Source organism: Mustela nivalis, assembly GCF_964662115.1.
Source record: "Mustela nivalis genome assembly, chromosome: 10".
Lineage (NCBI taxonomy): Eukaryota > Metazoa > Chordata > Mammalia > Carnivora > Mustelidae > Mustela > Mustela nivalis.
In genome coordinates this window covers 29,293,269-29,436,012 of record NC_139029.1, presented here as the reverse complement: position 1 = coordinate 29,436,012, position 142,744 = coordinate 29,293,269, and the positions used below count along the sequence as shown (strand labels likewise).

Sequence of the window (142,744 nt, the reverse complement as noted above, 5' to 3'; positions counted from 1 at the left end):
ACTGTCTCTGCCACTGTGGGAAATGACTTCCCTTCACTTGAAGGGAATGGACCGCAAGGGAGCAACGGGGCCTGGAGAAGGGGGGAAGCTCCTCAGTGTAGCAATTTGGCCAGCCTGGGAATGAATTGGCAGGGCATCGCAGTGCCCATGCCTGGGGCGGCTGAGGCCTCAGCCAGGGTTTCAACACTTGGGTTTTTTTCGTCATTTCTTCTCCTCACCCCACAGTCGGTGACAAGCCAGATGGAAAGATCAAGAGTTAGTAGACATGCCGGATGCCCTGCCTTCTGCCAGCTTGGAGAGGTCTCCTCTACTCACCAGGGCATGAGGCGGCCCAGGCGGGTCCAGGAAGATTTGCTAATGCAGAAGCCCACCAAGGGGTCTGTGAAGGCATCCCAAGCTCGGCCCACAAACAGGATGATGGAGGCAGAGAAAGGGTCCACCTGGAATAGGGAACACATGGAAGATGACCCCTTAATCCTTCTCCTCACCTCAACTCTCAATGGTAGGCAAAAGCAAGGGCTCCCTCCCCGTCCCAGCCAGGTCCTGGGGACTGTGCGCTGCTCTCACCCAGGCCTTAAGCATCTTTGCTTGCCTGTTAACGGTGATAGTAACAGTTCTCTGATAGCGGTCAGTAGCACCACGTGCCTTAGAAATTTTTCCAGATCTGCTCTCTTACGTCCTCCCTTCCACTGCCCTTGAAAACACTCCCACCCATTAGAATGAACCCAGAATCCTTTCCTTGCTTCGCTCTCACAGCCCTGAGCTCCACACCACCTGATAGCAGAATGAGCATTTGCTGGGTGACCATAGTGGGCCTCAATTTCCCCATCTGTATAATGGGAGTTATGATCCCTATTTTACAGAACCAGAGTCAAAATCCCTGTCTTGCAGGTCAAGCTCTATTTTGGATGTGGAAAAAGAAATCTTTAGATGCTTTTAGAAAGTGGCCTGTCACTATCCAGTTAAACTACTCCCCTCTCCACAAATCTCTTAGCCTGAAAGAGACAGCTTATCTGGAAGGGAAGACTCTTCCTTATACCCATCAAGACTCTACTTTTGCTTTTGTTCCAGGGAGTGGGGAAGCTGGTGGCCTCTCCCACACTGTAGCTTCCCCAATCCGACTTTCCCTACCCTCCCACTCCTGACAACAGTTCTACACTTGGCGTACAGGTTTCTCATATTTGCACCCCACTTAGGACCCAGCCCATGGGATTTGCTCCAAAACTAGCTGCTTGAATGAAGTTATTTGTCCTTCCTGGGGCTCAATGTTCCCCACCTAGAAATGGATACAACTAAGATGCTTTGCTTGCAGAGCCAGATGCTACATAGAAAAGACAGCCAGGGATGCCTGGATGGCTCAGTTGTTAAGTGTCTACCTTCAGCTCCGGTCATGATCCCTGGGTCCTGGGGTCAAGCCCTGCATCGGGGCCCCTGCTCGATGGAAAGCCACTTCTCCTTCTCCCATTACCCCTGCTTGTGTTCACTCTCTCGCTGTCTCTCTGTCAGTTAAATGAATAAGATCTTTAAAAAAGAAAAGACAGCCAGTGCGGTGTGTGAGCCCCAAAATCCATGGCTGTTGAGTTTCCCATTCTTCCACCCAGGCAAAGTGATTTCTCAGGATGCCAGCCTCCTGGCCAAAGCTTCTCAAAACAAAGCGGAGCCCTGCTTCTCCCTAAGTACCTCTCCCAGTGAAAGACCCCACACACCAGGCACCTTCCCTGAGCCTAGCACTTGGGGGCCCCTCTGCCCACTGACATGCCTCTGCTTCTTAGGTGAAGGTGAGATATGCCTTATCTATAAGCCTGGCAACATCTAGCAACCCCTGAGCGGGGCCAGCTGACTGTTGTCCAGATGGGGACACGGTGTGCCAATCTCTTCTTAGAACAGCGTCACTAGCAGGCTCCATTCGCCCTCACACCCTCGCCTACCCCTCCAGGCTCTATTGCTCTTGCCAGGCAAGAAGTTGCCTGACCTTGCCAGCTGAGACTCCAGGAGCGGATAGATTCCCCCGGCTGGATACTTTCCAAAGCCTTCTTATTTCTTATCCGCTGCTGACTCTGAGAGGCAGCAAAGTAAGGATTGCAGTCCCATTTCACAGATGGAACAGTCCCTAATCCTTCCTACCTCAGGATGCTGGAGGAGCCCTGGCAGGCTCATTCCACTTACCTGAGCCACATCCAACAGGTAGATCTGCAGGAAGAACCCCAGGGCACAGCCTGTCACCTGGTAGGGGGCCCCCCCAACTGCATAGCAAAGCTTGTTGCAAATGGACAACTGTTGTTTCTTCTTGGGTTCCTTCTGAGAAGAAGAGGAAAGGATGAAAAAGACTCAAGATTCTGGCCTCCATCCTAGAATGTTCCAGAGGCAGGACCATCCCTCCAGCCATCTCTGCCAGGAGGAACAAGTCTGCCTTGCCCAGTTCCCACCCAGGGAGAGCTCACTTCCCACAAGAAAAGAAAGGTATTCTCTATCTTAGGAACCCTGGAAAACGGGAATCCATACTGAGGAAGTTGCCCCTAAGCCACCCCACCCCCAGATTCTGAGTTATTTTAGCAGCCCGCAGTCCCAGGGGACTCCCACCAGGGTCTCAGCCATGCTCTTTTCAAGCTGGAAGGGAGCATGTTCCAGCAGTGGACCTGTCCCCACCCAGTACCAACCGCCACAACCTGAAAATCCTCTTGCTGCCAAGAGCCGCCTAAGCCCAGCCCCTGCTCCCGCCCTAGTTCAGAGGCCAGGACCCACCTGCCTACTGGGTTGAGGACTCTAGAGAGCCCGGAGCCCGGCTCAGCTGGCTGAGGGCACAGCTGTTCCTTCATCTGTCCCTGAGCCACCCTGGCCCCTGAACGCAGCCAGAGCTTCAGGCCAGCCCAGGAACTGTCCTGCCCTCCCTCTTGCTGTCCCCCATCTTCAGCTCCTAGGGAACCTTGGAGAGGAGAAGAAAGGACTCTGGGTGCTGGGGCCCTAACTGGGTGGGGCACCAGGAAGATTGAGAGAGATTGCCAGGGGGAAAGTAGAGATTACTCAGATGCAGTAGCAACCTAACTCCTCACCCTGGCTGCTTGCAGGGACCGGTTAATAAAGCTAACAGGAAAAGGCAGTCACTTCCCAGGCAGATATCTGTTGCCTGGGATCCACTCCCCCTCGAGCCTCCCGATTTCGTTTGGCTCTTCATGAGGTCCCAGAGAGCTGGCCACGGGGTCGAAGGTCAAGACGCGCAAAGCACCGCGCGCGCCAACACCCACACTCACACAAATGCCTGGGGGAGTAGCTACTGTTCTAATGAATGAACTTGAGCGGCCCTCACCGCAGAGCGGAGGCGCAAGCGTGGGTCTGTGGGAGTGAGGAGTAGGGGCCTGAGAGATGGGGAACTAACAGGGTTTTCCCAGACCTCTGGGGTCTGCCTGGCTTCCAGGGCGGCAAACCTAAGCCACTCGTCACAGAAGAACGGAAACCGGCTCAGTAGAGCCGGGCACCACGTGAAGCTTCTGGCAGGGCCGCTCCTCCTCGGAGATGCGGGGCGGCGGGCGGGAGGGGGTGAGAAAAGGGGGGCTCCGGGGCCTACAAACTTTCTTCTTCAGCCCCCATCCCCAGGACAACCCCCAGCCCTCCCCTGCAGCGGGACCCGCAGGTCCCAGGCTAGCCCAAGGCGTCCCGGAGCCAAGCCTCTCCCTCGACGTCCCCATCTAAGCTCGCCCCCAGCCCCCAGCCCTCCGCCCGGGTTGGCGGGGTTCGGGGGCGAGCCCTCACCTTCACCTGGGCCGGCCGTTCAGCGGCTGGGAGGATGCCGGTGGGTAGCAGCCCCGCCGCGGAGCCGCCCTCGGCGCCCTCTCCTTTGGCCATGACCCGCGGGCCACGCCGCCTGGGACCGGGACGCCGCGATGCTCCTCTGCTCCGCGGGCCTCGGCTCCCGCCCGGGATCCCGTCGTGACCGCCGCCGCCACCGCCGCCGCGCGCGCTTCTAAACCCGGCCGGCGGGCGAGGCTCACACTCCCCTGCACGCCCCCTCGCGCCTCTTAAAAGCTCGGCCCCTGCCCTCTGTGAGATCCAATCCCTGAGCCAGCGGCCCGCCGCAGCCAATCTCCGCGGCCGGCCGCCCGCGCTCCCGCCTGTCTCAGCCAGCCCAGCAGGCTCTGCCACACAGCCACGTTCTCAAAAGCCGGCATCCGGCTTGCGCGTGCTCTTCGGAACCCGGGGGGGAGAAGACCGGGACACCCACCTGACGCGCACGAGGAAACTGAGGCCTAAGGCTGGAAGGGAGCTGCCCGAGGTCCCCCAGAGTGAGTTCTCCCCGAGTCTTGCCTGCAGCCCACGACTTCTGACCCCCCGCGCCTAGGAACCGCTAGGAGCTGGGAAACCCACCGCCCCCTTTAAAACCAGGAGTCGGGTCGAGTGTCCCTCTCCTCCAAACCTGGATGGAGGATGTAGCGCCTGCCACTTTCAGTATCGATGCCCCTCTTAAATCCCCCAGGACTGATCATTCCCGCTTTCAAACACTGGATTCTTGAGGGCTCTGGGCGATGGAGTGGGGAGTGAGTGGGGTCGGGGGGAGGGGGAGATGAGGCCATGCAGCCGCTGCCCCTGCTGGCGGGGGGCTCCCGAGTTGTGGGGAGGAGACAGGACCACAGCCGCTAGGACACCATGATCATAACAGTGACCTTTATGGAGAGGTTCCTCCATGCCTGATGTGATCTCATTCAGTCCTCTGGGCAACGACGAGCTGGGGACTAACATCCCCATTTTATAGCTGAGGAAATGCAGAGAAGCCAACCAGCTGTTCCTTGGCAGAGCCAGGGCACCAGGTTTCCTCCCTTTCCAGAGCCTTCTCTCTTAGCAGCCTTGCTCTGTTCCCCTCAGCAAAAATTACCAGAAGGCTAATGGGGGTGTGTGTGTCTCCCCAACAAAAAGCCTTGGGAGATACAGAGCTGCGGTGGTACTCTGGGTTGAAACAATCAAGGAAAAGACGTGAGAAAGAGAGGACTGAGTAATCTGGTCCTTGAGAGAAGATGGACATTAGTCTGGAACAGAGGCCAGACAGACACAGATCCAGAAAACATGCTTTTCTACCACCTCGGGGTCCCTTACGTGCCCCCCGTCACCCCAGACTTCCCAGACACTCAAGAGGCCAGGTGGGGACCCATTTGCTCTAATTAGTGAGGAGGCTGCTGGGATTCTCAAGGGCCACTCACTTCTGCTCTTGTGATGGCTCAGCTTCCGGATCCTCCTTTTCTTACTTAAGATCTCTGATGGCAGGGAGGAGAGGTGAGGTCTGGCTACCCAGGATGGCCACAACAAGCTTCCTCATATGCCCTAGCAGCTTCCATCTTGACACACAGCTCTTGGTCACTGCTGAGCAGAAAGAGCCAAAGCGAGGCAGCTGAATACTGTGAAGATCGCCCAGACTGGCCCCCGTGGCTCCGCCACAAGCTGTCTGACCATCTTCTGTCTCTTCCCTTCTCTGGGTTTGAGTCGGCTGCGGTGAGCTCTGTGAGCCCTCCAGCCCTAAAGCCTTCACTCTTGTAGCATCACACCATATTACAAGTGATTTCAACCCCCCTCTACCCCCCGACCGTGAACTCCAGGAAGACAGGAACCACATCTCTTCCACTGCTGTCCCCTTGAACTAGCTGGGACCTGATTCATAGTAGGAACCTCATAAATATGTGTTCAGTGATGCATGCTCTGTCTTCCTCCAGTACAAGCACAAGAGGAACCCATTAGGAAAAGCCCCAGGCTCCTCCATTTACTAGCTGTGTGGCTGGTCCCCAGCAGCTCAATTACACTCCCTCCACCCGCCCCCCCCTCCACCAACCCCAGTGTATAAAGTGGAGATATTAGTGGTGACTACCTGGTAGAGTTGTTTTGGGTATGAAACAAGAAAATGCACAGAAAGTGCTTAGCATGAGTACCTGGGAGCTGAAGCTGGCCTGGTCCCCCCTCCTGGCCTGATTCCAGCCTGTCAGTGTAGCAATGCAAGATTCCAGATATGGCCTGACCACGCCAGCACAATAGGCCTATTATTTCCCCCAGTCTGGACGCGACACACTGTTAATGCAGCCTAAGACTGCTGGGCTTCAGAGCCTTTCTCTCCCATGATTAGTTCCCATCAGGTTGTGATCAACTAAATCATTCAGATCCTTTTCACCAGAGCTGGGGTCAAGTCAGGTCTCTCCCTATCCTCTGCTTTGTGTGAGTGTCTTGAAGCTCACAGAAGGACAGTGTCATCTTGCTTATTCCAGCCTGGAGAATTCATTTTGAATGCTGGTTCTGTTGCTCACTGTTTTCTTTCTCTAAGTTTAGATCCAGGCTGCTCCTTGCAACTTCGACTCCACCATCCATACTCTCGATGGGAACAGAGCCCCATAAAATACCTCCAAAGTCACTCATTCACCAGCAATAGAAACAGAGCACTGCTAATACAAAAGCTCCCAATTATTGAGCACCCACTGTATGCCAGGCAAGCACAGTGCTAAATGCTTTGTATATGCCTCTCATTCACTCCTCACTGGGGAGGGTAGTTTTTACTCCTCCCATTTTATAGATGATGAAGCCAAGGCTAAAGGAGGGGAAGCAGGGACTCGTTTTATAAACCCAGAGCGAAGCCCCCTTTTCTGATGATGAGTGTGGTTATAGACTTGTCACTGAGAGGTGTCTGCTGATCCTGACCACGTGTCTCCATTGGCCCTCTTGGCTACTCTCCTTCCTTCCCCTTTACCCCACACCACCAAGCCTGGAGTCCAAGGGGCTGTGCTGAGGCTCTAGTCCACGATGGACAAAGGGCTCTATTAGCCTCAGAAACCTGGAGCAGAGACCTGGCCCCATTCTCCCTAGCAACATTCTTTCCATGTAGGACAGCAATGAGGACAAGGGCTTCTCCCTGAAGGCAGACAGACAGATTCCCCCTCTGGTAGGACTACTCTCCCAGCCATCCTTGACCCCTTCTGTGTCTCGCCTGACCTCGCAGCCTAGGGCAAATGAACTTCAGAGTCCCGCTGCCCCTTGTTGCTCTCCACCTGTCCGTGCCCTCCTGGACACCATGCACAGCCTGGTAGTCTTCTTTGTATGCCTTTGCATAGTCCCCTGAGCACCTCTGGGGGAGGCAAGCAGGTTCCCAGAGCTTCTTGGGAGACAGAGCAGCAGAGTGAAGTACAAAGATCCCCGAGACAGGTTACCTGGCTTCATATCTCTACCATTACAGTTTACTCTTGGGCAAATTATCAGATCTCTGATCCTCACTTTCCCCAACTGTCAAATGGGGATAATAATTGAATCTATCTCATAGGGTTGGCATGAAGATTAAGTGGGGTGTTTAAAACAGTGCTTGGCACAGAAGGAACACTTGAAAAGGATGATGATGATGATGATGATGATGATGATGATGATGGTGATGGTTACCCCTATTGGTACCCTTGGCCAAACCTCACCAATTAAGACCACTTAAGTCAGAGGGAAGAGATTTTGATGTTAATAGCTAGGGGCTAGATTGATGTCTGGTTACACAAGGTGGTTTTTTTCTAGCAAAACTGGATGCTGTCAGAACATGATTACCAGGCAGAGCGGTTGAGGTTTTGGTGCAAGGTGAAGGAGTTGTCAAGTGTGATAGCTTATAGTTTGCTATCCAGTGGAAAATCTCTGCCATGCCTCACTGGTAGACTCACTACCCTGACTTCTGGGGAAAAAAAAAAATCAGCTCATACTTGAAAGTATACTTAGGTCGAGAGCCACTAGGAAGTTTACATTCTGGGTGGTAGTGCTCTGAGGCCAGGGAATGGTTAGAGGTAAGGACTGGGAAGGCCCTGGAGCAAGCATTTCCTGGAACAGCTGCTGTGACAGGGATGCCCCAGCCTGCTCTCCATGTAGCCCCTTTTGTTTGTTCTGTGGGGAGGAGGCGGGGCAGAAAGTAAGAAGGAGGGACTTTTGATGGTCCCAAGAGAGGTTCTTTGGGGAGGAAGTGCCTGAGGGCCCTTGAAGTCACCAGGGAGTCCACTGGTTCCTGCCTGGAGGTTGGTTGGGCAATTGTAGGACAAGAGAGGCCCCAAGACTGATCCATCTGACCACAAGAGGCTACAAACCACTCCCCAGGGAGGCCCCCTATCCTGGGTTTCAGGACTTAGGCTAGATGATGGGTCTGACTTCTAAGCCTCAGGTATCAGGGGGTGAGGGGCACAGAGAGTGCCCAGAGATTCCCTGGGACACCTGCTGCCTCCCCAAACCAACCAGCCAGTATCCCTGTATATTCTCATCCTGGACGCCCCAAAGTTCAAGATTCTTCCAAGAAGAGAGAGACCTCCCTACTCTCCAGGAAGACTGTGCTGAGGAGAGATAGGAATGGTGGAGTAGAAGCAGAGCCTGCCTTGGGAAGCCCTAAGTCCCTGCCCTCTAGGCCTCCTTTTCACCCATCTGCATAAAAAAGCAGGTTGGACAACCTAGCACCCGCTAATGGCAGTTTTTACTTCCGCTATGGCGCACAGGAAACAGGCTTTTGGTGGCTCCCTTCAGACTGCAGGTAACCCCTATCTCATGCTGATAAGGAACAACAGAACAACATAGTTGGGGCCCTTAAAGACTGTGGCCTGCAGTCAGTCTTGTCAGGGTTTGAATATAGTTCAGTCTCTATGCTAGTTCTGTGACTTTAGGCAGGTCACTTACTTCTCTGAACTTCATTTATTTGATCTGTAATAATAGCTCCCAGCATTATCCTGAGGATCAGGCGAGACAACATGTGTGCGCAAAACTAACCTTACAGCTGGCTCTTCATCTATGTTCATGTCTTTCCTTGGTCCATTCCCTCTGATTGACAGGATATCTTTGATTGAGAGGCAGTGGGAAAACACTTCTGTTCTGGGTTTAAAAACTTAAAATATGGGGTGCCTGGGTAGCTCAGTGGGTTAAGCCTCTGCCTTCGACTTGGGTCATGCTCCCAGGGTCCTGGGATCGAGCCCCACATCGGGCTCTCTGCTCAGTGGGGAGCTTGCTTCCCCCTCTCTTTCTCTCTGCCTGCCTCTCTGCCTACTTGTGATCTCTGTCAAATAAATAAATAAATCTTTAAAAAAAAAAAAAACTTAAAATATGAGGTAAAAATTTTTTAAAAAGTTAATTATACTGGAATTAAAAATATAAATAAATAAATAATTTTTTCAAGGCTTAAAAGGGTGTCTGGCTGGCTCAGTCAGTAGAGCATGCAACTCTGTTTTTTTTTTAAAGATTTTATTTATTTATTTGACAGAGAGAGACCACAAGTAGGCAGAGAGGGAGGGAAGCAGGCTCCCCGCTGAGCAGAGAGCCTGGTGTGGGGCTTGATCCCAGGTCCCTGAGATCATGACCCGAGCCAAAGGCAGAGGCCTAACCCACTGAGCCACCCAGGTGCCCCGAGCATTCAACTCTTGCTCTCAGGGTTGTAAGTGCAGAGATTGCATAAAAATAAAATCTTTAAAAAAATTATAAACAGGGGCATCTGGGTGGCTCAGTAGGTTAAGCGTCTGACTTCAGCTTGGGTGGTGATCTCAGGGTCCTGGGATAGAGCCCTGGGCCAGGTTGGGCTCCCCGCTCAGCTGGGGTTGGGGGTAGTGGGAGGGAGTCTGCTTATCCCTCTCCCTCTGCTCCTCCTTCCAGTCTGTGTGCACACACATGCTGTCTCTCTCTCTCTCTCTCTAATAAACAAAATCTTTTTACAAAATTAAAATTAAAATTAAAAATTTTAAATAAATAAAAACTTAAAAGATGAGACCCTTAAATTTTTTTTAAAGACTTTATTTATTTGAGAAAGCGAGAGAGAGCAGGGGGGAGGAGCAGAGGGAGAGGGAGAAAGAGAGGATCTCCAGCAGACTCCCTGCTGAGTGCAGAGCCCATCTCGGGACTTGATCCTAGGACCCTGAGATCATGACCCGAGCAGAAACCAAGAGTCAGATGCTTAGCCAACTGAGCCACCCAGGTACCCCCAATTGTTTTTTAAAAGATTTTATTTATTTATTTATGTATTTATTTATTTATTTATTTGAGAGAAAGAGCGTGCTCACATGCAAGTGAGGGGAGGGACAGAGGGAGAGGGACAGGCAGACTCTGTGCTGAGACATGGAGCCCAACATGAAGCATGATCCCATGACCCTGAGTTCATGCCCCAGACCAAAATCAATAGTTGGTCACACAACTGACTGAGACATCCAGGTGCCCCAGGGCCTGAATTTTGTATTTTTATTTTTTTTAAGTTAGGGACATCTGACTGGGTCAGTTGGTAGAGCAAGCACTCTTTATCTCAGGGTCGTGAGTTTGAGCCCCACATGTGATATAGAGTTTACTTAAAATTTAAAAAAAAAAAATGTTTTAAAGATTTTATTTATTTATTTGTCATAGAGAAGCGAGAGTGAGCACAGGCAGACAGAGTGGCAGAGGCAGAGGGAGAAGCAGGCTCCCCGCCAAGCAAGGAGCCCTATGTGGAACTCAATCCCAGGACGCTGGGATCATGACCTGAGCTGAAGGCAGCCACTTAACCAACTGAGCCACCCAGGCGTCCCCCCCAAAATAAATTTTTTTTTAATAAAAGCTACTTGGAGGAGATATAAAGGGGGCCTTGTCAGTGGCTCACTGAGCCTACTCTGGGTCCACCAAGCAACACAGAGGTGAATAGGGAGGGCATGCAGGATCTTGTCCTTTGAGGAAGTCACATCTAATCATGGGGACAAACCTATGCATACTAAGTTACACACTGTGGCAAAGACCTAATGGACATCTGTCAGAGTGCACAGACTTGATAATACCAGATTCTGTTTGAGGGATGGGAGTCTGGGAAGATTTCACAGAGGAGGTGATGATGGAGCCAAACCCTGAAGGATGAGACAGAGTTCCTGAGATGGGAAAGGTCACGTCGGGCAAAGGGAACAGCACAGATGAAGAGAGATGGAGGATGGTGGGTGTAGAAGCAAGGAGCCTGGGCCGGGCATGTGCTGGATGGGAAACTGATAAGCCCTGAAGCTGAGAAAGTGGAAGGAGGCCTTGCATCCTCATCCTGAAGGCAGTGGGGAACCATTACAAGAATTCTGAGCAGAGGAGTAACAGGACCATATTTGTACTTCATAAAGATGGCACGGCCACTTACCATCTCCTGGGCTGTTGGAACAGTGCCCTAACTGGCCCCCTCTAATTCAGTCTTTAGTGACAGACAAAAAGAAATCTGACCATTTAATCCCCCCTGTTTAAAGTTTCTGTATTATATGTGTTCAACAAATATCTGATCAATGAAAGGTTAAATGAATAAAGGGACTCTCTGTAGTAGATCTTTGTTTTGTGCTTCTGGGTCTGTGGGTCTAAATAAAACACTTTCAAATTTCCTTTCTGGGAAAGTAAGACCAGAGAAGGGAAAGAACTTGCTCAAAGTCCCATAGCAAGTCAACAGCAGTGGGACTGCTTCCCATCCCATTAGGACGCATTGGTGGTTCAGTGGTAGAATTTTCGCCTGCCATCCCATTAGGATTCCGAGGGGTAGTCCTTGCACAGAAAGCCCCAGGCCATGTTTTGCCTGGTATCTGAGTCCCCGGGATGGACCTTCCAGACCAGGGCCTCCTACCCCACAGAACACTCTCTCATCACCACACAAACACCAGCTCCATGTCCCCTCCTGCCAGGAGTAGGGGTGAAATCTGGAATTCCTCCTCCTCACCTTGCAGCCTTGATCTCTCCCTTTGCCACTAAGAGGAACATCAGTGCTCCACTAGGCTGGGTGTGGAGTTCTAGGCCCCCCTATAACTATTAGGCTGGGTTTTGAGTCCTGGAGCTAAGAGGGGTCTGTGTTGGGTTCTAGGCTTTGGGGTAGCTTCTGAGTTGGACTCTGGGCTGCTCTGTGCTCTACACTTTGGGCTTAGCTTTAGTCTGAATTCTGGGCCCTGAGCTTCAGGCTTCCTGGTTCCAAGTTCTAGGCTGTGAGCTGGGTTACAGGCCAGGACTTTGTTCTAAGTTCTGAGATCTGGTCTTTGGCTCTGGCTGGACTTTGCGTCTGAACTGAGGAAATGAATTGTGTTCTGGGCTCTGTGGTCTGAGTTCTGGGTTCTGGGCTTTAGTGCCACATTCCGAGCTGGACCTTGGACCTGGGCTGGCCTTGTTTGGGCTCTGGGTTCCATGCTTTGAGTTGGACTTTGGGGCTGGGATGGGCTGTATTCTAAACCCTAGGCAATAAACTATGATCTCTCTTCTGAATTCCAGGCTCTGGGCTTATGTTAGGTGGGAGCAAGAGGCATCCAAAGGGAAAATAGCAAATTCTTAAGCCTCTCTGCTCACCCCACTCCTTTCTGGAGATTTTCAGCTCTGCTCCCTCCTCCTAGGCCAAAGTGAAGGTGGTAGTGACCTTCCTTGAGCTTTCCAAGGACTTCCCTGGCCATCAGTAAGAAATGAGAGGGGAAGAATAAGGCTGGTAGCACGTGGAAGTGTCCTCACCTGGCCACAAGCCATCCCGCTAGCTATCAAGGATCTTCCCACAGAGCAGAGAGCGGTGACGAGGCACAGGCACACCTCACAGCCTCACTCCCTGTGGGAAAGCAGGCTGCCACAGGGGCTGGGACTGACAGAGGGGCTCCCACCCCCCACCTTTCTTACCTCATTCCTGAGATTCCCCCCCCCCCCAGGAGTTAGGCTTGAAGCTCTCAGTCCTCAGAAGAGGTCATTCCCAGGGCTCACCCTAAGCCATTGCTCAAAACCCTGACCCTTATTCTGACTGCCTTGTCCCTGCTCTACATTTTATTCCCCTCCAGGGAAGGTTCTCTTCCTCCCCTGCCTGCTCCAGAACCTTCCACCCTGCAGGACTCCTCCCTAGCCCCATTGCTGGATATGCTCACTCCGTGAGGCCGCCATGAAGGCAAAGCCTGCATCCATGTGACAGACTCCACTGAAGGGGCAGGAATTCCTGCGGGTAGAAGAAGTCATTCAAAATGATGCATGTAGCATGACTGCCCAAGGGAATAACAACCAAAACCTGTTAACAGGATGTCCCCTTGTGAGTACACTCAGTTCCTAACTTTATTCTCTTGTCTCAGATCTTCCTTCCCTTACAACCACTGAAAGAGACTACCTTTTCAGTTCTCCCCTGGGCATAATCTCCATCAGCTTCTTGTTCAGGAAACCTCACCCCCTAAGCCACAAGGGATAGGATCAACAGGATAAGAAACACTTAAAAGAACACTTCCCAGAGTCTGAATTATTCCATCTAAAAGAATATTACAGCAGGAACATGGAAGGGCACAGGCAAATAGCCTTCACCAGGCAGCCCAGGATGGGCTTGGAAATTTTGACTCTCGGCGTCCTGTCTCTTTAAAATCTTTCCACTAGTGAGAAGTGACGAGCTATGCCTCCTCCTCTTGGTTCAGATTTGGCCTTTTGGGGCAAGCGGTAGTGGCGGAGAGTGGTAATGCGGGTCATATGCATACACAATCCTACCAAACACAAGTGTTTATTCTCAGCAATGACATAGTCGAACTCCATGTTGAGGAGGAGAAACACTCTCCTAGGAGCCCCATCATCTGGTCCCTGCCCGTGGTGGAGGTAACTCAAGTCATGAGTTACATCAGACCCTCTGAGTGCATTATCTTGCTTCAGGCCATGACCCAGCATAACAATGGGCCTGACAAAGAGTTTCAACCTATGCTAGACCCTCTTGGATATGTAATGCCTTGTAAGACCTTTGAAAAGACTACTTTCTTCAGTTTGAGCCTGATAAAATTCGTGGGAGGTGGAGGGCTAGAATTCTCACACCTGAGAAGAGCAACTCAAAAGTGTAGGGCATTGGGTTTCCCAGTTCACACTCATTCTTTACATCGTAGCCCCAGTCCCCCACTCTGACCACTGTATCCTCCCTTGGAGCTCTGTTTGTCCATCCTGGGACAGCCTCTATCTGAAACACACAGGGCACGCTCTGTTCTTGACCTGTTTCATATTTGTCCATTCCATCTCCTCAGCCATATTGGAAACCCCAGGACACAAGGAAGAGGCCAGGATGTCTTCGTTCAGATGACCATTCTCTGAACCCTGATTCAGTGTCAGGCAGAGTCCTTGAGGAGTTCAGAGTCTAGAGAGAGATCAACAGGTAAATAAATCAGTACAGTAAAAATCTGATAAAAAAAAATATATGCGAGAGGTAAGCGGAGGAGCGACAGGGGCATGGCTGCCACGTTGCACAGCTCCAGCACATACATACCAGTCTGTATGACAGGTCCCCTGCTGGAGTTATGCAACAAGATAGCGCTGGTCGTGTGCAAGCCTGGAGGAGGCCTCGAACCCAGCGCAGGAGGTCTCAGCAAGTCCCTTAAGGATACGAGCTATTAGCTGAGGCTCGAAGGGCAAGCTTGCCAGGCAGATGGGGAGCAAAGAGCACTTCAAGCAGAGCAAACAGCATGTGTGAGGCCAAAGTGGGTGAGGGAACATGGTACATGTTAGGAAATATCAGGAAATAAGAAATACATTTTGGCTGAAGCACTGGGCACATGTGAAGGAATGCCTGGAGCTGGTTTGTTAAGTGAGTTAATGAATGCCAGAAAGACTATAATAACAAAAATCATAACCACCCGCCTTTGTTAACCACTTGCTCCATGCCAAGCACTATGTGAGGTGATTTATGTGAATTCTCTAATTTTGACTTCATAACAACCCCATGAGCTAAGTTCCTTATTAACCTGCCATCTGTAGATAAGGAAACCGAGGCCCAGAGAAGTTAGTTAACTTGCTCAAGGTCAGAGACCTAGTGAATGGCAGAGTCAGGATGGGAGCCCAGATGTCCTGGATTCTGGAACACGGAACCCTTGACCACTGCTTCCCACACCACTAGTGCCCTTAACTTTGGGCGAAGGTGGCCACAGCACGGACCCAGGTGGGCTTTTCTCAGCCTCATTCTAGGGCTTCTCCGCCTCGGTGTGAACTTCGATATTAGAACTCTGAGGACCTTTTCCTTTAACCCTCTTCTGTCTTTACCACTCCTCTCCCACCTCAGTGACCACATTTATACCCATAACCCCCTGACCTACAGCTTCACCCGGTCTGAATGCCTGAATGTGTATTTCATACAGTTGTTAATACAATAGATATTTTTTGGTTTATTAGGCACCGTGCTTGTGCTTGATAGATTACATGGACCCTGCCCTCGTGAGCTCACAGTCAGGTGAGCAGATAGAACCAGGCAACTAGAATGGAGCATGTTGGCAGAGAAGCTGATACCAGGAAGTATATCAGTTAGGCCTGGGTTTGGCTGTTGGTGACAAAAACCACATATCACAGCCACATCACCTGGAAATAACCAGTCCAGAGCTGGTATGGTGGCTCCATGATCATCAGAGCCTGGTGCTTTCTGTTTAATGGCTCAGTCATCCTCTGTCATCCTTTTGGTTTTTTTTGTTTTGTTTTGTTTTGTTTTAATTTATCCCACAGAGACAGAGATCACAAGTAGGCAGAGAGGCAGGCAGAGAGAGAGGGGGAAGCAGGCTCCCCGCTGAGCAGAGAGCCTGATGCGGGGCTCGATCCCAGGACCCAGAGATCATGACCCGAGCCAAAGGCAGAGGCTTAACCCACTGAGCCACCCAGGCGCCCCCATCCTCTGCCATCCTTAACACAATGCTCCTTCCTCATTGGCCAGCATGGCTGCTCAAGCTCTCATTATCACGTTTGCATTCCAGTCAGCCAGAAGGAGGAAGGTATGAAAAATAGTACTCTCCCTTTGAAAACAATTCCTGTAAGTTGCACAAAATACTTCTGCCCATAGGCTGTTGACCAGCACCCAGTCACAGAATCACACCTAGCTGTAAGGAATTTGAGGAAATACGGTTTTTACTCCAGGCCAGCTAAGTACCCAGCTGAAAATCAGGGGTTTGTGACTAAGAGCAAGCAGAATAATGGATAGTAGTTAGTATAGTTGTCGTTAGATAGTACTACTCAGAAAGTACCCCAAGGAACTGACAATTAAACTTGAATTTTGAGGGATAAATCAGAGTTAGCCTGGCGGGGTAGCATGTTTTAGGCAGTGGGCTGCAAAGCACATTCTTGGAAATGCAAACAGTTCGAGGTGTCTCCGGCTTGGAGTGCATCTTGGGGAGTAAATGGGAGATACAGATAAGATCACATTCTCTAAGGCGTTTATTTTGGGAGTGAAGTGGCAAGTCCTGGCCCATTCTGAGAAAGAGTCACACCTGGAGGTGGGGCAGGGAGGAGCCAACCTGTGTTAAAATTAGGTTTCTCCAGAGATTAACAGCCTAGGTGTGGCTTGGGTTTAGAAGTCCCTTAACTTTCCTTCCCCTGCCGGGAGTTCCAAGAGACGCCAATTTGCAGCCATGACATATGGTGCCACAAATACATCCATACCTACACGTTCACTCACCTACACATCACACCCAGACCTCCCACTGATGTTTCTGTGTTTGGCAGGGGGCAGGGGGGAGTATGCAGGGGGTCAGGGTTCTCTCAGCCTTAGGATCCTGGGCTTGTGAACTTCGAAGGACAGAGATTTGCCAGGAAGGTTCTGGAAGTTCTAAAGGTAGGCTACAGTACTGAAGTAATCATTTGGAAGCAGTTAGTGGCCGCAAGGCCATTGGCCTCACGAGCCTCCAGTGCTGGTCAAAGGCAGGACATTGCCCACATGAACTTCCAGCTGTGGCACCCTCCCCAGACACATCACCAGGACTTCCAAAGGTTGTGTTTATTTCCCTGGGTTGGTTTTGGAGTTTATTTTTGGTTTGTGGTTTGTTTTTTTTTTTTTTTTTTTCCCAACATCAGGGCAAGATAGTCAGCAGGGTGTGGAACATTTGGCCCTCTGGAGAATAGACCCAAATCCCTTAACTCTGCCCCTACTGCCCTTCTCTGCTCTTGCAGCAAGTAGACAATGACCTTGGCCAGTCCACCTCAGAGAGTTCAGCCAGGAATCCTGAGTACACCAACACTTCCCCACTGCCCACAGAGCTCTCCAGTTCATACTCTCTTCCTCTTCCCATAAGACACACATGTCCAATACAGACACACCAACACACGTTGCTCAGACCACAGACCCAGATCTCCATCTATCACCCCACGTACAGTTCTTCACATGCCAAAGTCACATATACACACACTACATACCGGCTACATGTGGACGCAGCCCTCCAGCTGCCCACATCACTTAGAGCCCCACACCCACCGCATTCATGTACGTGTGACACGTGGTATTCTAACATGCCTGTACTTAGCATACACCATGCCACAATCACTTACCTTTTTACACATCACACCCAGACCCCTATTGATGTCAGTTCCTATGTTTGAGGTACAGGGCCCCTCAGGTCCCTTATCCGTAGGAATCCTGACCTTCTGAGCTTTGGTGGACAGAACTCAGGAGGCAGTCAGAGGGGAGAAGGAAGCACCTACCTCCCCAACCCAAATACATATACTCAGTCCACAGCGAAGAAGGAAGACCAACCTTTCCCCCAGTACCCCGTGGACCCATGTTTGCCCCTGACGTCAGGGTCATGGAGTTCTGGGCAGGGGATCCAGTATGGTGCCCTGTCTCTGCCCTCACTGTCCAAGATGTCCTGGGAACAAGAGCTGCAGCCAGAAGCCTGGAAGCAAGGCTGTGCCAGGCCCACCAGTGTCATAGTGGCAGGACGGCCCTTATGCAATGGGAACCGTGGAATGCGCAGGGCACCTACGGGAGCTGACTCAGGGGACTTGGGGAACCAGTGGAGAGGAAAGGCCCTGGCGGTTATTGACATCCAGCTGGTGCCAGGCGCCCTGTCCAGACCCCCGCAACCTTATCTCCTCTATCATTCGCACATCTTCTGTTGTCCTTTATAGACAAGAGAAGGGGGGCCCAAGTTGTTGCTCGAAGCCTCACAGCCGGTAAGTGGTTGGGTCTTCCCTCAAACCTGGGACTCTATGTCCCCTTAGCACCAGGGCCCTGAGGTGGGGCTGGGATAGAGCTCTAGGAAAGGGGTAATCCAAGAAGCCGATGGGCCATATGGGGCTCTGTTCTCATCTTTTCCCAGTCTCTCACTCTCCTTCTCACTGGAGGTACAGATTCCTCCTGTTTTTCAAAAGTTTGCATTAAACACCATTTTCCTTTAACAAAAGATACCTTAGTACCTGTTTTTGCTAACCGAAGAAATCCGAAGAGGATTTTCGCTTTTATGAAAGATGGCAAATGGCGAAAAGAGAGCTCTGCTCTTGTTTCGCATCAAGCTGTCAAAGAAGCAGCGCGCACTCCTGGTGGCCAGAATGGGCCCACCAAGCTCCTTCCCAGGAACCTCGCTCAGCAGCTCAGCATCAGGCCACCAGAGACTTGAACTGTGGCCGTAAGTGTCTGTGCTTTCTCGCGATTTATTTTACATATACATTAGCAAGATGTGTCCTAAAGCAAGCATATCAGAAAAGCCTAACAGGCTTTTTTGGGCGGTCTGGGAATGCTGAAGAATTTTTCCATATCAACTAATGGCAATTGCTTCTTTATACAACTTCAGCTTATGAAAGATTTCATAGGAACGCAGGGGAAACCTGTAACCAAGGTGGGAGACTTCAGCCCAGGAAAGTGGAGCTGGGGACTGGGAAGGTAGGAAACATGGAGCAGCTGGCCTGCTGGCTCAGATGGTAGAGCATACAACTCTTGATCTCAGGGTCATGAGTTTGAGCCCCACTTTGGGAATAGAGTTTACTTAAAAAATAATAATAATAACAACAAAGGGCGCCTCGGTGGCTCAGTCATTAAGTGTCTGCCTTCAGCTTAGGTCATGATCCCAGGTCATGATCCCAGGGCTCTGGGATCAAGCCCCACATCGGGCTCCCTGTTCAGCCGGAAACCTGCTTCTCCATCTCCCACTCCCCCTGCTTGTTTTCCCTCTCCCGCTGTGTTTCTCTGTCAAATAAATAAAATCTTAAAAAAAACACAAAACCTTAAAAATAATAATAAAAGTTTTTTAAAAGGGTGAGTAGGATTTTTTAAAAGGGTGAGTAGGAAACAGGTGAATGGGTCGTGAGCTTGGACCCAAGTCCATAGACTAAGCCCGTATTAGTCCTGGGTATTGAGCCAAAGCTGGTGCTAGGCCTGGAGCTGGAGCTGCAGCTTGCAGCAGGTCAGAGCTAGAATCAGAGATGGGTCTGAGCCAGGAGGCTGGACCTGGAGCAGCTGTGGTCACTGGAGTGAATCCAGGCCAGGCCAGAACCAGGACAGAGGGATGCGAGGTGGAGGCTAAGGTGCTCCCACCGCACACTTGTAGATAGAATCTCTGCACTATGTTAAGTACCAGGCTGGGCCCCAAGGAAGTGATGCATAGAAGCTCATGCCATTCAGTAGGAAAAAGAGACAGGGACACAAAAAATTTTAATCTAGGGCACACTAGGCGTTGGCTAAAGGACTCTCCATGCAGCCGGGCTTTCAAGGGTGGCCAGTACTTCACTCAGCAGAGGTAGACGAGGGAGGTTGCGGTAGGCCAAGTTGGCATTGGGAACCCAGGTCCAGAGGTGAGAAACTCCAGCCCAGGGCTTGTTCAGAGGAGGGTGAGCTGGCATTCTGTTTCATTGGAATGGGCCAGGGAACAGTGAGCTGAGGCTGGCCATGCTAGTGACTAGAGCCCAGGGGGCCTGACGAATGTGTGGGAATGTGTGCTTTATCTAGAGGGCACGGGGACATCACTGGCAGGTTTTCGGGACAATGACGAGGTCAGACTTGTGTTTGAGAAGAGCCCTTTGGCTGCTGGTGTGGGCAAGGTCCTCAAGACGGGAATGGGAGAGCTGGAAGGCAGGGAGACCAAGGAGGAAGCTGATGCCATAGCCAGGGCAGGACTAAGCTGGGCAGTTGCTCCAAGCTGGGCAGTCGCTCCAGGACTGAAGGGAAGGGGACAGATGCTAGGTCTGTAGAGAGGTTATGATTAATGGGATTTGGTGATCGATTTGGTTGAGTATGAGGGAGACGGTGAAGCCTAGGAGAACACTCAGGGCAGAGCTCAAGTGTCAGGGAGGTTGAGAGGCCATTGCCATAGTGGGGTCACCCCAGGAGAAACTGCAGGGACAGAACCTGTACTCCAGCCTGTCCTCCCAACTTGTTCTCTCACCAGCTGCATGTCCCTGGCCTGTTATTTATGCCTTCTGAGCCTCAATATTTTTCTTTTGTAGAATGGGGAAATTTTTATTTCCTTCACAGAGTTTTTATGAAGATTAGACAAAATACATATGACGGTATATGGCACAATTCATTTTTCAAAGCTCAGCCATGCCCCAGCTCCGATCTCTGGCTCCCAAGAAAGATCGCTGGCTTTTCTCAGTGATAGTTGCAATGCCTCCTGGTCACAAGGGGTGACTTAGCCTGATCCGAAGGTATCCTACCAAGTGACAGGCAACTCCGGGTACCTCCGGTCTCCCAACTGCCGTGCCACTGAGAAGACTATCCTGGGTATTCTTTTTTTTTTTTTTTTAAAGATTTTATTTATTCCTCAGAGAGAGAGAGGGAGAGAGAGTGAGCACAGGCAGACGGAATGGCAGGCAGAGGCAGAGGGAGAAGCAGGCTCCCTGCCGAGCAAGGAGCCCGATGTGGGACTCGATCCCAGGACGCTGGGATCATGACCTGAGCTGAAGGCAGCTGCTTAACCAACTGAGCCACCCAGGCGTCCCAATCCTGGGTATTGTGTTTGCTTATTCTCCAGCCAGCGGAGCCCAGCTGCTCTCCTGCTCTGAGTTCCTCTTCCCAGTGGGGTCCCAGAGGCCCACCAAGTGACTCTGGGGGAATGAAGGAACTTCTGGAGGAGACTTAGATGTCCTGAAACAGACTGGGGTCTTGCCCCACCTCACCCTCCGTTGGGCTACAGCAGGCTCCAGTCAGACTGCCTCCTCCCCACCTATCCCTCTGTCCACCTGCGCAGGGAGGTCTTGAGGAGGGGTCCTGTCCTGCAAGACAGAGGCAAAGTCCACTCAGGGAGGCACCTGGCCCCTGCACAGTCTCCCAGGCTCCTCTCCTTTTCCTGTAACATCCTTCTAATTAGGGCACCTGGGTGACTCAGATGGTTAAGCATCTGCCTTCCGCTCAGGTCATGATTCCAGGGTCCTGAGATCAAGCCCCATGGCAGGCTCCCTGCTCAGCAGAGAGCCTGCTTCTCTTTCTCCCTCTGCTGCTCCCAGCTACACCGCCCCCCATCCCAACACACAAGGTTTGTGCTTGCTCTCCCTCTCTTTCTCTATCTCAGATAAATAAATAAAATCTTAAACAAAACAAAACATCCTTCTAATCCTTTAAACATTCTTAGTCTCTTAATGTTAACAGGTCCTCAGGGGCCATCCTGGGCCTCCTGCTCTCCCCACATATCCACAGGCCTCTTGTGTCACGAACATTGCACCCTAAGGTCACCTCTTTCTCCTGAGCACCGGACCTCCTTTATCCCACTGATCTAATGGCGAACCCAGACTCTTAGACCCCATGTGGCTAAAACAAACTCATTCTCCCCCACAGGACCCTCAGCTCACTGAATGGGTCTTCCTTCCACCCTTTCTCCTGGGCCTCGTCTCCTCTTTCGCCTCCGCATCCCACATCCCATCAGTTCTAAACACCTGTCACCCGTCTGCTCCTCCTGTCCATCTCTGCCCTATTTCCTGCTAAGAGGTCCATATCTTACACCCCATCACTTCTGGCCTCTAGCCCAGCTGAGAAAACTCAAAGACCCACAGATCTTTTCCTTGATTCAGGGGACTCGAATGGCATAAACTGCCTCATTCTGACATGTTTGAGAAATCTTTGAGAAGAAGAACATGGTCCAGAAAGCAACATTTTAAAATCAGACAATCAATATTCACAGCTTAAATATAATATCTGCCTTTCAAAATAAACTTGTCTTGCAGACCTTTGCAACAGTGGAATTGCCTAAGAGATTTTTTTTCCTGGTACAATAATTAACACCACTTTGCAAAAGGCATGCAAAAATACAATATAAAAAAGACTACTGCCTCTAGCATAATACAATAACAGCTTATGAAACACAAGCTTCCAAAGGGAGGGAAAAAAAAGAGAGAGAGAAAGAGAAGGAAAAAGAAACACAAGCTTCCCAGACCTTCAGTCTTTTTAAAAGAAGCCAAAATCTGAGTTTTAGATAAAATCTCACAATTTTAAATGTTAGCAATCAGTTTTCAAAAAATTTTAAAACCAGCATTCAGCCTCCAGTATGCAACTTTGGGCCCTTCTAAGCGTGTCTTCCACACTGCTCTTGAAATGATCTTTTGCAACAATAAAAATTATTCTTTTTAAAAATCCTGCACTTGGGCGCCTGCCTGGCTCAGTTGGAAGATTATGCGATTCTGGATCTCGGGGTTCTGAGTTGGAGCCCCACTGAAACTCAGAGTGTAGAGATTACTTAAAAATAAAATCTTTAGGGGCACCTGGGTGGCTCAGTAGGTTAAGCCTCTGCCTTTGGTTCAGGTCATGATCCCAGAGTCCTGGATCCAGCCCAGCATCGGGCTCTCTGCTCAGCAGGGAGCCTGCTTCCACCTCTCTCTCTCTGCCAGCCTCTCTGCCTATTGTGATCTCTGCCTGTCAAATAAATGAATAAAATCTTAAAATAAAAATAAACAAAATCTTAAAAAAAAAAATCCTACACTTAATGAATGCTTACCCGTTCCAGACTGGTTCCAAATACTTCATATGCACTCATTTAATCCCACACTCCACACGCTAGAGCCCAGAGGGGTCAAGTAATTTGCTCGAGTTACACAGCTAATAAGTGTAGGAGCCCGGATTCCAACCCAGCCACCTGACCACAGAGCCACGAACTGGGAGAGTCGTTGGGATCACGGACTGTTTTTGCGCTCCGGCTTCTGCCACAGCTTAATAACTGATGGATGCATATATAAATGAATGAAAGTGCAGCTCTAGTCCCCTCTGCCCAGTTACTACCTGCCTGACTGCCGGCTGGCCTCCCCAACAGCCAACGCCAGGAACGCGCGCCGGGGGGTACCAGGCGGGCCAGCGGGGAGCGGAGCTCGCACAATGCAGGTGCCGGCCGCTCCCTCCCTTCCGCCGCTTTGAGGCTCCAGAACAGCCCCGGCCGCGGCTTCCTGCGCACAGCCCCCGGCTTTAGACGTCCGGCTGCAGGCCCTCCCGTCCCCGAAGCGCCGGCCCTGGAGTTGAAGTGCGGGGGCGGTGTTGGAAGGGGGTAAGGAGGAGGCGCCCTTGTCTGGTACTGGAGGGCGGAGGGGGCCAGGTTTCCAGTCCCGCGGTTCACTTCCTGGCTGTGCTCTTGGGGCAAGTGGACCAGCGGTACCACCACGGATTTGTTGCCTCCTGGCCCTGCCCTGCCCGCCCTCCCTCCTTGACATACAGAGCATTAGGGTGGTCAGGCACTCAGAGCCAATTTAAATTCAGCACCCCCCACCCCCACCCCCCGCATGTCTGAAAATAACACCAGCTTCTACGTCATGGAACACCTTGGAGGTGACTGAATCACGGGCTGAGAGCTTTACATGGGTAATCTCATGTAATCTTTGCAACAGCCAAGCTGATGATTCTTCTTATCCCTATTTCACAAGTAAGGAGACTGAAGAGGGAATGGGTTAAGCCCTGTTCTCAGGACAGGTGGCAGGGGGGTGGCAGAGCCCAGATCTGTCTGACTCAAGTCATCCTTAGACTTGGTGCTGCAGTGTTCCTGCCCAGCAGCGCCAACATTTCCGCCCAGGGACTTGCACCAGTCCTGGGGGTAGGGACCAGGGCGGGTGCTTCCCTGGCCTTCATGAAGCTTCCCTTCTGAGGAGTAATGCTTTCTAGTGCTGGATGATCCAGAAACTCACTTCATTTCTACATGGACGGAAAGGCATGCCCCAGCACTTGAGCGCAAACAGGTTTTAGGTGGCGGGAACAACCTGCACAAAGCCTGGGCTGACATTGGCAGCGGACCTCTGGCCAAGCCACGGAGACAACACAGCAATGCTTTCTGTGGCTGTACCCCTACAGCCTCTGCCTGCTGCAATTGGGTGCTTCATCCATGGGGAGCTCTCTGAGTGTGTCTGTTGACAAGACCACGGGAAAAACCCATCTCCCCTCCCCCCTGCCCAAGACCTGATGTGGGAGAGGCTGAGGCAGTGATGTCCCAGTAAATATTTAGCAACTGGCATGGGATGGGGGAGGGGGGAAGACCCAATTTGTAGCATTTGCAGGTTTCCATGGAGCAAAGATCCCACTGTGGCCAATTTCAGCCTACCACAGTTGAAACTGGACGGTAGCCGACCATTGCACAGTACTTCCTTCATAGCAGATCTATTAGAGACATGGTATTAAAATAAGTAGGGAAAGATGAGTTTGGAGTTCTTACTGCCTTTGTTTTTAATATAATTTAAGTGTCAATTTATAGAGTTTAATTTTTTTTGTTTTTAATTTTTAATTTTTTATAAACACATATTTTTATCCCCAGGGGTACAGGTCTGTGAATCGCCAGGTTTACACACTTGACAGCACTCACCAAAGCACATACCCTCCCCAGTGTCCATAACCCCCCTTCTCCCAACCCCCCTCCCCCCAGCAACCCTCAGTTTGTTTTGTGAGATTAAGAGTCACTTATGGTTTGTCTCCCTCCCAATCCCATCTTGTTTCATTGATTCTTCTCCTACCCATTTAAGCCCCCATGTTGCATCACCACTTCCTCATTAGAGTTTAATTTTTAATGACCATGTTTTACAACCAACTCACCCGATTCCTGAAAATGCAACAGTTGGATCCTGGGGAGGTGATAGATGCTGATGCCAGCGCCACACTGCGCCCCAAGGTCACCCAGGTCCCAGGCTGGCAGCTCCGGGTGGCCCTCCTGCCTCAGGGCGCCTACACACAGGATTTCCCAGCTCTAGCCTGGGTTTCCCTCTAGTGGACAGAAGAGTCATTCCAGGTGATTCTCTCGCTCCACCTGTGTCCAGAGCTCAGCGGCCACCACCACCCCCATCCCACCACCCCAGACGGTGTGGATGAGGCTGACCATCCATCATGGGGAAAGTTTCTTAATGAGGGTCCTTATGGCTTCAAAACTGTCCTCAGGCACTAGGCACTTGGCCTGCCTCCTCTCTGAGGGACAGTGCCAGGGGGCCCTGTGGGCTTCAGCCATTATCACAATCTCTAGAGCTTCTCAAAAACCCCATCTCATCCCCTAGGTGGCAGCTCAGGCTGGCTACATCAGCCCTTCAAGTTTGGAGCCCACCCTCCATCAAGTCTAAGAAGACAAACTGCTTTTTCTGTTTGCATTAGGCATTAAGATTTCCCCCAACTCATAGTCCTCTGGGGAAATGCTGAAGGGAACCTTTCCTATGTGTTGTGTGCATGAGAAAATGGACTCAGACGTGGAGCCGGGGCTCAGGACTCCCTCTCTTGCATTATGCATGAAGACTCTCTTCTTCCACAAGTGACCTTTCCAGGGGCACCTGGATGGCTCAGTAGGTTAAACCTCTGCTTTCGGCTCAGGTCATGATCTCAGGGTCCTGGGATCGAGCCCTACATCGGGCTCTCTGCTTGGTGGGGAGCCTTCTTCCTCCCCCGCCCTCTGCCTGCCTCTCTGCCTCTCTGACCTTTCTCTCTGTCAAATAAGTAAAATCTTAAAAAAAAAAAAGTGACCTTTTCCAAGGCATAGATATATCTGTCATGCTTCCACTCACGAATCTCCTGTAATTCTTCATTGCTCATTATCCTCAGCCCACGCTCCTTAGCCAGGCACTCAAGGCCTTGGTTGAGACTCCATCCATACTGTTTACCTTAAATTGCCAAAGAAGGAAACAGAAGAAAACTGACATTTAAAAAAATTCTCCACTGGGCCACGCACTTTGCTAAACACTGCAAACACAGGTTTCTTCCACTATCTCAGTGTAGAGAGTTCCTAGGAAATCTTTCATAAGCCCAACCAGTATAAAGCAAAATCTCTGCATTCTGAAAGTTCACATTATGCTCTTTGCTTCTATGAAAGAATTATATTATTACAGTAGAGGGGTTTTTTTGTTTTTTTTTTTTTAACATGCTCCTCTGGGCACCTGGGTGGCTCAGTCAGTTAAGTGTCTGCCTTCAGCTCAGGTCATGATCCCAGGGTGCTGGGATTGACCCCAGGGAGCCTGCTTTTTCCTCTCCCTCTTCCTCTCCTTCCTTCCCACTCATGCACTCTCTTTCCCCTCCACCTTAGATAAATAAAAAGAAAATAAAATAATTTTTTAAAGATTTTATTTTTATTTATTTGAGAGAGAGAGACAGAGAGAAAGAGAGAGCACATGAACAGGAGGAGGGGCAGAGGGAGAAGCAGACTCCCCGCTGAGCAGGGAGTCCAATGTGGGGCTGATCCCAGGACCCTGAGATCATGACATGAGCCCAAGGCAGCTGCTTAACTGACTGAGCCACCCAGGTGTCCCATAAATAAAATCTTTTAAAACAAGAAAAAAGAAAAGTGAAATCCTCCTCAGATTTCTTTCAGTTAGTAAAACCAAATACTAATGTACTTTCCAAAAGTGAGGCTTGCTTTGTAGTAACTTATTTCTCCAATAATACTGCTAGGCAGGGCATTTTACAGATGAGAAAACTGAGAGGCAGTACCACCTGATTCGGTGTGACACAACTAGCAAACAGAGAAATGTTGTATTCAGCCTACTTCTCTTTACTCTTGAAAGCTGCTCTTGTCTCTTTAGGCCTGGCCCCTCCCTCGGATGGATGCAGTGTAAAGTCTAAAATCTTCAGAACAGGGGCACCTGGGTGGCTCAGTGGGTTAAAGCCTCTGCCTTCGGCTCAGGTCATGGTCCCAGAGTGCTGGGATTGAGCCCCACATTGGACTCTCTGCTCAGCAGGGAGCCTGCTTCCCTTCCTCTCTCTCTGCCTGCCTCTCTGCCTACATGTGATCTCTGTCTGTCAAATAAAATAAATAAAATCTTTAAATAAATAAATAAAATCTTCAGAACAGGAGTGCCTTGGTGGCTCAGTTGGTTAAATGTCTGCCTTCGGCTCAGGTCATGATCTCAGGGTGTTGGGATGGAGCCCCACCTCAGGCTCCCTGCTCACTGGGGAGCTTGCTTCTCCCTCTCCTGCCTGCTCCTGCTCTCTCACTATCTCTGTCTTTCTCTCTCCAGTAAATACTTAAAATATCAAAACAACAACAAAACAAAATCTCCAGAACCTTTTTCTCACTGCACTGAAAACAAGGTCACATTCCTTAGGGTTCTAAGAAAAGGACAGCTTTTCAGTGAAACTTGAGCAGAGGTAATAGAGCCACAGACAATGGATAAGAAATCAGATTTTTATCTGATTAAATTCTTCTGGTATTGGTGCCAGAGTCCTTCCGCTCCCTTCCATCCCTCTTCTTTCCCCTTCCTTCTTCCCAACTCTCCCTTCTCATCGTCCCTCACCTTTATCTTCTTAACTTCAGCTGGAATTCTAGACATCTGTAAGGCTCAGATCAAATTTCCTTTCTCCAGAAAACCCGCTCAGAGCATCCGACTCAGGAATCTGCCTAATGAAAGTGAGAGCTCTTGCAGTTTCAAACGAAGAGGAGATTTCTGGCTGAAACTTCACTAGACCCAGTCCTGAAAATCCACAAATGGCAGTAAGAGGACTGGGGAGAAAAAACTATAAACTCACAAGAGAAGGGAATGAATGACTGTTTAATGGTCACAGGGTTTACTTTGGGGGTGAAGAAAATGTTCTAGAATTAGTGGTGATGGTTGCACATACAAAAAAAGAAAGAAACGAATGGGAGAACCTGGACCCTTGCCTCACACCATATACAAAATTTAACCCCAATGGATCAAAGACCTAAATGTAAGAGCAAAAACTACAAAACTCTTGGAAGAAAATGAAAGTAAATCTACATGACCTTGGACTTGGCAATGGATTCTTAAATATGATGCCAAAAGGCACAGCAACAGAGAAAATAGATTAATTTCATCAAATTAAAAACTTTTTTTAAAAGAAACTCTTTTTTTTTTTTTTTAAGATTTTTATTTATTTATTTGACAGAGAGAGAATACAAGTAAGCGGAGGGGCAGGCAGAGGGAGAGGGGGAAGCAGGCTCCCTGCCAAGCAGAGAACAGAGAGCCTGATGCGGGGCTTGGGATCATGACACAAGCCATAGGCAATTGCTTAACGACTGAGCCACCCAGGCATCCCAATGGTTGGCTTTTCTTGCTTGCTGAAACCCTATCTTGGGTCCCTTAACTATCTGGCTATCCAGCTTATCTAATTTAACATATCCTAAACAATCTAGAGGCCCACCATGAGTAATCCATTAGCATAAACTATCAAGGCCCTTTATGAATAATAAACAAAGTCCTATTGCTTGGCTAATTCCAGGGATATAGAGGCTACCTCCCAGGGACTGGAGACAAGGACCAATCAAATTCTTTATTATACAAGAGACCCAACAATTTTTTCATTTATCAATGAAAAAATTCAGAACATCAGGGACAAAGAATGTACCCTAAAAGCTTCCAGAGAGAGAAACAGGTCACCTACAAAGGTTTCAAATGATATCAACCTTGAGCGCCTGGATGGCTCAGTCGGAAGTGCACCTAACTCTTGATCTTGGGTGTATGAGCTCTAGCCCCACACTGGGTGTGGAAATAACCTAAAAATAAATAAACTTCAAATGATAACGACTTCAAAGGCAACATTGGTTGCTAAGAAACAGGAAAGCAATACCTTTAAATTTTTGAGGGAAAATTTTTTCTAATCTGGCATTCTATAACCAACCATACTATCAACCAAAGATGAAAAGTATAATAAAGACAATTTCAGAAGTGCAAAGTCTCAAAACTTTTACTTCCCGAGGACCTTTCCTCAGGCACTACAGAAAGGTGTGCTCCAACAATGTGAGGCAGTCAATCAAGAAAGTAAAAGCAATGAGTTCCAAAAAACAGGGGAGCCAAAGCGGGAGAGAAACAAAGGGAATTTCCAGAACGATGGTGAAGGGAAGTTACTGAATAACAGTTGTGACTTGGCCTAGACTCAATCAAGAAATTCAGATTAGTGGGACACCTGGGTGGCTCAGTTGGTAAAGCAGCTGCCTTCAGCTCAGGTCATGATCCTAGCGTACTGGGATCAAGTCCCACATCGGGCTCTTTGCTCAGCAGGGAGCCTGCTTCTCCCTCTGCCTCTGCCTGCCTCTCTGCCTGCCTGTGCTCGCTCTCTTCCCCTCTCTCTCTCTGATAAATAAATAAAAATTAAAAAAAAAAAAAAGAAATTCAGATTAGAACAGGAAGATGAAGATCAAGTGTTCCAAAGGGTATGTTTCCAAGAAAAAAAAGGGAACTGATAGATTGACTATTTGCTTGATGGGTTTGACTACATGAAGTGATCTTTGTAGCTCAGGTGGGAATGTGTAGCGTTAAATTCATCATATATAAATAGAAATCTACACAAAGGAAAAAAATGAAATAATCTGACTCTGAAAAAAATTGTGCAAGAAGGAAAATGTAGTCAGAGTGCTCCATAGTCATATAGTCAAAATATTTAATGCTTAAAGTTAAATATAATTATATTCACATGTAAATATAATTATATTTATAATAAATATAAATATTTAATATTTTAAAATCTAAAATCTATGGGAGAATAAGGGAATGCCAAATATTTGGGCATGGGAAAGGAAATATAAGAGCTACATCTTCTATTGTAGAATGTCGATAGGAATTTAAAGATTTTATTTATTTATTTGACAGACAGTGATCACAAGTAGGCAGAGAGGCAGGCAGAGAGAGAGGAGGAAGCTCCCTGCTGAGCAGAGAGCCCTATGCTGGACTCAGTCCCAGGACCCTGAGATCACAACCTAAGCCAAAGGCAGAGGCTTAACCCACTGAGCCACCCAGGCACCCTCGATCGGAATTTAAAAAATCAGGAAAAACAGATTATATTGGTCAAAATATGGAAGTAAATATTACGGACAAAAAAACAGTAAAAGAGGGGCACCTGGGTGGCTCCGTGGGTTAAAGCCTCTGCCTTCAGCTCTGGTCACGATCTCAGAAACCTGGGATCAAGCCCCGCATCGGGCTCTCTGCTCAGCAGGGAGCCTGCTTCCCCCTCTCTCTCTGCCTGCCTCCCTGCCTACTTGTGATCTCTGTCTGTCAAATAAATAAATAAAAATATTTTAGGGGCACCTGGGTGGCTCAGTGGGTTAAAGCCTCTGCCTTTGGCTCAGGTCGTGATCCCGGGGTCCTGGGATCGAGCCCCGCATCGGGCTCTCTGCTTAGTGGGGAGCCTGCTTCCCTTCCTCTCTCTGCCTGCCTCTCTGCCTACTTGTGATCTATCTGTCAAGTAAATAAATAAAATCTTTAAAAATATATATTTTTTTAAAAAGAAAACAAAAACAGCTATAAGAGTAGTTTTCTTTGGAGACTGAGAATCAGGGGTGTTGGGGCAGGGCAGAAGACACCCTTTCTTTTTTTTTTTAAACCCTGTCATACACTTAGTTTTAAAACCATATACATGTATTATTTCGATTTAAAATGTTTTAAGAAAAATAAAGAAGGTGAAAAATTGAGTGTTGCTAAGGTAGCATTTGTTATCTTAGGGAATTCATATCACCATCCTGGGTCCAGATATCACCTCAGAAAATAAAGCTGTGAGCCCTAAAAGCAGCAGCATCTCTATGGAACAGATACACATTAACCAGGCTCATGAGACTGATGTTTCAAATCAGATGCCAATTCATTAATTTCTAAGGGGAAGCAGGGCTTTGAAGCAGGCTAGATCTTCTTGTTCACTTATGAATGCATTCTCTCCCTATGAGCGGATCTACATAGGGAACAGAGTGATTTTCAGCAGGTGGCTTAGTGATCCAAAGCACAGGTGAGGGGGGCGGTGAAACCACTGGGTGGTTTCAAAGAATGGGGTCTCTATCTCCCTTGTTCTTGGATCAGCATCTTTGTCCCCAGACAGCACTGGGATAGACAGTTTAGTAACTGCCTTGACAACCCTTAAGGCTCTCTGCTTCATTGGCTATCTAGACTCCTAACTGGCCTTCCTTCTTCTTCTTTTTTTTTTTTTTTTAAGATTTTTTAAAATTTATTTGACAGAGAGAGACACAGCGAGAGAGAGGGAATACAAGCAGGGGGCGTGGGAGAAGGAGAAGCAGGCTTCCCACCAAGCAGGAAGACCGATATGGGGCTCCATCCCAGGACGCTGGGATCATGACCTGGGCCGAAGGCAGAGGCTTAATGCACTGAGCCACCCAGGCTCCCCTGTCCCTTCCTTCTCTTTTCTTCTCTTCTCTTTTCTTTTCCTTTTCTTTCCTTCCTTTTCTTTCTTCCTTCCCTTCTTTCTTTCTCTCTTAAGATTTTATTTATTTATCTAACAGAGAGTGAGATAGTGAGAGAGGGAACACAAGCAGGAGTAGTGGGAAAGGGAGGAGCAGGCTTCCTACCGAGGAGGAAGCCCTATGTGGGGCTCTATCCCAGGACCCTGGGATCATGACCTGAGCTGAAGGCAGCTGTGTAAAGACTGAGCCACCCAGACGTCCCATGGTACCGTCTTTCCTTCTTTCCTTCTTTCTCTCTCTCTCTCTTTCTTTCTTTCTTAAAAGATCATTTATTGGGGCGCCTGGGTGGCTCAGTGGGTTAAAGCCTCTGCCTTCGGCTCAGGTCATGATCCCAGGGTCCTGGGATCGAGCCCCACATCGGGTTCTCTGCTCTGCAGGGAGCCTGCTTCCTCCTCTCTCTCTCTCTCTCTCTGCTTGCCTCTCTGCCTACTTGTGATCTCTGTCTGTCAAATAAATAAATAAAATCTTTAAAAAAAAATCATTTATTTATTTATTTGACAGAAAGAGACACCACAAGTAGGCAGAGCAGCAGGCAGAAAAAGCAAGGGAAGCAGGCTCCCCACCAAGCAGAGAACAGGATACGGGGCTTGATCCCAGGACCCTGGGATCATGACCTGATCCAAAGGCAGAGGCTTAACCCACTGAGCCACCCAGGCACCCCAAGGCACCTTCTTTCTTTAAGTGGCTTTAATGCCTTTATTCAGGAGGCACCTGGGTGGCTCAGCTAGTTAAGCATGTGCTTTCAGCTCAGGTCATGATCTTGGGGTCTTGGGATCGAGACCGTATCAGCTCCTTATTGGGTTCCCTGCTCAGTGAGGAGTCTGTTTCTCCCTATGCCTCTGCCCCTCCTCCCCACCCCTGTTTGCTCTCTCTCTCTATCCAATAAATAAATAAAATCTTTTTAAAAAATACATTTTTTCAGGTTACAGTCTAGACTCGGTCTGACAGTTGTTTTGTCTGCATCAGCCAGGTTGGCACATCTCTACTTTACAACATTAGAAACTTATGTCCAACCAAATAGGCAACACATTTACAAAGCACCTGTGATGTGTGGGGCTTTGCTCTAAGCCCTGGAGTTACGAGTAGCCAAGAAGACTGACATTTGTCTCTGCCCTCATTAAGCTTATAGTCTGGTAAGGAAGACAGACATTAAACAAATTGTACAGCTTTCGGCCACTGTGAAGCTGGAAAGGTAAGATTCTAACCCAGCCAGGGATGTCAGATCTCATTGTCCTCTTCCTCTTTGACCTTTCCCCCCACCAAAAAAAAAAAAAAAAAAAAAAAAAAAGTGTGCAAAGTGAAGGAGCAGCCCAACTCTCAGAGACAATTTACTTTATCCCAGTTCTTGATGTGGGGGTCACCTCATGGACGTCCCCAGATATCACCTACTACAATCTTACAACAAATCCTAGTGCTGTCTGCTGAATCATGGGGAAGGGCTGTTGAGTACGGATTTCATCTAGATAGAAAGAGAACACCCATTTTCCAAGCATAGAATCCCAATATCCTGTAGATTCTATATCCCACATCCTTCCAATAAGGAAGGATTTTATGCTTAAATTTATCTGGGGGTGGTTTCTGTCATGTAGAACCAAGAATCCTGACTGGTACAGCAACCATCTCAGACATCCATACACCAGAGAGCAAGTTGCCAAAAGACAGTTCCAAACCCCCTGCCTTAGGACTGCAACCAAACCTGGAACCTTTCTGACCTGCACTTTCATTCAGTACAAAGCAGGGCACACAGACTGTCGCAATAAAAATCTGGTTGGCTGAGTCACTCACTAAGTCCAGAAGTATCTGCCAGAAGCTGTTCTACATACTGAGGCTACAAAGCTAGTAAGAACTAGTTGCTGCCTTCAAAGATGTCCTACAAGCATTTTAGACCCAATATATTCAAAACTGAGGGTGTCATCTTCCCTGCCTTTTCTCCCAACCCTTACATCAATTCACACTTTGTGTATGCTCCACCACAAAGAACTGCTTGCACTTCTCACTTCCCTCTGCTGGGACGTCAACAGTGAGTACTTTGGTGCTCTTAGACCACAGGAGTGGGAGGAAAAGAGACAGCTGGCAATCTGGCTGCTGATTGTAGACAGTGACCAGACCTTGCATGCCACATAGAACATTCTAGATATATTGGCTGCTAACCCAAATTACTTTACTTGGCCTAAACAGAATGACCGTATAGTTTAGCTTTTCTTTTCCCACAAAAGGCATAGAAGATGGATGACATTTCAAAGGGCTTATATGTCCATCATTTTGACCATAGATGCAACTGCAGGCAATGGTCCCATTTTACAGATAAGCAAACAGAGGCTTGGAGTGACTTGACCCCACAGCTAGCAAATAGCAAAGCAAAGGCTTGAATGAAGTTTCTCAACTCCAAATGCCCCATTTTCTTTCCTCTAGTACTTTAGCTCCTACAGAGCTGTTTTGTGTGTAGTGTGAGAGATGGGAGTTCAACCCAGATCTAAACCCCGGGAAAAAATTCTCCTACTTACCACCAGTGCACCAGGGCTAAGTCTGTTTAACTTGTCTCTCTTGGCCTGGTACCTTCCCTACTCTATCTTCTTAAAGAAATCCTCACAATACCCTTGTAAGATAAGTATTACCATCCTTTATTTTATAGATGAAACTGAAGCTCAGAAATGTTAAGTTTCATGCTCCAAAGTCCGGAACCTTCCTAGCTCGCTTCTCTGAGGTCCAGATCTGGACCACCACAGTAAAGAAACTGGCCAACAGGTGATAAAGAGGTTACCCGGGACCAGTCCCACTTCAGGGCTGAGGGCCGCCAGATGGCGCGGTGGAGGTGCGCCAGTCCCCGCAACCTACACCCGGCCGCAGAACACCTGAAATAAGGCAGCCAAGCTGGCTCGAGGGGCGGGGCAGGGAGTAGCCCTATTCCCTAGCCCGGAGTGGGCAAGGAGTGCGCCTTTAGTTTGCATGCCGGGGACCGCCCAAGCCTAGCTGAAGAGTCACGCCTCCACCAGACGACCCTCAAACTGTGTCAGTTCGCTGCCTGCCCCTGCACGACCCAGCGTGCAATTCATTTTGGGGATCCAGGGAATAGAGTAGAGCGGGAGAGAGCAGCCAGGAGGGGTGGGGCGGAGACTCCACTGCCCCCACCTGTCGGGGGCGGGGAAGGGGGCGGGGAAGGGGCGGGTCCTGCCCCGTAGGGTCCGCCCCCGGCCCCAGAGCCCCGGGCGCGCGACGAGATATAAGGCAGCCGGAAACAATGCGCCTGCATCTCGCGCTCCCGCGCCGATCCCGGGAGCGTCCCGGCTGTCGTGCGCGAGCGAGGACGGGGGCGCGCGCGAGGGGGGCGCGCTTTTGAATGCGGGGGGCGCGCTCGGCGGCGCGCATGTGCCTGTGTGCGGGCTGCCGGGCTGCCCCGAGCCGGCGGGGAGCCGGTCCGCTCCAGGTGGCGGGCTGCGGGAGCGAGGTGAGGCTACGGGCAGCCGGGAAGCGGGCTGCAGGCTGCCTCCTGGGCACCACGCGCCCCCACCCGGCCCGGCCGGGCCCTGGGAGCTGCGCTCCGGGCGGCGCTGGCAAAGTTTGCTTTGAACTCGCTCCCCGCAGCCGAGTCCGCGCGTTGTGAGCCGCTTCCCTCGGCGCGCCGACTCAGGGCTGGGCTTCCCGGGACGCGAGGGAAGGGCGCGGGCTGCCAGCCGGGAGGTTGGGAGGGACGAGAGTCTGGCAGCCGGCTGTGCAGGGGGACCTGGGGACGCCTTCTTTCCCGGCCCGCACCCCATCAGCCAGTCCCCTTCCCTCCCGCAGGGAGCGGACATGGACTTCGACTCGTACCAGCACTATTTCTACGACTATGACTGCGGGGAAGATTTCTACCGCTCCACGGCGCCCAGTGAGGACATCTGGAAGAAATTCGAGCTGGTGCCGTCGCCCCCCACGTCGCCGCCCTGGGGCTCGGGTCCAGGCGCCGGGGACTCAGCCCCTGGAATTGGTCCCCCGGAGCCTTGGCCCGGAGGGGGCGCCGGGGAAGAGGCGGAATCCCGGGGCCATTCGAAAGCTTGGGGCAGGAACTACGCCTCCATCATCCGTCGTGACTGCATGTGGAGCGGCTTCTCCGCCCGGGAACGACTAGAGAGAGCGGTGAGCGACAGGCTTGCCGCCGGCGCACCCCGGGGGAACCCGCCCAAGGCGCCCGCCGCCCCAGACTGCGCTCCCAGCCTCGAAGCCGGCAACCCGGCTCCCGCTGCCCCCGGTCCGCTGGGCGAGCCCAAGACCCAGGCCTGCTCGGGGTCCGAGAGCCCAAGCGACTCGGGTAAGGACCGCCCCGGGCCATCCAAGAGGGGGGCACCCCAAGGGTGGCCAAAACTCTGCCGCTGTCTGAGGTCTGGCATTGGGTCCTCGCGAGCCCTTCGGCCACCTCCCCCTTTCTCTGGCTGAAGCTGCCGGTGTAGCCCCCAGCGGTGTCTGTCTGGCACGTGGGTGTGTTAGTAAACAGTTTGAAGAAGTGGCGTGGGAGCCAGCGTCCTTTTGATGATGATTGGAGCCCCAGGGGACAAGGGAGAGTGGGTGAAGCTTAGCGTTTAGAGAGGACAATACTAGGATTGGACTGTAGGGGATATCTGTCCTCCGGAGGCTGGAAGGGGTCCCTTAAAGGTCACTTGAGGCTTGAAGTTTTTTGTTGCTGCCACTTTCCCTGGGGAAACTCACACTCCTCTAGAGAGAGAGGAAGCTGAGGAGCCTTTTGTGCAAAGCCAAAGTCTTCACTCTAAAAAATCTAGTTTCCTGTCTGCTTTACTTTAAAATGCCCATAATGCCCTCCCCTTGCACCATTCCCACTGTCTACCATTTGTGTCCCCACACAATCACCCACCAGACAGGCAAGAGAGCAATGAACGCTCCCTATTAACAGATGGAAAAACTGAGGCTAGGAAATCACTAGAACTAAGCCCCATCTTCTTTTGCCAAACCCTCCATTGCAACCAGGCACTTCCTTGATGTTTCCAGGGTCTTCATGGTAGCTTATCCCGGAAGGGCTACACCTTGCTTTGTTGATTTGGTGTGAGTTGGAAAGATGTTCCTCTAGCTCCCTCCTAATTTCGCCTGTGGCTCTGTGTACCTGCTTCCTTGCATTCAACAAATGTTCGCTGGCCCCTGCTTGGTACCGAGCTCTGAGCTAGGTGCCAGGATCACAGATACTGGGCTCCAGCCTCCTCCCCCACCCTTGGATGCAAATTTAAACCTCATGAAGGGCAGACTTTCAGCATCCTATGCCACCAAACTATGCTGTTCTTCTCCTAGCCCTTACACCTCTACCCATGAGAGAGACTGGAGAGGGTGCTTCTCTAGGGTGCCAGCTTCAGGTAAATCAGGACCGAGAAAACTCTCGGTGGCTTTTAAAGAATAACTTCTACAGAACCGTTTGAGAGGGAACTGGGGAGTGGGTATGGAAGTTGTCGTACACTTGAAGGGAAAAATAAGGATAACAAGAAATTAAAAGTCAATTTTTTTCGGTCCACTGTGTTAAGGTCATTTTTAACCTGCTTGCTTTCAACACCAAGAGCTCGTGTTTGTTTAATGGCTGGAATGGGAGTTTTGAGTTCAAGAAACAAATAAAGATCTATCTCTACAAAAGCTGATGAGTGATAGAGTGGAAAAAGCATTGTCTGGGGAGTTTCGAGATCTTAGTTTGAGATCCAGAATATTACAAAGGTGATATGCAGACTTGGCTGATCTGGATCTCAGTTTCTCCTTCTGCACACGAGAGGGTTGGACTTGATTGTCCAGCTGAGACCATTTCCTTGTCTGGGTAGAGTTAGACCATCTCTGAAAAGAATGGTGTCTTACATTATTTCTTCCTTAGGCAAGAACCTTACCAGCTATGAGGTTAACACAAATATTAAAGGTTTGGGATGTGGGGAAGCCTCCTGAATCATTTTCTGACTTGCCCTTTAACCTGAACCTGTTTGCAAGCTCTTGGTTCACTCACAGGCCACATGGCCCAGAACAAAATGCAACAGATTGCAAACAATAAGGGGGGGGGTGGGGAGAGTGACTGACGGCAAGGCTCAGCCAATAGGGTCTAGGGGCTGTGTAAAACAGCATTCCAAACACAGCTTAGCCAGCCAATCACAGGCCTTGTGGCCAGGAGGGCTGAATGGTCAGGTTTTATTAATGGAGAAATAATGCGATTGTCCACACAATGGAAGCCTTCCTGACAAAGGGGCTCAAGCATCCTGATATTCAAAAGAGGCCGAGAACCGAGCTCTTATGTTGTCAGACTGAAATGCATTAAGGTGGCCTTCTATGCTGGGGCGGCAAAATGCGTGAAGCAAGAAGGCTTTCCCCTATTTGCACCTCTCCGTGGTTGGGTAGCCAGGGAGACCTTTGAGGCAGGGAATGACGAGGGCATTTCCAGGCGTCTCCAGGTCCCTGGTGTTTTGGCCCCTTGTATTGGGACATTCTGCTGCTGCTCAGTTCCCTGTCCCCCGCAGAGGTCGCTTGGAAATGGTCGCTTGTACCTTTGTGAAGTTCCAGCAGCTTTTGCGGACATGCGATTACAAATCCAACCCTCTTTCTGGTCCAGGGAAGGGGGTGGGGCGGACGACCTATAAATGATGGATGACTAGAAACCCATTGAAACCAGGAGCAAAATGCTCCTGAGGGAAACCCGTTCCCTCCCCTCTGTGGGTGAGGAGGGATGGGTTGTAGCCCCCCCCCCGCGCCCCCCCCCCGCCCTTCTCTGAATCTTCAGCTGAAAAGGATGGCAGAATAGAGAGGTGGGGGAATAATAGGATTTATAACTTGTGAAAAGTAACAATTCCCCAAGTGCAGACTGTGCTGGGCAGGAACAAAGGGCAGCTCTGCCCACAGACCCCTCATTTACAATTCTGATGGGGCATGAAAGAGCCCGACTGGGGGAGATCTTTAGAGCTAAACTTTGTCCCAGGCCGATGGCTCTTTCTCTCCATCCCCTCGGTGGGGGAGGGGAGCGCCTGGGCAGACTGGGGGCTGTTGGCTTGGGTCTGCCTTTTGTTCTTATCTAAGCCTTGCTGTGCAAAAGGAAATTGGAGAATATTTTCCTCCTTGCTTATTTCCCCTTCTTTCCTTCACGCTGCCCTTACCCCCTTACAAACGAACCAGTTATCTTTCTCCTCACTTCAATCCTTTTATATCTAAATGGGGGAAAATGTCAGTTCCTTTCCCAAGTCCCAGCCTAGGGTGTGTGTGTGTGTGTGTGTTTCTCATGGGGTGTGTTTCTTCTCTGGATCTCTCTTCTTGGACAGAGGGTGAAGAAATTGACGTTGTGACAGTGGAGAAGAGACAGTCCCTGGGTGTACGGAAGCCAGTCACCATCACGGTGCGGGCAGACCCTTTGGACCCCTGCATGAAACACTTCCACATCTCCATCCATCAGCAACAGCACAACTACGCCGCCCGTTTTCCTCCGGAAAGCTGTTCCCAAGGAGGGGCTCCAGAGAGAGGTCCCCAAGAAGAGGCTCTGGAGAGAGATGTCCCAGAGGAAAAGGAAGAAGAGGCAGATGAAGAGATCGTGAGTCCCCCACCTGTAGAAAGCGAGGCTCCCCAGTCCTGCCACCCCAAACCCGTCAGTTCCGACACTGAGGATGTGACCAAGAGGAAGAACCACAACTTCCTGGAGCGCAAACGGCGGAATGACCTCCGTTCTCGGTTCTTGGCCCTGAGGGACCAGGTACCCACCTTGGCCAGCTGCTCCAAGGCCCCCAAAGTGGTGATCCTGAGCAAGGCCTTGGAGTACTTGCAAGCCCTGGTGGGGGCCGAGAAGAGGATGGCCACGGAGAAGAGGCAGCTCCGATGCCGGCAGCAGCAGCTGCAGAAGAGAATTGCGTACCTCAGCGGCTACTAAGTGACCAAAAAGGCCGACTGCTCTGTCTCACAGAGACCTGAGTTTATTTTTTCACCTTCCTTCTCCCCCTTAGTAATTTGCACATTTTGGTGATGGTTGGACAGTCCGAACAGTACCTTCCAGAATGCAGTGCAGCTGGCGCACACACTCCTAAGGGCTCGCATTCTCGGAAACCTTGAAGCCCAGCGCTCCCTCTTCCCCGACTCACAGGAGCGCTGGGTCTTCTCTGGCACCTCGGGCTTCTCAGGCAGGCAGCTGACCGAGGAGACTTGGGGGCTGCCTAGCTCACTAGCTGGGAAGAAAAGCCTGACAGATGCTATGCAACAGGTGGTGGACGTTGTTGGGGGTGGGGGGGCTCCAGCCGGCATGAAATCTCACACTCCGGATGAGCTTTAGGCTGGGAAAGGATGCTCCCGCTGGTGTCTCTGGGGTGATGCTAGGACAGCTGGGCCCGGAGGCTCTCCCTGAGGCTCTTCTTTCCAGGAGACACACGAGCTGTCTTGGGTGAAGACAGGTTCACAGACTTGATCAGCATGGACCATTACCTCACTGTCAGACACTTTACAGTAGCTGAGGAGTTGGAAAATTTATATATACTATATACATATATATATGTGCATATATTCATATATATATATGTAATGATATTAGCCAACACCCCTCCTCCCAGTCTAAATGCTGCGACCTTGAGAACATTTAAAAAGAGTTTGGCCTCTAGATTCTTTGTCTCAAAGCCCTCTGGGCCCTTTCCTCTGAGGGAGAAACCATTCTGTCCCCACAAGGGACTTTTTTGTTTCCTTCTGCCTTTGTTATGCAATGGGCTCCGTAGCACCCCTTTGCCACAGGTCAGAAATATTTCCCCAAGATGCTGGGAAATGGGTCCTAGCCTGCAGCCTGGGGAAGGCTTGGAGTCCTGGCTGGGAACTGTTATCCACCCAGGTGTTTTCCATCTTGGAATCTTCTCTCAAGGCAGATGTCAGGCACCTGCGGAGGGGGAACTCGACCACTTCCTCTTTCCCACTTCCCTCTTCTCTCCAGGCCCGCCCCGGTAAGTCTGAAGTTCTACTAGAACTGTGCAAACTGTCCTTCTAGTGCAACTCCAAGGAGCTTGCTTGCTGGCTCCAGAGCCACCCTCGGGCCCCATGCCAGCCTGCCATGAGTCAGATCTCTTTCCCGGCGTCTGGGCCTTGCTGAAGTTCTTGCTAGGAGAGCTGCTGGGACTCATCCAGTCCTCCAGAAGGTGGACTAGTCTCCTGGTGTGTTTTAAAGGAGCTTCCAGGAGCGCTGCTTAGCCGACCATGGATTTGGCCCCAGGTGAACTTAGTACGTCCAAGTGGATTCCAGGTGCAGCATCCAGTCTGGAAAGGCATCCAACCCAACAGGTGTCCTGTGGGCAAACTCAGGAGCCCCTAAGCCTGGCCTGGAAGAAAGATCAGCTCCTCCAGAACCCTGCCCAGGGCAGCAGGTGCCTACTGGCTGTGGTTTTGAAAGCGGGGGAGGGGAGGACAGTAGAGCACTCTCTGCTGCTCTGCAAAGCCAGCTGCTACTTCCAAACTTATTATGCACAGTGGTCTGTTTCTGAGGTTGCTTCCTGGCCTCAGAGAACCCCAGTGGAAGTTTGGGGAACCTCTCTACTTCTGGAGTATGGTTTTTGGGAGCCAGCTGACTTCTGGAATTGTGTTTGGAGAACAGGTGGGATAAAGGTTACTGATGTATCACCTGAATAGCTTGTGTTTTATAAGCTGCTGTTGGGTATTAGGCTGGGAGCAGTGGTTTGTTTTATTTGTTTTTTTTTTTTTTTTTTAATACTGTATTTTTGTATGCCTTTTGCAAAGTGGTGTTAATTGTTTTTGTACAAGAAAAAAAAAGACAAAACTCTTGGGCAATTCTCCTGTTGCAAGAGTCTGATTTATTTCGAAAGACAAGTTTACCTGAAATTTTGTATTTAGTTGTGATTATCAATTGCCTGATTTTAAAATGTTGCCTTGTGGGACTTCCGCTAATAAAAGATTTCTCAAACATATCAGAGTGGGGGCACCTTATGCCAGCCAAGTCCCCCTGAGCCAAGGGAAAGGATTTCAGGGTAACCACCAGTGATCCAGAAGGTTACATTTCTCTAAACCATGTTGCTAACCAGGTCATTCCACTTTGGGTTCCTGAAATGCCATTTCAGACAAGTCTAAACAATGTCGGTTCAGTACTTGGTGTACTTGGTGAACGGGAAATCCTCTTGTGAATTGCAAGGAGTACTGAATTTGTACTTTGGAAGGTTTGAAATCCCAGTTCCACTACCTGATTTGTTCTGTGCCTTTTAGCGTTACCTCTGTGACCCTTTGTTCCTTATTTGTAAAATGGGGATAAATACTATGGTGCGGGGTGGGGGGCGGCAGGTATTAATGAAGTAGTAGATTTTAAGTCCTTTTCTCTTTCTTTCTTTATTTTAAAATTTTTAATTAACATATAATGTATTATTAGCCCCAGGGGTACAGGTCTGTGAATCGCCAGGTTACTCTTTCTTTCTATCTTTCTTTTAGATTTATTTATTTATGGGGGTGCAAGGCAGAGGGAGAGGGAGAGAGAGAGACCAAGCAGACTCTGCACTGAGTGCTGAACCTGACTCAGAACTCGATCTCACAACACAGAGATCATGGCCCTGAGATCATGCGTGACCGGAACTGAAACCAAGATTTGGATGTTTAACCCATGCACCACTCAGGCACCCCTAAACTCCTTTCTAGAGTATAAAGACTTATATTCTTCAGGGTGGTACCATTCTTACCTTGATGACCTAATGACTTTGCAGGATGTCTTAAAGATCCTCAAATATTTTGTGTTGTAAATTATTTTTACCTTCTCCCTCAATTAATGAAAGAAAATGAAGACTCCCCTTCCCCCTCATCATTCTCATAAACTTACTGTTGATGCAAGAAGGGAGAATTGAATCAACGCCATTCCCGACAGAACATCACGTATGCCAAAGGACTCTGCTCCCTCTTACATATGACATCACAACCAGCTACTTGTGGGGGCCAGGGAGGAGGGAGACTGAGGTTCTAAGACTGAAAACAAAACTGCCCAAAGTGACAGGGCTAGTAAGTAATCGAGCTGGGACTGAAATCCATTTTTTTTGTTTGTTTGTTTGTTTTTTAAACTTTATTTATTTATTTATTTATTTGATAGAAAGTGGAAGTGAGAGAAGCAGGCTTCCTTCTGAGGAGGGAGCCTGATGCGGGGGCTTGATCCTGGTACCCTGGGATCATGACCTGAGCCAAAGGCAGATGCTCAATGACTGAGCCACCCAGAAGCCCCTGAAACCTGCTTTGCCTATCTCTACAGCCTGAGGTCTTAATCATGGCATTAATAACAACAGCTTGTTTTGTTAGCATGGGGTGTGTGGGGGAGGTAAATATGGAATTCCATCACTTAACTGCTTGTTGGAATTGTCTTTCCTTGGGGCCATTGTGCCTGCCACTTATTGAGAGGAAGTGGAACAAATGTTCCATGACCAGTCACTGTGCCGCAGTTGTGGCCTGGGTGGGTTAGTCTTGCCCCAGAGAGGCCCCTCCTGGGACTGGGAAAGGCCAACAGTTGCTGTTTGGAAAGGCCATGAGCATCATGGTGGGGGGGGGGAGGCCACCTTGCCTCAGCTAATCCTTCCTTACAGCTCAGACCTGTTTGGTATTGCCTGCCTGCTCGCCCTCTCTTGTAGGGAACCTGAGTAGAGCCAAAAAGCTCCTATAAATTCCTCACATTTGCAAAGTGACAAGGTCACATAACAAAATCAAAATCCCAAACCCAGTCTCCCATCAGATAAACTTTCCACTCCATCCCTGGTGCGTCCAGGTCACCAAACCTAGTTTGTAAGTAGCTATTTGACGAAAAAAAAAAAAAAAAGGCTTGCATTGCTGGGATTCTCTTCTTAAAACTCCAGTTCCCTTTTTCAGTTCTAGTTACTCTGCTCCCAGTACACTTATCTATCCTACAACTTTGATGCCATTTATCAAGAGACTACTTTGTTGGACTTCGCTCCTTTTCCTAGCCTTGAAAGAATTCAGGAGCCCTCTGTAAAATCATAGGGACCCCTAGATATGGGTACTAGTGTTAGTTGTTTTACATATCTTACTTCTCACAATAACCTAGGGAACAGGGTGGCATCAACCCCATTTCACAGATGAGCAAACTGAAGCTCAGAGGCATTGAAATCATTTGTCCAAGCCCACACAGCTAGTGCCAGCCGCCTTGTCTCCAGCTCTGCTCCTCTGAGTCCAGCTCTGCTGAAAAAGGAGTGGGAATAAAGCCATCTCCTGGGGGGAAGGGAGGGTGTTTCTGGAATGTGAAGTATTTTAAGCTCCTTCCTAGCTCATTTCTACAGACTCCTACCTCTATCTTTGTCTGAAAATAGCCAGGAGTTTATTCCTGGATTTCAGAGAACAATTTCTACAAATTAGGTTTGACTCTGAATTGTACACCTAAGGGACTGGGCACCCAACCCAAGGACATGCACGTGGACAATAAAGGGGCAGCTGAGAAGCCACACTTAGTGTAGAAAAGAAAGGTCACCCTCCCTGTTAGACAATAAAAGGCTAACACGTGTGCTAATTCCCGCCCCTGTGGAAAGCTATTTTGGGGGGACTGAGACAGGTTGAACTATCTTAGATGTGCTGAATTTGTGTAAAGGGCTCCGGGGGTTGGGATATTCAAGAATATTCACTTGAGAAGGGGGAGGGGACGATGCGGATGGCTTTGTTGCTCTGGAGGGTGATAGGAGGGAGCAGAAAGAGGTTCTTTCTGAGGATAAGATAGCCAGTTGGAAGATGATTGATGAGTGGGTGTCTGACTAGGGAGGTCTGGAGGGGAGGTGTCTAAGTGTGTCAGCCGAAGTTCCGCTGGGGGGTGAGCATTTCTACTTTAAGCCCGGTGGGCTGCTCTTGTTAATGTCTTTATTTGGAACTGCTGCCAAAGGGATCAACTGTATTAACGTTACCATTCTTTGGGCCAGGAAATGTAACTATGTTCTTAAAGTCTCTAATCAGGTGAGTTATTAAATAATTAGACTCAGTGCCAGGGGCCCAGTAGGTGCCCAGGAAGTGTTGGATTGCCTTTAAACCTGTAGGAAGCGGTACAGTTCAGTGGTCTCCCACACCCAACAGGTCTTAGTTCCAAATCTGGCTCTGCAATTTCCAGCTGCACCTTTGCCACCACCTTGGGCAAATTATGACCTTCTCTGTGAAACAGGTCTTAATAATAGCATCCACTTCATGGGGCTGCTTTGAGCGGTAGTAAGTGTTCAGGAAATGATTAGTGTTTTTCCAAGCATTTAGCAAGCCACACCTAGAATACAGATTAGTCATATCTGAAAAGCGATGGAAGAGACTGGTAGAATAAGGAATCTTCCCAGAAGGAGTACTTAAAGTAATGTGGAGTGCACAGAGTGATGCCTCAAGAGTAGCCAGAGTCTGGGGAGCCTGAGCTAGGCACAGGGGGAAAGTGAGGCACAAGACCTGAGCTTCCAGCTGGTCCACAGCATCCCACGACCCACGACAGGCAGAAGCTGTGAGTCTGGGATGCTGTGGCACCTGTGGGCCCTCCCTTTGTCCTTACTGGGCACTGCGGTACCTTCGAACTGAGCTGGGGTTAACTGACCCCATTTCTCCAGGTAAACCCTCAAACGTCTGTTTTGTTCGGGCAGTGACTCTCAAACTTGAGTGTGCATTAAGGAACCCCCCCTCCCGCCCCCCGCTCCCACCTGATACAGTAGGTCAGAGCCAGGAATATCCATGCCACTGACAAGCAAGCAGGAAGGTGGAATCCTGAAGAACACTGGAATGAAGAGTTGGAGACAGGTCCTGTGGAGATTAAAAAAAATACATACATACATCTATCTATCTATCTATATATATATATCTCCATAGAAGGTGGTGTAGATGGTATAGTATGATGGTTGAGAATAGGGATTTGGAGTTACTACCTGTGTGATGTTGGGCAAATTCCTTAGCCTCTCTGAGCCCTAGAAGATTCCTTCTTCCCTGAAGTGGATATGATATTAATACCTGCCTCACAGGACTGTTGTAAAGATTCAACAGGTAATTCTAAATAAAACACTTAGAATAGTGCCCGCCGCACAGTGAGAACAGTGGTCTATGAAGCTAGGCTCCTTGTGGAAGTTCATGAGCGTGTGAACACGATCATGAGATAAGGCAGTACACGTCTCAGACGAGGGCTACAGGCCTCAGAAGGGGAAGAAAGCACTTTATTTGGAGTCATCAAGAAAGTTCTTGGTGGAGATACTGTGACTATAACTGGAACTGGAAATCTCTGCAGCATGTAGCTGAATGAAGAGGAGGAAGGTGTTCTGGGCCGAGGGACTAGTTTGGGGGGAGGAGGGGATGGGGGAGGTTGTATGGAGTCTTGGGGAATGGGGAAGAATCTGGTCTGATGTGCTGGCTGGGGTGGTCATATTTTTACAAAACAAGAGCTGCACGGGATTTCTGAGAGGACCCTTTTGATTGTCAACTTCCTCAGTGGTTCTTTGAAATAGGGAAGTCAGGGAAAGAAACTGACTGTAGCTTGGGACACCGTGAGGTTTGCGGTGATGGGGTCATACAAAATAGAGCACCCAACAGGAAGCTGAGGATGTGGTACGAAAGCTTTAGGAAGGGGTTTGCAAGGAAGGTACAGATTTGAGACTCCTCGGGATCTAAAGATGATGAAGGGCCAACCTGCTGAGCCAGGAGAAAGAAAAGGGGCCAAAGGAGACACAGAAGAGAGAGCTTGAAAGAGTTATGAGATCAGGACTGAACGGGAGCTCTTTATGGCTTTTTCCCTTTTGTACTTCCCCCCACTCTGATCTTACAGCCTTTGGGGCTTCACTGTGGGTGTGCAGGCCCTCTTAGACAGCTGAGAAGACCGGAAGTGAGCCCCCTCTGAGGACATTCTGATGGGCTCTGGAGAAAACCCTGTAACTCAACTTTAGGTACAATAGAAACCCTACAACATGGTGAGCTCCACTCTGGTGAGGGGAACCTCGCTTGTTTTGAGCTCCCAATTTTGAATCGACAATTCACCAGTGGAAACAGCAACCAACGCAAAGTATTGTGATGATTCCCAGGCACTCAGCTGGGTTGTATCTTGTCCCCCACCCAACTTGTGTCTATCCAGAACCCATGAATGTGACCTTGTTTGGAAATAGGCTGTCTGCAGATGTAATCAAGTTCAGATGATGTCATAGTGGATTAAGGTGGGCTCTAATTCAATGACTGGCATCCTAGGGAGGGAGAAATGTGGAAGAGATACACACAGAGAAGATGGCTATATGAAGACAGAGGCAGGATTGGAGTCATGCTGCCACAAACCAAGGAATGTCAACAACCACTGGAAGCTAGAAGAGGCAAAGAAGGATTCTTCCCTAGAGGGAGGCTTGGGACCGTGGCCCTGGCCACCCCTTGATTTTGGGCTTCTGGGGTCGAGAACTGTGAGAAAATAAATTTCTGTTGTTTTAAGCCACACAGTTTGTGGCAATGTGTTATAACAGCCCTAAGAGACCAATACAGGCGCCAAGTTCATCATAAAATAATCCTACAAGATATATATTTTATTTGGGGGACCTAATTAGTATGGGGATCAGGCTGAAAAGGCACCTAGGGTTGTATAAAAAGCTAGTGTTTGTCTTCAACTCAACAAAAACAGATGCTTCAGACCTCCCATGGCACATTCCTCCTTCTGTCCTATCACAGCATCCTCTCGATTTCCATGTTGAACATTTAAGCTTTCTGGATGCTTCACTTTGAATCGCCCTTTGACTCCAATGGCTTCACTCTTAGCCTCCTCTAACAAATTTTAAGTAAATTATTTAAAATATACAGAGGACAAGAAGTAATATAATGAACACTAGCGAGTCTGATATCCCCTCTACCTCTACGCATTTCCCCCTTTCTCTTTTCTGGCCATGTTTCCATGTCATCCCACCCCATGTACTGCTCTCAATTTTCTTTTTATTTTTTAAAAGATGTTATTTATTTATTTGACAGAGAGAGAGACACACAGCAAGAGAAGGAGCACAAGCAGGGAGAGTAGGAGAGAGGGAGAAGGAGGTTTCCTGCTGAGCAGGGAGCCCAAGGTGGGGATCAGGATCCCAGGATCCTGGGATCAGGACCTAAGCAGAAGGCAGGTGCTTAATGACTGAGCCACCCAGGCACCACTGCTCTCAATTTTCTTTCTTTCTTTCTTTTTTAGATTTTATCTATTTATTTGAGGGTCAGAGATTACAAGTAGTCAGAGAGGCAGTCAGAGAGAGAGAGAGGAGGAAGCAGTCTCCCTGCTGAGCAGAGAGCCCCATGCAGGATTAGATCCCAGGACCCTGAGATCATGACCTGAGCTGAAGGCAGAGGCTTTAACCCACTGAGCCACCCAGGCGCCCTTGCTCTCAGTTTTCTAAAGATGCTAAGACTGGTGCAAAGGTTGTCCAGCCTGATTATATGTCTGTCCTACAGACAGACACTGTACAACATGCACGCATTTGAGATAATAATTAGGTGGCTGGCTGTGGACTATCAGAAGGGGAGGCAAAGAATTATTACCCTCCAAGTGATATGAATGTCCCTAGTTCCTTATTCTTAAATTTTAGATATGCTCTGGACTGAAGCCATCCTAGCATTTTTACCTTTTCAACTATCTCTTTACCCCCAAATAATCTTTAAGCAGTAGAGTATGGGAGGTGGGCTTCTCATCCTCCACCTCTAGATATACAATAAACCTTAAGTGAGAGACTCTCTTTCCTCTTTAGTTATCTTTCAAAATATATTGAGCTACTTCCCATCAGGCCTCAGAGAATGGGGAGAGGGATCAGGGCTAATACTTGGGCATAACTACAAATAGCTTTCTTTTCTCTCTCTCAATCTCTCTCTCTTTTTTTGTAATGACTTATTTTATTTTTTTTAAAAGATTGTATTTATTTATTTGACAGACAGAGATCACAAGTAGTCAGAGAGGCAGGCAGAGAGAGAATGAAACAGGCTCCCTGCTGAGCAGAGAGCCCGATGCAGGGCTCGATCCCAGGAGCCTGGGATCATGACCTGAGCTGAAGGCAGAGGCTTTAACCCACTGAGCCACCCAGGCACCCCATGTAATGACTTATTTTAGAGAGGGAGTGAGGGAGGGGCACAGGGAGTGGGAGAGATAGAGAATCTCCAACAGACTCCCTGCTGAGCAAGGAGCCTGACCTGGGGCTTGATCCCACAAACCTGAGATCATGACCTGAGCAGAAATCAAGAGCCAGTCACTCAACCGACTGAGCCACCCAGGTGCCCCCAAATAGCTTTCTTGGCTCCCTTTGTCACCTTTTGTTTCCTCATTACCATGCAAATCTTCTTATAAGAGGATTTTATGTTTTTAAAATAAATTCTTATTAATTCTTGGTCATAGACTTCAATTTCCCAATTTTCCCTTGAACTTAAACATACCAATGAGGGTTTCAAGTTACAGATTATCTCGAAGGAACTATTCTTAGTATAATTTAGAGTTCAGAACATCATTAGGGAGACAAACAGAGGTACAAAGGAAATAGCCTAAAGGTATTTAAAAAATATGTTCCTATTCTCTTGGGGTAGGACTGGTAGAATTAAAGCAAATGGAAATGGTATGTTGTTTTTCTCACCTCTCCTGATTTGTTTTGGACCAGGGGCTCCATTCTGATTTAGGAGTCTTTCCTGCTCAGCATTTCAGTGATAATTCTCCCCATGGTCTATAGGATCCCTGTTCTCTTTGTTTCTATAGCAACAGTCCCGTGTTGCTTGGCTAGAAGCAATTTGCTGCTGCTGTGGTGAAGCCCCATTTTTTCATTCCTTTCTCCCCAGTTGCCTTGGTAACCAGCTTCTCCCTCTTTGGGTCTCTCAGTGGTAAATTCCACCCCCCTCTTTTTTTCTCTCTCTAGTAACAGTCACCTGGTCATGACTTGGACAGTGCTTTACCATCTGTGAGTGAGCACACTCTGTCATGGTCAGATTGTCATCATGAAATTAGCCTCCCTTTTGCTTTATTTGCATCATTTCTCCTGCCTGCCATCTTTCTAGTGGTTGTCATGGTAACCGTACCCTCTGAAAGTCTCCAGGCAAAGGCTCTACAGTTAACAACCATCATGTGAGAGTGTCTGCCAATATACGGCCACACATCTCGATTTTAAAACCAGCCCCAGGCGGATACCACAAATTGGAGAGAACAGGCTTTTGATCAAAGCAGACTGGATTGAGAAAAGGAGGGACAGGGTACCCTAGGTTCTGATGTTCTCCAAACAATACATGTGGCTACAGGTTTTAGGCTGGGTCTGCAAGAGTGGCCATTATGCCAGCAGTGATCCAAGCAATGGAGAAATGTATCGACACTTATTCCAGGCAGACCTATCATATGCTCTAAACTTGCAGGGGGTAATTTCTCTTGCCCAAGGGATCCGGGTGATATGACCTGAGAGCTAGGCAGAGACCAGTGATCTCAGGCAGAAAAAAAATTAACCCTTAAATTGGTTAACAAGGGATTAGTAGAATGTATATTTAGGTAATTTACATGGTCTGAAAATTTCTCTGGCCTTAGGTTGTTGCTCTTACTTCCTTAGTGAGGCAGATGGGGTGTTACCGTTATAATAATACAAAGTGTTCAACAAATGGTGGTCATTCTGTGCTAGGGTGTTGTAGCAGGTACTTTTCAGATATAACTTCAATTTATCCTTATGACAGTCCTGAGAGGTATTTCCTGATAAAACTGAGGCTAAAAGGTAAAGTTAATTGTGTGAGGTCACACAGCAGCTGATAAGTAGCAAAACTGGGATTTGAACCGTGGGCTATGATTTCAAAGCTTGCTCTTTCTTTCTTAGATTTTATTTATTTGAGATAGAGAGAGAGAGAACATGAGTGGGGGAAGATGGACAGAGGGAGAGGGAGAGGAAGAAGCAGACTCCCCCCACTGAGCAGGGAGCCTACTGTGGGGCTCAATCCCAGGACCCTGGAATCATGACCTGAGCCGAAGGCAGATGTTTAATTGAGCCACCCAGGCGTCCCAGGTTGTAGGGTTTCCTGAATTTTGGTCCTCTGGTCTCCACTTTAATTTGAGGGTTACTACTCTTTAACCCTTTCTTCCTTATTTTTCCTCTTCATATTTTGTGGGTTGTTTACTTGCTGTTCTTAACCCATTTCTTGCATTCTTTTCACCAAAAAGGAGAAAACTTTTGTCCCGCCTTCTGATTGTGTCTCGCTTTGCGTTTTGGGATAAAAATGTTAGAGCAGCCGCCCTTGCCTGAGAACTGGGCAGATATCTGATCCTGGAGACCACCACACATCTATCTAGCTCATTGGCTCTAGCAGTAGATAGGCAAACCATTCTCCTTTCCGTTTAACAATTATTGGGTATCTTTCTGTATCAGACACTGTGCTAGGCACTGGAGATACAGCAATGACCTAGGCAGAATCTGTTCCTTGCCTTTATGGAGCTAACAGCCTGGAATGGAAATCAGACAATACACAAGAAATCAGTATATAGGGGCGCCTGGGTGGCTCAGAGGGTTAAAGCCTCTGCTTTCGGCTCAGGACATGATCCCAGGATGCTGGGATCGAGCCTCGCATCGGGCTCTCTGCTCAGCAAGGAGCCTGCTTTCCTTCCTCTCTCTCTGCCGGTCTCTCTACCTACCTGTGATCTCTGTCAAATAAATTAAAAAAAAAATAAATCAGTATATATTTTTATATTGTAATTAGTGGTATGAAGAAAAGAACTAGGTGCCGTGAAAGAAAAAATAACAGGGATAGACTTGAGATAGGACTGCCATCCCTCATTTAAGAGAGGAGATAGTTTCTAAAAAAATCAATCTTTTTAATAAATCGATAATCAGTTATTAAAAAAAAAAAACAACCAAAAAGGAGAGAGGAAGATTGTCGAGCCTCTGATACCAGCAAGCTGATGACAGGCATGTCGAAGCTTCTTAAGCTTGGAAACCGTGGTCTCGCCCCTCCCACCCCTCCTCTTGTCCTCCTCGCGGAACCCTACGTATGCGCAGGCGCACTGACGGTTGCCATGGGGACAGCTGCTCCCGCGCAATCGCAGATATCTTCAAGATGGCGGCGGCGGCGGCTGCACGAGCAGTTTCTGTGGGCGCCGGGCTACGGGGTGTGCCACGGACACTGCCTCTTGTAGTGATTCTCGGGGCCACGGGCACCGGCAAATCCACCCTGGCGTTGCAGCTAGGCCAGCGGCTCGGTGGAGAAATCGTTAGCGCTGACTCCATGCAGGTAAGAGTGTGGTTGGCCCCGGGCCTGCGAAACCCAGAGGCCGCCTGCGGGCCTGTGGTCGAGTGGATTCCCTGTCGCATGGTGGTAGTGGGTGAACCCCGAGGCTTGTGGGGTGGAGTGAAGGGAACCCATAATTACTAGAGGCCCACCGTGTACCAGACATAGTGTCAGGCGATTGAGTCCGTTTTCTCTCATTTGCTCCTCAAGACGTTGCTGTTGATAGATGCTATCTCCATTGACGCTTGAGGGAATTCACCTTGGGAGATGAAACGGCTTTCTCCGTGTCACATAGCGAATAAGGGGAGGAGATGGCATTTGAACCTACATGGTTGACAGGCGTCCAATAAATACCTGTTGAATGAAAATTGTTACAGCGCTTTTGCTATTTAGAGTACTCAGCGACAGCGGTATAAATCGGTTACCGTCTATGAATAACTCCTGAGGGAATGGAACAGGGTGGATATTCAGGAGACCTGCATTCTAGTTCCGAATCTGCCATCGACCGCGTGAGCTTAACGTATCTGTAAAGTGGAAAAAATGGCACCTACTTCCCAGGGCTGTGGTGCAAAATAAGTGAGAGCGTGAGTTTTAGAATGGAGAGCACGGTCCTGAAAAGGCCGGGGCCAGGCACCTGGTAAATGTTTAAGTTGAGATTTTTAACTCCCTACTGGCTGATGGGAGCCAGGAGGCTTTGTCCTCTTCCTTGAGTTAGAGGGAAGCCGAGGAGGGTAATACACCTGGCACCCGGTTGCATTTGGGCTTGGGTTGAGAGTGGTTGACATTTAGGGTAAATCTTTGATGGAGGAATTGTAAACCCTATTTATTGAAGATAATTTGCAGTTAATTAGTTTTTACAGAGTAAATGAGATGCTTGATGGGAAATGCCTGCCACTGAGTCTGGTATCTGCCTGATGGGTACTCAGCAAGGAAAGGCATTCCTTCTCCCTACTATACCCGATAAACCTCTGGGCATGGGCATGGTTTCTACCTTTATTAATTCATTTGGAGTGACATGGCCATCAACACACAAATGATTAGGATGATTCAACAAATGTTAGTTTGCAGCCTTTATTTTGTGTCAACTTCGAGAGACAGACTTTACCCCAAATCCCAGCCCTGTCTTTTCTAAGATATGTGACTTCAGCCTGACCTCTTTGTGCCTTTGTTTCTTCTGTACAATAGGAAGAAGAATACCAGTAACACAACATAATTGTGATGATTGATGTGATAAAGTGCGTAAAGCATTTAATACAAGATAGGGTGCATGGTGCTAAAAATATAAGTGCTATTTTCTCCAAGGCTCTTTGGAAAGAGAAAATCATAATCCCCTTCCTCAGGGAGTTTTAGTCCAGCTAAACATGAAACAGAGCAATTAGAAAGTGTTTGAACTATGATATTAATGATGCTTTGCAAGGTGGATGGTTAGGGAGGAGAGAAACCACAAATGTTAGATTTTATACTAAACCATATAGTTTCTGAGAAGGGAGAAATCCTTGAAGGCTGATATAGTTAGTCATGTAAAGCTCTCTGAAAAGGGACTTGAAAGGTGAAGTTTGGATAGATAAGAAGAAAAGGCATGTCAAAGGAAGGAACATGAATGAAGATTTAGGTGAATATGTAGGACAGTGAATGTAGAACAGTGTGTATGTAGGTCAGTGAAAGAAGGATGTTCATTAGGTATTGTAGATATTGTGGATGGAATGGAGAATGAGTAACATGATGAAGGCAGTGTGTAAGAAGCATTCATTTGTGAACAGTATGCACAGTGAATTGGATGTGGGGGTGGGTGTTAGGAAAGCGGGGGAAGGGAGAGGTGTAACTTTAAAAAAAATTTTTTTTATTTATTTGACAGACAGAGATCACAGGCAGAGAGAAAGAGGGAAGCAGGCTCCCCACCGAGCAGAGAGCCCAACGTGGGGCTTGATTCCAGGACCCCGAGATATGACCTGAGCCGAAGGCAGAGGCTTTAACCTACTGAGCCATTCAGGTGCCCTGTAACTTTTTTTTTTTTAAGATATATTTATTTGAGGGCTGCCTGGGTGGCTCAGTGGGTTAAGCCTCTGTCTTCAGCTTAGGTCATGATCTCAGGGTCCTGGGATTGAGTCCTGCATCAGGCTCTCTGCTGGGCGGGGAGCCTGCTTCCTCCTCCCTCTCTCTTTCTGCTTGCCTCTCTGCCTGCTTGTGATCTCTCTCTGTCAAATAAATAAAATCTTAAAAAAAAAAGAGAGAGAGATTTATTTGAGAGAGAGAGAGTGTGTACTTGAGCAAGCTGGGGGAGAGGGAGAGAATCTTAAAGCAGAGTCCTCTCTGCGTGTGGAGCCTACCATGGGGCTCGATCCCAGGAACCTGAGATCATGACCTGAGATGAAATCAAGAGTTGGACAGTTAACTTACTTAGCCACTCAGGTGCCCCAAGATGTAACGTTTTTTGAAGGTATAATCATGTTACAGTGAGCTGGTCACTGATTGCTGAAAGAATGAAGGACATAATAGACTGAAGATTCAGGTTTGTATGCCTGGGAGAGTCTGGTGAGCCTTGGAATCAGGAAGATTTGGCAAGGCACAGTGGGAGTAGCAACAGGACATCCAAGGGGAAAGTCTGCTGGGTAGGTGGAGAGTGTGCAGCAGGTGTGACTCCACTTCAAGACTCTTGTACTTACTGTCTCTGCCTGGTGGCACTTATTCCTCTAACCATGTGGCTTGCTTTCTCTCTTCATTATGTCTTTACTATGATGTCCTCCTACTGAGGCCTTCTCTGATCATCCCATTTAAAGTAAGACATCACCGGGGGGCCTGGGGGGCCCAGTCATTGGGCATTTGCCTTCGGCTCAGGTCATGATCCCAGCATGGAGCCCCATGTTGGGCTCCCTGCTCCATGGGAAGCCTGCTTCTCACTCTCCCTCTTGCCCTGCTTGTATTCCATCTCTCACTGTCTCTCTCTCTCTCTCTCTCTCTGTCAAATAAATAAATAAAATCTTTAAAAATAAAAAATAAAATAACGCACCACCAATCCCTGTTCCCTATCTTTCTCATATAGCAAACAGTCCTTGTCAGGGGAATGTTCCCAGTAAATCATCTTAATTTTACATCATCTCCCCCCCCACCCCCCAGATTTTACTTATTTATTTGAGAGAGAGCACACAAGCATGAATGGTGGGGAGGGGCAGAAGGAGAGGGCAAAGCAGAAGCAGACTCCCCATGAAGCAGGAGGCCTGACATGGGGCTCCGTCCCAGGACCCTGGGATCATGACCTGAGCCAAAGGCAGATGCTTAACTGACTGAGACACCCAGGTGCCCCAATTTTACATCTGTTTTTAAGTAAGTTAGTGTGTTCTGGCCATGAGTGCCATGTATATATAGCTCTGTAATAGCTGTTATCCATATCTCAGAAGTGTTTCTTTTCTCATAACTGTACCTTAAGGTTGAGGTTGCCAGAGGTGGTGTTCAGTATAAAATAGGTCATGTCAATGTGCCTTGTATAGTGCTGATGATATGGTAGACCCTTAATATTTGATGAAATATATATATATATATTTTAAAGATTTTATTTATTTATTTGACAGACAGAGATCACAAGTAGGCAGAGAGGCAGGCAGAGAGAGAGAGAGAGAGAGAGGGAAGCAGGCTTCCTGCGGAGCAGAGAGCCCGATGCGGGGCTCGATCCCAGGACCCTGAGATCATGACCAGAGCCAAAGGCAGCAGCCCAAACCACTGAGCCACCCAGGCGCTCCTTGATGAAATATTTTAAAGAATATTTTATTTATTTGACAGAGAGATAAAGACAGTGAGAGAGGGAACACAGGTAGGGGGAGTGGGAGAGGGAGAAATAGGCTTTCCGTTGAGCAGGGAGCCTGATGGGGGCTGGAGCCCAAGACCCTGGGAACATGACCCAAGCTGACCCATACCTAACGACTGAGCCATCCAGGTGCCCCGGATGAAATATTTGTTGGCTTGCCTTATTAAAACAGCACATCTTGATCCATTCAGATTTTTTCCTGTGGCTATATAGGTAACTGAAATATAAGACTTAAATTTCTTTCATCCTAGGGATGCCATGAGGATTAATTGATATGAAAACACTTTGAAGATTATCCAGCTTTCTGAACTGGCTATCGGTTGTGTTTAGTTTTGATTATATCATGGATATTTGTAACATTTCCTTTTGGTCCCTATTGGAAAACTTTGATCTTTGATTTTACTTTTCAGTCTAAATAATTATATAAAGTATCTCAGCCCCATTTACGTGGCCATACACAGTTCTTCATTTCTATCTTTGCTTACATGCCCCTGTTATCTGTTTCACTTGCCTTTTTTTTTTTTTTTTTAAGATTTATTTATTTATTTATTTGACAGGCAGAGATCACAAGTAGGCAGAGAGGCAGCCAGGGGGGAGGAGGGAAGCAGGTTCCCTACTGAGCAGAGAGCCGGATGTGTGCTGCGATCGAGGACCCTTCCTGGGATCATGACCTGAGCGGAAGGCAGAGGCTTTAACCCACTGAGCCACCCAGGTGCCCCTGTTACACTTATTTTTTATCCAGAGAAAGGAGATTGCACTTTTTAGTCACTTGAGGTTGACTCAGAATTTTTGGTAAGCATGTGAACAAAATTATGTTTAAAGAAAGAATTGAAATATAGTGGACACACATTACATTTTCAGTTTCAGGTGTACAAAGTGATATTCTTAAAAAAAAAAAATGACATTCTTAGTGTTGGATTACCAGCTCCTTGAAAGAGCATTTTCAATTGTGAATAAATACACAGGCAGAATGATAATAATAACTTAAATTTGTATAGCAGATTTTTTTACAATATACTTACAGATGCTTGATATCTCACAATAACCTTGTTAGGTAGATACTGTCATTTCACAGGTAAGGAAACAGGCTTTGCAATAAGGTCTTACAGTAAGTAGCAAACCTGGAGTTGAACATCGTTGTTTACTTTCCATGCCTACTGCTTTGTCCACAGGAAACCATCCCCTATAGATGAGGCAGGAGCAGTGGTGCTCAATCATTAGGGAGTTACTTCTTTTTTTTCTCCCCCCTAAATATTTTATTTATTTGACACAGAGAGAGAGAGATAGTGAAAGAGGGAACACAAGTAGGGGGAGTAGGAGAGGGAGAAGCAGGCCCCCAGCCAGGGAAGGAGCCTGATGTGAGGCTTGATCCCAGGATGCTGGCATCATGACCTGAGCTGAAGGCAAGATGCTTAACGACTGAGCCACTGAGGCGCCCTGAGAGTATTTCTTCTTTCTTTTTTTAAAAGATTTTATTTATTTATTTCACAGAGATCACAAGTAGGCAGAGCAGCAGGCAGAGAGAGGGGGAAGCAGGCTCCCTGCGGAGCAGAGAGCCCCATATGGGGCTCGATCCCAGGACCCTAGGATCATGACCCGAGCAGAAGGTAGAGGCTTAACCCACTGAACCACCCAGACGCCCCCCTGAGAGAATTTCTTAACTTGTGTGCCACTCTTCTTTCCCAGGAGCGTGCTACATTTTCATCAGGATTGAAAATGTATTTTAGGGTTCATATTGTGAGTTGTAGTGTGAATTCATGGTGATGTCTGTCTGGTGGAGTGTTTGAAGCTTAGTGGTGGCCACATAATGGGCGGCTTAAGGGGATAAAACTTGCTGCAACTAAGAGATATAATTTAATGTCAGTAATTTAATGATACCTGGAGAGAATGTTTACTGAAACCAAAGAGAAACTTGGCCTTGTGGAGAGCCTAGATGGAACAGTAAACTTTGTTATACAGCCACACAGACAAAAAAGTAACCAAATGGAAAGTGTGATAATTAGAATGTTCCTCCAAAGTTCCAAGTTGATTTTTTTTTTTTAAATTTTATTTATTTGACAGAGAGAGAGAGAGATCACAAGCAGGCAGGGAGAGAGAGGAGGAAGCAGGCTCCCTGCTGAGCAGAGAGCCCGATGTGGGACTCGATCCCAGAACCCCCGGATCATGACCTGAGCTGAAGACAGAGGCTTAACCCACTGATTTTTTAAAAAACAAATATTTGCATTTTAATCCTTTTGGAATGATGTCTAGAATTTTGTATTTTGTAAGTGTAATAGTAATTCAAAAAGGATTGCAAGACACTTCTTTTTAAAAGATTTTATTGGTTTATTTATTTGACAGAGAGGAGAGAGAGAGAGACACTGAAAGAGGGAACACAAACAGGGGGAGTGGGAAAGGGAGAAGCAGGCCTTCCAGTGAGCAAGGAGCCCAACACAGGGCTCTATCCCAGGACCCTGGGATCAGGACCTGAGCCAAAGGCAGATGTTTAACGACTGGGCCACTCAGATGCCCCAAAACACTGTCTTAAAATTTATTTTATTTTTTTATTTTTTATTTTTGAAAATGAACTTTTTTTTTTTTTAAGAATTTATTTATTTGACAGACACAGATGACAAGTAGGCAAAGAGGCAGGCAGAGAGAGAGGAGGAAGCAGGCCTCCTGCTGAGCAGAGAGCCCAATGCAGGGCTCAATCCCAGGACCCTGGGATCATGACCTGAGCTGAAGGCAGAGGCTTTAACCCACTGAGCCACCCAGGCGCCCCTGTCTTAAAATTTAAATTGTCTTGCACCCCATACTTACTTTGTTATCCCTTTGTTCTACCTTAGTTAGCTGTAGGGAGATCCCTTTGTCCTACCTTTACTGTAGGGCCATCCCTATTGGGGCATTTCCCTTCTAGGGAAAGTGATCATTTTTGTAAACATTGAATAAGTAAGTGCTTTAAGTATTGAGGTAGCTTCTTTGAGGGAAAATGACAGTGGAGTGTTAAGGGTAGTATATCTTAGGATGATAATGTTGTCATGGAGCCTAATGGTGACTTGCTTCTGTAGCCATGTAGCATACGAAGGTCCTGCCTGGCTTTTTGCTTCCCATTCTCATGCACTTAATTTGTTGAGTGGGACATCAGAAACACTCTGAGGAATTACTTGCTTAGGGACTACTGCTGGACTCTGCTTTGGATTTTTGCATGGCAGCTGTGACAAAAGTGAAAAACAGCATTTGTGCTTAATTTCCTGAGTTTTCCAAACCCCAGTTTCATAAATTATAGAAACTAAATATTGTTAATCAGTGGTAAGAGTCTGCTTTTAAGGAAGGACAGGTAATGCAATCCCTGTTTTCCAGGATGGAAAAACTGAGGCCCAGAAGATTAAAAGAGCACGCTAGAGATCTCGCTGCAAGATACTGGTACACCTGGGAATTGGATCTAGGTCTTCTGATTCCAGTGTAGTGTCTGATATATTGCAGGAAGATGATACTGAAGGTCTTCTTTTCAGTCTGAGTCTTTTTCTTGGCATGTAAATTCAAGGTACAATACATCGCCTTCAGTCACTGGATGAAACATTGTACTGAGAAACATGAAGGCACTTGCCAAAAGATGTACAATGACTGCCTGGAGATACAGACTGCCAGCTATATGCCAAGAGAAAAATAAACAAAGTGTTCTATTTGGGTTTATAGAGAGGAAGTATCTCTAATGCCTTAGTTCTTCAAGTCCTGTGGAGAAGCAGTAGTCATACATAGGAGCACAGTTCCCTTTGTGTTTGTCTAAACCTACAAGAGGAGAAGCAAATGATTTTTGGCAATCTGACTTGTGAGCAGGCTGTGTGTCATCTAATAGAGGCGGAGTTCTGCGTTCTTTTTGTCTGCTTTGGGACATAATTTAGGAGCAGTTTTTTGTTTTTTGTTTTTTTTTTTTTTAAACCAAAGGACTATTTGTCTGATAGTGCTCAAGGAAGATCTGGGATGCATGGGGGAGGGCTATGAAAGGAGAGATGGGAGGGTGGATCACAGTGGCTTAGTAGGACATGAAATAAAAGTCACAAAAATCTATTACCCAGGAGAGATGGGAGCTATCTGGAGGCTATTTGCAGAGAAAGAGGGGGAAGCAGGCTTCCCGCTGAGCAGAGAGCCCGATGTTGGGGTTTGATCCCAGGACCCTGAGATCATGACCTGAGCGGAAGGCAGAGGCTTAACCCACTGAGCCACCCAGGCGCCCCCAGAAGCGATCTTTAAAAAAATAAATACCTTAGCCTGACAGGAGGCTAAGAGGGAAATCTCAAAATTTTTGACGCATCTAAAAAATCTGTTATGAGTTTCTAGATCCCTTAGATCACCTCCATTGTGACGGAATTTAGTTTTCCTTTGCCTACAGTATTAAACCTGGGTGGGTTGTTCATATACTGTATATTCACTTTTTTGCAGCTATGGGAAGAACTCTGGAATCAAACATCCTATGTTATATAAGGAAAGAGAAGTTGCCACTGGCCAAATGAGAAACCATAGGCGAACATAGATAGGACTTGCAGGTTCCGATTAGTGAGGATGAAATGCTGCCCTGATGTTTCCGTGCTTGGGGCAAGGTGTTGAAACTGCTCTTCTTCAAAAGGAGTATATATTCGAGACATGCAAGTTATTTGGGGTAAATAGGAATTCACCTATGTGATTTGTATGTGGCTTACCTAAGTTGTTTTTGGTTTCTTGTGTAGTTTGAATTCTTCAGATAAATTTGAATCAGACTGTGGTCCTGTTTGCCTCCTTGCTTACCTTTGGGGTTCTGGTTCTGAGCTAGAGCTTCACCACTGCTATTTCCTCATTGTGGGATCCAGAGTTCCAGGTCTTACCATGAAAATCATCATCATCATCACAACATAGTAGACAATTATAGTGTATATGCCAGGTACTGTTCTAAAAGTTTTGACGTATATTACCTAATTTAATCTCCTCACCACAGCCTTGTGAGGTAGGCACTATTATTATCTCAGCCCTACAGAAAATTACTTTCTTGAGCCCTCATCTCTGCTTTTCTATGTTTTTTCCTCCACCTCTTTATATTTGTCCATCCTGTATCCCGTTCTTCTTCTTCTTTTTTTTTTTTTTTAAGCTTTTATCCATTTACTTGAGAGAGAGCTTGTGAGTGAGAGAGCACAAGCAGAGGGAGAGGAAGAAGCAGACTTCCCACTGAGCAGGGAGCCCGACGTGGGTCTTGATCTCAGGACCCTGAGATCATGACCTGAGCCAAAGGCAGCCGCCTAACCTACTGAGCCACCCAGGTGCCCCCGCATCCCGTTCTTTTCCTCTGTGTCCTCTGTGTCACTGTATACATTTTATCAGGTAGAGGAGAAAGACTTCCCTGACAAAAGAACAGCATGAGCAAAGCATGTGTGTTTTCGAGTGACGAGCAATTATCTGGCATAGAGGATGCTTGAGAGACAGTAGTTGATGATGAAACTAAAAATATAAGACCCGTTGAACAAATTGTAGAGGCCCTTGAAAGGAATGCCAGGAGGTATGGGGTTTTAGACATGGAAGTGACAGTAAGTCTGTTTCATTGGGTAATTCTGATGGCGAAGTGAAGAGTGGGTTAGAGAGGGATAACAAGCTAAGAATTTGGTTACATGAGCCTGGATGAGAGGGGCTGGCGTTGGACTGTGGCTAGGGAGAAGAGGTAACCATTTTGGCATTTTGGAGGCAGAATCTAGGATTTTGGTTATTAAACTGGAAGTATGAGAAAAAATGATAGAGAACAAAGCCTTTTAGATTTCGAAGAAAGAGACATGCTTCTTGAAAAAATCCGGATTAACACAGAAAAGTACAAAGGATATATCACCATAGTCTTAGCATCCAGAGGTAACCTTAACCATGATTTTGACTGCTCTTAAGTACCTCACATAAGTGGAATCAAAAATATTTCTTTTGTGACTGGCTTATTTCACTTAGCATAGGGTCCTCAAGGTTCATCCAATTTTATATAAATTGACTCATACATTTCATATTCTTTTTTTTTTTTAAGATTTTATTTATTTATTTGACAGAGGTCACAAGTAGGCAGAGAGGCAGGCAGAGAGAGAGGGGGAAGCAGGCTCCCCGTGAAGCAGAGAGCCCGATGCGGGACTTGATCCCAGGACCCTGGGATCATGACCTGAGCCGAAGGCAGAGGCTTTAAACCACTGAGCCACCCAGGCGCCCCATACATTTCATATTCTGTATCTTGCTTGCCTCTCCCCCGCTTAACAATATGTTATGGATATTTTTATGTTTTTATGTTGGTTTTATGTATGTTATCTTTTTAATTTTTTTTTAAGGATTTTATTTATTTATTTGACAGAGATCACCAGTAGGCAGAGGCAGGCAGAGAGAGAGAGAGGGGGAAGCAAGCTCCCCGCTGAGCAGAGAGCCTGATGTGGGTCTTGATCCCAGGATCCTGGGATCATGACCTGAGCAGAAGGCAGAGGCTTTAACTCACTGAACCACCCAGGTGCCCCTATGTATGTTACCTTTTTATTTTTTATTTTTTTAAAGATTTTATTTATATTTGACAGAGAGATCACAAGTAAGCAGAGAGGCAGGCAGAGAGGGGGAAGCAGGCTCCCCGCTGAGCAGAGGGCCTGATATGGGACTTGATCCCAGGACCCTGAGATCATGACCTGAGCTGAAGGCAGAGGCTTAACCCACTGAGCCACCCAGGCAGCCCTCTTTATGTGTTAATGTAACTGTATATCAGTGGTCTCAACCTGGGGTCCTTTTGCCCCCTAAGGGCACATTTGCAATTTCTGGAGACATTTTTGGTTGTAACAACTGGGGAGGTAGGTTCCTGATATCTAATGGGTAGAGATCAGGAGTGCTGCTTAAGATCCTACTATGCATAAAACAGCTCCTCACAACAAAGAATTATTTGGCCCAAAATATCAATATATTATACTGAAGTTAAACTCTGTTCTACATTGTTATTGTTGTTTGTTAAATTTTGAAGTAATTATAGATTTACATAAGAGTTTCAAAGATAGCAGAGAGTTCTTATATACCCTTTATCCAACTTCTCCTAAAATTAGCATCATATATCATCTTGGTACATCTGCCAAAATTAAGAAATCGACATAGATATAATACTTTCAACTGTAGACTTTATTTGGATTTCACCAGTTTTTCTACTAATATCTTCTGTTTTCGGGATCCTATCTAGGGTCCCATGTTGCCTTTGGTCATCGTGTCTCTTTTGACTCCTCCAGTCTGTAGCAGTCTCTCAGGTGTTTCCAGTCTCTGACTTCTGAAGGGTACTACTGGTCAGCTTTTCTGTAGACGGTTTCTCAATTTGGGTTTGTCTGATAGTTTCTTATGATTATACTAGCATTACAGATTTTGGGAAAGCAAACCGCAGAGGTGAAGTGCCCTTCTCATTACATCATATCAGGGCATGATGGCAATATGACTTATTTCTGGTGATGTTAACCTTGATCATTTAGTTTGGGATGTGTCTGCCAGATTTCGCCACTGTGAAGTCCCTTTCTGTACTCTGTTAGAAATGAGTTGCTGGGGCACCAGGGTACCTCACTTGTTAAGTGTCTGCCTTCGGCTCAGGTCATGATCCCAGGACAGCCCTGCATTGGGCTCCCTGCTCAGTGGGAAGCCTGCTTCTCCCACTCCCACTCCCCTGCTTCTGCCTTTTTTGCTGTGTCTCTCTGTCAAAAAAATAAAATCTTAAAAAAAAAAGAAAGAAAGAAAGGAAGGAAGGAAGAAAGAAAGAAAGGAAGAAAGAAGGTGCTAAGTTTAGCCCACACTGAAGGGGAGAGGATTTAAGCTAGGAAACATGTATGTGCACTATTCCATGTGTACACAAATCTCTATGTTTATGTCAGTATCTGCATATAGATGAAAATAAACATGGGTTTATACCAGTATCTCTGACTCTACTGTGCACCACAAGGTTCATTCTAGTGTTTCTTTCCTTGCCCATTTGTGACTTCTTTCTCAGAGAGTAAGAAATTTGGTTCTCATTGTCTATAATGTGTTTACCAATTTGTGCAACCTGTATAGTAGTTTGCAGTAGTTACTTAGGTGAGAAACAAACTTCCCAATTAGGTATAATGTTTGTGTGTAGTTCTTTTTGCTCATTTTAGCCTTATAGTATCCAGTCATAAGAATGTTTTACACAGTTACTTAGGTAAGCTCCTTTTCTCCCTTCCACTGCCCTTCAGTGAAGTCATGCTATACATTTGTAATACAAGTAGATTTATTTGTTGCAGTCTGTATTCTGTCCTGGGATCCCCAGACATTCTGGTTGTTTTTTTTTTAAAGAATTGCCTACAGTAAAGTGCATTCTTTGTTGAGTACAGTTTTATGTTTTTTTTTTTTTTTAAGTTTTTATTTATTTGACAGAGACATAGTGAAAGAGGGAACACAAGCCGGGGGAGTGGGAGAGAGAGAAGCAGGCTTCCTGCCAAGGAGTGAGCCAGATGCTGGGCTTGATCCCAGGACCCTGGGATCCTGACCTGAGCCGAAGGCAGATGCTTAACGACTGAGCTACCCAGGTGCCCCAGTTTTATGGGTTTTGATAAATACAGTCAGGTACCCACCTTTACAGTACCATATTGAACAGTTCCATCACTCTAAAAATTGCCTTGCATGGCCTCTGTAGTCAGCTCTTCCACCTCTCCGACTTTCAACCACCACTGATTTGTTTTCTATCACCATGCTTTTGCCTTTTCCAGTGTACGTGGAGTCATACAATATGCAGCCCTTTGGGGTCCGACTTTTTCACTTAGCAGAGTATATTTTATTATTTATTTTTATTTATTATTTTTAAATCTTTCATTTATTTATTTGTCATAGAGAGCTCAAGCAAGGGGAGCCACGGGCAGAAGGAAAGGGAGAAGCAGGCTCCCTGCTGCGCAAGGAGCCTGATGCAGGACTCTCTATCCCAGGACCCTGGGATCATGACCTGAGCCAAAGGCAGATGCCCAGCCAACAACAGACACCTAGGCGCCCCGCAAAGTACATTTTAAATTCTCCCATGTTGTTGCATGAGTCCATTATGCTTTATTGCTGAGTGTCATTCCATTGTACGGATGTGCCTACCTTAGTATGTCCATTCACTTATGAGAGGACATCAAGTTGTTAGCACTTCCTTTGTGCTGTTACAGACATCTGCTGATGGTTTAACTTTAAAAACTAAAGTTTTGGGGCACCTGGGTGGCTCAGTGGTTAAAGCCTCTGCCTTTGGCTCAGGTCATGATCTCAGGGTCCTGGGATTGAGCCTCACATCAGGCTCCTTGCTCGGCAGGGAGCTTACTTACCCCTCTCTCTCTGCCTGCCTCTCTGCCTACTTGTGATCTTTGTCTGTCAAATAAATAAATAAAATCTTTTAAAAAATAAAATAAAAACTGAAGTTTTTTCTAGAATGGCTGTGCCATTTTGCTTTTTGACCGGCAGTGAATGAGAATTTCTGTTCTTCTGTATTCTCTCCAGGATTTTTTTTTTTTTTTTTTTTAATTTTAGCAATTCTAATAGGTGTGTACTGGTATCTCTTGGTGGTCAATTTACATTTCCCTAAAGGCTAATGATGTTGAGCATCTTTTCATATGCTTATTTGCCATCTGTGTATCTTTGAAGTGTTTGTCAGATCTTTGGGGGGTGTGTTTGTCTTACTGACTTTTAAGAGTTCTTTGTATATCCTGGGTACATATCCTTTATCAGATATGTTATTTGCAAATATTTTCTCCTGCTTTGTGGCTTATTTTTTCATTTTCTTCAGTGTCTTTCACAGAACAAAAGTTTTAAAATTTTCACTAAGTCCAATTTCTCTTGTTTCTTTTTAAATGGATTGTGTCTTTGATTTCCTATCCTAAAATTGCCAAACCCAAGGTCACACAGATTTTCTCACCATTTTTTAAAAAGTTTTATTTAAAAAAGAAAAGTTCTGTGGTTTTGTATTTTACATTTAAGTCTATGAGCTATTTTGAATAAATTTTTGTATAAGGGTTGAGATATTATGAATGTCCAGTTGTACCAGCACTGTTTTTGAAAGGCTATCCTTTCTCCATTAAATTGCCTTTGTACTTTTGTCAAAAATCAGTTTATATTTGTGCAGGTCTATTGCTGGGCTGCATTCTTTTCCATTGATCTGTGTGGTTTTGTTTTTTTTTTTTGCCACTATTGCTTTGTCTTTGTTACTGTGGCTTTGTATTAAATCTTGAAATTGGATAGTGTAAGCTCTCCAACTTTCTACTTCTCTGTTTTTAATCTCTGTGTATTCTATTTTATAGGTGTATTGCTATGAGCTAGGTTTCTACTGAAGGACATTTGGAGGGTTGTTTTTTGCTATAATAAATGATGCGGAGATGAACATCTTCATATGTATATCTTTTTGGACTGTGTGATTCTCTCTTCAGGATAAATTCCTAGAATAGGAATACTGGATGAGAAGATGTACACATTACCTTCTCCCCCCTTCCAATTTTCTAAGATTATTAGAGGTCACTTACATTATTTTTCTTATTGAGGTGAAATTCACATAACATCAGCCATTTTTTTTTTAACTTTTTTTTTTTTTAAAGATTTTATTTATTTGACAGACAGAAATCACAAGTATGCAGAAAGGCAGGCAGAGAGAGAGGAGGAAGCAGGCTTCCCACTGAGCAGAGAGCCCGGTGTGCGTCTTGATCCCAGGACCCTGGGTTCATGACCTAGGCCGAAGGCAGAGGATTTAACCCACTGAGCCACCCAGGTTCCCCAATATCAGCCATTTTATTGTATTTTTTTAAAAAGATTTTATTTATTTATTTGACAGAAATCACAAGTAGATGGAGAGGCAGGCAGAGAGAGAGAGAGGGAAGCAGGCTCCCCACTGAGCAGAAAGCCCCATGCGGGACTCGATCCCAGGATCCTGAGATCAGCGGCCCAACCCACTGAGCCACCCAGGCGCCCTTATTGTATTTTTTTAAAGGTTTTATTTATTTATTTGTCAGACAGCAACCACAGGTAGGTAGAGAGGCAGGCAGAGAGAGAGAAAGGAGGAAGCAGGCTCCCCGCTGAGCAGAGAGCCTGATGCAGGGCTCCATCCCAGGACCCAGAGATCATGACCTGAGCTGAAGACAGAGGCTTAACCCACTGAGCCACCCAGGCGCCCTGTGTTTTTCTTTTTGAATGTCTTGCTCATACCTGTGTGTGTCCATGTCTATATAGTGGTTTTCATTTTTGTGTTTATTGATTTGTAAGAGGATTTGTGTATTGTTAAGTGTTTTTTTTTTTTTTTTAAGATTTTATTTATTCATTTGACAGACAGAAATCACAAGTAGTCAGAGAGGCAGGCAGAGAGAGAGAGAGGGGAGGAAGCAGGCTCCCCGCTGAGCAGAGATCCCGATGCGGGGCTCGATCCCAGGACCCTGGGATCATGACCTAAGCTGAAGGCAGAGGCTTCAACCCACTGAGCTACCCAGGTGCCCCTGTATTGTTAAGTTTTAATCTTTTGTGCAGACTCCTGTGTTGGAAGTATTTTTTCAATTGGTCATATTTGTCTTTTGTATGATTTTTTTGGTCATAAATGTTTTGTTTTGTTATTTTTTTAAGGATTTTATTTATTTATCAGAGGGAGGTGGGGGAAGCAAAAGCAGGGGGAGAGGCAGCCATTAGGGAGGAGCAGGCTCCCAGCTGGGCAAGGACCCCCATGCAGAACTCTATCCCAGCACCCTGGGGTCATGACCTGAGCTGAAGGCAGATGCTTTACCAATGGAGCCACCCAGATGTCTCGTCATAAATGTTTTAAATTTGTATGTTCTTGTATACTTTTTTAAAAGTACAAGTTGGTTTTAACATTCTTTTAGAAATAGAATGTTATAGGGGTGCCTGGCTGGCTCAGTAGAGAGTGTGACTTTTGATCTTGAGGTTGTGAATTCAAGCCCCATGTTGGGCATAGAGCTTGTTTTTAAAAAGTGAGAATGTTGTAATAGATTTATAATTTGTTGAACCGTTGGAACTTACAGATGTGGCTAAAAAATATTATTGACGTTCTAGTGTGAATGAAGGTATATCCAAGAAGTCCTTGCCTTCACTGTGCCTGTTGCTCTTCCCTTGTGGGCCCCTACACATGATGTAGCAGAGGAAATAAGGGATTCTACATTGTCGGGACTGGTACTCTTGGTTAGCTACCGAGCTATCCAGTCAGTTTCCTACTCTCCTTTTTTGGTTTATATCTTGCTAGTGCCTTGCGTAGTTCTTATGGCAGTGGTTCTCGCTCTCAGGTGCACATTGCAGTCACCTGGAGAGCACTAAAAAACATTGGTTCCCAGGCTTATAGTATTCAGTAAAAGCCCGTTGATTAGAATTAGATGATTTGCTTAACTCTTCAGGTGCAGATATTCTTTCCTAATTTACAGCTTCACTCTGTGGTCTTCATTTAGCCTCTTTAGCCTGAGAGGCAGTTTTACTTACTGGGGAGACTGGGTTTTAGGCCTGCACAGCTTTGCCCCAACTCACTCCATAACCTGGGACAAGATACTGCCCTCCCTGGGCTTTAGTTTCCTCTTTGGCTATATTAGGGAGGGGAGCTGATTAGATTAAATCAGGGATGGGCAGCCTTTTTCTGTTAAGGTCCAGATAGTAAACATTTTAGGCTTTGTGGGTCATAACAGTGTCTGTCACAGGGTCTAAGGCTCCTTTTAGCTCTGGTGTTTTGTGGTTCCCTTCTTTCAAACCCTAGCCAGAGGTCTCACTTAGAACCACCAAGGAAAATCTTGTTTAACCACCCTAAATACAGATAATATCAAGTACTTATATAGTGCTTACCACACTTGCCTGCAACCATTTTACATATTTTACCTGTATTAACTCTCATCTTCAGAATAACCCAGTGAGGAGTATAGGTGCTATTATTATTCTCATTTTATAGATTAGGAAACCTGAGGCAAAGAAAAATTAGAAACTTAAATAATCTGCAACATGAAGTTGAGTAGTAGAGCCAGAATTTGAACCTAGGCATTCTGGCTCGATTTTACTCTACTCTCTCTCTCTAACTTAGACCTAGACCTCCAGATAATACATACTCTATCATAGGGATCTTGAAAGAAAATATCACTGAAACCCTCAAAAAATGGGCCAATCTTGAGGCTGTAAAAATAAGTGACCACAGAGAGGAACTTTATTAATTTTATTTTCTCAAAAGACCCCTTTTGTTTCTGTCCCAGCATTATAGTCACATGGCATTGTCTTTGTGTATATTTTTAGCTTTCTATCACATTTACTCTTTAACAGTGAAGGGGTTCAGTGTATGAAAGCAGGCTTCTCCTCAGTTTCTGGAATTTAATTTCACCTTAGTAAGAATTCATTACTTCAAGCAAACAAACAGACCAGAGTCAAATGGGGATAAAAATTCTACTGGTAAGAGGCAGCAGAAACAGCTTGTGTTATATATAGGCAGAGCCTCAAGGCTTTAGTTGTCTCTGCTCCCAGTCAGTTATATGTCCAGGGAAGCTTTCTGAGCCTCCATATTCTCAAGTATAAAATTTTAAGTGATTGGACTGGGCCCATGATCTCTGAATTTCCTTATATCCATTCTTTTTTTTTTTTTTTAAAGATTTTTTTAATTTATTTATTTGATAGAGAGAGATCACAAGTAGACGGAGAGGCAGGCAGAGAGAGAGAGAGAGAGGGAAGCAGGCTCCCTGCCGAACAGAGAGCCCGATGCGGGACTCGATCCCAGGACCCTGAGATCATGACCTGAGCCGAAGGCAGCGGCTTAACTCACTGAGCCACCCAGGCACCCCACCTTATATCCATTCTTCACCAGGGTTTGCAGGTAGACCTCCAAGCGGCCACAGCAGACGCTCTTCGTTGCAGAGTTTTTCATGCTTTAACTTAAAAGTAAAAGTACGTGCCAGTTTTGCACTCTCCGCCCTGATTTATGTTTATTTAGATGTAAAAATGTTTCAGGTTCTTTTTACTATTTAGTTAGATTGGTGCCCTTGAAGAATGCATAGTAAGTATACTATGCATGCACCTCTCAGTTTGAGAAGCATGACCTTCTATTAAGATTCTAGTCCCCTTTCCTTTTTTTTCTTCTTTCCATTTAGGTTTTATTTTCAAGTAATTTCTATGCCATTCGTGGGGCTTGAACTTATAACCCTGAATTCAAGAGTTGCATGCTTCACCAACTGAGCCAGCCAGGCACAACCCCCGCCCCCCAACCCCTTTTCTCTTAAATGGGGATAACAATTGGAAGAGTAAAAGTCATGATCTGGACTATAATTTCCAAACCACTCCTCTCACCAGGCTGACTGAACATATTAGTACAGGTTCTCCTGCTTTCTGAGCATCTTAATCTGCCTGATTTAGTCAGCATGTCTGCAGTTGAACTTCGGCCAAATAAAGGTAAAAGGAGTAGTTGCCTGCCATGATGTTCCTGCAGCTAGTTCATTCTTTCTTAATAAAGTGTTACATTTTTAAAAAGTCATCCTTTTATTAAGAAAAGTTAAGCAAGAGATTGACCTTTTTCCTACTTTTCCACATCTCTTCAGTTGAATAACAAATTCAAATTCAAATTCCTTCAATTGAGAAGCAAAATCATCTTTCTGGTGAGTGCCAACATCCTTTAAAAAAATAAATTTTCGGGTGCCTGGGTGGCTCAGTGGGTTAAAGCCTCTGCCTTCAGCTCAGGTCATGATCCCAGCGTTCTTTTGGGCTCTCTGCTCTGCAGGGAGCCTGCTTCCTCCCCTCTCTCTCTGCCTGCCTCTCTGCCTACTTGTGATCTCTTGTCTGTCAAATAAATAAATAAAATCTTTAAAAAAAAGTAAAAAATAAATTTTCCTTTTACCATTCTATGCCAAGATTCTTTTTTCTTAAATTTGGGCTCTTAGAATTAAAGGGGGTGTTAGAAATGAGGAGCTTGAGGTTCCAGGAAAGAAAGCTGACATCCCAAAGTCACAGAGCTGATTTGTATAGAACGGAGATTAGGAACATGCTGGGAAAAGAACAATAAGTCAGAAGACATGGGGTGCCTGGGTGGCTCAGTGGGTTAAGCCGCTGCCTTCAGCTCAGGTCATGATCTCAGGGTGCTGGGATTGATTGAGCCCCACATCGGGCTCTCTGCTCAGCAGGGAGCCTGCTTCCTCCTCTCTCTCTGCCTGCCTCTCTGCCTACTTGTGATCTCTCTCTGTCAAATAAATAAATAAAATCTTTAAAAAAAAAAAAAGTCAGAAGACATGGATTAAAAGTTTGCCTCTGCCACTAACTTGCTCTGTGACTTTGGGAAGGTTACATAACGTGTCTAAATTTTCATTTCCTCATTGGTAAAATAGAGACCAATGTAACATAGGATATGAAAATTTTAACATAGGATTTAGCACTCTGCCTCAGGCATGGCATATTTATTGAGTATACTCCATGTATCATTAGGTACCATGTTAGGTGTTGGGCCTAGGGATAAAATACCCAGTTTCTTCCATTGGAACTTGTAGTCTAATGGAGATAGAACTTACTGTCCCTGACTTTAAAATACTTCTGTGATACAGGTAAAGGCAACGTACTGGGGGGGGGGGCAGAGAGGACAAGCACACAAGGAGTAGGAATGAGAAGTGATCTCAAAGCAGGCTTTCATCAGGAGGTGGATGCTAGAGTTTGGGGATAGATAAGATCAGATTTTCATTTTAGAAAGCTCCCCAGCTGCAGTGTGGGCATAAATTGGGGGGTTATAGCAAAGGTGGGAAGATCAACAAGGAAGCTGATGGAATGGACAGTCTAGTAGGGGAAATCACGAAGCCTTCAGATGGTGTAATGGCAGTGAAGTAACGAGGAAGTGGTGATGGTGAGCTTTGAGATCATTTTAGGAACAAGTATGGACAAAAGTTGAAGGATCACTTCAAGATTTTTGGTTTGATTATCTCGTGGTTACTCAAATACACCTGGGAAGATCAGGAGTTCAGTTTTGGACATAGGGGGTTACAGGTGTCTGGAGTGCTGCTGCTGCTGCTGCGGATGATAGCTAACATTTATTGACTGCTTCCTATAGGGCAGGCCCCAGTCCATATTCTTCACATGGATTAATTATTTAATTTTCATCATAACTCTTAGAGGTTAGGTTTAAAATGAGCCTCACTTTATAAATAAAGTCTGAGGCACAGAGAAATTCATTAACTTGCCCACGGTTACATAGCTAATAAGTAGTGGAGCCAGGACTTAAATTGAGGCAACATGGCTCATGTTTTTACTGTTAACAGCTTCACTATATTAAATGCCTCTCAACGATGATGAAAATGTCCACTAGACAGTTGAAAATAAAGGTCTGGCATCAAGAGAGAACGAGATTGTAGATATGGATTTTGGGCGTTAGCACAAAAATGTTATAGAAACCATGATTGTCTGACAGTTCAGAGTTTAATAATAGCAGGCAGACACCATAGGGTTGGACATTTCTCATTATTGTTACCATGACAGATATTGCTAATACATCAGTGGTTGGCTTTAGTAGGGAAACTGAGGAAGGGCCAGTGAGATAGGGAGAAAAACTGGAGAGATTGCTGCCATTGAAATTCCAAAGGAGAATGATTTAAAAGAGAGTGGAGTGGTATCAGATTGTTGTTTTTTCCATTAAACGTGTTTTCAAAGCTTAGTAGAGGAGTGTTAATATTTGACAGTCGGGGTTCATTAGTGATCTCAGGGAGTGAGATATCCATGGAACAGAGGGGAGCAGCTAGCAGAGAAGATAGGTAATTGTATTGATTCATAATCTGTGATTCTGGTTTTCAAAGCAGATGTAATCTATAGAGGCAAGGAAGTGATTGAAGAACTTCAGGATCTAATTTGGATTGGGAAGGAAATGAAGTCAAAAGGGGGAAGGAAAGAAAAACAAATGGGGGTGGGGTGGGCAGCTTTTCCTCATGCTTGTGGACAGCAGTGTTGGGCACTGTAGCCAACCTGCATTCAGACACAGCTCCATGATCTGCCCAGTGCTCAGGATTTTGCTGATTAACAAACCCAGTAGGACCACCCTACAGCATGACAACCATAAAGGGATGGAGCCTTACGTGAGTGATCTTTAGTTGTACGCTTAAAGATTTGGGGGAGTTTCTCCAAGGTAGAATTTCTTTGGATCAGTGTTTCTAAACCTCAGGACTGTTGACATTCTTTGGCTGGATAATTTTTTGTTGTGTGTGTGTCTGGTGGGGGGTGTTCCTTGCATTGTAGGATGTTTAGCATCATCCCTGACCTCTGCCCACTAGATACCAGCCACACCTCCACCCCTGCAGTTGTGACAGCCAAAAATGTTTCTTGACTTTGCCAAATGTCCCCTGGTGGACAATTTACTTCTGGTTGATAACACAGCTCTAGATTCTGCAAGTTTTCCTCTAGGTCTCTGTTGTAAATTTTACTCACTTTGATTAGTGCCTCTGGGCACTTGAGCACCTTGATTTGGTGAGTCCGGGTTATTTCAGTTTTGTGGCCTTTTCCCAGAACATTTCACTCTGGAAATAAACTCTCAATAGAGGTGAGACAGAAGCATATTTCCTTCTAGTACCCAGTTAAATACCTAGAACGTTAAATGCTTAGTGGTTATGAGATTTAAAGAAGATGATTACACTCAAACTTTATTATCTCTCAAACTTTGATATCATTTGTCTCTTTATAGTAGTTATTTGTATCTGTGTCTCTTGCTAGCCTGGACTCCTAGAGGACAGGGACCCTTTTTTAATCTTCTTTGAATGCCTAACATCTTGCAGAATATCTGGCACATAATAGGCTACACTCTCAATAAATGTTTGCTGAAATAAGTCAGTTATGTTGATAACTGGCTAAGTAGGTGAAACCTGTAATTTTTCAGAGTATTTCAGTTATCAGACCTTACAAAGAGGTCAGAGTTCCCTTAGTATTGACAAAAATCTGATTTGTGCAGAGAGAAGCATTTTATCCAGTCATTTCTGTGTACACAGATCACAGGTGTCCTCTGGGAGAATAGGAAATGGAACAGAGTGACATGCTGGCTTTAGAAGATAAAACAGATCCTTTAAGCTCTTCCTAGCACCCAGGGCTGGCTGACAGATAGGTGGAGTCACACTGAAACTATAATTGAAGCTGGAAAATATAAGGCAATCAGCTACAAACCTGGTAGGGTATTGTTTTCTGAGCAGGTAATAAGATAAGTCCAGGTGTGGGATTTATGATGTCAATACCTGTATGGGCCAAATGTGACATTTACAAAATTGATTGGTTTCTGCATTTGTTTAGATATTTATCCTTAGTGCAAATGTGTAGAATCTGTTGTGTTTTTGCTTTTTGTCTGGGTGGTATGATTTTAATTGATAAATAATGTATGTCATAAAATGCATAATTCATGGAGCTTCTGGCAAGCTCAGTTGGTGGAGTGTGCAGCTCTTGTTCTTGGTTCTAGGTTCAAACCCCATGTTGGATATAGAGATTCCTTAAAATTAAAAGCTAAAATAATGAATAGTTTATAACTGTATAGTTCAGTAAGTTATCCAAAAAGTGAGGGCGCCTGAGTGGCTCAGTTGGTTAAGTGACTGCCTTTAGCTCAGGTCATGATCCTGGAGTCCCGGGATTGAGTCCCACATCGGGCTTCCTGCTTGGCAGGGAGTCTGCTTCTCCCTCTGACCCTCCCTCTTCTCATGCTCTCTCTCTCATTCTCTCTCTCAAATAAATAAATAAAATCTTAAAAAAAAAAAAAGAAAGTGAAAATACCTGTGTAATCAAAACTCAGTTCAAGAAATAGAACATTACCAGTCCTCTCAATGATTTTTTTTTAAAAAAATATTTTATTTATTTATTTGACAGACAGATATCACAAGTAGGCAGAGAGGCAGGCAGAGAGAGAAGTAGGCTCCCTGCTGGGCAGAGAGCCCGATGTGGGGCTCGATCCCAGGACCCTGGGATCATGACCTGAGCCAAAGGCAGAGGCTTTAACCCACTGAGCCACCCAGGTGCCCCTCTCAATGATTTTAAAAGTTATGATGTGATCCAGCAATTCCATTTCTGGGTATATACTAAAAAGAATTGAAAAATTCAGGGGGGTGCCTTGGTGGTTCAATCCATTGAGTGTCTGCCTTTGGCTCAGGTCATGATCCCAGCAACCTGGAATCGAGTTCCGAATTGGGCTCCCTGCTCAGGCGGGTAGTCTGCTTCTCCCTCTCCCTTTCCTGCTCCCCCTGCTCATGTACTCTTTGTCTCTCAAATAAACAAATAAAACCTCTTAAAAATTTTAAAAAGAAAAAGAATTGAAAAATTCAACAAATTTTTGAAAATTTCATTTCATTGCTAATATTCACTGGTTTCTTATTATACCAAAAAATCTGTCTTCCAAGTCTTTTGTTATGGTAAACTATATGTGGTTAAATATACCTGACATAAAATTTACTATTTTACCATACATTATGCACATTTACTGTTCTCCAACGATCATCACCCTCCATCTCCAGAACTTTTTTGGTCTTCCCAAAGTGAAATTCTGTACCTGTTTTATACTTCCCCATTCTTCTCTGCCCCAGCCCCTGGCAAGCACCATTCTACTTTCTGCCTTAGAATTTAACCACTTTAGTTCTGTCATAGAAGTAGAATCCTACAATATTTGTCTTTTTGTTTCTGGGTTATTTCACTTAGTATGATGTCTTCAAGGTTCTTCCATGTTATAGTATGTATCAGAATTTCCTTCCTTTTTAAGGTTGAATAATTTTCCATTATATGTATACAGCACATTTTGTTTATCCATTCATTCATGATGAACATGGATTGCTTCCACCTTTGGCTTCTGTGAATAATGCTGCTATGAACATGGGTACATAAATATCTCATCAGCTCCCTGCTTTCAGTTCTTTTGGGTTTGTACCCAGAAGTGGAGTACTGGATCATACAGTAATTCTATTTTATTTGTATATATATAAATTATTTATTTATGAGAGACAGAGAGAGAGAAAGAGGAAGAGGGAGAAGCAGGCTCCCTGTGAAGCAGGGAGTATGATATGGGACTTGATCCCAGGACCCCAGGACCATGACCCGAGCTGAAGGCAGATGTTTCAACTGACTGAGCCACCCAGGTGCCCCTATTTTTTATATTTTTATGGGGCTTGAACTCACAACCTTGAGATCAAGAGTCACATGCTCTACAGACTGAGTCAGCCAGGCACCCCACTATTTTTTATGTTTTGATGAATCATTGTACTGTTTTCCATCCATAGCTGCATCATTTTATATTCCCACCAGCAAAGCACAGGGGTTCTAATGTCTCTACATCTGCACCAACATTTATTATTTTCTGTTTTTTGACAGTAGCCATCTTAGTGGGTATGAAGCACACCCAAATATTTTTAAAGTAACTTTTTGCTAGGGGAAATTTCCAGCATATAAAAAGTTAAAGTGGATGCTAGTCAAACTGCTGTGCATCTCACCTCACTTCAGTAGTTAGGAACACTTGTCTGATCTTATTTCAGTTAGTTTGTTCTCCCTACCCCATTATTGTTACATGGGTCCCAGCCTTCATATACTTTTTTCCCTATTGTGAAAAGCAGAAAATAAACATAAAATTTTTTAAAGATTTATTTATTTATTTGAGAGAGAGATAATGTGAGAGCAAGGGGAGGGGCAGGCAGAAGGAGAGGGAGAGAGAATCCTCAAGCAGACTCCTCACTGAGCCCAGATCCCAACATGAGACTTGATCCCAGGATCCTGAGATCATGACCCGAGCCAAAATCAAGACTTGGTTGCTCGACCAACTGAGCCCCCCAGGTGCCCCTATAACCATAAAATTTTAATGTTGTGAATGTTACTGCAAATTTTACTTGCACAGTTGTTCTGCCTTTCATTCAGTGATCATAATCCTTTTTTTTTTTTTTCCCCTAAAGTAATCTCTACACCCAGTATGGGGCTTGAAATCATCATCCCAAAAGAGTCAGGTGCTCATCAATCAGAGAAAGACAATCATCATATGGTTTCACTTATATATGGAATATAAGAAATAGCACAGAGGACCACAGGAGAAGGGACGGAAAACTGAATGGGAAGAAATTAGACAGGGAGACAAACCATGAGAGACTGTTGACTCTGGGAAATTGAGAGTTGTAGAAGGGGAATAGGGTAACTGGGTGATTAGCATTAAGGAGGACACATGATGTGATGAGCACTGAGTTTTATATGCAACTAATGCATCAGTGAACACTACATCAAAACTAATGATGTACTATGTGTTGGCTAAATGAATGGGAAAAAAAAAAGTGTTGGATGCTCTACCGATTGAGCCAGCCAGTGATCATAATTCCTGTGTCAGGGGCACCTGGGTGGCTCAGTGGGTTGGAGCCTCTGCCTTCGGCTCAGGTCGTGATCCCAGGGTCCTGGGATCGAGCCCCGCATCGGGCTGTCTGCTCCGCGGAGAGCCTGCTTCCTCCTCTCTCTCTCTCTGCCTGCCTCTCTGCCTACTTGTGATCTCTGTCTGTCAAATAAATAAATAAATAAAATCTTAAAAAAAAAAAAATTCCTGTGTCATTATTAACAAATTTCTTTGCAGCATCATTCTTGCTCTAATGCAATGCAGATATAGATGTACTTTACATATGCCCTTCATCTACCCTTCCCTTCTTGCTTGTTAAAAATTTATTCATGGAGGACGCCTGGGTGGCTCAGTCGTTAAGCATCTGTCTTTGGCTCAGATCATGATCACAGGGTCCTGGGATCGAATCTGCTTCAGGCTCCTTGCTCAGTGTGGGTCCTGCTTCTCCTTCTGCCTGTGCTGCCTGCTGCTCCCCGTTTGTGCACGCAAGCTCTCTCTCTCTGACAAATAAATAAATAAAATCTTTTGAAAAATTTATTCATGGGTAAAATGAAAAAATACACAGTAGCTGTGATCACAAGTTGCAGTCATTTGTAAGCTCAACTATAACAGCACATCAGTAGCTATTGAAAGAAGTCATATTAGAATGGAAGACTGAAACATTATTATAGACATAACCTTGGATCGGTTTTAATTTCTTTAAAAATATATTTTTATTCGTGTGTACCTCAGTATAGTGTATACCTCAAAGTTAAGGACTCCTTTTTTTTTTTAACGTAACTATAAAACCATATGATACCTAAAAATAAACAATCCTTTTATCATCAGTTATCCACTTAGTATCACCCATATCTATATGCCCAGTTTCTTTTAATTCAGTGGTATGGGAAATGCAAAGTTGACAAATCACTCAAAGAGGACAATTTACACTGGTAACCAAGATGTAGTACTTTTGTGTGTATTAGTTTTTGTTAACTCTGTGAGCAAGACGTCTAGTTTTTTTTTTTTTTTAAAGATTTTATTTATTTATTTGACACAGAGAGATCACAAGTAGGCAGAGAGGCAGGCAGAGAGAGAGAGAGAGGAGGAAGCAGGCTCCCCGCTGAGCAGAGAGCCCGATGCGGGACTCGATCCCAGGACCCTGAGATCATGACCTGAGCCGAAGGCAGCGGCTTAACCCACTGAGCCACCCAGGCGCCCAAGACGTCTAGTTTTAATACTCTTTTCTTCTTGAAACCATTAATTACTTTTCCTTCTTTCTGATATTTGTTGGCATTTGTATATACCATAAACAGTACAGTAGGCCACTTCCTTTAATAGATAAGGTGAGCCTTGTTCTGGGCTTACCTTCTGTTTGATTTATGTTGATGTGTTTATTTAAACTTACCATTTTTAGGAGTTCTAGAAGATACACATAAAGGCAGGACTCAGGATGAAATTTTATCTACAAACTTATGTATCTGATAGGATTTACTGGGAGAGATATTTACATTTTGGCTTTTTGGAGGTGGGGAATGGTAACTGGGCATTTTCAACTATGCCTTTTCCTTTTTTTTTAATTTTAAGATTTTACATATTTATTTGAGAGATCGAAAGAACGAGTGGGATCAGGATCAGAGACAGAAGCAGACTCCCTCAGGGAGCCCGACATGGTATTCGATCCCGGGACCCTGGGATTGTGACCTGAGTTGAAGGCAGACACTTAACCAACTCAGCCACCTAGGCACCCAAAACACGCAATTATTAACTCCTTTCCTTCCTTTACTTTTCTTAATTTGTGCGGAAGACTGCAATGTACAGTATGTGCTACAGCACTTTATAATGTCAGAAGGACATCTTATTCAAGATGTACAAAAAAGAACACCCTGTGATTTAAGATTCCATCAGTTTTTGGGTGTGAGAATGCAAGTCTGTTGTCAAGTGCAGATTAAATGAGTTAAAGGCAGAGCTGGTTCTTTCCCTATGGCTCTTTATATTTCTTCTGTGCACTATTTTACTAATTAACAATTTTCTTTTACTTGAAGATAGCTTATATTCTTGTTGGGTAAATAACCTTGGTCATTAAGAGCATGAAAGCTTCAGAGTGATAATGACATTAAACTTATTTCCTATTCTCCTTGCACTCTGATAGTAGTAGTGGTTGTAATACAGGTAGTTACATAATGATCCTGTATAGTGATGCAGTGTGGTAGGCTAAAACTAAGTGCTTTGCATGTATTAACTCACTTAATCCACACAACAACCCCATGAGATAGATAATGTTATCCTCATTTACTGATGAGGGATTGAGGTAGAGAGAGGTTAGTAACTGACTACTCCATAAGTACAAAGAACTGGGAACTGGCAGAGCTAGGAATTGATCTGAGGCAGCCTGGCGCCAGCGTCCTTCCTCCTAACCATTATACTGTACTGTACTTAATCGACACTCATGTAAGTAAAGGGAAATGTGAGATAAAAAATGCTTTTAACATCTTTGTGGGCTCTATGGAACTTATTATTTGTTCATTCAATGCTCCCTGTAGAATCAGTGATTACAGAGAGAACATTTAATCTCAAAGCATTCATCCCTATTTCCAAACTAGTATTTTCAGATCTGTTCTCCATCTGAGACCTTGCATTTAGAAGAAGTACATTTGAACTTTTTAGTTGAATTGGCAGATCAAGAGCTTACAGACAGGATATTGCTTTTGAGTATTTAGACTGCATGTGCTGACCCCCTGAAGCAGTAATTTGGTTAGATCACAATGTTTCCATTACAGTACAGCAGTATTAGGGGTTCTGACTTCAAAGTGTGTATGTGTGTGTTTTATATGTATCTTTGTAAATAGGCCACTTCTCTACAAATGGAGCCAAGATTCTAAAAATCTCTCAGAGCCATTTAAATCCAAGAAATACCTAAGCATTTGAAGTAGAACTATGAGCAATGCAAAATGTTACCTTTCTGGAGACTTGTGATAAATAAAATAGATAAAACAATCTGCCCATTTTTAAACCTAAAGAACCTCCAATTAATCTTGCAGAATTAGTTCTCAGTTGAGCATTGATTTACATATGCTTTTTATCTTGAAGTCTAAGCTAATAGCTACTATTTGATAAGAAAGTCAATGTTCTGTTTTATTCTGCTTCCTTTGTCTTAGGTTTTTGTGGGTCTGCTGTGCTCTGAACACATAGGGTTAGAACACATCTATCCTGTGGCTTTGGATCAGTCATGTGTTTGGCTGGAGGGCACGTGTGCCTTTTAAGGAGGCAGGTGACTTTCTCATGCTTATTTTCTTTCCCCTAGGTTTATGAAGGCCTAGACATCATCACCAACAAAGTTTCTGCCCAAGAGCAGAGAATGTGCCAGCACCACATGATCAGCTTTGTGGATCCTCTTGTGACAAATTACACAGTTGTGGATTTCAGGAACAAGGCAACTGCTCTGATATCCTTAGGAAAGACAGCAACTGGGTTCGGTGGGTGCAAGGCAGTCCAAGCCAAGAAGTTTTCGTTTCAGTGACAGTTTCTTCTAAGCCAAGACTTAAGAAGAACCAGTAGGCAGCACCCCCATCAGAACTATATGGATCAAAAGATACAGTACCCTTGCTTCTCAGAGTGTTGTCAGACTGCAGCACCAGCCATCCCTTGGGCGCTTATTAGAAATGCTGAATTTGGGCCTCACTCCAGAACTACTGAATCAGAATCTGCATTTCACAAGAGTCCCAGGTGATTTATATGCATATTAAAATTTGAGAAGCTGTTTTAGTGGAGAGAACACTGAAAGGAACTAGAAGATCTGTGTTCTAGTCCCAGAACTGCCTCTTTGGACCAAGTGAATTTTACTGGGTAGAACATTTACCCAACTCATCTTCAGTTTCCTACCCTTTAAATGGGGATACAAAATCAATTTACAAATATAGTGGAGTTATCGTTAGAATTTAATAGGGATTATTGGGTGGGGGAGGACTGCAAAAAGAAGATTTTTTTTTTCTGTGATCAGTGATCTTTGATTGATTGATTGATTGATTGATTAAGTAGATTGTACGCCCAGCATGGAGCCCAACACAGGGCTTAAACTCACAACCCTGAAATTAAGACCTGAGCTGAGGTCGAGTTAGATGCTTAAACAGCTGATCCACCCAGGTGGCCCTTGTTATTTATTTTTTTAAAATTTAATTCCAGTATAGCTAACATATAGTGTTCTATTAGTTTCAACACCAGTATATTTTGGAAGAAAGAATAATATAAGGGGGGACTGTCCCTATGTTTTAATTGTCCAGGCTTCCAGATGGCGTAGCAGGCTGGCTCAGTTGGTAGAGTATGCAGCTCTCAATCACCAGTTTGTGAGCTCAAGCCCCACGTTGGGTATAGGGATTGCTTTAAAAAATTTGGACTGCCACATATTAAGACATGAGGAAAATTCATAATAACTATAATAGTATTGAATTTATGCTGGACAAATTTATGACATGGAATAGAAAACTCAGATGCAAATTAAAATGTTTATATATATTTATCTTATGATCAAGATGGCATTTAAAACAATAGAGAATACAGTAGTTAATATTCCTGGGATAGCTAATCTTTTTGGAAAAAATAAAATTATGACCTCATTATGTATGACATAAATTGCAGATGGATTTCAGAGTTAAATATATGTATTTTTAAAACTTTAGAACAAATAGGATAATAATTGAGTAGTTACATGATTTTCAAGTAGGGAAGGACTCTGTAGATACACAGTTACTAAAAAAGTTCTTTTTAAAATTTTTATTTATTTATTTGATAGAGAGACACAGCGAGAGAGGGAACACAAGTAGGGGGAGTGGGAGAGGGAGAAGCAGGCTTCCCACCGAGCAGGAAGCCGGATGTGGGGCTCGATCTCAGGACCCTGGGACCACGACCCTAGCCAAAGGTAGACACCTAACAACTGAGCCACCCAAGCGGCCCTCTAAAGAAGTTACTTTAATGGATTTTTTTAACTCAATTTTTTCCTTTATTTTACTGTGTTAAATACAAAATTTACCACTTAACCATTTTTAAGTGTATAGTTCAGTTGTATTGAATCCCTTCACATTGTTGTGCAACCATCACCACCATCCATCTCCATAACCTTCTGGGTTTTTTTTTTTTTTTTTTTTTAAGATTTTATTTATTTGACAGAGACCCAGTGAGAGAGGGAACACAAGCAGGGGGAGTGGAGAGGGAGGAGCAGGCTTCCTGCTGAGCAGAGAGCCCGACATGGGGCTCAATCCCAGGACCCTGGCACCATGACCCAAGCCGAAGGTAGATGCTTAATGACTGAACCACCCAGGCACCCCTGTTTTTTTTTTTTTGTTGTTGTTGTTGTTTTGTAAGATTTATTTATTTGAGAGAGAGAGAGCACGAGTGGGAAGGTCAGAGGAAGAGGTAGAGAGAATCCCAAGCAGACTCCTTGTCCTTTATGGGGCTTGATCCCAGGACCCTGAGATCATGACCTAAGCCAAAACCAAGAGTCATGGATGTTAAACTGACTGTACACCTAGGCACCCCCTGCCTTTTTTAAACAGAAGTAGCTAGCTTCCAGTATATTCAAATTAAGAATTTGTGTCAGCAAGAATATATATCAACCAGAACTAGATATCTACTGTAGAGTAACCTTGCCATGCGAGTGAGATAGGTGATAGATCTCATTCATAGCAGCATTGTTTTTGATGGCAAAAACAAACACCTAAATTCTTACTTACAGAAGAATGTATAAAATTTGCTTTGTTCATATAAGTACTTTTTCAGCAGTGAAAATGAATAAATTGTACCTACATGCAGCAGTCAATGTGGAAGAATCTCAGAAACAATAAAATGTGAGAAATTATAGACATTCATACCGTACACATTCATACCATTTATCATAAAAGTTAAAATGCAGGCAAAACGGGTGCCTGGGTGGCTTAGTCAGTTGAACCTTCAGCTCAGGTCATGATCCCAGGGTCTTGGGATCAAGTCCCACATCTGGCAGTCTGACTGCTCAGTGGGGAGCCTGCTTCTCCCTCTCCCTCCACTGCTCCTCCCCCTGTCTGTGTGTACACAACACTTGCTCGCTCGCTCTCTCTCTCTCTGTCCAATAAATAAACAAACAAAATCTTCAAAAAAAAAAAAAAAGGCAAGCAAAACTAACCAATATGTTTTTGAGGGAGTTATATACACATAAGGAATAATGTAAAGAAAAGCAAGGGAATGGTAAAACCAGACAATTCAGGATAGCAAATCTCAGGTTTCCCCACAGAGAGGGGAAGTAGGGAGTTGGGATGGGAGTGAATACATAGAAGCTTCAAAAGAATTGGTAATACTCCTTTTTTACATTGGGCTCATGAGTACATGTTTATTATTAAGCTTCATAATTTACATATGTTCTTTTATTTGTATTGAATATTTTTTTTTTAGAAAAAAAATTTTTTTAAAGGTTTTATTTATTTATTTGGCAGACAGAGATCACAAGTAGGCAGAGAGGCAGGCAGAGAGAGAGAGGAGAAAGCAGGTTCCCTGCTGAGCAGAGAGCCTGATGTGGAGCTCAATCCCAGGACCCGGGATCATGACCTGAGCTGAAGGCAGAGGCTTTAACCCACTGAGCCACCCAGGCGCCCCTGTATTGAATATTTTATAATTAAAAATTAGCCTACTATAAACAAAATTAAAAAACACTACAGGCCAGAGGAAAAAAAGTTTGTAACATAGGAAAGGCAAATGGTTAATATCCTTACTATATAAAGAACTCATATGAATCAATATGAAAAATACTTAAAGGGCCTGAGTAGTAATTCACAAAGGAAGAAATACAAGTGATGGTAAACATGAAAAAGTGTTTTTAGCCTTGTTGTTAAGGCCATGCAAATCAAAATAATGAGATCATATTTTTTGCCTATCAAATAGGCAGAGATTAAAAATGCAGATAATTCTTGTCTTACCTGCTTTATGACACAGTTGTATCAGGTGAGATAATATATATGAAAGCCCTTGGCAAATTAAAACATATCACTAAATGTATGTTGTTGCTTTAAGACAATTTGGTTGTTCAAAAAGAGCTGATAGAAAATGGTGTTTTCGGAGGGCAGTAAGGGATGACCCATCCCTTACAGAATTGGAGATTTCTGAGTTTAGGTAAGAACCTAAAATCAGAATGTCAGAACTGAAACTACCTTAAGAAGTATTCAGTTAACCTTCTCGATTTGACAGGCTAAGTAAGGTATTAGATACAGAGGCAGAGAGAAAGGTTTAGCCCAGTATCACAGTTGTTGCATGGATTAGGCAAGCAAGTTAAACCTTTTTCCACCAAGCATCTCCTATCCCATCTCCTTCCCTCTTTTCCACTCTCACCATTTTCCCCTTCCCTTTTTACTTCCCTTGCTCCCTTTCCCTTTGTTAATCATAGTATATATTTGAATTAATGTTACATTTACTGTAATTCTATGCTCCCTGTACTTAAGAGGAGGAATACAGTTATTTCTCTTTTTAAAAAACAAATTGAGAGGGGTGCCTGATGGCTCAGTAGCTTAAGGGTCTGCTTTTGGCTTAGGTCATGGTCCCAGAATCCAGGGATGGAGCCCTGCATTGGGCTCTCTGCTCAGCGAGGAGTCTGCTTCTCCCTTTGCCCCTCACCAGGCTCTCTCTTGCTCTCTCCCTCTGTCTCTCTCAAATAAATAAAAAAAATCTTAAAAAAAAAACCCCAACAACAACAAATAGAGAAAGAATGTTTCTTCTTTAATATCCTTGATTGGTAACAGCTTTCTTCTCAGCCCACCCCAACCTCTTGGGGTTCGTGGGCTTCTGGTAGAAAAGAGGTCATCTATCTCTGTGCCTACAGACAGGCTGGCAAGGGAAGAAATGCACAAATGAGTCTTTGTCTAGGTTGAAAGTCTCTTTTTTATCAATTATCCTCAGAAGCAAAGCCCTTCATAAAGCAGATAATTATCTGTTCAACAGGGATTCTAAAGAGAAGAATTCAAAATAGCCGGGATATAAAAACAATAGTGGCTCAAGTTAATTCAGTGCTTACTCAATTGAAAGCAAATATTTCAGGCATCGTGGTAGGGGATTTATGTGCCTTGTCACATTTAATGCTCCTTAGAATTCAGGAAAATTTTACAGGTGAGAAAAGCATAGGCTGGATAAGTTGTCAGAGAGTTGGATCTGGTAATTGAGATCTATTTGTCCTTGGAATCTGTGCTTCTCAGTTTATCTGGTGGAGTCTCAAGTGGGGCTGAAATGTGCAGTACTACCACATAATGATGGGGACTGACTGAGTCCGTCAGTTCTGACTGAGAACCATGGCACAGAGAAACCTACTTGTATTTTATCTAAGAAGGCAGTCCCACAATGGACGTCACCGTGGTGGCTTCCTGAGCAGCTGACACTTGGTTCTCTGAGAGCCCTTGGGCTTGTGCTCATTAAACTGATTTGGAATACCAAGCAAGCTTTGAATTTTAGCAGCAAGGCCTAGAAATTTCTAGAACTGGAAGGAATTACCATCATGCATCTGTATATGGTTTGTGCAAGTCCCTCTAGAACAAATAGGAAATGCTTCTGAGAACTCATGGGAAACCATGAAGACGGATATCAGTTCATCTGGGTTTCTCCTTTCCCCTCTGTTCTCCAGACGAGTAAATGAATGTAGTTTCTTGCTAATACCTCCTTCCCAAGTGAGTCAGGATGCTCTTCTTGATATTAAATATTGTGATGTCTTTCTTAACATTCACATTGAAGATATATTTGCCCGAGACAAAATTCCTATTGTCGTGGGAGGAACCAATTATTACATTGAATCTCTGCTCTGGAAAGTTCTTGTCAATACTAAGGTATGTTTAGTTCACTTGTAAGTCACTGAGGAATGGGTTCCTCTTTCTTGCCAGCTAATTTTAGTGGGAGGAAGGTTGACTCTTGTCTATTTCTTAAACTCAGCAACTGTAATTTTCTTACTTAATATTCTGAAGCAAATGCCACCTCCATATATGAAGTGTGCTCCTCCAGGGTGGCCTGAGGGCAGGGGCCGTGTGTGGGAAAAATTCTCCTCTGTGAATTAATTAGCATCTTCATGTAAGTTAACAGTACATCAGTCTGACTCAGCATTTCTTGGCTTTAACAATCTGTACATCAGTGAGATGTCTAACACTAACCCTTCTGACGGAGATGCTATTGCATAGGGTGAGACTTTGCAGACTGTAATGTGTGGGCAGTCCTGGTCCACCCTGGCCACTTGCTGAGAAGACTAGACTCCTGAATATGTTAATACAGATGTGTTAGCCCTGGTTTGTGTTTGTACTTCTGACAAGGAAGTGGGTACCCGAATACTTCCCTGAGCAGGATGTCCTCCTTTGTGTGCTGTGGCCTCACCACACTACCACAATATATTGGAATTGGAATTTTCTACGGTCTGTCTTTCACTCTATGGCAGGACCTTCTGGTTTCTCTCTGTTCTGTACTCTGAACTCCTAGCAAAGTGCCTGACATATACACTGTTGCAGTACTTGTTGAACTGTTGAATTAAATTTGCTTCTGAACCTTCTTTTAATAGCCCCAGGAGATGGGCACCAAGAAAGTGACTGACCGAAAAGAGCTTGAAAAGGAGGATGGCCACGTCCTCCACAAACGCCTAAGCCAAGTGGACCCAGAAATGGCTGCCAAGCTGCACCCCCATGACAAGCGCAAAGTGGCCAGGTAAGAGAGCCTGGGCCTGAGTCCGTCTGGAGTTGGGCAGTCAGTTCTCCAGTGCACCTGGGTAATGAGAGGAGTTTGGTAATAGCAGTTAGTGGAGGCTGGTATGTTCCCAGCTCAAAGGTTGCGAGGCCCTGAGGTACTGCCTCGATCCAACTCCCTCAATAAATAATTGCACCCAACTTTGTTGTTAATTTAAAATGTATAATACAATGGAGTTTTCCCTAGGGCCTAGGTAATTGTGCTTCATTTTCTATTTGATCTTTGCTTGTATAACAGTTTTCATATAAATTTTTTCTGGCATGCAGTTGGTTTACATTGTGATTTGAGTTTCATAATTGATGGCGCAATGCTGAGTTCTGCCCCAGCAGCTTTCCTAGTGGGAGGTAGATTTTATAAACTGTCTCATAGACCAGCTCACCTTCACATGTGGAGGCTTTCTTGAAGGGAAGAGCGAGGTGGTGAATGAACTCATAAGGTCATGTTTTCTTAGGTTTGTTTTGAAATTGCAGCCTCGTGTGGTAAGTTTATTCTTCTGCAGTGTTGGGAGTGAAACCGTATCTAATGAAGTGGGGTAGAGGATCTGATGAAGGGCGGTTGATTAACACAGATAAAATACTAGAGCACCATCTGGTATTGAGAGGGATTATGAAGTAGTCTACTCAAATGAATAATCTAGATGAGTGTTTCTTAATCCTTTTTCACTATCTCCCACCACCCCATATATACCCAGAGCCTTTTTAGAAAAATTTGTGCTAATTCTGCCTCCCTGCCTACCTGTCCTCCATGGAATGTAGTACTAAAGAATAATATTTCTTTGGGTATGGTTGCCCCTCGGAGTGTCACACACCATTGTACTGTCTAGGTATTTTTGCTTCCTTCAGAGCTGTGTCACCTCAGGTGATAATGCACATTCTAGATAAATGAAATTTATACTTCCAGTGTCCAAACATTTTATTTTAAAAAATATTTTAATAGAGATATTTCAAAAATTTTTGGAGAACAAGAACATTAAAGATGAACAGTTTTATGTTTTATGATGTAATTCTAGAGTTTGGTCTTTATTACCCTCTCTTTTTATTTATTTATTTTTAAAAAAGATTTTATTTATTTATTTGTCAGAGCAAGAGAGAGCACAAGCAGGAGAGGCAGCAGCAGAGCAGACAGAGGGAGAGGAAAAGGAGGCTCCCCACTGCCCTACCCACTGAGCAGGGAGCCCGATGTGGGGCTCAATCCCAGGACCCTGGGATCATGCCCTGATCATGGTGCTTAACTGACTGAGCCACCCAGGCTCCCCATCCTCTCTTTTTACTAATGAGTTTTATCTTATCACCTCTCTGCATTTTGCTGCTTATAAACTAGTAATGTGCCAAGAATTGTGTCTTAGAGTCAGTAGCCTCTGAACAAGCATTCTAGAGTCCCTTCTTTGGAGAGGACTGGAAGACTTTGTTCATCTTTCTTTTCTTTTTTTTTTTTTTTTTTTTTTTTTTTTGAGGTTTTTAATTTATTCGTTTGAGAGAGAAAGAGCATGAGCAAGGGGTGGTGGTGGAGGGGCTGAGGGAGAAGCAGACTGCCACAGAACAGGGAGCACAATGCAGGGCTCCATCCTAGGACCCCAGGATCACAACCTGAGCTAAAGGCCAGCACTCAACTGACTGAGCCAACCAGGTGTCCCTCATTTTTCTTTTATTTTGAGACTGTTTCCTAATCTCCAGATAATTGAGATTATCTGTTACCACGATTTTTCCTCATAGGTCTTCTTTGAGTGACCAGTGGTATAGAAAGACAAGGGTCTCTACTTTTTTTTTTTTTTTATTTTTTTTATTTTTAAAGATTTTATTTATTTATTTGACAGAGAGAGATCACAAGTAGATGGAGAGGCAGGTAGAGAGAGAGAGAGGGAAGCAAGCTCCCTGCTGAGCAGAGAGCCCGATGCGGGACTCGATCCCAGGACCCTGAGATCATGACCTGAGCCGAAGGCAGCGGCTTAACCCACTGAGCCACCCAGGCGCCCAAGGGTCTCTACTTTTGTGTTAGGGTTTCAGGAAGTAGAATTGGGTCAGGAGGGAAAGATCACTTTCAAGCTGAATGAATAAGTTGCAGTCACCCAGAGTGGTGGCATGTAGATTCGAGAGTTGTATTACCTAGGGCTGCATAACTGAGGCAGACAGAGTGGAGGTGGCTGAAGAGTAAGAATGTGAGTTCTTTCTTCAGTGGTCTTTGTGCTAGTAGAGGACCAAATCAGAAGTGTTCTTCGTTAATTCTAGACCTGTGTAAAAAAAGTTGATGAGCTGGATATACAACATACTTCTGTACTGTGGGAAAGGCGTTCCAGCGAGACTGGACTTGCTGGCTTGTAACAGTCTCCCAAATAAGCTCTTTTACTGCTTACTTGACAGTGAGTGAGCCCCATTCTGTTTGTGTGGAAGAAGCCTGCTGTTTTTGAACCTGAGTTTAGAAAAGTTAATGTATGTTTAGAAGAATAGTATTATTCTTACTTGACCTAAAATTTTCTTTAGGACTGTTTCCCGAGTAGCTGTAGAATTGGAATAACCGCAGACCTTCATGGCTTCAGGAGCTTAAACAGTGAAAATGAGAAAGAGGTGGTTCTGTAATAAATAGCCTCTCCTTGTTTCATTTGAGAATCAGTATTTTCTAATGGTTTTTATGGGTGTGTTCCCCCTCCCTCACCCCTTTAAATGACTTAGGAGCTTGCAAGTGTTTGAAGAAACGGGGATTTCTCATAGTGAATTTCTTCATCGTCAACATGCAGAGGAAGGTGGTGGTCCCCTTGGAGGCCCTCTGAAGTTCCCTAACCTTTGCATCCTCTGGCTTCATGCTGACCAGACAGGTAAAAGCCCTTTGATGCCTTAGAGTCCATCTGAAATAGAGCTTAATATATATATATTATATATATATTATATAATATATATATATATCATTATATATATATATAATGCCCAGAACCATGAGTGGGTCTTAATAAGCACTAAACAAGTGTTAGCTCTTAATTTTATAATTACCATGATTCATTAACTTATTAAGGCACAGTGCCTTTCCCTTAGCTATCTGTCTGGAAAGGGAAGTAGGTGCCCCTGTCATTAGGATAAGATACCAAGCATGGGATAAGAGGAGATGGGTGGGTTGGGTAAGAGACTGCCATCCAGGGATGGTCTGAAGAGAAAGAGAAGGAAGGCTTTGAGGAAGGAGGTCTGACTCCCTGGTTGGCTGGGTGGAGGCCGCAGACCTGAGAAATGGGTATGATGATTATTAGCCTGATTATGGTTTGGTGGGTGTTTTTTTTGTTGTTGTTGTTTTTTTTTTTTGGTGAAGTATGATAATGCCTTGGGATAGTACTAACTTCTCCATCCAGCTAACATTCAGTAAACATTCAATGAAGTGCTGGTATGCTGCATAGTTACTTGGATTTCAGAGATGAACGTGAGACCGTGCCTGGTTTTTAGGAGCTCCCGGTCTAGTGGTGCAGCAAACAAAGATAGCTACTACATTGTGCTAAATGCTAGGCTAGAAAGTACCTTGAGGCCACAGAGAAGGGATACCCATTTTTAAGGATAACCTGTGGGCTGGTCTGTATGTGAATAGGCAGCATAGTGTAGCGATTAAGAATATGGTCTTTGAGCCAAACTGCCTGGATTCAGATTCCTGCACCACCATCTTTTAGCTGTGTGAGTTTCAAGGCAAGTTAGTTAACATTTCCTATGCCCCAATTTTCTCTTCTAAAGTGGAATTAATGTATTAATAATAATATATATATGTATTGAGGATTAGATGAATTACAACATACAAAGTGGTCAGATATGCATGTGATGAGTCCTTAATAAACAGACTTTTTAGGAATATCGAATAAGAGGTTACTGTTACTGCAGGCTGAGAAGTAGCAATGGCAGATAATGTAGAGCATGGTTGAAATGGTGAAAATTTGTTAAATTGATCTCATGTGCAAGTTCATCAAAAAAGGTAATTTTTTAAATGAAATTTTTGTGAATAAAAACATGTATTGCAGTTCAGCATAAAATAATGGATTCATAATAAAGCTGACCACCACTTTTGGTCATAATAAAGTTTTATCATCCCATCTGAATGATTATGACCCCTGACTCTTTGCTCCTTTGTCTGGCTCAGTAGTTCAAGATGTACCTAGGATGGCTTTGGATTAAAGTTCCTTGTTCCTATCCGTGATGTCATCTGAAAGTTCTTTTTTTTTTTTTTTTTTTTTTTTAAAGATTTAATTTATTTATTTGACAGAGAGAGATCACAAGTAGGCAGAGAGGCAGGCAGAGAGAGAGAGGAGGAAGCAGGCTCCCTGCTGAGCAGAGAGCCCGATGTGGGATTCGATCCCAGGACCCTGAGACCATGACCTGAGCCGAAGGCAGCGGCTTAACCCACTGAGCCACCCAGGCGCCCCCATGAAAGTTCTTAAATATAAAAAGAACACGAAGCTAGAGTAACAAAGATAATGGAAAAAAGTAAGAAGGATAACCAAGGGGTGTCTCAGCTACCTCTAAAGTAAACAATGAATATACATTCCATAATAAAATATTTGTCTTTCCTAATAGCTGTAACTGTATGTTTTCTCTCTCTCTCTCTCTTTTTAAAAGACTTTATTTATTTGACAGACAGAGATAACAAGTAGGCAGAGAGGCAGGCAGAGAGAGAGCAAGGGAAGCAGGCTCCCTGCAGAGCAGAGAGCCCAATGTGGGGCTCGATCCCAGGACCCTGGGATCATGACCTGAGCCAAAGGCAGAGGCTTTAATCCTCTGAGCCACCCAGGTGCCCCTGTATGTTTTCTCTTTATATAATAAGACCTGTGGTTCGTTTTGGCTGTTTTTATTGAAGTGCGGTCTTAAATATGACATATATGAGTTATTCTATAATCTTTGAACCCTTTCTTACATTTGAACAAATGTATTTCTTGTAGCAGCCTGTCCATTCATCATGTAAGTGTCTAGTGGGCCACCTACGACAGGCTTGCTGGTTGATGGGCTAATGTGATTGAAGTTCTAGATGAGCGCTTGGATAAGAGGGTGGATGACATGCTTGCTGCCGGGCTCTTGGATGAACTAAGAGATTTTCACAGACGCTATAATCAGAAGAAAGTTGCAGAAAACAGGTGAGGATTTGGCCATTTCTTTGACCCACTCTCCCTCCCTTGCTTTCGGTCAAAAGACCATAAATGTAATACTGGCTTTGGATCTACTTGTAAATTAGCCTTTGTCCTTGGCATTGGCAAGGCTTGTTGGAAGGCAGTCTAGTGTACTTGTTACAGTTGCACTTTTCTAATCTGTCAGACATTCCTAGGAATGAGTTTTCAAGAGAACTAACCAGGGAGCTGGTGGGGGGTGGTGGAAGAAGGAGTTTAGAGAATATGTAACTGTTGAGGATCTCAGTTTCTCATCTATGAGATGAAATGGCTCAGCTAGATAGATCTTCTCTAAGCCCTCTCAGATGCAGTGGCTCATCTGCTGATGCTCTCCTGTTCCCAGCCAGGACTATCAACACGGTATCTTCCAATCCATTGGCTTCAAGGAATTTCACGAGTACCTGGTCACTGAGGGAAAATGCACACCAGAGACTAGTAACCAGCTCCTAAAGAAAGGTGTGAATTCTTCCATCTAACCTAGTCTTGGACATCCTTGGATGGCAGAGTGCACCGCTGATATGGTCTGAGAAAGAACTGAGGTCAGAAGAGTCCCAAATGGCCTTCTCCCAAATGGTCTTCAACTCAGAACTGAGATTTTTGTCTACCAAGTATACTCCAGTGTGCTGCTATGGTTGATTTCTCTTCTGCTGGTCTGGGAGGGCTTGCCTTTTGGCTGGGTCAGAACTTAGAGGTTCTTAGATCTACCTTGTCTTTCAGGTATTGAGTCTCTGAAACAAGTGACTAAGAGATATGCCCGGAAGCAAAACCGATGGGTTAAAAACCGATTTTTGAGCAGTAAGTCTCATGTTTTTCCTTATCCCCTGGGTCCGTTTCCAGTAGAATATAGATCCTTAGCTCACCCAGAAAAGGAACTTTAGTTTCTGGACCTGTCCTAAGCTTTGGGGACCCGATCTGGGAGAGGGTCTACTGCATCAATGACTGTGCAGGATACTTCTTCGTAATGTCTCAGAAAACAAATGAAATCTTTCCAATGAGGAGTTGAACATTCAGGTGGTAGCTGCAAACAGGTTAAGAGCATACTAGCAACATCGCTATAGAGTTGGTGCTCAAGGGTGACTTCAGCTTCAGATTTTGTACCTGAAGTGCAGTCAGATTTCTTTAGGGAGGCTTTCCTAATTCACATGGTTCTCGGGCATCTGGCTGGCTCATTTGGAAAAGCATGTTACTCTTGATCTCAGGGGTCGTGAGTTTGGGCCCCATGCTGGGTGTAGAGATTACTTTAAAAAAAAAAAAAAAAGAAAAAGAAAAGAAAGAAAGAAAATGGTCCGTAGACCACATGAGCAGTTGCAAAAGTCAAACCTACATCCTTGCTCCCAGCGTTGCCTTCACTTTCCAGTACGTGGTGCTTCTGAGTGCTGCAGCTTTGCCTTCAATTGAATAGCACTTTTAAGGAACAGGGAAGGAAATTCTCCTTTATTTGACCTTGTTCTGTGTCTTTTAGTATATGTGCTGCCAAAGTGAGGACTGTGTCTTTGACACTAAATTTGGTGCTATACATATATTACTGAGCCTGTGAGGTAGGTGTTATTCTTTGATTTTTGCAGATAAGGCAAAGGAGGCTTCAGGAAGTTAAATATATTGCCAAAAATCTGCCAGCTGAATAAGCAATACTGATTACAGGCCTGACACCCCCCCCACCACACACACATTGTACTTTTTAGTGCTCTTCTTGATTCCTATAGCCATAACTTTAGCTAGACAGCATTGCTGTTGGGCCTCAGGTAAGTTATGAGCTAAAAGGAGATTACCTTAAAAGAGATTACGTGAAACACCAACTTTATCTTATGGACATTTCTTAAAAATGCTTCTGAATCATCTCCTGTTTGCCTTTTGCTGTTAGATTTCTGCTTTCAGTTATAGATAAGGACAGCTGAGGCCTCCCCTCTGCTCTTCAGGGCCTCTGAACAGAAACATCTCGATCCGTGTTGTTGACCACCAATAGCTGAAGTTCTTTCTCCCACACTCGCTCTCAGCCCGGCATCTCTGGGGTAGTTCTGGCACCAAGGGACTCTTTATACTTACTTCTACTTACCCTGCTTTCTCTGCATGTCCTGTCAGATAGGAGAATTCTTGGCTTCAGCTAATACCAAAATCGAATTGCATCAACTGAAATTCACTACTACAGATTTCTAGTGCAGCTTCTCCTCTCCCCAGGGCTAACAATTAGTCTGTAACAAAAGATGTTTTTTGTAATGATTTGAGACTTTCCCCTGTGGTAAAGCCACAATAACTCCCCCATCCCTGAGTCAGGAGGGATTGATGGCACAGTGCATCATCTGCCCATTCCTCATTCATGTGTATGCCGGCTCAGTCCTGGTGCTAGAGTGAAAGGCACAGCTGCCTTATAAACCAGGAGCTGTGTGTGATTGGCCAGGGCTAGTCTGCTGGGACATGGCTCTGGCAAGAAGCCAGAGGGACTTCCCCGCCCCAACTTGGCTTTGGACCCAAGCCAGAAATAGCAGCTGGGAGCCGAGAACTTGTTGAAAGGTGCTTAGACAGGGCACAGAAACCCAACAAAGGACTGAGAGGGGAAAGGAAAATATAGAGTGGCCTGGAAACAGGTGCAGAGCTTAGCCAAGGCCAGGTGTGCTGTGGATGCTGCCTGCACTCTCCCAGTCTCACCTTTCCGTGTGGTGGCAGGTGCAACGCAGTCCATTTTATGAAGAATCTTACTTGTGGTTGGCACAATCAAAAGGCCAGCACCTGCCAGCCGTTGGCATCCAAAGGACTTTGATGTTTTTGTCCATGTGGAGATGCTCTTTGCCTTTAGACAACTGACTTGACCTAGCTATGGAAGGCAGTTTAGTGTGTCCATTGACAGGGGAAGCTACCAACAGAGACTAAACAGTGTTGTCTCCAATGGGCAGAATGCCTGTAGCTTTACTCTAGGTTGTCCCTAGTCACCTCTCCATACAGAAGTATTTACGAAAGGGTATTTCTTGAATACTCTAGATCTGTTTCCTGAAAGAAGGGGCTCACCTAGTTCAGTCAAGGCTTCTTTCTAGTTCTCAGATTTAGTGGCTCATTGATAGATATTCTTCTGTCTCAGTCCCTGAATATCCTTATGGTATCAACAAGTTTCATAAATGCCATACTGCTGAAGGGATATATACAAACCTGAGACTAGTGTCTGTTCCTAAAGAAAGGTGTGAACTCTCTTGCCACAAGAGGAACATCACTGTAAGATGATAGGCAACTTAGAACAGGCATTTACTTCAAACTGTTATTTACTCCTTTGATATGCTATCTTCATATTGTAGCCCACATGGTTGTCACTAGAGCTGTTACTCTGTTCTGTTTTTCTGACTGATCTGGAAGATCCTATCTCTAGAAGTCTCTAGATTATTCGGGTAGACTAGTTGGCTACAGATCAGTAAACCTTCTTGATCATTCTTGTATTGTATGTAGTTGTTTGGTTCATGTTTCTGGCTAGAATGAATGTTATGATCAGAATGTTTATTCCTTTGGCCCCTTTTATTTCTTTTGAGGATTTTGGAGTCCTGGGAGCAGAATTGAGTGGGTCTTTGAGGCTGACTTCTCACAATTTCTCTTTGTCATCATTAGGACCTGGTCCCAGTGTCCCCCCAGTATATGGCTTAGAAGTATCTGATGTCTCGAAGTGGGAAGAATCTGTTCTTGAACCTGCTCTTGAAATCGTGCAAAGTTTCATCCAGGTGATCATTAATCACAGTACTGCGTATTGTCTGGCTTTCAGAGACCTTTCCTTAGTTGGCACCTTTGTTGGCAGGAAACCAAACTTTCTTTTTCATGGAATAGAGCAGAAGAGTTGGCTGCTTTTAGATCTCTGGAGGCTGTGTTTCTACTTTCACATTTACAAAGATTGCTAAAATCTGTCTATAGTCCACCTGTTCTGTGGGATGAGAAAAAGGAATCTTGGGAAAATCCCACTTCCCTTAATATCAGAGAATGAGACCCAAATCTCTCTGAGTCGATTGCTTCTCTCCCACCCTGCCACCCCCCACCCCCCTTGTTCTTTCAGGGCTGCAAGCCTGCAGCTGCTCCAGTAAAGATGCCATGCAATGAAATGGAGAACAAGAGAAGTTACCACATGTGTGACCTCTGTGATCGAATCATCATTGGGGACCGTGAATGGGCAGGTGAGTCTGGGAAGGACACGGAGAACTGTAAGGGTGATTCACAGTGACCTTGTGAAATTTAAGGTCTTTGATGGGTTGAATGCTTGAGTCTGCTTATTCGTAAAGGGACGGCCAGATTCCTCTAAGAGCCCCTAAGTACTCAAATTTTATAGAGACTTTCCCATTTTGGAGAGTTATCTTTTTATTCTGATTTTCAAAGGAAGATCATATGCGCTCCATCTTCAGCTAGAGTAGATATTTTATTTATTTTTTAAGATTTTATTTATTTATTTGACAGAAGAGAGAGCACAAGCACAAGGAGGGGAGCAGCAGGCAGAGGGAGAAGCAGGCTCCGCACTGAGCAAGGACCACCCCCCCAACGTGGGGCTCAGTCCCAGAACCCTGGGACCATGATCTGAGCTGAGGGCAGACGCTTAACTAAACTGAGCCACCCAGGGGCCCCTAGAGTAGATATTTTATACTGAGAGATCTGCAGTTAACTTTCCAGAGCTCCTTTGACTTTCCTGAACCTACCTTCTAGGAATTTCTTGGCCTTTCATGTTTAAAACTCCGTGTAGATGAGGTGAGATTGTAAGGGAAACCAGCCAACTCACCCAAGAGACCAAGGAAGCAGAAACAGCTGGGAGGGTAGGGGGTGTTCAGTTACTCCTCCTGAGTACAGTCTTTGAAAATGGGATCTCTTTGGTAATTTTTAAGGTAATATATTGAAGTGGTGGTGATTGCTAAAGCTGTGATGAAGAGTGTTAAGCTGTGAAAGCAGGGGCACCCGAGTGGCTCAGTAGGTTAAGTGTCCAACTCTTGGTTTTAGCTCAGGTCATGAACTGTGCTCAGCGGGTAGTCTGCTTTGGGGATTCTCTCCCTCTGCTGCTACTCTGTCCCCACCCCCTTCCCCATGCATGCGTACACACTCTCTCTTTCAAATAAATAAATCTTTAAAAAAAAAAATCTTAAAAAAAAAAAGATGCTATGAAAGTCAGACTTATATAAAGGAGGTGGCCAAAGGGTGATGTCTTCTTTAAAGGTACTCTTGACTAAGCAGCATGGGCCCTGACCTTAGGCTCTTTTTCACTATTGTAGAGCCTGGATTCACTTCTGCCACAGAGTCACACTGAACTCCCCTGTCAGGTTCTTGTAGTCCTCTAGTCAAAGCCCAGAAAAGGCCAGGGCCTCCCAAGTCTTGAGTTTACATTCTGTTTGGAACTTTTTTTTAAGGCTCACTCCTTTTGAGTACAGTAGGGCTTGTAGGGACCCAGTGGCTAGAATCCTGTTCAGAGCACTGCCATGAATGGGATTCTCCTAGAAATAGAGTTTTCTCCCCATACCAACCAATAGAATGATTAGTTCTGTTAACTGGTAATGCTGGCAAAATGAACTCCATTGTCAGAGATTGGGGATGGCGTGATTTGCCCAAGCAGCAGAAGAAGCCTCGATTGTCGTTGGTTTATAATGATGAAAGGGGAAGAGAAAGAGAGTGTCTGATTGTTTTTTTTCTAAAGGAAACTTAGTGGTTCAGTTTGTCTAATGTCCTTCAGGGATAGCCTTAAAGAAACAACATTTGTGAGCCTTTGTGAGCTTAGCTTGTGTGAGCCCTTCTATAGTGCCATCTGTCAAGTCCTTGCTCCCATCTCCTGCTGCCGTGGCGAGCCAGGCCAGAAGCCCTTTCTTGCCTTAGGCTCTAGCTGGAGCATAAAGCTGACTTTTTTCCCCCAAGTAAACTTTTCTTTGACTTCTAACCTCTTCCTTACTTGTTTTTTGCTTTGAAACCTTAAAATGATGTTTTTAATAGATATCAAAGATAATTTAATCTGGTTGTCTATGTCTTTAGAGGCTTCCAAAGAAAATTTCCTTGAAAAAGAAAAAGTAGAAAGAAGCTAGTATGAGGATGGGAACAGTTTTCATGTATCAGGCAACAGTGACCTTTCAGTTTTACTGCTTCTGTGGGCTCTCAAAAAGGATTGGCAGAGAAGAATGCTTCTTGTTATCTCTCTGGAGCATTGTGTGCTTGGAGAATGGGAACCTTGTGGATTAGTCATTCAGATGGCTTGTCTAACCCAGGCAGAGGGATGTCAGATCAGCAGGGGTAACCTGTGTGAGCAGGAAAGAAGTGCAAGGACAGCTCTAGGTCTGATGTGGGACAGAGCATCTGTTCTGCAATATACACAAGGATTTGGATTTGTAACTTTTTTAGCTGATGAGTTGAAAGGTAATCTATCTGTAACAAGAAGCCACGTTATGGAAAATTGAGTCTAGAGCCCTGATTCTGGAAAGTTTCATCTCTTTTTGTACTATAGGTGAGCCGAAGAACTTACCTGCTGTGTGTCCTTGGACAAAATCTAAGTCCTTGGTGAAATTCAGTTTCCTCTTGTATAAAATGAGCTGAATAATACTGTCCTGCAAGATGGCTGTGAGGATTAGTGATGTAAAGCACCCAGCAGGATACACTGACTGCATAGTAGCTTGTTGGCCCTGTAACTTCGCCTTCCCTTAAAAATGCTACACAGCTCTTACCAGTATGTGTTGATCCTGTTATTATTAAAGAAAAGGATTATATAATTAGTTTTGTATGCTTCTAGGATTGATTCTAGAAAGTTCTAATGAGTTGTTTTTGTTTTGTTCTGTCTTAGCACATATAAAATCCAAATCCCACTTGCACCAACTGAGGAAGAGAAGAAGATTGGACTTTGATGCTCTTGCTACCATTGAGAGTCAGAGTATTTCTCCAGACTGTGACAAAGAGCCTGAAGAGAAAGGGTCCCCAGGGCAGAATGAGAAAGAGCTAAAATCTGGTGTTTAAAGAGAAATGTCCAGTAGCCTTTGCACAGGTAGGGACACAGTTCAGGAGGGAGGGCTATGTCTGTGTCCCTGTCTGGACTGAGGAGTGCTACGCAGAAAGCCCCCACCATTTTCTTTCTGCCATGGTGTAGTTTCAGTGTTCTTTGTCATGTAAACAGCAGGACTTGTTAGCTCCCTGTTTGGCTGATGTGCCTGGTAATGATGATTTGGGGTTTTCTTTCAACCCAAAAGGTTCTATTTTTGAAAGAGGCACAGATTGCACTTTTTAATACTTGAGGATCTTTTTGGTAATGAATACCTGAATTTCCTATATCCCTTAAAAAAGAAGTTTTATGTTCCTGACTGTGGCTAAAAATACCTCATTTTCACTTCTATAAAAGATGACTGAAGTATTGTGAGCCACAAATCAGGAGTTCTGGATTTGGGTGAATGGCAGGAAAGGCCCAGCCCCAGTGAGATGATTAAGTGAACTCAGCCAGTTGTTGGATTCCACTGAGAAGGAGAGAAGGAGGTGGTCATGATGTGGCTTGAAAACTAAAGACTTTGACATTTGTTGAGTTCCTCCTGTGTGATAATTACTATCACTGCTATCTTTTTGTTGAGTTAAGAGTCTATATTTTTATTAAAAGTTAAATAAAGAAAAAGTTTCTAGGAGTCTCTTTAGTCCTTAAAAAACATATATATACCATGTCTAGTTTATACATAGTAGGCTCTGTAATCAATATACATGATAGCATTGGGGCACCAGGGGGCTCAGTTGGTTAAGCATCCTAAGGGCACCTAGGTGGCTCAGTTGTTGGGCATCTGCCTTTGACTTGGGTCATGATCCCAGGATCCTGGGATCGAGCCCCACATTGTGACTCCCTGTTCAGCAGGAAGCCTGCTTCTCCCTCTCTCACTCCCCCTGCTTGTGTTCCCTCTCTCGCTGTGTCTCTGTCAAATAAATACAATCTTTAAAAAAAAAAAAAAAAGCATTTTATTCTTGATCTCAGCTCAGATCTTGATCTTCACGTCCTACATTGGGCTCCACACTGGGCTTAGATCCTACGTAAAAAACAAAACAAAACAAAAACATGATAGCCTTTTCTCAAACTTAACATTCGTCTTAATGATCTTTCTGTCTAGTCACTATTCTTTTTTAAAAAGATTTTTATCTATTTATTAGAGAGAGAGACAGCAAGAGAGGGAACACAAGCCGGGCAGTGGGAGAGGGAGAAGCAGGCTTCCCACTGAGCTGAAAGCCTGATGCGGGGCTCAATCCCAGGACACTGGATTGAGTTGAAGGCAAACGCTTAATGACTGAGCCACCCAGGTGCCCCTGTCTAGTCATTATTCAGCAAATGTTTATTGAGCACTTACTATATTCCAGGAAGACATAGAGGGTTATTGGAGATGTGTGATTTCTAGCAGTGTTGAGTACATGTATGTATTTAGCATAAAATTAAGCATTTTTGTGTTTATAGTTCAGCAGCATTAATTATGTTCATAATGCTATGCAACTATCACCTCTATTTCCAAAATTTTTCATCACCCTAAACAAGGTGTATCCATTAAGCCATAACCTCATTCAGGTAATACGTTATTTGTTCAGAATCTACTAGATGAGAGGCTAGAGGGAAAATGGAGATAAAATGAGATGTCGTTCTTGTTTTCAGGGAGCTTTGTTCATACTGTACCAACAGCCAGTCTAGGGAAGAGAATATCTAAAGGCGATAAGAGGTGTGTATATATTTTGTGTATTATGCTTTGGAGGGGAGGAAAGAGAGGGGAAGAGGATCATGGAAGAAGGAGCATTTCTGCTGGACCTTTAAAAGCAGTTCTTGGTAGGGTGCCTGGGTGGCTCAGTGGGTTAAGCCTCTGCCTTCAGCTCAGGTCATGATCCCAGCATCCTGGGATCAAGCCCCGCTTCGGGCTCTCTGCTCAGCAGGGAGACTGCTTTCCCCTCTCTCTCTCTGTCTGCCTCTCTGCCTATTTGTGATCTCTGTCTGTCAAATAAATAAATAAAATCTTAAAAAAAAAAAAAAAAGTAGTTCTTGGTTTGCTATGTGTAGGAAGAGAGGATAAAGAACTATCAACCCTGGCTGACCTTTTTTAAAACACTGCTGAATTCCATAGCCTTACCTTTTTTTTCTTTTTCCTTCTAACATTTTTTAAAAGTCATTTTTTCCACTAAATTTGTTTACATACTTCAAAATCAAAATGATATCAAAAGACATTCATTGAGGGGCCCCTAGGTGGCTCTCCGCCCTATCTCTGAAATAAATAAAATCTTTATTTAAAAAAAAAATGTTTTGTATTTGAAAGAGCACAAGCAGGGAATGGTAGAGGGGACTGGGCAGAGAGAGATGCAGATTCCCTACCCAGCGGGGAGCCTGACGTGGGGCTCCATGCCAGGCCCCTACAGGATCTTGACCTGAGTGGACGCCCAACCAACTGACCCACCTGGGTGCCCCTAAATAAAATCTTAAAAAAAAAAAAAAAAAGACATTCTTTGAGAAATGTCACTCCCATTTCTATCCCCTTCTCCCCAAGAAGATACTTACTAGTTTTTTAATCTCTCTCAAGAGTATTTATTTATTTATTTAAAAGGTTTTATTTATTTATTTGACAGAGAAGCAAGCTCCCTGCTGAGCAGGGACCCTGATACAGGGCTCAGTCTCAGGACCCTGGAATCATGACCTGAGCCAAAGGTAGACGCTTTACGACTGAGCCACCCAGGGGGCCCTCAAGAGTTTTTTAATGCAAAAATGTACAAATAGAAATATGTATCCACCCCCTCCACAACCCCCCCCCCCCCCGCCACTTTACCCAGAAGATAGCCGTTAGCACATACTCTCTTCATCTGTCACCTCCCCTGTAAGCAGCATCTGGGTGTACATGGATTTCTCCTGCTACCTCTGTCAGGTCTTTTGTGTTGGGCCTTAACCATTTATGCTAGATTCCCCAGTTAACTCCAGCAGGGTTCACTTAACCTCATACACTGAACTTAATTCAGATGCTAGGGCTTAGGCCCAAACCAGTCTCTAACAAATTCTTAAGCTATGGCCAGCCCAGCCCATTCGTTCAGCCAGCAGATACCTCAGAACTTCCATATGCTTGGTGCTTTGCCAGACTCAGAGGCTACAGTGGTGATCCAGAAAGTCCACACTGATTAAATAATTATCGAATTATAGCTGTAATAAGGCTGCAAAGAAATCACACTTGCTGTAAGAGCGAGTAATCTAAAGCCTTGCGCCCCACCCCCTTGGTGTGTGGGAGTGTGTGCATGCGTTGGGGGAAGGCACGTGACACAACAGGGCACGGTGTGATGCTAGCTCGGGGTTTGGAGCCAGGTCTGCAGATATTGTACGGCGTGACCTGGAAAGCTGAGGTTCTCAACGTGACTCCAGTGGCTTCTTCTCCCTCCTTCCACACTCTGTGGGTGGAATATCCTGGACCCCTTGAGTTTTATTGAGCTTTACCCATTCTTAATGACTTTGAATTTCAAGAATACATTTTTCTAAGCCAAAGGAGAAATTATTTTTGTATCCACCCCATGTTGTTCTTTACATGGAACATAATAATATAGTTTTTCCCAGTCAGTTTTACATTAACTACTTCTGGAGCTAACAGAGCAGAGGTCACATCTTCCCACTGGAAGTGGGGACGGATACTTAACTGTGAGTCAAACAGGACCGAGCGTGTTATATGCAGTCTCCTACACAGTCCTGGGAGGGAGAGGTTGTTTCTCTCCCCAGTAACCAGCGGGCAGAGGGACTGGGCCCAGGAGCACAGCACAGAGCAGCCGGCCCGAGCTGAGGCACCGTTAAGCCGCCTGTAATTTTAGGAGGAGCCTTCGTCTCTGAAATGCTCTTCACTTAAGTTACTAAATGTATTTTAAAGCTTTAAAAAAAGTTTCAGTGGAGAAGCAGGAAAAACTAGTTTTAATAATCCCACCTCCAGAAAGAAGCCTTTAATCCTTTCACCTGAAATACTTGGAGCAGCAGCTTCTCATTGAATCACTGCTATCTCTGTGGCAATTGGAAATCAGGAATTTCCTGAAAGAAGGAAATCCAAATGCCTAATATTTATGAAGTACCTATGAAATTTAAGGCACTGTCATTGGACCCACTGCCTCTGTTCTTAGAAACTGTAAATTCAACAAGATTAATTCTCATCAGCAGATTGTAGGGAAGAGGAACACTCACTAGAAATCAGCTTGGTGCCCTGATCTGAGGCCCTGCATTGAGGTAGATTTCCCTTCTCTGCCTGCTGCCTTCTGAATGACCTTGCTGTTGAGTGTAAGGAAGGAAAGTAGTTCTTCCTAGTGATTGTCATAAATATAAGGATGAAAGGATCCTCAGCACCTTCTTGTGCAGATGGGAAATCAAGCCCTGAACATGGATATTCCATAGCCCTAGAGCAGGTTGTGGCAAAGCCAGGACAAAGCTCCGCTTCCCTCTGTTACTGTTACTAAATTTCTCATTCCAGATCTCATTTGAGAGCTGGAAAGGACCAGGGAGACCAGCTCTGGGCTATCTGTTCAGCCTGGATCGAGGGTGAGGAGTGCCATTTTGTACCATCTGGCCTCAGCTAATCCCCAGACTAGCCAATCCCTTTGGTCCAGGTGCTCAGAGTCTCCAGTCCACAGCAATGCTCTCTAAATGGCTTTGGTAATTGATTCCAGCACTCAGCAAGCTATCTGGTCCACCTACCTTTATCAGTAAAAAATTTTTTGCCCCAGTTTTATTGAGATAAGGTCGAAAAAGAAAGTAAAAATCTTAACTAGGCTCTGCACTTCTTATAGTTAAGGCAATGCTGTTTTTAAGTGGGTAGGAAGTACTTTGACTCTGAATATCAGAGAGCTGGATTCTTAGTCTAAAATATTTTGCTTGATTTTTAGGGCCAAGCAGGAAAACAGTTTATCTGTAGGCTAGGTACATGGTTTGATCCTTTGTAACCCTTAGTAACTGTATTCTTAGCCTCAGTTCCTACAGAGAGGTTTTTCTGCTTAAAACATGACATTAAAAACACCACCAACAAAAAAACACTATAAGGCAAGCTTTTATGAATGCAGTAACCTGTTTGTATATCCCCAACATGTGGAAAATCCAGTATTTGTTGAAGTAATTACATGAAAGCATAAAAGCTAAGTAGGTCTCTACATAAATGATCTGTTTTAATCATTAAATAACCTTAACCAGGATGAAGAAAATCTTGAGATAGCAGCCAGAGGAAGGAATTTCAGTATTTATCACGTGCTTGGGCAGTTAGGGCTATTTTCTAAAAAGATGGCTAACGGGTCACTTGTAAAGCTATTCTGAATATGTACAAAGGAAGCTGCATGGTTGTATTAGTTAGGATAAAAGGCTAAGCTGCTATAACAAAGAAGCTCAACCATACAGTGGCTTAAGGAACAAAGAAGTTTGTTTCTTTCTCACATAACAGCTCTGGGGGAGTAGTTAACTTTTTTGAAGTGAGCGGCCCAGGTCAGTGGGGCAGCTGTGCTTCAAGCAGTCATTCAGGGACATGGACGGGTTCCTTATATCATGTTGTTTTTCCAGCCTCTGGGTGGGCATTGTCATTTTATCATCTGCATGAGTGAAGCTAGGTCATCACTGGTGGGAAGGGGAAATGGAAAGGGGAAACAGCACAGAGGAGACACCGGAAGCCTTAAGGCCTGGACCCTGCAGTAGCACACATACCTCGCACTTTCCTTTGGCAAGAACTTAGTCATGGCTGTCCGCACCTACCTGCAGAGGAAGCTGAGAAATGCAGTCAAGCCATGTGCCAAGAAAAAAAGGGAGAACAGATTTTGGTGGGAAACTTGCAGTCTCCACTAAATACTTGTATCCTGGAAAGAGCCCTGGACTCCAGGCTGGTGTAACTAATTAGCTTTGCTATCTTGCTAGGGGCAGATCTATTTCCCCATCTGTGAAATCAGTGAGCTGTATGAGCTGACTGCTGAAATACTTCAGAAAGTAATGCTGGACAAAATCTTGGCTGGTCAGATTTTTAAAGATGGGTTTGAAAGGCGTCCTAAGGAATGAGAGACTGCAGGAGCCACAGGGCCAAATGGCAAACGCTCTCCAGATGGTGGGAAGGAGTGAGAGGTATTTTGGTGGCATTGCAGAGTAACTGAACTAAGGGCTGCAACTCCCTTCCTGTGGACTTCTGTTTATGTGAGGGGAAAAGAAAGGAAACAACCCAAACTGCTATTTGATAGGAATACTTTCCTATCCAGTACACTGTCTCTGTGACCTTGGGAAAATTGCTCACGCGGCCAGAGTTTCCTTATATATAAAATGGAGTTACTGCCTCCATTCCAGAGGACATCCTAAGGATTAAATGAGGTCCTTTCGAAAACATCATAGTTGTTGCCATTTACTGCAACGCAGTGTCCAGTAAATGGTGGGTATAAATTGGATTTATTTGCTTTGTGTGGAAAAATTGTTAATACTCCTGAAGTGTTGGTTTATGGTGTCATGTCAGTTCCCAGAAGTTACCAGGTCAAGCTCTAAGTTAAAACTGATTAGGTTGGTGATCCACAATGCTCATGGCCTAAAATGGTGCCTCGTGTATTGTCTACCATTTGCTAGATGTTGCTACTGTTTTTTTTTTTTTAAGGTTTTATTTATTTATTTGACAGAGAGAGATTACAAGTAGGCAGAGAGGCAGGCAGAGAGAGAGGAGGAAGCAGGCTCCCTGCTGAGCAGAGAGCCAGATGCAGGACTCGATCCCAGGACCCCGAGATCATGACCTGAGCCGAAGGCAGCGGCTTAACCCACTGAGCCACCCAGGCACCCTGTTACTGTTTTTTTAATTAAAAATTTTTTAAAATTAATTTTAATTAATTAAAATTTAAATTAGAAATTAATTTTTAATTGAAATTTTTTATTTTATTAAAATACCCAATTGGAGCTTGAACTCACGACCCTGAGATTAAGAATCATATCTCCAGTGGATGAACCAGCCAGGGCCCTTGTTTTTTAACGCATATGATTTCTTCATGGCTTAGCTCATTTGCTTAAACTGTTTTCTTCATCAGGAATGCTTTCTGCTACTTTTTACCTAGTGAACTCCTATATATCCTTGAAGGCCCAAATCTGATGTCCTCTCCTTAGACAAAGCTTCGTTGGGACCTCTAAGGAAGCTTAGTGTCTCCTTCTTATGTGTTCCCATAGTAGTTTGTTGTTGTTGTTTTTTTTTTTAAAGATTTTTTATTTATTTATTGGACAGAGAGATCACAAATAGGCAGAGAGGCAGGCAAAGAGATAGGAGGAAGCAGGCTCCCTGCTGAGCAGAGAGCCCGATGCGGGGCTGGATCCCAGCACCCTGGGATCATGATCTGAGCTGAAGGCAGAGGCTTAACCCACTGAGCCACCCAGGCGCCCCCCCCCCCCATATTAGTTTTTTGTTTTTGTTTTTAAGTAATCTCTGGCCACTGTGGGACTTGAACTCAAGACCCCGAGATCAGGTACATCCAGGTGCCCCTCCATAGCAGTTTATAAGTAACATTAGGAAGTACTTACATAGCAGTATGTGCCAGGCAGGTTTTAAGTACTTTACATATAATAACTCATTTAATCCTCACAACAGCTCTGTGAGGTAATATCATCATCTTTGATATTAGTCCTATTTTTCAGCTGAGGAAACTGGAAGAGTTAAGTTCTTTCCCTGAGCGCAAGCTGGGGTTTGAATCTAGGTGCGTGGCTCCAAAGTCTGTGTTCTCACCCACCGTATTCTTTTGCCTCATTATTCTGCTAAAGTGCATATCACCTCTAGCTATCTCTGGCTCCAGTTGGAGAGAAAATTCTGTCAAGGTGTCAGTCCTATTTTGAGACATATGTAGGACATACATTGGGCCCCCAACACATAGTGAGGCTAGTTCCTGCAAGGCATGCCGCTGTGTCTAAATATAAACGTGGCTGCTTCTCATTGAGTGCTTGCTGTGTGTCAGGCAGGCCTTGTGTGTTAAGCACATGCATACCTTATAATGATTCCTTTAAACAAACGGACAAGGTAATTTATTATCCCCACCTTATAAACAGGCGTATATATTCAGAGTGCTTACTGGTGACTGGCACGTAGTCGACACACAGATATTTAATGAGTACTAGAAAGAAAGCTCTGTGAGGGCAGGGGGTTTTGTCCATTGTTAACTGCTTTATCCCTGGCACCTGCTGGGGGCCTGCGGCTTGCAAGGCACTCACTAAATATTTGTTGAGCTAGGATATGAAGCCAGGTTGGGCTGACTCCAAACCCATGCTCTAATCGTTACACTGCTTCATTAAGGACATTCCTTTAGGGCTTTTTCAATGTACAAATTATTTATATCCCAACTACTTGTAAGAAGGAATCAAGAAAAGAAAAAGCAAAAAAGATTCCCAAAGAACTAACCCTTTTACTAAGATGTTTATTTTAGTTAAGACTCATGGTTACCAATGAAATAAGCCAAACTCTGGGGAGCCCGGGTGGCTCTGTGGGCTAAGCATCCGACTCTTGATCTCAGCTCAGGTCTTGCTCTCAGGGTTATGAGATTGAGCCCCACACTGGGGCACCCAGCATGGAGCCTACTTTAAAAAAAATTAAGTAAGCCAGACTCTAACTGAAGCAAAAAGGTAAGTTTATGATAGGGTTACTTAGGTGTCTCATCAGATTCAAGGATGGAAAAGCCCCAGGCACAACCAGTACTACCTAATCTGATGCTGTTGGAGACGCCGCTCTCTCCTCTCATTACAAACAGGCTTTTTCTACATGATGCAGACCAGGCTGCCAGTAGCACCTAAGCTTTACCACTTAGAGCTCTTACAGCAGAGAGACTGTGCTGATTCTTTCTCTAAAGTTCTGAAGTGCCAGGATATCTTACAACCATTAGGATGGCTCCTATCAAAAACCAGGAAATAACAGACGTTGATGAGGATGTGGAGAAACTGAAACCCTTGTGCAATATTGGTGGGAATGCAAAATGGTACAGCAGCTACAGAAAACAGTCCAGTGGTTCCTACAGAAATCAAAAATAGAATTGCCGAATGACCCAGCAGTTCCACTTCTGGGTGTGTACCCAAAAGAACTGAAAGCAGGGTCTTGAAGAGATTTTTGTACACCCGTGTTCATTGTAGCATTATTCACAGTAGACAAAAAATGGAAATAGCCCTCAAGTGCCCATGGCCAGATAAATGGATAAGCAAAATGTGGTATATACATACAATGGAATATTATTCAGTCTTAGGAAGGCAGGAAATTTCTGACTGGTCCAACATGGATGAATCTTGAGGATATTATGCTAAATAAAATAACCCAGGCACAAAAAGGACAAATAGTGTATGATTCCACCTACATGAGGGATCTAAAGTAGTCAAATTCATAGAGATAGAAAGTTGAATGGTGCTTGCCAAGGCCTGGAGAGCAGAGGAAATGGGGAATTGTTTAATGGGTATAGACTTTCAAGTTTGCAAGACGAAAAAGTTTTGAAGATTGGTTGTGCAACAGTGTGAAATGCTCAACACTACTGAACTGTATACTTGAAAATGGTTTAAGATCATAGATTTTAGGGGCTCCTTGGTGACTCAGTCAGTTAAGTGTCTGACTCTGTGTTTCAGCTCAGGTCATGATCTCTGGGTCTTGGGGTCAAGCCCTACATTGGGCTCCATGCTGAGTGGGTAGTCTGCCTCTGCCCCTTGCCCTACTTTCTCTCTCTCTCTCTCTCAAATAAAATAAAGTCTTTAAAAAAAATAATAGATCTTACGTTATGTATATTTTGCCACAGTTTGAAAAAAGAGTCCCAGAGGTGCCTGGATGGTTCAGTGGGTTAAGCCTCTGCCTTCGGCTCGGGTCATGATCCCAGAGTCCTGGGATCAAGCCCTGCATCGGGCTCCCTGCTCAGTGGAGAGCCTGCTTCTCCCTCTCCCTCTGCTTGCCACTGTACCTACTTGTGCTCTCTCTCTGTCAGATAAATAAATAAAATCTTAAAAAAAAAAAAAAGAAGAGTCCCAGGAAAGGGGTTCATTAGCCTTAATTGGGTCTGGTGCTTATCCTGAGGCCCATCAATCAGCCAGGCTAGGAATGGAATTTTGAAAGAATAGGGCAGTTCCCATGGAAATCAAATGGACACCCAGAAGTAGAGTGTGTGTGGGGGGGGCAGGTAGGGCAATTGGACAGACGAACAGTGGGTGTCCACTGCTGAGTTCCTGCCTTCTAGTCAACAACACCCTTGTCTTCCTAGCAGCAAGGGTCATTTGTGTTACCTCCACCTCAGTAGCACTTGCCATCATATTCATCATCAGACAGGTCATAGTCCCTCCTTACGTAATTACGGCTTAGTACATTTTTAACAAAGTTACCTATCTCCTTAGTCCTTGCCAAAAATCTTTCTAATAGGTTCTGCAGGTGAGGAAACAGACTCCTACTAGTTGAGTGACTTAATGTAGAGTTGGGGTCAATTCTGTTGTAAGGGACTAAAAGCCAATCTGAATTAATTTAGGTAGATCTGTTGGTTCGTGGGATCCAAGGACACCTTGAACAGCTGATCCCTCCTGAAGAGCAGTTAAGATACAGTTGAGCAGTGGGTACAGCTGCCTTCAGGGGCTCCACACAACCAACACTGTCTCTGTCCCTTCCTCTTCTCTGCCTGATGACTTTGCTTTTTTCTCCATGCAAACAAGTTTTCCTCAGAGGGTTACTGGAAGCTTCCACACCTCACATCTTACAGCTTTGCTCCCCTGCAAAGAAGTACACCTGACTTGCAAGCTTAAAAATCCCAAGGAAAGAGTAAGGACTCCCAAGTAGAGCTGAATGCTGTTCTTACCCCGGGATGAAGCAGGAGGGCCAGTCACCTAAGAATATGGCCAGTCCCCGTAGAAATATATGACTAGTGGGGTGCTTGGCTGGCTTGGTAAAGCGCACGGCTCTTGATCTCAGGGTTGTAAGTTTGAGCCCCATGTTGGGTATAGGGATTACTTTTTTTTTTTTTTAAAGATTTTATTTATTTATTCGACAGACAGAGATCACAAGTAGGCAGAGAGGCAGGCAGAGAGAGAGAGAGAGAGAGGAGGAAGCAGGCTCTCCCTGGAGCGGACAGCCCGATGCGGGGCTCGATCCCAGGACCCTGGGATCATGACCTGAGCCAAAGGCAGAGGCTTTAACCCACTGAGCCACCCAGGCGCCCCAGGTATAGGGATTACTTAAAAATAAAATCTTAAAAAAAAACTTGATTAGAAGGAATGGGCTGTGGGAAAAACAGTTTTTAAGAAAAGGGTGCATGTGAGATTGATGCTGATAAACCAAACAGTAGGGTGTCCCCGATAGAGACCTAGGCAAGCAAGTGATGCCCAGGTTTGAAAATAGTCAGTGGCCCACGCTGACCACTGAGTACTTCCCACACAAAAGGAAGGCCCTATCTATGCAAGGCCCCAGGACAGTGCATTCTTGGGTGTGAGGCTGGATCAGCCTCTGAGTCACCAGACGTGGGCTGATGAGCCACCTGAAGCAAGACTTAAAACCATTTAGGGGTGCCTTGGTGACTCAGTCATTAGGCTTCTGCCTTCAGCTCAGGTGATGATCCCAGGGTCCTGGGATCGAGCCCCACATCAGGCTCCCTGCTGGGCAGGAAGCCTGCATCTCCCTCTCCCACTCCCTTTGCTTGTGTTCCCTCTGTCACTCTGTCAAAATAAATAAAATCTCAAAAAAACACACCATTTAGGCCTCTGCCTTCTGTCTGAGCTTCCTTGTTAATATCAGGGGATTGAGGGATAAAGACTTTTATCTAACTCATTTTTGTGGATTCAGAAATGCCTCTGTGTCCTCCTAGATGTGCATAACGGGGTAGAGTTACATGAAAACCAGTGGTTTCTTGACAGCAGATGGAAGAGCCAGCCCACCCTCTCCAAACTTCCTCAGAATCTTCACATGCTTTTAGAAACTATCTTCTTGATACTGACACCCATGGCTTTCAGTTGTTTTAAATGTCAGCATGTAAAGGTTGCACAGAATTCAGCAGTCATCTGGTACAGTTTTCAAACTAGCTTTGGCTATGGACCCTTTTTTATGCCCCAAGTGAAAACCTTACCGAAACTCCTAACACATAATATAGATTGAAGCAGAGTGGCTTGGGTCTTGGTGGGTCACAGGGGCCTCTGGACCCTCCGATTCAAGTCTCTTCCCCTATGGAGCACACTTTGAAAATCACTGATCTACATTAGCCATTTTATTTTGCAGATGGAGAAATTTAGGCCCAGAAAGGTTAAGTGGGTCACCCACAAGAGCACCAAGAGTAGCAGAGCTGACTGGCGCCCTGGTCTCCTAGCTCACGAGTGGGGCTCTTGCCACTGTATCATGCTGCTTCTAGCTATTTTGAGAGAGAAATTCTTCAGGTGCACAATACTTTCTTCAGGTGCAGGGACTGGACTAGCACGAAGGCAAGTAGAGTACTTCGGGAGCCTAATCTAATAAACAGATAAAAGCTTTATAATTAGGCACTTCTGTTTGTTAATTTATTCAACAGTCTTAATGAGTGCTTACTACACACCATTCCAGGTGCTAGAGATGTATCAGTGAACAAGACAGCTGCTGTCTTCAGAGAGTTCAAGTCTTCCATGATCTTTCAGGGGATTTGATAAATACTGTTAATAAAGATGTTCAGGAAACACTCATGATTGTGCCTGACCTGGTTCAGAGGCATCGGGGAAGGATTTCAGAGGAAATAGCATCTAAGAAAACACCAGAAAAAAACAATGGGAGTGGGCTAGGTAGGGGGGAGTGTTAGGGGTTAAAAAAAAGGCTAGAGAGTTCTGCAGGAACCAGGTTGTAGAAGGCCCTGTAAACAAACCTTGAACCCCAGGATAACAATATCACATATGTTTAGTGGATAGATGATTCTGATGCAATTTGGAGAATGAATTGGCTGGAGACAGCCAAGAGGCGAGGGATGGTAAAGTAGAGCATTCTAGAGTCCTAGGATTCACGGGACTTGATAGTTGATCAAATATGGGTGGTGAAGGAGAGGGAAGGGGTCGGAAAGAAGGCTTTCTCACCCAAGCAGTTGACTGATGGTGATTCCTTTGGTCAAGATGGAGAGCACCAGAGGAAGAGCAGGATTGAGCCCAGGGCAGAGGATGAGTTCACTTTGGGATTTGAGATGGAAGTGTCTGCGGAGAAGCCTAATGGAAAGATGTAAGGAACTGGATATTCAGGTTGAGCCCAGTGAGCATTCTGGGCAGGAGATAGAGATCTCGAAGTCAACAGGTTTGGTTATATTTGAGTATGAGGTCACTGGGTGTGTAGTGAGAAGAGAGAGCTCTAGAACAGAGCTTGCGGAACAGCAACCATTAGGGAAGGGGAGCTTGTATCCGAAATGGAAGCATAGTGAGAGAACAGGGAGAAACCAGGAGTCTGGGGTTGTGGAGGCCGAGTGGAAAGAACTTTGAGAGGGGAGTAGTCAGCAGGAAAGAATGTGTAGAAAAGCCATGTCCAATAAGGAATAAGCATTCAGTGGCTTTTAGTCATGAGGACATTGTGGTAACCTTGGTAAGAGAAGGCTCAGCCGATGGTTAAAACATGGAAGCCACATCTCCGTGGTTTGAGGAGTGAATGGGAGGAGAGTGGCCATAGTGAGGGTGGTCCACTCTTTAAGTAATGAATGGAAGGGGAAGGGGTGGCTAGAGGTTTAGGGTTGAAGGAAGTTGTTTTCTTTTATTGCTGAGAGACTTCTGCATGTTTAGGATCTCAGATCCTGTGGATCTCAGGATCTCAGGATCTCTACACCCAAACTGGGTGTAGAGAGTATGTTAAAAAAAAAAAAAAAAAGATCTTAATTAAGTAGGTAAAAAATAAGTAAAATAGATTCGGGGGAATGTCTGTACCAATACAACAGAGCTCCTTCTTGATGCTCTCTGCAGCTGGAGGTCTGGTGACCCACTCGGCTGGTTCTTCTGGGATTTTCCTGGTGTTATCACTGAAAGCCCCAGGTCCTGGGAAATTCCTCACTCTGGGCAAACCAGGATGCTCCATGAGGATAAATAAGAAATATTCAGTGGTTGTTGAGAGCATGATCTATCATTTCTCTGAAGATTTAGAGGAGCTACCTACCTTAGAAAAAGACCTATTGCAAGGAACAGAAGAAAAGGTAGGAAGGGAGGCAGTCCCTGAATGATATTCCAGTTAGTTTCAAAAAGAAAAGTATACCATGAACTTGGAAACCACGGTCCTGCAAACAGAATACTCTGAGATCAGGAAGGAGGACAAGGAGAGTATAACTGTGGCTTTTGAGTTAAAAACTGCATGGAAGCAGTGGATGCCAGCTTGAGCACAGTAGGTCTACTGAATACAGGGAATGGGTGTCAGATGATCTCCCAGAACACAGACGAAACTGATGAAGTTGGGAAAATAAAAGATGAGACCCAGAAGGCACAACAATGAAAGATGAATTTTAAGAATTCAAATGAATGTAAAAATTTATTTAAAAATTAAAAGTTAAAAAATAAAATAATAAATATTTCAAAAATAAATAAAAATTTAAAAGAATTTTAAATGATGAATGGACTAATGATTATTAATGAGTAAAAGCAGTGAAAAGGAATGAGTGCTTATTCCGTGACAAGCACTTTATAAGCCCTTCACAAGTGTGAACACACTGCTCAACACCGTGGGCACCATCATCCTCCCCATTTTGCATACAGGGAGACTTATGCATGGGGAGGTTCAACCACTTGCGCAAGTTTACAGCAGTGGAAAGTGAGGGAGCTGGTGAACCCAGGCAGCCCAGCTTTAAAGCTGTCACTCTAAAGCACTTAGCCACAGGCCTGCAAGGCTGAACATTGACACCAAGTGATTCAGGGTTGGTTGGTTGGTTTTTGGTGTCTCCTGAAAGCTGGCTAAGTTTTGCTGCTAGGAAAATATCAAAGACCAAGATAGAGTAGATCCCTGCTCAAATAGAGCTTGCATTTGAAGAAACTAACAATTAAGAGAATGTCTGTAAGTGTTAAGTCCTATAAAGAAAAAGCTCAAAAACAAGGTAGAGTCACTAATTATGTATGTGGAGGCAGGCGTTACTACTTTAGGAGTGATGACCAGGGAAGACCCTCTGAAGATATGACATCACCTGAGTTCAGAATGATGTGGAGTCAGCTGTGGAGCAAGAGGGAATGGCAAGTGCAAAGGTCCTGAGGTGGGATTGCATTAGGCATATTCGAAGACTAACAAGAAGGCCATTGTGCTGGTAACAGAGTGAATGAGTGGAACATGTGTAAAAGAGAAATAGCTACGGGCTAGATCAGGTGGGTCATGGTAAGGATTTGCCATTTTATTCTAATTGCAGGTGAAGGAATTGAAGAGGGTTCTTTGTTGTTGCGTTTTAGGTTTTGGGTTTTGTTTTATTTTGTCTGTTTTTAGTGAGGGAAGAATATAGCCCAATGTGCGTGTTAAAGGATTAGCCTGGCTGCTCTGCAGAGAATAGACGGTAAGGTGATAACGATGTGGAATGAGGAAGCAGGAAAAAGTTTAATGGAGGTTCTGGCTGGAAGCAGGGCGGAAAGCTCAGAATTTTTGGTACCTTAATGGTTAATGCTAGCTGTCTCTCTGCCCTGGGGCATCCCCTCCCCAGTTTATCTAATCACATTCACTAACTTACAGAGAGGCGAAGGATCCTCTGGTGGAAAAAAAGATCAGAGACCCCAGCATCCTTAGTGGGTAGCAATAGCCTGGTAGAGGACCCCCAGGCTGGGCCAATCAGACACTTGAGAATTTCAAACTGCAACTCTGTCTTTGTGGGTACCCTTGAACACGGAAATGTAATGTTTGGGCACGTACACAAAATAAATATTTGTTGTATGAATGGGTGCATGGCCAAAAAGATCTGCAGAGAAGGAGAAAGGATGCAGGTGTACGAGGGGAGATCATTTCCTGCTGACTCCCTGGTTCCCAGGTTGGTTCCTGGTTTCTCATCCTCTCCAGGCCTAGGGTGCTTCCTTGGGTTCCTGGAAACCTTGTTTCCTCAATAAAATGGAGGTTTTATGTTTGCCCCCGTGGTTTTTTTTATGTGCAACTCAAGGATCCCTGGTCCAGGGTGAGCACGTCGGTAAAGCTCCTGTCCTTCACGGTGGCCTTGGTCAAATTTGTGGCTAGCGCATGTCCCCCGGGTCTCACCACCTCACCCGCTCAGGGCTCGGTTGCCTCTTTCTGTTTTTTTTTTCTAGTTTTATGGGCTCATAATATTATCTTAAAGTAATTGAATTTGCTTTTATTTTATTCACTGGTAAGACTCAGAATTTTCCTCAGATAACATCATATTCGTATAGTTTGCATATTAAGGCCTTTCTGATTGGACGCCAGTGTTACTCTTAATGTAGTTGCTTGGTTAGTCAGATGCTCAGTGTGTATCTGGGTGTTTTTTTGGTCTGGACTACATAGTTTCCCTGTCCTTTCTATAGTCTATGGAGGATAAAATACAAATTCATCCATTCACCAAGCAGCCTCTGAATTCCCTCTATATAGGTATGTCCAGAAGATGAGTATGTCAGGGTCCCCCCGCACCCCCACCTTCTTTGCCCACCCTCTAGAAGCTGGTTTTCCTGGCCCTCCTCTCTCTTAGGACACAGGCCTTCCCTGAATGATTTCATCTGCTCTCAGGCCTTAGCTCACACCCGTTCTGCAGGACGAGCAGGCTTTTCTTTTTCTTTTTTTTGACTGATAATGTGATTTCTGCCCCCATGCACTTTGTATTCGGTGTTTGAATGTTTAATTTGACCCATGGGAAACTCCACTGAGATATTTCTGTCACTGTCAGAGACACGTTGGTGCTGTCCACAGGTATACCTTGAGTTAAACTAGCCACTAAACTGCATCTTCGAATGGACAGTGAGATAGGGATCCCCCCAGGAACCAGCAGAGCTCACCTAGAAGCAACTCAGCAGAGTGGCCTTGCTTGGACCTTTGCCCCGTGGCTGCCCTGCAAGGCCCTGGTGGCCGTGAGGACACACAGGGCACCTCCTTGGAAGAGTCCATTTGGCCTGTCTCATCTCGAGTCCAGCTGCCACCCAGTCCAAACTGGGGTGTGAGGAAGATATGCAGACAGGTGTGGCAATGCTCCACAATGGCATTTAGGAGACTTTCTTCTACTTTTTTATTTGTCGGAGAGAGCGAGAGAGAGGGCACGCACTAGCAGGGGCTGTGGCAGGCTGAGGGAGAAGCAGGTTCCCTGCTGAACAAGGAGCCCAATGCAGGGCTCATCCCAGGACCCTGGGATCATGACAAAGGCAGACACTTAATGGACCAGCCACCCAGACGTCTCTAGGAGTGACTTTCAACCCCACGGCACAGGGTATGAGCTGGAAAGGGAAACCCAGGTCTGCGGCTATTAGGGTCTCCCTGAAAGTGTCAGACCAGTGCACACAGATGGCTGTCAGCTCTGTCTGAGGCTCTGGACCTTCCTCCTGGACGTCTCCCCAGGGCATCTCCTGGGCACTTTAAACATACATTCCAGACTGAACATGCCACCCTTCTTCCACTCTTCCCCAAACTGCCCTTTCCTTGCTAGTTCTCCATTCTGACTGTAATGCTCTCGCCACCAGCCCCATTACCCGAGCCAGGATCCTGGCTGTCATCCTCCACCCTCTCGTGACCCTTCCTTCTCCTTCTTTTGGAACCACAGGGCAAGGCAGCAGGCCCCCAGTGACCACTGAGCTCAGTGCAAACAGGCTCACGAAGTGACCCACCTCTAAATAACCATAGGGGGGCGCGGCTCGGGTCATGATCTCAGAGTCCTGGGATTGAGCCCCGCATCAGGCTCTCTGCTTGGCAGGGAGCCTGCTAACCCCCCCTCCCCCCCCTGCCTGCCTCTCTGCCTACTTGTGATCCTGCTCTCTGTCAAATAAATTAAGTCTTTAAAAAAAAAATAAATAAATAAATAAATAAATAAATAACCACCCTTGCTGACCATTTACAACTGGGCTCAGTTCTTAAGATCACCAGAAAGGGAAAAATTCCATATGTCCCTATATTCCCTCCCTCTGCTCTACAACTGTGGCCCCTCCCCACCGCCTCCTGTCAGAGGGTCTCTCCTCTGCTGGCCTGCCACTGCTTCCTTGCAGTGTATTCAATAAACTTCTCTTTTGTTCTGCGTTGGGTGAATTCCATCACCATCTGCGCCATTGACCTCCACCCAATCAGGGCACCCGACATTTAGTGGCCCCCCCATCCAATCGGGACACCCCATAGTAACTACCTGGTCACCAGGTTTTATCATCTGTATTTATTTCCTACTGCTGATAAATAACTACAAACTTATTGGCTTAAAGCAACACAGATTTATTATCTGACAGTTTGAAATGAGTTTTATGAGGCTAATATCCAGGTGTTAGCAGGGCTGTTTCCTTCTGAAGCTTCTAAAGGAAAATCTCTTCCTTGTCTCAGCCTCTAGAGGCCACCCACACTCCTTGGCTTAGAGCGGCACCACCTTGGTCTCTGCCTTCCTGTCACATTGCCGCCTTTCCAAACCTCTGATCTCTCTCCTTCTCTAATAGGGACCCTTGAGATCTACATAGGGCCCATTCAGATAACCAAGATAATCCCTGTAAGGTGACATTCACAGGTTTCCGGCATCAGGATGTGGATACCTTACACACCACCCAACCACGCACCATTCCTGGAACCCATGTATTCCAGCTGTAACTCTTCAGAGCACTTGTCTCTCACCTAGGTTGTTAAAACTATCAGTCGATGGGCTACTGATGCATGATCCAGATTGTGTAGTGGGTTCTCTGCTCCTGGTCCTGCCCCCCTCCAATCCATTATGCTTCATTTTTTTTTTTTAAAGACTTTAATTATTTATTTATTTGAGAGAGAGAGAAAGAGAGAGAGAACACATGACCAGGGGGTAGGGCATAGGGAGAGGGACAAGTAGACTCTGCGCTGAGTGGGGAAACTGATGTGGGGCTCGATCTCATGACCCTGAGATCACGACCTGAATCGAAATCAAGAGATAGATGCTCAACTGACTGAACCGCCCAAGTGCCCCTAAAATAAAATCTTACCAAAAAAAAAAAAAAAAAAAAAGTACTTATGAGAACAGTGCTTGGCACATGGTTAGGGTTTCCTCCATCATTCTGTGTTCTCAGTCCTATTGATACTGTCTGGAAGGCTCTCCTCATGACCCGGTTTCCCTGGAAATTCTTACCCATCCCTTTAAGGCTCCCCTCAGTGTCATCTCTTGGGTGCAGGCCTTCCTGCTGTCTCCTCCCACCACATGCTGGCACTCTGGGACTCTGGGACTCTGCGACCTGAACCAGAGGCCCTATCACATATTTACAGTCATTTCATGACGTGTGTGAGAGGGAACATCTGAAATACTAATATTTGTGTTTTTCTTTTCCACACTTCCTCGTGTGTGACCCTCCCAGTCAGTCAGAGGCATTCATATCACCTTCAAGAATTAGTCCTTATAACAGAAAGGCAAGGAGAAAGGAAAAGATTATGTTTAGTTTTTCAGCTTCCAAAGTACGCTTTGATGTGGACACCCACATGAACGGTTTTGAAAGCTGAGCTGCGGGCTTGATGGAGAGGAGAGATTTTGAGAACCCAGAGAAGTGGGAAGCACTGAACAGCGTGTGCTTCGGTCATGGATAAAACAAACCAAGTGCCTGGCCCATCCCGCTCGTGGGAACGCTGGGTGGGGGTCACCCAGGCAATGAATGGGGACAGGAGTTGAACTTGGAGATCAGAGAGGAGCAGAGTCAGCACCAACCGACTGTCCAGTGGCAGAGCTGGTGGCGTGGTGGCAGCCAGGCCTACATGGTACTGGTCCGTGGCCCCTGTTTGTGGCCCCCCGTGTCAATGCTGTGGTCCCCTGTGCTGAGGGGCCACAGTCACTGTTCTGCTCTCTTGTCAGCCGCCTGCTGCTGCCCTTGAGTCACTCAGCAGAAATGGGTCCCACCCATGCCATGCCTCATGTGAGCCATTTCCTGTGGACCCCACTTTTCCTAACAGCTTAGGAACCTTGTAAGCCTCATAGAACAAAAAAGCAGAATCTTCTTCTCTCTGTCTTTGTCTGTTTTTAGTAAGCTCTATACCCAGCATTGGGCTTGAACTCACAACCCCAAGATCAAAGTTGCATGCTCTACTGACTGAGTCAGCCAGGCACCCAGGAGGGTAGGGTCTTGACACTGAGTATCATTGGTGTGGGAAAGAAAGGTCCCAGAGCCCGAACTTGGGATGAGTTGGACAACGAGACTGACCTGTTTCATGTGACTCTGTGCCTCTGGAGTATAGACCAAACCTCCCAGAGGGCAGCAAGCATTGCTGGATTCCTCTCTCTTTCCCTAACACATGGCTGGTGCTGGAAAATTTATTTTTATAGATTTTATTTGGGGTGCCTGGGTGGCTCAGTCAGTTAAGCGTCTGTCTTTGACTCAGGTCATGATCTCAGGGTCCTGGGATAGAGGCCCACAACAGGCTCCCTGCTCAGCGGTGAGTCTGCTTTTCCCTCTCCGTGATCTCTCTTACTTACCTTCTTTCATAAACAAACAAACAAATAAATAAAATCCTTATTTATTTGTTTGAGAGAGAGCGTGAGAGCTCTCGAGAGAGAGTGGGAGAGTGTGAGCAGGGGCAGGGGGAGAAGCAGGCTATCTGCTGAGCAGAGGAGCCTGACATGGGGCTTGATCCCAGGACCGGAGATCATGACCTGAGTGGAAGGCAGACACTTAACTGACTGAGCCACCCAGCTGCCCCTTGGTAGATATTTATTACATTGAAAGAATGAATGAAAATCACTGTTTAGTGAGGGAGAGAGATACATAAACAAATAAATATAATACAACCTAAGTTCTATGATAAAGGACTGCAGAAAGCCCTGAATGAACAGAAGAGGGAAAGGGTCCAGAGGCATAGGGGATTTTCTGAGGCCACAGCAGGATTGGTGCACAAGTCTTGTGACCTTCACTCCAGAGCACTGTTGGAGTGGAGAGATGCTTGTAGGAATCTCTGTCCATGGGACCCCCGGGTGGCTCAGTTGGTTAAGCATCTGCCTTCGGCTTAGGTCATGATCCCAGGATCCTGGGATTGAGTCCTGCATTGGTCTCCTTGCTCAGCGGGGAGCCTGCTTCTCCTGATTCCTGCCCCTCCCCCTGCTTGTGCTCCCTCCCTCTCTCTCTCTCTGACAAATACATAAAATCTTAAAAAAAAAAAAAAAAAGGTAATGTCTGCCCAACCACGTTGCTGTCTCTGGGCACTAGACTCCCCACAGGACTGAGTCCCTGGCATTGCCCTTGGCCATAGCTGTTGGACTCTTGGTACAGGACCCAAATAGAGCAATGGGTTCTCCCTCCCATGATTTTGCTGTTGGGATCCAGAGATGCCAGTCCATTTCTGCTGTGCCCCTACCAGGAGACTGAGAGCTGGCCATATTTGGCCATGTGTTCAGAGAAGCGGTCAAAGGTGAGGCTCAGAGACAGACCCAGCTTTCTGGCAGCCCAATGACTTGTAAGATCCTGGTTCTTGTTGCTGTTGAGGCCTGGTTGTCCCCTACCCTTTGGCTCCATGTGACACCTCTGAGGACTTGTAGTAAATTCTTCTCTTGCTTAAGCTTGCCCGAGTGGGTTCCGTTCCGTGCAGCCAAGCATCCTGACTAACTTTATCCCCACTGATGTCACACCACCATCACAGCAAATACCTGTGCGGTGCATACAATGCCCCGGACTCTATTCTGCGAGCTTTACGTGTAAGAACTTGTTAAATCCTCATAACATTCCTATGAGGTTGGTACAACGATTGCCCTTAGTTTTTAGGTGAAGAAACAGGCGCAGAGAGGCTCCATGACTTGCCATGATTGTACAGCTGGTGGGATTCAAATCCAGACCAAGCCTATATCCAACATGGCAGTTTTTACCATATTTTGTCAAGCAAAAGTTTGCATTTTTATATTTTTAACCTGTTGTCTTAGAAGAATGTAGTTCTACATGCCAAACACTGGAGAAGCCCTGGATGAATCCCTTTGTCTGAAATGAGGCTGGGTGGGCCGGGAGGCTGGCCCCTTGGTCTGCCCCCACTGGTCCTGCCGTTTGCTTGCCGGGCCTGGCAGGGGAAGCGCGGGAAGGAGCCGCCGAGCCAGGCACAGGGCTTGGCGGCAAAGCTGCTTGTGGGGCGGGAGGCCAGAGCCGCGCCCTGGCACCTGGCAGGCGGCCCAGCCTCACCGTTGAGAAAATACCTGCAACAAAGGAGTCCTCCCGCCAGGACTGGCCTCCTCTCTCTGCTCCTGCAGCTCCTCGCTGAGGAATCTGACCTCCAGGCCAGGCCAGGTCAGGTCCTTACATGGCCTCAGGAGGCTGCAGGGGGGCCTCGGGGCCCAGCCTGGAACACCTTCCTGGCTGCCCCTGAGTTGGTGGGGGGTGTGTGCGTCCCAGAGGCTTCCAGGCTGATTTCCACCCAGGGGCTTGGCTGGGCTCCCTGAACTTCCCCTTCGGGCCGCCCTCCCCCATGGCATCCAGGGCCGGTGGTAGCTGCAGAGTGCTGGGCCTTGAATCCCCCTGCCAGGAGGCCCATCTCGCAGTAATGGCTTGTCAGGTGCAGAGTGGATGGATGTGTGTCTCTGCTGAACCAGGGACCCGGAAGGGTATTGGGGCATTATCAACAGCAGGCATCTGGGGGTGTGGATCTGGACTGGAGGCCTGGGAGAATGAAAAGTGAAGACTGAGACCCCAAGGGTTGTGGTGTGGTTTTCCTTGGACACCTGTTTTTGTTTGTTTGTTTGTTTTTGTTTTTGTTTTTAAATGTAATCTCTACACCCACCACCGGCCTTGAACTCACAGCCCCGAGACTGACAGTCACATGTTCCACCAACTGAGCGAGCCAGGCACCCTCTATTCTGGGCACACCTCTTGAGTGAAGCACTAGCAGCTCGTCAGAGGTGAGGGCTGGCCTCCCAAAGGGGTGGTCAGCCTATAACCAGTTCCTTCTCCTTCCTTCTCCCCTTCTCATGAGCAAGACCAGAGGTGCATGGGTCTGGCCAAGAGACTGCATCCCGTCAGCTCTTTTGTTCAAAGAGGGACAGACCTGAGAGCCCCAGGCCCAGCTCCCAGCCCCAGGCCAGCCTTAAGCCTCCCCCTGAAATCATAATCTGTAGTGACTTCTGTGGTCAGGGCCTCTTCCAGCCTGTGTGGTGCCCTAAGGTGATTCAGAAAAAGACTGTCTCCTGCAGGCGGACACCACCCTCCTCCAGGATCCCCAGTGCTAAGTGGAACTGGATGTCAGCCCACACTTGCTCTGCCTCTCCATGAGCGGGTGCACACCCAACCTATGCTGTCATTTGCAGGGGCAGAGCCAGTTAAGATTCTGCCCCAAACCGTGACCTGGACCCCTGATTCCCAGGCCAAATCCTGTCCTCGTGGATCTTTCCTGGGCCGGGCAAAAAGACACCATTCCGGAGATGGCTTCTCTTCACCGGCTTAAACCCACTTTAGACAATGGGACAGGGACTCAGGAGGGGTTCCTTAGAAGCAGCTCCAATAATCATCTTTCCAGCAGACCCTCTGGCCTTGGGGCAGCCCCTGGATGAAGGGACTGTGTGTATAACCTTGAGGCTATTCTGAGGACAGCAAGATGCTGTCCAGCCCATGCTCTGACCCCCATGTGTGGTTCTGTGTGGAAGGGAAACAAGTCCTGGGCAGGCAAAGGTGGCAGGGAGCTGCACCTTCCAGCGGGCTTTCTGTCCCCCGGGGCCCACACTCAGTGCCAAGACCCAGGGAGCCTGAAGGCTCTGGGTGCAGGGCATGGCACCCTGCGCTCAACTCGGGACCAGGCTCACAGAGCACCCTACACACTCAGGTGAATGAATGAGTATTAGTCCAAAGAAAGAGGCCCTCCTGAGGCAAGTGTGGGCACCAGGGCCTGGAGTCCCAGGAGCCCCAGCTCTGGACCCTTGATGCCCCACTTCCTCTTCTGCAGAATGGGCATCAGAGACACCTGCTTCCTTTGGTTGCTGGGCAACGTGCTATTGATAATGAAATAGGAACAACAGTCAAAGAGCCGCCACTTCTTGAGAACTTGCTCTGGGTTAAGTGCTTTGCATAAACCCTCATAGTAGTCCTGTGAGGGAGGTGCTCTGCCCACATTACAAGAACTTGGGAATGACTTCATGATTTGAGCCTTGCTCAGGAAAGGACAGCTAGCTGTATCCTTTCTGTGTGCAGCCACAGGCAGCTGGGGTCAGAACCCTGGCCACTGTGCAGAATCCGGGCCCAGCCTGTCTCCCCTCAGGTGCTCAGGGTCACCTGAGTTTGGGTAGGGGTCCAAGCTGCTGGGAGGCAGGGGTCCTGGGCTCTGGTGCTACTTCTGCTCCTGATTGACTCTGTCCCCCCACACCCACTTCCCCAGATGGGTCCCTATCCTTCCCTGGTCTCAGTTTATCTCATTTGTAAAGTGATAAAGAGGGGTTAGATCCCTTGATCACCCAGGGTTCTGACCACAAAGGCAGGCAAAGGAAAGTTCAGGAAATCAGGGAGCCTCTGTCTGAATTCCTGGCTTCTTTCTGCCCTCTGGTGGATGCCAGCAGCCTAGCACCCAAGGGGAAAAACTTGCTTTGTGACCTCTTTCCAAGGAGTCCAGCCCTGGGAGCCCCAGTCCCCATCTGTTCAGTAGTAAGAGTACCTACCTCTTCGGACTGGTGTGAGGATGCAGAGAGATAATACATGAGAACTGCATGGACAGAGACAAGGGCTGGCAGGACTGCTGAGGGAGCAGTGGACCGGGGTCCTTGAGCCTGAATGGAAAGCGGGGGAAGCCCATGACTGGGAGGCACTCCGCAGTCCTCCGGGCCCCTCAGGGAAACTGAGATCAGGATCAAGGGAAATAAATTTATTATTGTTATACTGAGCATTCAGTACTTAAACACATTTTAAAAATATTTTATTTATTTGAGAGAGAGCACAAGCGGGAGAAAGAGAGCAGGAGAGAGAGAGCAATAAAGACAGAGAGCACAAGCAGGGGGAGGCAGAGGGGCAGAGAGAAGCAGACGTCCTGCCTGAGCAGGGAGCCCATCGTGGGGCTCAATCGCAGGATCCCAGGATCATGACCTGAGCTGATGGTGGATGCTTCACTGACTGAGCCCCCCAGGTGCCCCAACACATTTTGATTCTATTCAATGTTTTGGCTAAGTAATATATTCACAACATCCAAGAAACCATATATGAAATGATAAGTATTCAATTTTAATCATTTCTTATGTATCCTTTTCATGTGACTAAATATAACCAAATATAAATACGCATTCCTACTCATTCACACTCCTTTTTGCTCAAAGGAGAGCATACAGTGCTCTACATCTCACCTGTGTTTTGTTTTTTTTTTTTTAAGATTTTGTTTATTTATTTATTTGGCAGAGAGATCACAGATAGGCAGAGAGGCAGGACAGGGGGGGGGGGGAGCAGGATCCCTGCTGAGCAGAGGGCTCGATTCCAGGACCCTGGGATCATGACCTGAGCCGAAGGCAGAGGCTTTAACCCACTGAGCCACCCAGGCACCCCTGCATCTCACCTGTTTTACTCAACAGTGTGTTTTGTAGCTCAGCCTGTAGAGAGCTTCCTTGTTCTTTTTTTCCTTCAGCTGTCTAGTATTCCATAGTGGAGATGTGCCATTATTTATGTAGCCCGTTCCTTCCTTATTAAGGGGCACTTGGGCTTTTGCTTTTGCAAACAATACTGTAATGAGTAATCTTCCCTTTCCAGGGCTGATGATTAGGCAGGGGTATCAAGGGCATGGCTGTGTCAGTTGTTAAAATACTGAAATACTTTCCTAGTGCTTGGTAGATAGTACAATTACAACTGTAACAATCGATAAACATAATTAAGTATATGAATTCTGTTATAAAAGCTGAAGTTCAAGTCAGGACTGTTCAGTGACCACCTGCCATACAGGCATCTGGACTGTTAAATACATGGCAGCCGACTGGGACTTCCTCCTGAGCCAGAGGAGCCGTGTGACTGTGTGACTGCTCGATTGTACTGAGCATTCTTTAATGGAACACTCTATGTCTTAGAAGAGTCACTGGTTTATCATCGTCCTCTAGTTATCAAGTTGCGCTGCTCATAAATATTTGTTTCCACTGGGCTTTTTATTAGTTCATTTTCATTCATTTTTTTTTAAGATTTTTATTTATTTATTTGACAGATCACAAGTAGTGATCTGTCAGAGAGGCAGGCGGGGCGGGGGGAAGGGGGAAGCAGGAAGCAGGCTCCCCGCTGAGCAGAGAGCCCTATGCCGGGCTCAAGCCCAGGACTCTGAGATAGTGACCTGGGCCGAAGGCAGAGACTTTAACCCACTGAGCCACCCAGGTGCCCCCATTTTCATTCTTATTAATAAGTAGGACAAATGGAGTGCTTTGATATTTGAAAATTAAAGATTTATAGTAAAATATTAGAAATAAACAGAGATGCTAAAATTTGGTGTTCTTTTTTTTTTTTTAAAGATTTTATTTATTTATTTGACAGAGAGAAATCACAAGTAGATAGAGAAGCAGGCAGAGAGAGAGAGAGGGAAGCAGGCTCCCTGCTGAGCAGAGAGCCCGATGCGGACTCGATCCCAGGACCCTGAGATCATGACCTGAGCCGAAGGCAGCGGCTTAACCCACTGAGCCACCCAGGCGCCCTAAAATTTGGTGTTCTTAAGGTCTTTTTTTAACTACCTTAAACATGACTCTTCTTTTCCTGGGAGGAAGAAAAAAGAAAAGATAAAAATAATAATCACAGCCTGGAATATCCTTTTATTACTGTGCGAAAATCGGAAGACAGTAGAATATTTACTAGCGTGAGAGAAGCAGTATGGGGGCACCTGGGTGACTCCATCATTTAAGCATCTGCCTTTGGCTTAGGTCAGGATCACAGGGTCCTGAGGTCAAGTCCCGCATCAGGCTCCTTGCTCATTGGGGATCCTGCTTCTTCCTTGGCCTGTCGCTCCCTCTGACTGTCCTCTCTCTCTCTCTCTGACAAATAAACAAATAACATATTTTTAAATAGACTGATTTCTCCTTAAAAAGAAAAAGAAAAAGAATCAGCAAAAAATAAGACAAATAATTTGTATTTCTAGAATAAAAAACAAATTTTACAGTCTTGTACCTCAGGTTATGATGAACTAGGTAATTTTCATCGTATTTCCAAGGACAACTAGAAAAGCTGAACAAAATCACTTAAAAATCCTACTTAACAGCTGTGATGGATTTTAAATGTGTCCTTTTAGTCCTCAGTACTCCTCTTTTCAAGAGGTAGAGCCCAATTCCCCTTGCCTTGCTTGTGAATTGTACCTCATGACCTCTACTCGTTTCTGATGAGTAGAATAAAGTGGAAGTGACATTAAGCAGCTGGGTCATTAAAGAGATTGTGGTTTCCTCCTTGCTCGCTCTCCCGGATTACTCAGTCTGGGAGAAGCCAACTGCCATGTCACAAGGACACCCAAGCCTCCATATGGAGAGGTCTACAAGGTGAAGACGCTGAGGCCTCCTGCCAACAAGCGGCACTATCTTGCCAGGGGCGAGTGTGCCATCTTGGAAGTGGGTCCTCCAGCCCCAGTCAAGCTTTCAGATGAACAGTCCCAGGTGACCACTTTCCTGCAGCCTTGTGAAGCCAGAACCATCCAGCGAAGCCACTCCAGGATCCTGACTCTCAGAAACTATGTTAGATAATAAATGCTTCTACTATGCAGAGGCTACATTTAGTATTTAATGTAGTATGTAGTTTGTTATTAGAATATAATTTGTTATTCAGCAATGGATAACACAAATAAAGGCAGTGGAGTGCTCACAAGTTAGTGAAGAATTACCAACTGGACCAGGACCCGTGGGAGCTTAAAGGCTCAGGGAGGTGAGTCTTATGTTTGGGTCTGAGAGAGGGCAGCCGGGAGGCTCAGTAGCACTAGCGAGGCCAGTGGAACAGGATTTGGAGTTGAGAACCATTAAAGAGAGTTCCTTAGTGAACTCCCCCGGTTTTGAGTTAGAACCCTGAGAGGCTAAACTCTAGGAATAAGTGAGGGCGAATGGGGAGGAGATAGATCTTCACAAAGAATGCACCGCAGCTCTGTACCATCACAGTCCTTGGCATTGTATTAAGGTGACCTCAGGTTGCAAGTCCCTCAGGTGCTGGGCAGAAGCAAAGTAGGTCCTCTCTGTACTCACCTTCTGGAGAAAGATAACACAACACTCAGCCTGAAATTGTTCCCGCAAAGAACTTTGCAAATATAATGCCCAGCACATGCATGCAACAAACACATGAACAGTTAACATGAACCAAACAACTACAATTTTGTTTTGTTTTGTTTTGTTTTTAAAGACTTTATTTATTTGCCAGAGAGAGAGAAAGTGAGAGCAGGAACACTAGCAGTGGGAGTGGGAAAGCGAAAGGCAGGCTTCCCTGCTGAGCAGGGAGCTCGATTTGGGGCTCCATCCCAGGACTCTGGGATCATGACCTGAGCTGAAAGAAGACACAACTGACTGAGCAACCCAGGCGCCCCTCAAACAAGTACAATTAACAGACAAGAAAAATAAACCCTCAGAAGCTTTAGATATTGAAATTACAGACACAGACCTTTAAATAACTTCCTACATTAAAAAATACAAAAGGCGGGGCTCCTGGGTGGTACAGTCGGTTAAGCAATGGACTCTTGGTTTCAGCTCCATTGTGATCTTGGGGTCCTGGGCTTGAGCCTGTGTAGGGCTCCATGCTGAGTGTGGAGTCAGCTTGGTACACTCTCTCTCTCTCCCTCTGACCCTCCCCCCTGTGCATGCTTTCTCTTCCAAATAAATAAATAACTTAAAAAAAAAAAAAAGGCAAGCTTGAGTTTCAGCGGAGAACGCAAAACTATAAAAGGGACCCAAGGGGAGGTACCTGTGTGGCTCAGTTAGTTGAGTGACCAACTCTTGGTTTCAGCCTGGATGGTGATCTTGGGGTCGGGCTTTGAGCTCTGGGTGGAGTCTGCTTGGGATTCTTTCTCCCTCTGTCTCTGCACCTCCTCCCGCTCACACACGTGCAGTCGCTCATTCTCTCACTCTCTCTCTAAATAAGTAAATAAAATCTTAAAAAAAGAAGGCCAAAAGGAAAGTGGTATGGGTTGAGTTGTGTCCTCCAAAAGGATATGTTGAAGTCCTAACCCCTGCACACCTCAGAATGGGGACTTATTTGGCAATAGGGTCATTGTAGTTAGAATTAGTTAAGTTCAGATGAGGTCAGTAGCATGGGCCCCTCGTCCAGTACGGCTGGCATCCTTACAGAAGATGATGTGAAGATTCAGCAGAAGAGAAGGCTGTGTGATGCCCGAGGCAGAGATCACAGTGACACATACAAGCCAAGACATACCAAGGATTGCTGGCAGCAACCAGAAGTCTCCAGAACCTTGAGCGGGTAACTGTCATTTTAAGCCATCCAGTTTGTGATACCCTGTTCCTGCAGCCCTAAGAAATGAATCCAGAGAGCATAGAGTCGAAAGATACAATAACTGGAAGCAAAAAGTCAGTAGATGAGAATGAGTGAACCAGAAGACTAGTCAGAGAAAACTACCCAGAATGAAGCATGGAGAGACACACGGATGGAGAACACACAAGAGGGAATAAAGGACTATCGGGGAAGAACTCTAACCTCATAGAGGACAGCAGGTAGTCAGCCTGCCACAAGTCCACAGATGCTCAACATAGACAACAGGTCCTCCTAGGTGTGAGCACGACAGGTTGTTACTCATGGCACAGCCAGCGGCAGGAACATCAGCACAGTGGTGTCTGCTCCTTTGCCTCCAAGTCCTGTGGAGGGGGTGACATGGAAATGACACATGAAATGCGTTGTGCCCCAGCCACAGCTGAGGAACCCAGAGCCAAGGGCGTAGTGCTTTATTTGTTATTTTTATTTTTATTTAAGTAGGCTCCATGCCTCGTGTGGAACCCAGTGCAGGACTTGAACTCACGACCCTGAGATCAAGACTGGAGCTGAGATCAAGAGTTGGTCGCTTAACTGACTGAGCCACCCAGGTGTCCCAAGGGCCTAGCACTTTTTGCAGCGAGCGGCAAACCAGCAGCCCCCCCCACCCCCCAGAGAGTGAACAGGTGCCTGCAGTCCCCTGTGGTCTCCTCAACCTGCCCCGTCACCTTTGCGATAAGCTGCTGCTCAGTATCAGGTAGTTTAGTTTAGCTCAAGAAGGACATAGGGGCTCTTAGGGCAGGCCCATGGCGGCCTGCCTTTCCAACAATCCATCCTGCACTTTACATGTTCGTAAGTGAATTAGAATATTCTCATGACTACACCATCCTATCAGAAACTCAGATTGGACATGCTGACCGGCCCCAGAAACAAATCCATTCTGTTTGCCTCATATACCATTTGATTAGACTATTATGAATAGAATCCCAATCAGCAGCACGAGGCAGCATTGACCTCATTCGTGCACCTCAGGATCTCTGACTCAGCCAAATGAATGAGTCCCAGGGGGACACCAGGAGGAATTATTTCAGATGACCTTTTAGCTTCTTTTCTGGCAGTGTGTTTGGACTGCTTTGCTTGAACTGTGCCCTTAGCCCAAACAGACGGGAGGGTTGGCAACCATACATGCTCTTCCTGTACATTCAGGATGCAGTGTCAAGACGGACCCTGCCCTATTCCAGCCACACGAGAGAGTTTAGACTGACCTGCTCATCGGGGACATGTGCCATCTCCTCGGCTATGTAGCTAAAGCAAAGGATAGGTTTCTGATCATTGTGTCTGGAGCATGGTCTCTGTTGGGAGACACCAAGACTCATACAGCTATACAGAACCAGGAGGTAGTGTCTGCTCCGGGAAGGACTACCCTCTTTACCTGGGGACCTGACAAGGGAAATATGACCCAAGGGGCAGTGTAGTTGTCAATAATTACAGAAGATGATGGGTGAGCCAGAAAGCAACCCCCATCTCTAATGGAAATTCCATGGCCTGCCCTTCCCCCCTCCAAACCTGTGTCCCATGGGGTGACATAGTGGACTAATTTGGAAGCTATATAGGCAGTGGGTCGCACCACAGCTGATCCTGATCAGTGTCAGGGAATAATGAACCTTGAAGTGTGACATCCTCGGCAAGGACATGCAGGTGCTAAGGGCCCATGGCAGACTGCTTTTCCAGCCGAGAAAGGTTCTGCAAGAAGTTCTCACCCACACGTGCTTCTATTCCCAGGGTGGAGAGCAGGAATGGGGTAGAAGCCGTATTTTGAAGAGAATGGTCAATAGTTTTAAACCATCAAGACACAGTTAAACCTGGGGCGCCTGGGTGGCTCTGTGGTTAAGCCGCTGCCTTCGGCTCGGGTCATGGTCTCGGGGTCCTGGGATCGAGCCCCGCGTCGGGCTCTCTGCTCAGCAGGGAGCCTGCTTCCTCCTCTCTCTCTGCCTGCCTCTCTGCCTACTTGTGATCTCTGTCTGTCAAATAAATAAATAAAACCTTTAAAAAAAAAAAACAAAAAAAAACAAAAAGACACAGTTAAACCTCAAGCCACGTTCAAGAAGATTTACAAACTCTGTGTTACTTTGCTGCCAAAGCAGTAGGACCACAGACTGGGGGCGGGGGTGCTTAAACAACAGCACATACTTTCTCACCGCTCTGGATACTGGAAGTCCAAGACCAAGGTGCCGGCAGGTTTGGTTCCCCCCCCGCCCCCCACCTCCGAGGCCTTTCTCCATAGCTCACAGATACTACCTTCTGGCTGTGCCTCATGTGGCCTTTTCTGTCCACGTGTGAGCATCCTGGGTAGCCCTCCTCTTATAAGCTCATTGGTCATATTGGATGAGAACCCCAGCCTGATCACCTCATTTGACTTTAATCACCTCCTTATAAGCCCTGTCTTCAAATAGAGTCACATAGGGGGTTTAGACTTTTTTTTTTTAATTTTTTTTTAGATTTTATTTATTTATTTGACAGACAGAGATCACAAGTAGTCAGAGAGGCAGGCAGAGAGAGAGGAAGGGAAGCAGGCTCCTTGCTGATCCAGGACTCCGGGATCATGACCTGAGCCAAAGGCAGGGGGCTTTAACTGACCCACCCAGGCGCCCCAGATTTGCATTTTAAAACAGGCATCTCGGCAACTACCTCCTGATTTTTCTCCCTCCACACTGTTTCACTTCCCTCCAGTGAATAGTGTGAAGTTCCTGTGAGGCCAGCAGGGGTGGAATTCAGAGTGCAGAAGGAGTGTCCTTGGAGAGGTGGGGAGGGAGGGAAGGTCAGGCAGCTGTGCAATAGCTTCAGTTTTCTCCGTCAGGGAGAGCGTTAGGTCATCTGCTGAGAGGAAGGGAGTAGAAGGGAAGATAGAAGTCTGAGAACAGTGTGTCTAAACAACCAAACCCAGAAGTATTTAGCAGCATTGATGTTGGTGACTGTGAATTTATTTTGTCACTTATGCCCTGTGGTTTATGCTCTTCAGCGATGCTTGCCACCTGGATGCAGGCATGAAGGAGATGGATAGTTGGGCTCATCTAGAGTTTGGGGTTTTGATAGGGGTAATGGAAGACAGTGGAGTTCAGGGTGTTTGCAAGGAAATGTTCGAAATGAGGGAACATGACATTGACATTGGTCGAAGTCCAAAATGAAAGCAGATAAGAGTTGGTGGATAGGGAAAAGTTGGATGGTTCAGTGGATCGGAGGTCTTGAGGAAATCCAAGAAGAGGAGGGGCTTGACTGGTGGAGCAAGCAGGTTGGAAAGACATGCATTGTAGGGTTGTACGATCCTGGGCTTTGATGGGGTACACAGGGTTGTCCCAGACATCAGGGGTGCCGTCATGTGCAGAAGGAGGTCACTGGGGAGGAGGAGATTAAGGAACAAGAAGCCGGGGGCATGGAGTCATGGCCGATGGTGGTGTGCCTTACTCTGCAGGCAGGAACTTCTCAGAGGACCTTGGTGGCACTTGTGTGGGGGAGTGCGTAGATGAACAAGATCTCACATAATGTTCAGGTTAGAACCTTGTTTACAGAATCCCCTGGTTTCACGCCATTACCAGGGAACACAGATGGAGTGTTTACAAAAATAGAGCATGTATTTTAAGGTCATAATGGAAGTCTCAAAAAGTTCTGAAGGATTAATGTCATACAGTCTCTGTTTCTCAACCACGATTCAGTGAAATTACAAATTGTAGTAGGTTTATATGTCTGAGAACTATTGTATTGACAACTTTTGGTAGAAAAGGAAATCATAAAGAAATCTGAGAAGTATTTAGCTCTGAATAATAATGACAGAAACCATATGGCAAAGTTTGTGAAACACAGCTAAAGCATCACTTAGAGGCAAATTTATATCTTAAATACATTTATTAAGAAGCAGTACACATATAAAAATAACCCCCCAAAGACATGAAAACATATATCCACACAAACACTCGTAAGCAAATGTTCATAGCAATGACTCTTTAAAATAGCTTCCAAATGGAAGCAATACAAATGCTCATCAACTGGTAAATGGGTAAACAAAACATGGCTGTGCCCATACAAGGGAATATTATTCGGCAATAAAAAAAAAAAAAAGAACAAAGTACTACTATGTGCTACAACATAGATGAATCTCAAAACATTAAGTTAGGGAAAGAACCAGGCACAAAATACTTGACATTGTATGATTGTATTTTTGTGACGTGTCCAGAAAAGGCCAATCTATAAAGAAAGAGAGTAGGTTGGTTGCCTAGGTTGGTTGCCTAGGGCTGGGAGTGGAATTAGGGATAAACTGCCAATGGGTATGACCTTTCTTACTTTTGGTGGTGATGGAAACATTCTAAAATTATATAGGGGCGGTGGTTGTGAAAGTCTGTAACTATACTAAAGATCATTCAATTGTACACTTAAAACAGGTGAATTTCATGGTGTGGAAATTATACCTCAACCAAATGTTAAAAATAAACAAAGCAAGCATTCAATTTAAGATGGTGAAAAAAGAGCAATGAAGCGAACCTTTATAAACAGGAAGGAGGGGGGCCCCTGATTGGCTCCTTTGGAGGAGCATGCAATTCTTGATCTCTGGGTGGTGAGTTCGAGCCTTATGTAGGGTGTAGAGATTACTTAAATCAATAAAGATGAAAAAAAAAATCAGGAAGGAAGGAAACAATAATAAATCAGAAACCAAGGAAGGAAAACAAAAGAAGAAAAAATAAATTTGGTACTTGAAAAAATTAATAAAATACATAATTAAAAAATATAAAAATATATGAACATACATAATAAAATATATGTAATATAATACCCAGAGGTGAAATTATTATCACAGTGAACTCACTTACAACTTAAGTAAACAATTTCAGTTTCCAATAACAAACAAGTCTTATAATCTTGTAGTCATTGCGTTCCTCAATGGATGAACTTGGCCATCTTAATGGTAGGGTCTGGCTTCTGTTGATTGACCAGGCTGTACTCACCTCTGTCCAAGCACTTCTCCTGTACTATCTCTTTGCATCCTCACACCAGTCAGAAGAGGTAGGTACTCTTTTTTTTTTTTTTAAGATTTTATTTATTTATTTATTTAACAGAGAGAGAGAGAGAGAGAGAGAGAGATCACAAGTAGGCAGAGAAGCAGGCAGAGAGAGAGGGAGAAGCCGGCTCCCCGCTGAACAGAGAGCCCAATGCGGGACTTGATCCCAAGACCCTGGGATCATGACCTGAGCCGAAGGCAGAGGCTTAACCCACTGAGCCACCCAGGTTCCCCGAGGTAGGTACTCTTATTATCCCCATTGAACAGATGGGGATTGGGGCTCCCAGGGCTGGACTCCTTGGAAAAGGTCACAAACCAAGTTTTTCCCCTGGGTGCTAGGCTGCTGGTGTCCACTAGGGGGCAGAGAGAAGCCAGGAATTCAGACAGAGGCTCCCTGATTTCCTGAACTTTCCTTTGCCTGCCTTTGTGGTGAGAGCTCTGGGTGATCAAGGAATCTAACCCCTCTTTCTCACTTTACAACTGGGGTAAACTGAGGCCAGGAAAGGATAGGGACCCATCTGGGGAAGTGGGAGTGTGGGGACAGATTCGATCAGGACCAGAAGTAGCACCAGAGCCCAAGACCCCTGCCTCCCAGCAGCTTGGACCCCTATCCTAGACTCAGGTGACCCTAAGCACCTGGAGGGAGACAGGCTGGGCCGGGATTCTGGATGGTGGCCGGGTCCCAGACCCCAGCTGGGAACTCCACAGGTGCTCATGGCTGCACACAGAAAGGATACAGCTGCCCTTTCCTGAACAAGACTCATCATCACGGAGTCATTCCTGAGTTCCCTATAACGTGGGAGAGCGCCTCCCTCACAGGACTATTGTGAGAATTCACAAAAGTGCTTAACCCAGAGCAAGTTCTCAAGAAGTCGTGGCTCTCTGACTGTTGTTGCTCCTATTTCATTATCAACAGCACGTTGCCTGGCAACCGAGGGAAGCAGGTGTCTCTGATGTCTGTTCTGCAGAAGAGGAAGTGAGGCCCCGAGGGTCCGCATCCCTCCATGATCCCGTCTTGCACATGAGAAGTCAGAGGTTGAGAGAGGTTAAGGGTCACACGGCCGGTGTGGAGCTCTGATAGGATCGTCTGTCTGTCTGATTCCAGAGCCTGAGTTCTAAACTGCTACCTTGCCCTCAACCACTACCCTCTACTGTGGGAGCCTATGATCAGTACCGGCTTCCGTCCTTAGCGCAGACCCAGTCTGGGGACCCAGTCCTTGGACAGTAAGGAGCCAGACGGACTCTATACCTGTTCCCAGCACTCTGCTTGCTCCATTCTAGAGTGTGGTGTGGGTAAAAATGTCTAGATATTACTTTTGGTCACCTTTTAAATTGTGATAAATATACATAGCATTAAAATGACGATTTTAATGATTTTTAGGTGTACAGTTCTGTGACATTAAGCACATCCACACTGTTGTGCGACCATCACCACCATCCATCTCCTGAACTTTCTCATCAACCCAAAATGAAACTCTGTGCCTGGGGTGCCTGGGTGGCTCACTGGGTTAAGCCTCTGCCTTCAGCTCAGGTCATGATCCCAGGGTCCTGGGATCGAGCCCCCCATCAGGCTGTCTGCTCAACAGGGAGCCTGCTCCCCTCCCCTGCCTACTTGTGATCTCTCTCTCTCTGTCAAATAAATAAAATCTAAAAAAAAAAACCATAAACCTATGTGCCTGTTAAAAAATAACTCTTCACCCCCACCCCCCACTGCCCCAATCCCTCACAACCACCCTTTGACTTTCTGTCTCTGAATTTAACTACACCGTGTATGTCGGTTAAGTGGAGTCAGACAATCTCTGTCCTTTTGCATCTGGGTTCTTTCACTTCGCATAAATGTCCTGCAGGTTTATCCATGTTGTAGCCTGTGTCAGAGTTTCCTTCCTTTTTAAAGCTGAATAACATTCCATTGCCTGTATATTCCACGTTGTGTTTATCATTCATCTGTTGATGGACATTTGGCTTGTTTCCATCTTTCGGCTCTTGTGAATAATGCCGCTGTGAATGCCGGCTCACAAATATCTATTCAACTCCCCACCTTCTGTTCTTCGGAGTGTATGTCCAGTGGAGGAACAGCTGGATGTTATGGTAATTCTGTGTTTAACTCTTGGAGGAACTGCCGTACTGGGTCACAGCAGCTCGCCATTTCCATTCCCACTGGCAGCACACCCAGGCTCCAATTTCTCCACATCCTCACCAACACTGGTGATTTTTGGTTTTGTTTTGTTTGTTTTGTAGTAGTTACCTTTGGGCTCTGCTTTTTTTTTTTTTTTTTTAATAATAAACATCCTAATGGATGTAAAGTATCTCATTGTGGCTTTGATTTGCGTTTTCGTAGTGAGTAGGAATATTGAACACTTTTTTAAAGACCTATTTTATTTTTTATTTTTTTAAAAGATTTTATTTATTTATTTATTTAACAGAGAGAGAGAGAGAGAGAGATCATAAGTAGGCAGAGAGGCAGACAGAGAAAGAGGGGGAAGCAGGTTCCCCACCGAGCAGAGAGCCCGATGCAGGGCTTGATCTCAGGACCCTGAGATTATGACCTGAGCTGAAGGCAGAGGCTTTAACCCACTGAGCCACCCAGGTGCCCCTTATTTTTTTTTTTAAAAGATTTTATTTATTTATTTGACAGACAGACATCACAAGTACGCAGAGAGGCAGGCAGAGAGAAAAAGAGAGGGAAGCAGGCTCCCCGCCACGCAGAGAGCCCAATGCGGGGCTTGATCCCAGGACCCTGAGATCACGACCTGAGCCGAAGGCAGAGGCTTAACCCACTGAGCCACCCAGGCGCCCCCCTTATTTTATTTTTTAAAGTAAGCTCTAGCATGGGGCTTGAACTGATGACCCCGTGATCAAAAGTTGTGCACTCCACAGACTGAGCAGCCATGTACCTCTGAACATCTTTTCTTGTGCTTATTGGCCATCTCTACATCTTCTTTGGATAAATATTTAAGTCCTTTGGCCATTTCTCAATTGGTTGTCTATTTTATTGTTGTTGAGATGTAAGAGTTCTTTATATATTCTGGATGTTGTTGGATATATGATTTACAAATATTTTCCCACATCCTATACATTGTCTTTTTGCTCTGTTGATAGTGTCCTTTGATGCACAAGTTTTATTTTTTTTTAGATTTTATTTATTTTATTTGACAGACAGAGATCACAAGTAGGCAGAGAGGCAGGCAGAGAGAGAGAGAGAGAGGAGGAAGCAGGCTCCCTGCCGAGCAGAGAGCCCGATGTGGGACTCGATCCCAGGACCCCGAGATCATGACCTGAGCCGAAGGCAGTGGCTTAACCCACTGAGCCACCCAGGCGCCCCAAGTTTTAAATTTTGATGAAGTCCCAAAGCCACTTGATCTATTTTTTCTTTGGTTGCCTGTACTTTGGATATCATCTTGATGACTTTTTCCTTTTTTTTTTTTTTTTTTTAGATTTTATTTATTTGATAGAGAGCACAAGCAGGGGTGTGGCAGGCAGAGGGAGAAGCAGGCTCCCCACAGAGCAGGAAACCCCATGCAGGACTGGATGCCAGGACCCCACCATCATGACCCAAGCCGAAGGCAGTCGCTTAACCAACTGAGCCACCCAGACGCCCAACTTTTTGCTCTATTTCAAACCAGTCCAGCGTGGAGGGCCCTCTCTCTCTAGAGTTCAAGCAGTATTCCTTTTCCATTCAGTGGTCAGAATTGTGAGCCAGCCAAAGAGACGGGATCTCTAAAAACGGTGAGGGTTGTGTGCTTTTCTCAGGCAGCACAAGTTGGAGGAGGCCCTGCTGTTTTTGGGTCAGTTCATGGACGCTTTGCAGGCCTTGGTCGACTGGCTGTACAAGGTGGAGCCACAGCTGGCCGAGGACCAGCCCGTGCCGGGGACCTCGACCTTGTCATGAACCTCATGGATGCCCATAAGGTGAGGGGTGGGAGCTGCACCGCAGGGGGCACCGCCACTGGGTTCTTGGCTCCACAGGCCTTCTACTCACGCTTCCCACCCAGGGGAGAAAGGAAGTCTCAATGAGTCTTTATCTCCGCTTGTCAGAGAGACCACTCCTCACTCTGTGTCCTTAAACTATTGCTGAGATTCCGTGTCAGTCACAGAGTATTTACCCAGATTGCTTCGATTCAGATTTGGCAATGTGTAAATTTCACCTTGAGAGGTTCCCCCATTACACCCCCACCCATCCCTAGTCCTTTCATCCACTGGATCGCATTCCTCATTTGGGTCACAAATGGCATTAATTTCAGGTGGAAATTTCAAACATACCCATTTCCAGTGACTCCCAAAATAAATGTGAGAACTTTATAACCACATTGAACCACCCACATCAGTATCTGGGGTAGCCGGAGCCTATCATCGTGAGATACATCACACCCTCCTATTTTGGCAGGTTGGATTCGGATAAAGGGGCACTTTTATTTTATTTAATTTATTTTTTTCAGCGTAACAGTATTCATTGTTTTTGCACCACACCCAGTCCTCCATGCAATCCGTGCCCTCTCTAATACCCACCACCTGGTTCCCCCAACCTCCCACCCCCCACCCCTTCAAAACCCTCAGATTGTTTTTCAGAGTCCATAGGAAGGGGCACTTTTAACACTGTCTCTGCTAATATTTTTTATCTTTTTTCTTTTGTTTTAAGATTTTTTTTTTTTTTACGTAATCTCTACACCCATCGTGGGGCTAAAACGCACAACCCCCAGATCCAGAGTCACCAGCACACGTGACTGAACCAGCCAGGTGCCCCAATAGTCTTTATCTTGAGACTAGTTCTCCTGATATTAATAAGCCACTGCAGCCTTTTCTTTTATTGGCATAACAGAGTGTTTTTCCATCCATTTACTTTCAACGTGTATTTTTTTTTTTTTTAATTTGACAGACAGAGATCACAAGTAGCAGAGAGGCAGGCAGAGAGAGGAAGCAGGCTCCCCACTGAGCAGAGAGCCCGACACAGGGCTCAACCCCAGGACCCTGGGATCATGACCCGAGCTAAAGGCAGAGGCTTTAACCCACTGAGCCACCCAGGCGCCCCTCAACCTGTATTGTTATATTTACAGTGCATCTCCTAAAAACAACTTGTCCTTTGCTCTTTTCCTTTTTTTTCTTCTCCCTTAAGGCATCTGACAATCTTTGACTTATAATTGGGCCCTTTAGCCCATTAATAGGAGGTGACCTGACCCACTGGCTGGAGATTCCCCAGGAAGACAGGAACTGTGTCATTACGGTTTGTTTGTTTGTTCTTGGCAGGTGAGCACACCTTGGGAACACAATGAACTGGCTTTTCCCAGCCTCCAGAGATGCAGCCAACCAGAAGTAGGAGGGAGGCACACTCCAGGCCCCTTGGAGGTCATTTAGTGAGGCAGGATACTGCCCTTAGCCCCTGGCAGCTTCTGGGTCTGACACAGTCCTGACATAGGAGCTCTGGGCAGGATCCTATGATAGGATTAAACAGTTCCTCAGATCACAAAATGCAAAGGTTAATGCATTTTGGATTAACTGGATAATCTCCATCCCTGTAATATCTTTCTTATGGAAAATGGTTCTTATTTTCTTTTTTGAAGATTTTATTTGTCAGAGAGAGAGTGCACAAGGAGGCAGAGTGGAGGGCAGAGGCAGAGAGAGAAGCAGGCTTCCCACTGAGCAAGGAGCCGATGTGGGACTCGATCCCAGGACCCTAAGATCATGACCAGAGCCGAAGGCAATGACTTAACCCACTAAGCCACTCAGGCATTCCCCCCACCCTTTTTTTTTTTTTTTTTTAAGGTTTTATTTATTTGGCAGAGCACAGGTGCAGGTGAACAGAAATGTTTGCAACAGGACAGGTGAAGGGACCATAGGTAGCCCAACGTGACTATAGCAAAGTGTACCCGTTGTTGGCTAGGTAAGACTATAAAGAGGGACCCAGCAATATAGGCCAGACCACCAGTGCTGGGCACTTGATCATATGATCACATAGTGTCCCCCTAGTCCCCAAGATGTGGCCTTCAAACCCTCAACCCCCAAACATGGCCAAGTGCCTTTGGAAGACAATGCATTAAAGCTGAGTAGTTTCTTCCCTACAGGACTTCCCAGAGCTTACCGCAGGTTACAGGAGGACTCCCCTGGGGGAAGGGAGAAATGTACTGTGCAGCCTTTACCAAAGTCCTTTCTGTAGGAACCTCTTCACAAACCTGTTTGGATAATCCTGCTGTAAGAAGCAAAAGGCCATGGGAGGATTTGGAGCCATTTACTGGTGTCAGATTTTCATAAAAATTCATTCTGGGGGGCGCCTACGTGGCTCAGTCGTTAAGTGTCTGCTTTTGGCTCAGGTCATGATCCTGGGGTTCTGGGATTGAGCCCTGCATCAGGCTCCCTGCTCCATGGGGAACCTGCTTTTCCCTCTCCCACTCCTCCTACTTGTGTTCCCTCTCTCACTGTGTTTCTGTCAAATAAATAAAATCTTAAAAAAAAACAAAAAGAAATTCATTCTGGGGAATGAAGAGTGCGGGAGGGATGGGAAATGAGAAACAAGGAGACCAATCAGAAGGAAGCCTGTTACAGCCATGCAGAGTAGAGAAGACACTCCATGAACCACACAGGAGGGGGGCGTGGAAAGGCTCTGGGGATTCAAGAAGCAGGGGAAGGTAGAATTAATGGATTGAACTGCCTTTGGAGGGAGGGACACACATCGGCTCCCAGGTCTCTGGCTTTGACCATGTCTGATCACTTGGGTGTTAACTCCTGGTGTTCAGGAGAGGGTCTGTGCAGGGGATATATTTGGAGTCAGGCATGACCGTGTGACGGCAATGAAGTCTCAGATGGGTGAGCTAATCAACACCAGGTTCAAAGTCCAAGAGGGAGACCAGGACTGTGGACGTAAGCAGGGGAACATCAGTGTTTAGGAATGGGCTGGAAAGAGTAATGGAGGAAGGAAAGAAACAGGAGAGCAGGTGTCCTGGGAGCTAAGGGAGGAGAGTGCTTCAAGAAGAGAGCACTTATGGGATGCCTGGGTGGCTCAGTTGGTTGGACGACTGCCTTCGGCTCAGGTCATGATCCCGGAGTCTCAGGATCGAATCCCACATCGGGCTCCCAGCTCCATGGGGAGTCTGCTTCTCCCTCTGACCTTCTCCTCACTCATGCTCTTTCTCACTGTCTCTCTCTCTCTCAAATAAATAAATAAATAAAATCTTTAAAAAAAGAAAAAAAAGAAGAGAGCACTTAGTAACCTCCCCACATGCAAATTACAACAGCGGAGAGCTGTATTTCCTTGTCACATCAGCAGAAATGTATTGATTCACGTGTTTAACAATAACATATGGTATTAGCAAGGGTGAAAGAAAAAGGGCACCACTCTCATATGATTTGGGTAATAGACAATATGTAGCAAAAACTTTATAAACCAAGTATGCCCTTTGATCCAAATATTCCATCTCTAGAAACTTACCCTAAGGAAATCATCATGGAGGGTGATGAACAAGATTGTTTGTAATAGCATTGCATGTAATATTTAAAAAGAAATGTATTATTCAATAACACAGGACTGGTTAAATACATTAGGATAGTCAGATGATAAAAAAAAATCATGAAACTGGTAAAATACTACATGTGAAATAAATAATGGCATAGTGAAATATTGCAATAAATTATGAAGTCAATAAAGCATGATTCTCTGGGGGTTTTTTGTACTAAAAATATACAGATGTATATAAGAAAAAGACATACCACATATTAAGCAGTATTTCTCTCAGAAATATGGGTTTGGGTGATTTTTGTTCTCCATTTTACCTCTCTATATTTTCAAAAGATAAAGCAAGTTATTTTTTTAGTACTTTGAATAGTGTAATAATAATATTTTAATAATAACAACTACCATTGTTATGGTAGTTACCATTTACTGACTGCTTGCCATAGGCCACTCACTGTGCTAAGTGCTCTGTCTACAATCCTACCATCCTGACCCCATTCACAGATGAGCAAGAGCCTGAGAGGTTCAGAAACTGCCCCAGGTCAGAGTGCACCAGCCGCTAGGGAAAGCCCTTGTTTGACACTACTTTCTCCAAGACCTTCCCCACCTCACTTCCCTTCCAGTTCCTGAGTTAGAGGATTCCATTCACATCCCCCCTCCCCCCAACAAGTCCCAGCTCCTTGTTCTCTGTCCTTCCAGGCGCTTTGCCAGCCCTCAGGTCAGAGCACAGCCTTGGTTCTGCCTTCTGTGAAGACTGTGTTCACCTGACTATCACCCCTGTTGGGGGCCTGGGTCACTCGGGAGCAGGGACTGGTTGGCTTCATCTCCAGCTCAGGGCAAGGACTGAGCGGCCCATGGTGTTTGCTGTTGAACTGAGTTAAGGGGTGCCATCATTTGGAATGGCTAAAACCTGATGTTTAGTTTTACTAGAATGGGAGGCCCATTGTTGGAAGAACGCAGCTATCTCTGTTCACCCTAAGTTGAGCTAAATGATTTCTGCTCTGAAGAATCAGACCCACACTGAGCTGGCTTACAGTCTAGCTGGAAACCCAGTGTCGCACAATAGGCTCCAGATGATGTGGTGCAGACTCCAAGTGGAGTACAGAGAAGGACAATGAAGAGGAAAGGCGATTCAGAGGCTGTGAACAAGCCTGACACGGGGATGCCCCCTTGACTCTGCCCCCGCCTCTGCATGCAGTCACCAAGCCCTGGGGATGCAGCCTCCCCAACTGCTTTCTCCTCCTCCCTCCCCCCATCACCATAAAGGATCATGGTCATGTCCGCACACCCTCATTACTATACCTGCCTCCAGCTGTGGGCCCTGATTCTAACCTTTGTCCCTCTGATCCATGGTTACCCCTGCAGCAGACTCTGTCTTAGGCACGTTCAGTGGCTGAGCTGCAACATCATTTTTCTTTCTTTCCCTTTTTAACATATAATGTATTATTCGTTGCAGGGGTCTTACACAATTCACAGCTCTCACCACAACACACACCCTCCTCCATGTCCAAGACCCAGCCAGCCCCCTCTCCAGAGAACTTCAGTTTGTTTCCTGAGATTGAGACTCTCTCATGGTTTGTCTCCCTCTCTGATTTTGTCTTGTTTCATTTTTTCCCTCCCTTACCTTATTTTGCTTATAAGCTGCAACATCCTTAAGAGGCTTATAAGCAGGGGCGCCTGGGTGGCTCAGTGGGTTAAGCCTCTGCCTTCGGCTCGGGTCATGATCTCAGGGTCCTGGGATCCAGCCCCACATTGGGCTCTCTGCTCGGAGGGGTGCCTGCTTCCCCCTCTCTCTCTGCCTACTTGTGATCTCTCTGTCAAATAAATAAAATCTTAAAAAAAAAAAAAAAGAGGCTTATAAGCAGTGTGGAAATTTGCCCATTGGATAAAAGGCAGACTAAGCATGGGTTTAAGGCACCAACAAATGATTGTTTGCTTAATTAATTTATGTACAGTAGGCTCCATACACAATGTGGAGCTTGAACTCACCACTCCAGATCAAGAGTCTCAGATTCTGGGATTCCTGGGTGGCTCAGTTGGTTAAGCAGCTGCCTTTGGCTCAGGTCATGATCCCAGCGTCCTGGGATCGATTCTCACATCGGGCTCCTTGCTCCGCAGGGAGCCTGCTTCTCCCTCTGACTCTGCCTGCCACTCTGTCTGCCTGTGCTCGCTCTCATTCTCTCTCTCTCTCTGACAAATAAATAAATAAAATCTTAAAAAAAAAAAAAAAAGAGAGTCTCAGATTCTACCGACAGAGCCAGCCAGGCATCCCAGTTCTGATACTTCCTAAAAGTTTGAAGTGATCAGGGGAAATTCTTAATTTTGGTGGACTTCTTAATTTATTTTGAAGTTTAATATTGAATCCACACTGGGGCCGCATAACCATCTATGGTCCAGTGCCCTCATCTAGTCTCCTTGGAAGGTCCTTTGGGTCCATCCTTTGCCAGCCCCTCAGCCTCAGCCTCACCTGGGCCATTTGCCCCCCAGGCTCTCCAGGTTTCACTGAACAGCTCACCTGCCCAAGCCCAGCTCCACTGTTGTGTGAAAGGGGAAGTCCCTTAACTTATGCGTGCATCAGTTTTCTTGTTTGTTAAAAGAGGGGGTTGAAATGGCGTCTACCCTCTATGTGCGAGCCTTAAAGCAATAATGCAGAGAACGCATAGCACACGGTAAGTGCGGAGTGGTGCCTGCATTACGCTCCCTGGCATCGCACATCAGCAGTTTCCTCTGCCCATTGACCTTTCCTCTCATCCCAGGCCCGTTCC

The 142,744-nt window shown here is 45.7% G+C and overlaps 3 protein-coding genes across 6 annotated transcripts in view; 2 read left to right on the top strand and 1 right to left on the bottom strand.

Moving 5' to 3' along the window:
• Nucleotides 1–4,709, bottom strand: part of MFSD2A (MFSD2 lysolipid transporter A, lysophospholipid) — a 14,249-nt gene extending 9,540 nt beyond the window's left edge. The window contains exons 1-3 of one of the 4 annotated variants that reach the window (XM_082687048.1): nucleotides 4,656–4,709; nucleotides 2,167–2,295; nucleotides 316–440 (exon numbers count right to left, since the gene is read on the bottom strand). In XM_082687048.1, coding sequence (XP_082543174.1) covers nucleotides 316–440; nucleotides 2,167–2,295; nucleotides 4,656–4,694 — 293 coding nt within the window. In that variant the 5' untranslated portion in view covers nucleotides 4,695–4,709. Of the gene's footprint in view, nucleotides 1–315; nucleotides 441–2,166; nucleotides 2,299–2,580; nucleotides 2,650–3,747; nucleotides 3,999–4,655 lie in introns of those variants that run through there. The other 3 variants (XM_082687049.1, XM_082687047.1, XM_082687050.1) reach the window with 3 other exon arrangements.
• Nucleotides 4,710–34,395: 29,686 nt separating this feature from the next.
• On the top strand, nucleotides 34,396–41,095 carry MYCL (MYCL proto-oncogene, bHLH transcription factor). The gene is made up of 3 exons (XM_082687059.1): nucleotides 34,396–34,662; nucleotides 34,998–35,502; nucleotides 38,474–41,095. Exons 1-3 carry the CDS (start codon nucleotides 34,555–34,557, stop codon nucleotides 39,070–39,072), a joined length of 1,212 nt encoding a protein of 403 aa, XP_082543185.1. The 5' UTR covers nucleotides 34,396–34,554; the 3' UTR covers nucleotides 39,073–41,095.
• Nucleotides 41,096–51,137: 10,042 nt separating this feature from the next.
• TRIT1 (tRNA isopentenyltransferase 1) lies at nucleotides 51,138–99,111 on the top strand. Its single transcript, XM_082687037.1, has 11 exons — nucleotides 51,138–51,338; nucleotides 79,668–79,810; nucleotides 85,095–85,191; nucleotides 85,908–86,050; nucleotides 88,756–88,898; nucleotides 91,067–91,178; nucleotides 91,552–91,664; nucleotides 91,926–92,003; nucleotides 94,794–94,903; nucleotides 95,230–95,347; nucleotides 97,972–99,111. The coding sequence occupies exons 1-11, from the start codon at nucleotides 51,165–51,167 to the stop codon at nucleotides 98,139–98,141; spliced, it is 1,401 nt and encodes a 466-aa protein (XP_082543163.1). The 5' UTR covers nucleotides 51,138–51,164; the 3' UTR covers nucleotides 98,142–99,111.
• Nucleotides 99,112–142,744: the final 43,633 nt, after the last annotated feature.

Excerpts from the sequence above, each read along its gene's own strand:
- MYCL (XM_082687059.1), top strand. The coding sequence starts at position 34,555 with ATGCGGGGGGCGCGCTCGGCGGCGCGCATGTGCCTGTGTGCGGGCTGC. Across the intron at positions 34,663-34,997 it reads TGGCGGGCTGCGGGAGCGAG|GGAGCGGACATGGACTTCGA; the intron begins GTGAGGCTACGG and ends TCCCTCCCGCAG. Across the intron at positions 35,503-38,473 it reads CGAGAGCCCAAGCGACTCGG|AGGGTGAAGAAATTGACGTT; the intron begins GTAAGGACCGCC and ends CTTCTTGGACAG.
- TRIT1 (XM_082687037.1), top strand. The coding sequence starts at position 51,165 with ATGGCGGCGGCGGCGGCTGCACGAGCAGTTTCTGTGGGCGCCGGGCTA. Across the intron at positions 79,811-85,094 it reads AACAAGGCAACTGCTCTGAT|TGAAGATATATTTGCCCGAG; the intron begins ATCCTTAGGAAA and ends TAACATTCACAT. Across the intron at positions 92,004-94,793 it reads TAAAAACCGATTTTTGAGCA|GACCTGGTCCCAGTGTCCCC; the intron begins GTAAGTCTCATG and ends TGTCATCATTAG.